Source organism: Miscanthus floridulus, chromosome 5 (genome assembly GCF_019320115.1).
Source record: "Miscanthus floridulus cultivar M001 chromosome 5, ASM1932011v1, whole genome shotgun sequence".
NCBI lineage: Eukaryota > Viridiplantae > Streptophyta > Magnoliopsida > Poales > Poaceae > Miscanthus > Miscanthus floridulus.
Window position 1 is genome coordinate 122,806,060 of NC_089584.1, and position 120,139 is coordinate 122,926,198.

A 120,139-nucleotide genomic window follows, 5' to 3' on the forward strand; every position below is an offset into this window, starting at 1 on the left:
AGCTGATTTATATGCAGCACTAGAATCGGCTTTCTTCAAATAGCGCCAGTAGATAATGACAGAGGCTATGATCGGCGCTAGGACGAGACATGCTGGACTCTACAAAAAGAGAAAGATTAGAGTCCAAGTTATCTTAAATTAGGAATGTTTTCATTATGCTAAAGATTGTATTGAGTCATACTCCAATAGGGTTTGTTTTAGGCTCCGGGTATAAATACCAAACCCCAGCTATTGTAAAAGGACAACAATCAATCAAATACAAGTCAATTAATTTTTTTGACTTCGGCCACCCCTTAGGAGTAGGAGTAGAGTAGATCTCGGCGAGTTCTTTAGCAAGTATGGCTGCATCGATCCGGTCAACCTCCACTGCTTGTCTGTTAGTAACGTTATGGTTTATACCTCTGTTCGTATGGTTGCATCAATCCGGTCGACCCCCACTGTGACTTTAGTATAGGCTAGTTATCGACTCTTGTCTAATTCAAGTATGGCCTGTGTGATTCTGCCTCACACCCCACTGCTTGAATTAGATCAAGGTTAAGTTATCGGCTCTACCTTAGTATGGCAGTCTTTGGTAGATTCATTAAGTTACCGATATTGCTTATTGCTTTCATCGTTTATCTAATTACAGCAATATCACTCTGCCCAATTGAGATTGATCTGGATCAGCCTTATATCTTGTTTAACTCATCGTTTGCTAATTTAAAGTTGATCTAATCTATACCTTAAACGATGAATTATGCTTTTATCGGCTGTTTTACATCAATCTTAATCGTGCATAGCGTGCAGTTAAGGCATGTCCGATCTCGAGTAGATCTATTGGTTAATGAAAACTGTTCCATGGCCCATCATCACGGCCTATGGGATTCTACCTCTTACCCCACTATTGGCACCATGGAGTGGGGATCATTAGTTGGTAGACCCATTCCTGAGGAGGCATGACCTTAACTGTGCGCTATGCCTAAATCGGCTGTTTAGTCGATATCGAGTACTTTCACGAATAGTTCACATTACGAGATCATTGAAGTAGAGATAAGTTGAAAGATATGTTAGCCTCATGATCTTATTATTGTATTATGGCCTGTATGATTCTATCTTATGCCCCACTGATATTAGTAATGAGTTAGGGTCGTCGAGTCTATTGTTGTGACTACGGCCTGCATGATTCTGCCTCATGCCCCACTGGTCATGGCGATGGATGAGATCTAACATTTTTATTAGATTTATCTTTATTAAATGGTTAAGTGGTGTTGAATTGTCTCTTTATATAAAAAGGAGTTCGGTTACTTATAATCATTGGCTCAGTATAAACCGATCATCATTGATATCTTATTGCCATTGATTAATATTTGCCTAAATAATATTTATCCTGAATGATAATCGATTCTTCTTATACGACCCCATGAGCTTTAATCGATTTATTCTTATGAATATGCTGGAATTGACTATTTAGTCGATCTCCTCTCATATCGGCTCTCAGAGCCACACATTCGGAACTGTCTGGCAACACCGGCATGTTCCGCCCTTAATTACTGATGAGCTTTCTCTCTATGTCAATTGCAGGGTCAAATTGACTGGCACGTCTTGGGAGGATTGCGCAGGATTGACCACCCTTGCGCTGAAGCTAGGCGGATCTGCTCCATCAAGCAGACCCTTCTAGCTTGCTGCATGTGTCCTCGGCACGGAGACGAAAATTCTATGTTGACAAGAATCAAGAGCCCTTGCCATCTCATATGGCTTCAAATCATTCATAATTTCAACACTATTGGAGCCACAGAATCCATTTTCATAGTGCACTTACGTAGCAACAGGGGGCACATCACATTGTCAAGAATGTCGCCTGCAACATAAGTAGAAATACGAGGAAAGAATGAGAAAAATGGATGTAAGGAAGGGGGTAAGCTCCCAATAACGATACTGATAAGACACTTACTCGGATGATTCTGTGTTAAAGGAATCTTATGAGGAGGATCTGCCACAACATCATGAGTCCAACTAGCATCTCCAACAACCTCATTAGGGGCAGATTAAGCATCGAAAAGACAGGAACCATAGGTGCAACCTCCACATCCGTATTAGGTTCTGGGATGGGAGGGTCAAGTGTCCCTGTTGACCCATTTCAAGGTAAAACCCATGAGGGGTGTGATCAAGTACCTCCCGACACACAACCACATCCAAACTTTGGAACTAGCTCTTCATAGCCAATCTCATATAGTTCTCCCACTGATCCGCACACCCAATTGGGATCATCTTCCTAAGGATGTTAGGAGGGGAACCTAGGTGAAGTACACCCTCAATTATGATGCCATATCTCCATGGCAATGTAGCTCCTCCCTGAGCCCTTACAACTAACTCACTAAATGAAGGCTTCTCATTGAATAACACAGGCACAATTTTCATATCAACAAACTTAACATATCCATGGCAATCTCTGTGGTAGAACCGTCTAATCTAATGTCTTCTAGGAGTACTTGTCTTCTATTGAACACTAAGTTCCTAAGAGAGGACACTAAACTACGCAGTTCCATCGAGCACATCCCAAAGGAGAACTCAAAAATCCACATTTTTCCATCAAGATCATAAAGGAGAGAATAAAGCATACAACATTCTTAAGTCATTTCTTACATCACTTTATTACAGTACCAGAATATTACCTCAATTTATTATAATAGCAAAATATAACAATGTTATCAGAGTTACAGAGAAAGCAGGATTAATTGAAGGACATAGTGGAGCATTAACATTGTGGACATTTTTATACAAGAGATGCTAGCAGATTTTACATCTTTTATTATAAAAACCTTTTGTGAGGGTTATAAATTAATACTACGGTCGTAGTGTGAAAGGAATAATCTCTTAGCCCACTAGGAGGTTTCCACACACAAGAGTCAGCTCTAAGTATCCTCCAATCACCTACAACAAGGGAATAAAACCCTGAGTGCTCGATTGTACTCAGCAAGACTTACCCGACAAGAGGAAAATAAAAGACTCCAAGGATATGCAAGGTTATCTGGCTTGTGGGTTATTGCATCTGCGGAAGCATTACTAAACGTGCATCCTTATATTCAACTTCATTAGCAGTCATCATTAGTTCATTAACTAACCATTCTATGTAAGCACCTATGCTACTTTCAAGCAGGTGGTAAGCAATCAGAATCATTTTACCATCTTTCATATTCTAGTTCTTACTACGGTGCTAGACCATAGCCAAGTCGGTACAATCTCATAGAAACGGTGATTCACGAACCATTGTATCCTAGCTGGGTACCCCAAAACACACGCCCCATTTGTACCCCAAGCACAAACAAGACCAACCCATTTTACTCCTGTCACGAGGTCCAGGTCCTCGTCCAAACTTGGACTCTAAACCCTCATACTTGAGACCTAGTCTCGGTATGGTGCTTAGACCTCCATCTTTACTCTCCTCCAATCAGTCAGTCTAGAAAGAGCCAGAACCCACGACAAGAGCGTAACGAGCCTTTCTGCTCCCATAAGCAAGTATGTGCTTCGGATAATAAGTCTGTGACCTAACTACCATCCACAGCAACGGACGGTCCTCAATAGACACAGGCGGAACAAGTACAATCCAAGCCTCGCTCGAATTCCTAACCAAGACCAGATCTAAAGTATCATTTTGTCCGATCTCCAATTATCATCTATTGGTATTCCATATGATAGTAATATAATAACAACAACTATGTCTTTCCTATCTCTCGTGAGTGATAGATAATCACTCGACTTCTACCAGATCCTATAGCATAGCAATCTATATGATCCTGACATACTAGTATGACTCATAGGATAAGGATATATATATATATATATGCAAATGGTTTTCATTCAACTCCTTAAAACTTAATGCACAAGCATAAGATAAAGTGCAGAATAATAGGGGTTATGCACCGGGACTAGCTTGGGCAAGACGTAACCAAAAGTTAGCATTCCATCATAGTGACACGATCATCAAGGCATCAACTTTTCTGCTACTTCAGCCAACTCCATGATCTATCGTTGTTCCTATTTATGATATACGTAGATGCAACGCAGAGACATAAATAATCAACGAAAACCAAAACTCTTAGAAATACGATTATGTCTCGCAAGCTAACAAGATAGCTCTAATAACTAATGTGCTAGGCTATGTATCCACATCGCCAAGTAATGCTTTGTCTCCAGAAAAATATTTTAGTTCTAAAATCTCAAGGTGTTTCAGCATTTTATTGATTAAACATATGTATATTTAAACTAGGACTCATTTAGTTATCTTAGTAAACTAATTATTATGGAGCTACAAAAATTACAGTGAGCCTATAATACTAGTAGGAACTTACTGTAAATTTTTTAGAATTAACACTAGCACTTGATTGATCATAAAAATTCCTACAAGTTCATATTTTAATAACATTAAAGCATGTTAAAGTATTTAGAGCAACCTTGAAATATTTTAGAGTTATGTGAACCAAAAACACTAACCGATAGATTATGATTTTAGGAACCTAATAAAATTAGTTTCACAATTTTTTTTGAAATCCTAAATGATTTTATATTTAAATAAGAAAATCAGTCCAGAATTTATTTTAGAAAATCTTTACTAATTCATTGGAGAAAGAAAAGGGCACCGCGGCCCACTTGGCCCAGGGCGAGGTGCGGTCGTGCGCGACATCGCCGGCCCAGCAACAACCCAAGGCGGGGAGCCCGCGCACGCTGGTAATCTTGCAAAAAGGCCCCCAGATACTAAAAGAACTACGCAACGCAACGTGTCCCTATTCCAACAGAGAGAGGATTTGCGCTCAGCACCCTGTAAAGACTCATCTTTGCAACGGGCATGCCCCCAGGCTCACAGGCGTGACGGCGCGGCACACCAACGGCATACGACGATTACGTCGGCCAACGACAGGGTTAGCCGACGGCCGAAAGGGGTCGAATACCTAAACCAAAACAAAGGGAGACCCTAGAAGGTGATTTGGTGACTAGCAGGGCCCTATAGTGGCCTGGCCAAGACGGTAGGCAGAACAACGCCGTTCACGGCGTTGGCGTGGTTCCTCCGGTAAGCTAGAGTGGCAGTAAGACAAACGGGGAGGCGTGGGAGCACCAGGAGCTTACCACAGTTCTAGCCAAGGTGATGGTCGGGGCCGAGGAAGCCAGAGTCGCGCTGGCCATGTACAAGCGAGCGGTGCGGTGGCACTCCGAGCACGGCAACTCCGTGTCAGCACATCGCTGACTGTGCCTCCAGTGGAACTAGCGCGCGCATGAGGATGAAGGGGCTAAGGCAGGCTCATAGGAGCAAGTAATCGAATCGCTACCAAAGCATACCGGCTTACCCCCGACTGAGCTAAGGCACGGCGGCAGAGGCGATCGGCGGTGAGGAAAAACATGAAATTGGTCGGCAACAGAGCTTGGTTGTGGCTCGGGGCGGGTGGCTCAGCTAGACAGCTCTATGGCAGAGCTATAAGTGCGACAAATCGAGCTCTAATGAACTGAGGCGCGTGAATTTTGAATCCACTACGGGAGGGGACGTCGACCTATCATCCATGATGGCGGTGATGGCTTGCGACGAGTCCCGTTGGCATGGCGGTCTCCATAAATGGGCACGCAGGGAGGGCAGAGCGCGGGCAAGGAAACACCACAGTGGCTGTCTTGACTCTCTGGCTGGACGCATCTCGCGTCGGGCGAAAGAGACAAGGGAGGGGTTAGGGTTTTACATGGCTCGTCCTTGCCTCGGTGATGCGTGGCTGGATACTAGCGAGGTCAAGCACACGTGCAATAGTGAAAGTGCACACCGGCACGAGATGTGTGCTTGGCTGGAAGCGGCGCGAGCGATGTGACCAAACAACGAGTGGTGGCATGCTTGTGCAATGGCGCTTGGCTGGTGGTGGCACGATCAGACGGCCGTATGGCCTCTTGCCACTTGGTGTATGATGGTTCAGACGTCGAGGGCGACAGTGACGCGGCAACGGCAGCAGCGATAGCGGCACGGTCCCGAGGCCATGGCATAGTAGCACAGCGATGCGCGCAGCGAACAGCGCATGCTATGGCGAAGGGAGGGAGGGAGATAGAGAGAGAGAGTAGCATAGCAGCGCCGTAGTGGTGACAGCGGTAGCGGCACAGAGCGCTGCAGCGTGGCAACAGCAGCAACGTTCAGTCAAGCCAGGGCCGGCCAACGCCACGGCGTGGGCGATCGCAGCCGGCCAGCGCGCAGCTGAGCGCGGAGTTGCCGAGCCAGGGCGTGGTGACCATGGCCAGAAGGCCCAACAACTACGCCTAAACGCAATTTAGACTATTTAAAACTTTGAGTTAGCGGCTAAAACCATCACTAACACGACTAACCCTTATACCATTGCAAAGCACTCGTCAAGATGCAAATCACCATGCCAAAACATGACACTAGTTTTTAATTCCATTTTTTCGGGATTTGAATGCCAAAATGGCATTGTCATTATAATTTTAGACTTGAGAGAAATATAGGGTTCAGTTTGAACTAACAATCCTTAACATTTTTGCCTAACTTTTAAAAAGGTCTAAACCATATTTATTTCACCCAACAAGCATCTCATGCAATAGTCCATACTTTATACTAATCTTATGAAAACAAAATATTTAGGCACTATTTAATTAGTTTGCTTAATATAATTTGATAAAATTCGCATTTTAAACATAATCTTAAATGTTTGCCGACTTAATGAAAAGAGTTTATCTTAATTTTAAATTAGGATTTTTGAACTCCCAAAAATATTAGTTAACAATATTTATTCTCAAAAATCCAAGTTGCATTTTGATCTACTAAACTTACACTTCGAATTTTATTTAAGTACTATATACTCGTATTTTATTTTTGTTTATAAAAATTGTTTTTCATTGCAAACAATTAAAACGACCTATCCCATTTTTCTTGTGAGGATTTTCATTAGCACTTTTATGCACTAAGTAAGTTAACTTGGGATATTTAGTTGAGTCCACAAAAGTGAGTCACATAGGATTCGTTTATCATTTTATGTGCGTTTTAAATTTTTAAAACCCGAAAACTTGATTGACTAATCCTCTTGGGCCTCAATGCTAAGCAAACTCATAACACCCGGTTGTTACAATCTCTTTCCACGGTGCCTCTATGATATATGCTCACTAGGTTGTCCATCTACTAGTTCATACACAAATTCAAACACAGATCATTTAGTCCAAAGTAGTTTCATATAGTACCTATCTAATGCATACTAACTAACTACAACCTAAGAAAATAGATTATTAACTAAGTATATAGATATAGTCTAGTAACTAAATAGCTAAATCATACCTAAATAACTAAATATACAACTAGCTATCTAACTATATCTATGTACCTATGTATCTATATATGTATCTATCTACATACATATCTCACTAAGTAAATCAACTACCTATGTCATCACATTTACTAGTAAGTACCAAATAAACAAACTAGAGCTACAATTTAATCTAACTAAGTACCTACATTGCATATTCACAAATTTTATCAGTCCGACGAATGCAACAAACAGAGCAGGCAACGTTGGAGGCAAAAAGCACTAGCCGAACTTGCCGGCCATGGCGAGTGCTGCGGCCATGCAGCCGGACACCAGCCCCTCCCCTCGTCCCTTTCCAAGGTCTGCCCTCGGCACTTCGAGGTCCAGCGGCGGCAATGGAACAGCCGGTGGCAGGGTTCGGGCGGCCGACGGGGAGGGGCCGGGGTCGCGCCCAAGCGGAGCAGACCTGCCACATGGACAACAGGATCGACGACGAGGTCGCGGTGCGCCGGGAGCAGGAGGACGGGGTCGGCGGCCAAGCGCGGCGGCGCGGGGGGGGGGGGGGGGGGGGCGGCGCGCGTGGGGCTTGCCAGTCCGGGATCGGAGCGGCTGGCGTGGAGGACCGGGCGTGGGCGTGGTGGTGCGGCACCAGTGGCGGGCGGGTTCGGGAGTCGCACGAAGAAGAGAGAGAAGGAAAGAGGAAGAGGAAGAGGAAGAGGAAGAAGAGAGAAAGGAAAGAGAGCCCACATGTGAGGCAGGCACGATGTCAAAGATATAGATATCAAACTCGACGTCAAGATCTATGGCGCTAAGCTTGGCGCCAAGATCTGTAGCGTCAAGCTGGCTGCCACGTCTACCTTGGCGCCAGCGTGTGAACAAGACCTAGACGCCAATTACAATGGCGTCGAGACGTGTAATCTCGGCGCCAATTACTACGACGCCGAGCTGAGAGTCTAGATTTTAAAAGCATACATCCAGAAGCATATTTGTGACAAACTTAAAGAAAAAAGAAAAAAAAAACAAAAAGCACTCTCCTGCCGTGCATGTGCGTGCGAGCGCAGCGCAGCGCAGCGGCTGATCGCAAGTGCGCCCCAAAAGCGTCCGGGAACATAGCAAAATTGGGCTCGCTTTTGGCAAAAGCGGAGGATGGCAGTATGGCACGCCCGCACGCGCGCCCTTGCCGCTGCCGGCTTGCACGGCGGGTCGGGAGGGGGACGAACGGCCACGTCACGTTGGAGAGTCCGTGGCCACTGGCCAGGCTAGTCGTTCGTGACCTGCTCGGCTGCTGGCTGCTGGCTGCTGGCTGCAGTGGAGTTCTTCCCGAACCCTGACAGGGGACGCACAAAAATCTGAAACCAAACATCATGGAAGCGTCGGATATGCATGTTCACAACACACACAGAATATTCATTCACGCCAGCCACTAGTCCACTACAATGGCCATGTCTTCAGTAGTTTATTTTCACAGTGTCCATACAAAGCCACAGCTCGTATTCACTATTCAGCGGCAGAAAGTTTTTGTCATGGACCTCATGGACTATGGCTGGGCCGGCTAAGAGGTTGGAGAAGCGAGTGGGCTGTAGCGCCAGACTTATCCTGGCCCAAGAAGGAAGCCATGGGAGATGTCGCACAATACAAATACAGAAGCAGGTCAAGCAGATGAATTTTGTCAAGAACCAACCACAGAACCGGCGGCGGCAAGCGCAAGCTTGAGTCGAGGCGAGCGATTGCTCGAGGCTAGCTTCGGCTAGAGCTATCCCCTTCCCTTAATCCTTCTTCCTCGTTCCTCCTTCCTCCTTCCAACTACCAGTTCATGTACTCGGAACAATCTAGTGTGTTCTAGAGAGTCGATTTGTGTTACTGTATTGTTCTTGGTGTTGGATTTGGTTGAGGACGGTGACAACTGGTACCGGAGCCGTTGTTCCTCGGGATCGAGCTGTCTGATTCCGCCAGGGCTACTGCAAAGGAGGCACAGTTCTCTACTTCCGCCATGGATGCCGCGGTATACAGGTTTCTTATGGTGTTAATGACAGCTCAGTACAATCAGTAGAACTTTAGTGATTTCGCTGATCATTCCTGGCATGCTCTTATTGGTACTAATTAAACTAATATGATCATGTCTTTCTCAAGAGTAGCAGGAAAATACCTAATAAATTCTTTCAGAAAGAAACAACTGGCCAACAAAACTAAACCTACCTTGTTGACCGTTCCTGTTTGCACAAAACCAATCAGCGTAATCGTGCCAAAGCCTTGCTCAACATCTGGAAATGCTTCACCTAAAATAATTTCGCGTTCAACTCAAGTACAACCATTCATGTGAACCATTCCATGCATTTATAATCTTACCATCCATGACTTTAACTGTTAGATACTTAGTTGTACTAAAATGGTTGTAACTACGAATAGCAGTATTCCTGAACATTCACGTATCTATCTTTTTGGACAGCTCAAAGCATTCATAGTATTTGTGGACGCACTCATGCATCACCGGTCAACGACGAGTGCAGGTATTTTTTTCTGAACGTAAACAAGTGCAGATAGCAATTCATAATACTTAAAATCTGAAAAATTATAAGTCACACCTCAGGAATATAAACCAAGCTGGTTCTATCTACAATTACTGGAGAAAGTGTCGAGCCACCTTTGACAAAACAAAAAAGAAAGTGTTTGATGGAACCATTATATACTTTTGGTGGCATATTTGGAGGGAGCGTAATAGAAGAACATTCGAACAGAAGACCAGGAGTCCAAGAGAAGTAGCTAGTTTACGTTAGAAATTTAGGCATTTTCATGATCAATTTAATCCAGAAATATAACATCAGCAGATTCATGACGGCATATATGTGCATACGTATATCTCTAACGAACGCTACAGCATGTAGACATAATATACAGATGGATACAGTAAGAACACAAAGTACGGTAATCATAGGGATAAGACTGTACCCAGCGGAGGGTTCCATGCTGAGGGCATCGGAGGTTCCATTCGCATTAGTCTACATAGTGCGTTGCTCGAAGTTGTGGACCACAGTCGATGCAGGACGGTGTTCGCAGTGCAGTCCCACGAGCGGATCACCAGGAAGAAGACGGGTTCCGCGAGCGATCACCAGGAAGAAGATGTCGAACGAGCAGTCACGGAATCGCTCCCCAAAAACCTAATCGCCGCACACCCCGTGCAAGGTTCGCAGGCGGACGAGGGTTCCGGAGGCACCTGCTCGAAGCAGAGGAACTGAACTGACGGAGAACTGAGGATATATGGCTGCTACGGGAAGGGAGAAAGGCAGCGAAGAATTCCAGGAGATGGAGAGCGGAAGATACGGTAACTGGCGCAATCAGTTCGCCTCCACCATCAAGGAGAGAAACTCACGTGATTATGTGGATGAAGTGGCAAAACCTGGCCACGCCCGCCTGCCTCGTCAAGCCCACGTCCATGGCCTCAGCCTCGGCCTGGCCCATGCCCATGCCCACGCCCACGGCCCGGCCAGCGGCGGCGGTAGCGGCGCGCGCGCGTGTGGCACCCCTTTGTCCTTTTCTCAGCTTCTCAATTAAGATGGATAATTTCCAACCATATAAGCTGAGTAAACGTTCAGTCAAAATCTCATACGGTGTTAAACAATACAACGCTTAATGTTACGTACCATAGAGTTTTATTTAATTTATTAAATTTTATACGGGCCAAACCCATAATATATTCAATAGTTTATGCAAGGAGAGGAATTAGGGTGTGGAGTTTGTTGGGCGGCGGACCCAATGCGGCTCTCGTTGGGGTGACTCCCCTGGCGGCCGCTCCCCACCCCGCGCCGTCAGCGGCCCCCTCCCCCACCCCCTCCTCCTCCCTCCACCTCCCTGCTCCCTCCAACATAGGCTCAGACTCCACCGCTGCTCCCTCAGGCTGCAAATCTACGCCGCCATGAGGATGCGGCTCCCCAATGCCGCCGCCGCCGTCGACCGGATCCCTAGAACCGGCAGCCCTCTCCTCCCCTTTCTGACGGCTCTAGGGCACGGATGCCGAGGTCATAGCCGCTCGCGGGGAAGACGCTTGGGCGCCGCCTCTGCCAGCGGGGCCCACAACATCACCGATGCAGATGCCCCTCTGCCGTCTCTGGCCTCTTCACCACCGCCTCCGGTCTCCCGAGTGGCGTCCGCACTGGATCCCGCCACCAATGCCACCGAAGAAGCCACCTTCGTGGCCAGCGGCGCGGACGGCGGGTCTGCGGTGGCGAAGGCAACCCCATGCGCCCCGACGGCCATGGGATCTGGCACCGGTCCCCCATCTCCTATCTCCTCCAGCTCGCCGGCCGCCGCCCTCGACCTCCTCCACAAGTACGGGGCCAGCCACCCTCTCCCCTAACGCCACCCCTTTCTTCCCCACCAGGACCCCAGGGTGCTCCAATGCCATGAGATGGTCCGAGGAGTCTGACCTCTCTGACTACGACACCGACGCCGACACCGACGCCAAGTCCGCGCCGCCATCTCGGGGGTCCTACCTCGACGCCGTACGCTGGGGCTCTCTGGTACATGCAGGCCTGGAGGCAGGGACCAATTCCCAGCCGCACAGCTGTATCATCGAGGGGTTGTCGGACCTCGATGTCGTTCGGCGAGAGTTGTAGCTATGGTCGTCGCCATTGCCAGGGCGTGCCCCGACGCGCTTCGCCATCGCCAGGGGCACGCGCGATGGGGCCACCGTTAGGTCACGGGCCGGGAGATGGGGAAATCGCCCCAACCGTTGGTGGCCACGCCCTCAGCTTGTCCACAGGCTTCCTGTCCGAGGCCAGGACAACAGCAGCAGGATCAGTCGGGATGCTCGCGTTCGCGCGCAGCGTCGGTCGGTTCATCGAAGGCTAGGACCTCAGCCTGCTTCCGGTGACCGGCGACACTTCTCCGCTCCTGACGCCGACGGCTGGCGTGAGGTCCTTTCACGTGGGCCATCTAGAGGTCCTGATGAGGCTCCACTGCCGTGACCGCCGCGTCCAGTGCTCTGGGCAAGGGAAATGCCTCAATTGCATCTCCACCTCGCACAGGGTGGTGACCTGCAGGCTGCCTCAGCGCTGCCACCGCGTGCGTGATTGCAAGTGGATGCGGAGGGTGAGTTCGGCAAGGAACGGCATACCTGGTGACTTAGGCGCACACCGTCGATGTCCTTCCTAGTGTCGCCGCAACCAGCCACGCTCTCACGCCGCTACACCAGGCTTAGGCGCAGAGGGAGGTACGCCAGGCCCGAGCGAAGCCATGCCAGGCGTGGATGGGCGCTGCGGTGAAGGATAGCAACACCGATGTCGTTGACGTCGACGGCGGTGATGGAGGAGCCACGATCGTTCGGCCGGGGCCGCTCCAGCGGCGTCGGACGACACATCTATCGTTGCTGATTCCTAGGCCAGACATGGTGAGCTGACCGGCGCGACGGTCTTCGTCGAGTTCGGCCCACTGATGCTAACGCCGTGCACGGACGCCATAGTTGATCACGACATCACGGAGGACCCGATGCTGATGGAGCTCGCGGTTACACTCGCTAGCAGTCGGGTCGTCACATGGCCTCCATTGATCACCCAGCTGGATGACGAGGCCTCGGCGGTGGTCTCCTATGTTTGCACGCAGACGCCGTTACAGCATGTCGACTCGACGCGGCGGATACCACCCCCGTGCCCAGCCTCGCCCTGGTGTTGCCTCAGCAGGGGCAGTCACAGGTCACACCAAAGCGGTTGGTGTTCGACGATCCCTCGGGCGTTGATGCGCCCATGGTGGGCGAAGAGGGTTACCCACTAGGCTTCGGTCCGGTGCAGACGGACCCAAGTACGTCGTCGGGGGACAACCACCAGATAGTTGACGACGACGCCTCCTTCATGCGCCGCCTCGACAACTTCACCAAGGCAGTGGTGTATAAGAGGAACTCTCCGCTGATTCGTGAGCCTCCCAACCAGCCGCCTGCTAAGCCGGTGCTGTCGTGGCGGAGCAGGCAGATGGCGGCTCAGAGCCTGTCCCTAGTTCCTGCTTCCAAGCGAGGTGAGGTGTTGATCATGCAGCGTATGGGATACATCAAGGGCCCATCAGCGCCATCAGCGTCGGAGGTGTAGGCCTTTGACAAGCTCTTCGATGGCAACCTAACTACGTCGGAGGCCGAGGCGATGGACGCGCTCTTCCCGGCCGTTGGAAAGGGCCCGTCCAGGCAGCCGCGAAGACGTAAGGCCACCTCCTAGGTCACACCGTTGCGTCGGTTTTGGTGGTTTCCTTTTATGTATTATCGAAACAAAATGTATTTTGCTAGGATGGTCTAGCTACGGCTGTATTAGATCGACCTCCTTCGGCGCTTGATAGAAGCGCGTTGTATGTTTGTTTGTTTAAGCTCTTCTATTTAATGCAATGATATGCAAATCTTTTGAGTATTCGAAAAAAAAAGTTTATGCAAGGATGATATCAACCAATACAACGTGTCAATGCTTCCTAGAACGGCCGCGAGTTAGTCGTTTTGGTTTTCAGTTTTGGTTGCTCTCTTGGGGGTTTTTGTCCCTCATAGGCGTTAGTGGGATGCGCTTTAGTCGGTTTTTATTTCTATTGGGAGTGGTTGCAGGCTTTTTATCTTGTTTTGGTGTTTCTTTTAACTCCGGCCGAAGCGCTTAGTTGAGTAGCCGTGTTGTACTAAAACCTCTTTTTTATTTTTTCCATCTAATAAAAATCACGGCAAAGCTTATGACGTCCTTAATAAAAAACAATCAGTGCCCACAGCCAGTCCTGCCTCTTTCCAGAAAGCTCACCGATATGAAAATTAATTCAGTACAAGGTTAGCCCCAAACCAGACATTACAAGGTGAAGAGCACAAATGCAAAACCTTCCTTCAGAAAGCCATATAAAATGGCCAAGCCAAAACGAAGCCCATAACAGTAACACCAAGCAGTCTCTCACCATCGAAGATGCTTGTCAGCAAGGTAACTTGAAGGCTTGAAGCCCATGTACTCCCCGCTGGTGTACTGCATCCAGACATCTAGCGCTCCGAAGCAGGTGACGATCACAGTGCTGAGCGCCATGATGGCGGTGACCAGGAACACGATGAGCGAGACCCGCCCGGACTTCCTGATGGCTCGCTCGATCACGACGACCCCAACGACCGAGGCAACGAAGCATATCCCAGCGTAGATGGACGCCTGCCCGATGCCCTCCACGCCCAGCAGGATGAACTGGACCATGGACATGGACGCACAGAACAGGACCATGAACGAAGACGTCGCTGCCGCCGTCTGCAGATAGATAGATAGATTAGAAATGCTGTGATTCACTGGTACCTATATATATGGAGCAGCAAGATTAAGAATGCGAATGCCTGGTGCGTTGTGTACCTGCGGGGGTATTCCGATCTGAAGAAGAACAGGGCTTCAGAAGCAGTCCTCCTCCAATGCCGAAGAGGCCACTCAGAGCCCCGGTGACGAAAGCGGCGAGCGGGAGTGCAAGTGATGGCAAGGTGGTTTCCACTCCTGTGTCCACAAGATCTGCCTGCGTGACCATGTCAGCATCAATCCAAGTTGCTTTGAGCTTTGCCACAACAACAGTATAATAAAGACAAAATCTCCATGCTACCTTGCCATCCTCTTGGTCTTGGCTATGAACAACGTGTTTCTTCCTCTTGGCGTATATAATATACCCTGTGAAAGCCACAGCGGCAGGTAGCTGGAAGCAAGGTGATAAGCCAGTAGGCGACGCCGCAGGGTCTATAATCCTGATCACGCCCTGTTCAGATAAGATACAGTTCATAAGTCTTGTTGAGTTGTTGGACTGGAATATAGGAGTATATCTGAACGAGGACAATGCATCTGCCATGACTGACGTCTGCAAGCACTGTAAGTTAACAAACATTTGCCCTGCGAGTTGCATTGCATTGCCAACTTGCCATTAACATTTTCAGAGCTCTGAATTTGTATACAGTGAACGTGGAGAAGCATGATGCTAGGACTATGATGTTAGCTACCTGCCCCAAAGTCGGCTTGCCACAAACATGCATGCAGTTGATGCTGACCATTCGCCAGATTAGTGGCTGGACAAAATCAAATTGAATTCAGCAAGATGTTCCGGGCTATTTAAGTATTTTACCCAGTGGAAGCCACAGCGGCAGGTAGCTGGAACAAGGTGATAAGTAAGTATGCGACGCCGCAGGATCTGTCTATTCCTGATCACACCCTGTGCACCTAAGATACAGTTTCTATGTCTTGTTCCACTGAAATATCTGGACGAGAACAATGTATGTGCCATGACTGACGTCTACGAGCACTGAAATTTAAGAAACATTTATCCTGCGAGTTGCATACTTGCATTGCATTAGCAACTTGCCACTAACATTTTAAGTCCTTGATTCGGATGAAAGGATTCAAAAATGCCTCCAGACTCCCAGAGCGAAGTCGGCCTGCCGCAAACATGCATTTGACGCTAACTAATTCACTAGGTTAGTGGCTGGACAGATCTCATTTAGCAATCTGTTCCGGGATATTTAACTTTCCGGTGGACCTAGCCTTAATCCCTGCGTTTTCTGAAATGATAAACGTATCTTTTCAGCAAAAAAAGTCCATAAAATAGATTTCGACCACTAATTTCTCTTGTTATTTGCTAAGGACAATATCATATTAGAGACACTTTGAATACAATTTTTTTATGGAATTGTTTTCTCAAAATTTGCTGTACGAAATACGCATTATTATTCTAGGATGGAGGAGGTACGAGATGATGATCTAGGCATGATCTAATAGTAGGCAGGAATAGGATTGGATAGGACGCCGACGAGGCAAAAGGAGAGGCAGCACGATAAGGCCGGTTACTATCGGGTAAAAACGACTGAGACGTTCCAAGCAGAAAAGCAAAATGCAACAGAAAACGGACAGGGCCAGGCACTACTTTCCGCTATTATTTTGGAGAGAAAAAGGCGCATAATGCAGGCACACAATGACAAGGCATACGAAAGACACATTACTTTCTTGCTTGTGCCTCTAATGCTCTCATCGATCCGTTTCCCAGTTACTGGCTCCTCCATGTCTGTGCTTACGGGCATGGCCATACAGTGCCTTGAGATGTGCGGGTGTCGCTTCCGTAGTTCCGTGGCTGGGCAGCCGTGCACAACCATGCTGGTAACGGCGGGAAAAAAAAGAGTTCATACGCAGCGTGGCAGCGAGGTTGTACAGGCCATTGGTTTTCCCTTACCCTTAGATGATCTCTCTCTCTCTCTCTCTCTCTCTCTCTCTCTTTTGTTTGTTAACGACGATATGCCGATCGAGAGGCAGAAGCTCACGCGCGACGGAACACGTACCTTCCCGTGCTTATCTCCAATGAGGACATGGAGCGCGAAGAAGCAGAGCCGTCTCATGACTAGCAGCGCCACGTCCACCCACGGGAACCCCGCGCCATTTCCGCGGCCGCCCTCGGCGTCGGCGTCGCTGGTGCCGCGGGGCAACCGCAGCAGCAGGGGCTCCTGCCGTGGTGGTGGTGGTCGCCGCGCGCGGCCCTGGCCCCGGTCCCGCCGCTCTCGGACCGCCAGATCTTGACTCCCGCGCGGCACGTCTTGGCGGTGCAGAAGGCGAGGAACAGGGAGAAGAGCAGGGTGATGAGCCACTCCGGGAACACGACGTTGCACACCACCCCGATGCTCACGCCCAGGAGCAGGCACGGCTGGAACAGCAGCGTGATGTCGTAGTCGATCAGCCTCCCGCCGCCGCCGCCCGCCATGCCCGTGCACGCAAGGTTGTAGAGCACGTTCGAGGCCGCGCCGCCCGTGACCATGAAGGACGAGTAGGCGGTGGCGCGCTTCAGGCTCAGCCCCGCCACCAGGTTCAGGATGGGCAGGAACAGCGACCCGCCGCCCACGCCGCCGGCGCTCGACACGGACGCGGCTAGGAAGGACAGCGCCCATGCCACGACGGTGTTCGGACGGACGCCAGCATGCGCCGCGCCGCCGCCCGGGTGCGAGGAAGGGTCGCGCAGGTGGGTTTCCCGCCACTGCGACACTTCGGCGAGGAGGCTTTGGGGTGACGAGGTGGTGGTGTTGGACGCGGCCGCTGCTGACAAGAAGGAAACCGCGACTGCGGCCACGACAAGAGGGAAGAGCTGAGTAGTCCGCGTCATCTTCGGCTTCGGCCTCTGTTTGCTTCTGAGAACAGAGAGGAGATATGTCTGTGACTACTTTTATACGCGATGAATCTTGTCTCTCACACACAAGACTGGGTTAAGACTTGTAAGAAAGAAAGTTTTGAAGTGTCATCACAGATATAGAAAGAGACATGTTTTGTTGTTAGGGAAATTCGCATTGACATCATTTGGCTAAGTATAATAGTAGTTTGGAAAGGCCATTGCCCCATGCTAAGGCCATTTTCGCTTGTCTTACGAACCGTTTCAGCGAAGGAACAGTATTTTTCTCTTACAATAAATCAGCGAACAGTACTTTCAGTCATGGCTTTTCAGCGAAGCTAATAGGGCCTAAATTATTCTAGCACTAATACATTAGCTTTTACAGAAAAAGAAAAAGAATTGTTGTGAGCAATTCAACAGCTGAATCGGAGGCAATGAGTTGACAATAGCATTGGCTTTTCAGGTATGTTGTTTGGAGTAGATGTCCCATGAAAAAAAAAATCAACTTTTTTCTGTATGGGTACCAATTCGTACGATTCGTACCTCAACTTTATATTCCTGGCCAATTTCTATCATCAGCGTTCCATCAAAAAAAAAAAATCATCAGCTATTCAGTTTACCCATCCATTTCATAATAATTGTTTAAGCCCACAATAAACAAAGTTCAGCCCTAAATCAATGAATAAGTATGAAACAGTACAAAACACTTCACCTCCTCCATTCGTTGTATTAGAACAGAGGCTACAGTATTTTTTATATTAAAAAAACTACAGTTGCAACTTTCTAGACATTGAGATTTTAATTACCAAGGAAAGTTGAAAGCATTCAAAATGGAGAGTAAATGGGTCATCTGGATGACATCCTCTGTTCAACCAGTTGCAACCTACAGAAGCGATTGCAACCTATACAAAAGAAAAGGCACTTCTGACGCCCTGTTTGCTGGCTTATCAGTCAACGAACAGTATTTTTCTCACAACAAATCAGTCAATAGTACTTTCAGCCATAGCTTATCAGCCAAAAGATGTCTCGTAGCTCAGTTGGGCACAATAGCATTTAAATATTCACAAATTACATGCTATTATTGCAGATGCAATGAACAATCATGTTATTTATGTACAAATTCTTCTAAGATACTCAACTCACATCGCCAAAGCTTCCACACCCATAGGGCCACAATTCAACCTCCCTTTCTATCTTTTCTCTCGGTAAAATTTTCATGAATGCCTATGAATAGAACTATAGAAGAGAGGTAAAGAACTCCGGATGGAGAAATGAAAGAATTCAGTTACACACGCACAATGAAGACTTCAGCGATTAAAGAGGCTCCTCCATCACCATGGATCATCTACACGCATGTTGAGATTGAAAGCAAGTGAGGTTTGCTTTTATAAGATACAGTGATAAATATTTGAATGGCAGGATATCAATTATCAAACGCATTATCTCATGTAAGCTAAAGCACTTACCTTGACAGAGTCAATATCACAAGTCTGGGAGTTGCTCTCCATCTTCACCATCCTCTTTGCTATTTACAAATCCGAGCTGGGCCTCTGACTTAAGGCTCCCAGTATTATTTACAAGCTCGGCATGGAATTTAACACTTGGATTGTTATTTACAGCAGAACTGTTATCGTCTACTACATATTTACTGAAAGCACCATCATCAGAGCTTTTGGGCCCTTCAGACATGCAATCCAAAGAACTACAGCTGCTTCTGCGAGAGAGTCTACCATCTTCTGAAATCCCAGACTTCTGTCGCTGCAGCAGTACCATACCTGTTGTTATCAGGAGTGTTCAACCTGGAGGATAAAAGTATAGAAAGTCACCAGAGGAGAAATCTAATCAGACAAAAGAATAGCAGCAATTTCCAAAATAAGGATAAAGGCCTGAACTATCCAACAAAAATTAGCCAGCCTTTATCAACCATATAGATGAAATACCTTATGTAGCAATATTGGCATTAATCAACCACTAACAAGAAGTGCTCAAGTGTAAGCTTTGAACATACCTTGTCTGTTGAAACCTTGATGTATGGAGGGAATCAAAGACTGGTATGAGATTCTTTGACCTTGATTCTATGTTATGGGTCTGGATTTTTTCTACTTCAACTTCCCCTGAAATAACATCAGCATTGTCTGCTTCTAAAGTATCACCCTCCATAACTTGAAAGTGTATCTGGCATCAGTCAATAAGCAGGCATTGCAATTTATAAGTCCCAGCATGTCAATCAAACAGAAAAAATAAATGCAGCATTGAAAGGGAAAAAGGTGCAAGAAAATACCCCAGATCTAGACCAGAGTGGAGTTTGCACAACATGAGTCTGCAACTCACTCTGAGAAATATAGAAATTACGATTTTCATCAGCACTGAGCTTTTGTCTTTCAACAGCAGAAGAGTCAAATGGGTAGACACTAGTCCCTTTCCTCATAGCTTTGAGGAAAAGTTTATTATTTTCTCCATTCTCAAAATCACTATATGCAAAACTCTCAGCGCTGTCTCTTCTATTTCTTTTATAACAAACATCCCACTTCTGAAGAGGTTCAATAACAAATTTTGTATCAGTTTCTCTCTCTGGCCCATAAGAAATGGGGCTTGTTGGGAAATCAAATCCAGAATCCTGTTCAGCTGAGAGATGGAGAACATACTGTACGATGCTTCCTGATGGAGAAAATACTAGTAAATAATATTTCATTCGCGAACTGCCATCTGAATTAATGTCACCACCCTTGCAGTTGTGAAATGTTGAAGCAATAGCACCGGAAATTGGACTGGAAGCACCAGTTGCAAATGCGGCAGCGCCATGGACAGCACCCTTAAACATGTTACTCCCATTCCTTATCCTACTAACAACAGACAATGTGACAGGGGGTCCAGATACAAAGAGAGTCTTCTGACTGAGACTCAAAGAGGTTGCTGAATTTTGGGACCGATGACCAGTATGATTAACTGATGAATCCACAATGTAATCATTCTCTGCAGGATTGTTATCACTGTAACGGAATCTTGTTGATCCACTATATGGAGAGATTGAAAACAGATGACTAGTTCCTCTTGAAGAGCTAATCATTATCCAGTCACTATCATCACTAAAGCTGATGTCTTTTATGATCTGAAAGAGAAGTGATACTTTTACAGGTCAACTAACTTTACAGATAATGAGCAATAAATAGGTATGCCAGCTTACCGCGTTGGTTATGCCTCTTTGCAATTTGTACAGATGAACATAGGTTCCAATTTGACCAGCTTCTGATGTCCCATGTGGAGGTATAATGCGGAAAACATTCATGTTTTGACCATGAACAGATGCTGTCACCAGCAAAGTTCCACTTGGATCAAAGCATAGTGCAGAAATTGGACTAGTGTGTGCCCTGAACTGAACTATCAATAATTTAGAGACAATATCTCGAACAATGACCTGCCATTGCAATATCAACATTCTGTGAAATAAGTAAAGAAAAATACGGCATAATCATATTAATTGAACTTGTAATGGCAAAAATAAAAGAACATTTGTATACGCTGAATACTTAATCACGGACATAAGAAAATTTCCATCCACCCACATCCATCAGGCTACTCTACTTTTGAATTTCCAAACCAAGAACAAACTATCCACCTTACCTGCTACACTATCTCGTCTAGTTTCGATGGACAATATTGTTCTCACTTTACTGGCTGAAAGCAAATAATTGAACAAAATGCCAGGTTTGTAAAGTGAAGTACACAATCTGCCACGAGTATTATTTCTGTAAAGCATGTATACAAATGCAGGAGATAGAAGATCAGCCTTGGCCAACTCCTGAGGAGAAGAATGGCCACATCATCAAATTGTTAGCAAACTGGCCAGGTGGGTTCCGAGGTCCCTAACAGCCTTAGGGTTGGTTGGTTCTTACTAATACTAGTACACAGAGATGACATGGTAATGCTCGCAACAGTGTTAACCAAGTTTATTGCCAACTCCGGGATAACAAAATTAACGATGAAAATATGTCAATGAAGAGGTCCATACCGTTCCAGCATATTCACTGTCAATGAGGTGGCCGTTTGTTACTCCGTTTGCCTTGTAGCCAGAACCTCTTTGCTTTATGGTACCATTACCATTTGGAATGAAATCTGCATAGTACTTGGACAGCTTCTTATATCCAACCTCACCAAGTGTTGCAATGCCGGCAGCCAGTTGCTTGCTTGATTCTTTTGCATAATATGCCACCACACTACCATTTGAACCAGGAGGTGGAACAAAGGGAGACAGACTAAGAAGCTGAGGGCTAACACGTCCAGTATCTGGAACCGGAACTGGAATCCCAGAGTACGCAATCCATCTAGGGCCCAATCCAAGTGGGCCATAACCTGAAACTTGTGCAACTGTAGGACTGGTAAGAACAGTATATTCTCTCTCCATGGTCGCGGCATCAAAACAATGTATCTGCAAAAGGTAATTTTTCCATCAGGACCACTCATGATCCAAAAACTGCTTCGGAACAGCGAAAATTGCATACCTGAGTAGCCTGTGAAATAGCTACAACTCTCGGACTGCACCTTATGGAATAAACAGCTGATCTGAACCTCAATGTATGCACATATTCATGGGTTCTCAGTGAATAAAATCGTATGACAGTAGGAAGGTTTTCACCGCTTATACTATGGAAAGCACCATTGGTTCCATCAAAAACAGGAACATTAGTATCATGGTTGTTTCCACTTCCTGTGTGAGTTCCTTCACAGGCAAGGGCTAGCAATGGCCATGCATCTGCAAATCTGTCTCCAGAATTTGTTGTGAAAATTGGATCCTTTAGCACTTGAATAAACGAAACAGCACCATCGTGTCTGGATTCTAGCTGTCTTACATCATCAGCATGTTCCACATCCCACACTTGGAAGCCAGATTTGTAAGCCAGCAACAAAACTTGCCGTAGCAAGCCACCCCCACATTCAATTTTATCAAAGCCAGCCCATTGTACCTGCAAATCATGACAGATAAGAAGGGTTTTAGCTCATTGTTTACATGGATTATAATACTCAAAAAGTGAAAACCGCAAGCCCTAGGTGCATCATTCATTGATCTGATGTATATACAGCTTACATGACTGTAAGCAACAAACATATAGACACTGCTATTTGTTTTATACTCACTATGCAAAGAGCCAAAGATGGTCAATTTCAATATAACTCAAAACATGCATAAAGAATGATGTGTACAAATAAACAAAAAGTTGTGAAAGAATACATAGAATTTTGCATGGTTGGGTGACTGAAGAACTAAAATGTGGAGAATATTTTTATTTTCTACTATAATATATTTTCCAACATGGAACTCTGATGTGAAGTCACAGTTCATAACCAACTTTTTGCTAAGCATTGGAGTCTATCTTACATACTGTAGGGACCATGGTGAAATTGAAGTTCAGTTTTCATGACAAAGTGGGAATCCATAACTCAGTAAACCATAGCGTAACTTCTGTCCTAAACTTGAAATTATAACAATTTACTATAATAACATACCATTAGAGGGAATAAAAGGATGTAGAATATACAGTGTCATAATGTACATATCTGCAGCTTGGCTTGTATGATAATACCCAAATCATCTCGGCGTATTTACGAACTTCTTAGTTCTGAACAAGCACAACTAACTACTAAAATAATACACTAGTCCCTCCGATCAGCACGGTCTCCAGTATGACACTTTGTATAGCAATATCTTTAAAAGTATGTTTTCTTATAAATGGGAAGAGATATATATTATGACAGTATTTTTCATAATGAATCTAGTAAAATTGTGAATTCTGTTATCGATCTATGTTAAATTTTAGAAATTGATAGTCGAAGTTAAATAGTTTGACTAATGACAAACCTAAATGGAGATCAGACGAAGTACTAAAAGAGCATCTAGTTCAAACAACAGAGTCGGTATATACTGATGGTCAGCATAAATGCATGAAAAACTGACAATAACTACAAATCCTAGTAGGTATGACTTGGGGGCAGAAACAGAAATGAAAGTGTCTTCCAGCCATAAATACACTTTTTAGCTCATTTTAACTAACGCACACGTGAACCAACTAAAAGCCTCCTCAGTGCCGAATAATTAGCATTGGTATTATATAAACTAAAAAAAAAAGTTGGGGAGCCGGGAGCGACATACTAGTATGTCGATTAAGCAAGCAAACGAACCTGGTCACGACTTCCATCCTCCTCGTGGTTGGCCATGGAGTTCACCAGCGACGCCCCCGCCGAGCGCAGCGTGGAGGCGGCCGTGGACGCCCCCGACGAGACGATCCTCATGTAGTTGGAGAGCGACCTTGCCGAGAAGAAGCCCCCGCCGCCGCGAGGAGCCTGCGCGCCGTCCCGCATGAGTTCGGTCAGGGAATTCACCCGTGCACGCTACCGCCTCCCCAGATGCAAGCCACACGAAGCAGCAAGCCCAGACTTGGCTTCCAAGCTAGCTAGTTGAGGAAGCCGAGGCCGAGACGAAACCACCAATCAGGGCAATCAGACCAGACCAAACCAAGGCGCTCCGAAGAAGGAATCGATCGCTGATGCCCCCGGGCTGTTTCTGTTGGGGAGGACTCGGGGGGACTCTCGCAAAGAAACAGCCCGCCGATCGTATCCTCAGGTGCTCGCCATGGCCGCGGGCGGGGAGGAGGAGAGCTCGAGGTGGGGGGAAATCGGCGCGCGCGGGCGAGAGGCCTAGATCATCCGGCGCGGGGAGGAGAGGACTGGTGGTGGGGAGCCGCCGAACCGGTGGTGGTTGCACGGGGACGAGCAATTCGATCGGAGAAAGCGAGGGTTTGCTTGCGGTTTCGTTTTTTTTTTTTCTCTCTCCTTTTTTTTCCCTGGACGAGACGAGGACGAGGTGGGGAAGCGATTAGGTGAAATAGAATAGGAGGCAAAGCGCGGCTTAAAGATGGCTACCAGATGCTAACACTAATCGGCTGGCGTATTTCTGAGACGAGACGAAGAGGGGGGACTGGGAAGGGATAAAGCTAAGCAGCGACGGATTTGGAATCGGTTGCTGCTCCGTGTTCGCTCTGGGCTTGTTTGTGTGTGGAGAGAAGATTACGGGGGGCTGCGGGGCGAGATGGGCGAATGGGGTGGAGGAAAGAAGCTGCTGCTGCGGAGGCGAAGCCGTGAAGCGGGTGCGGTCGCTGGCTTGGCTAGCGTGGCCTCGCCGTCCGGCTATACGATTGCTGCCTTGCCGTGTAGGAGCAGGAGTAGTACTCGCATCGCTGAGCTTGATCTGGCTTGGGATCTCGAGTTCTCGACCGGACTTTTATGGCCTACCCGTACGATGGCATCGTACATGTCTGTCCCGTTCGGAACACGGGGACGGGACTACGGGAGCACGAACCAGGAATGCAGAAAGTGTCGTAGCAGCAACAGGAATCTTGGTTTCCAAGGCAAATTGGCCTTGTTTAAATTAGCATATAAAGTTTTAAGGTATCTTACGAGGTGTTCAGATACTAATAAAAAATAAAGAGAAAATGATGTTTTTGTCCCGGTCTAGAAGTTCAATTGTGATTTTACCCTTATTTTTTTAACTTTATGATTTTACCCCTGTTATTTTGAAATGAAGGAGCAGTTTGCCCCTGGTTTGGATGTCTGTTATTTAGATGCTGATTAAACGATTTAAAAAATAAAACACATAAAATCATATGTGAAATGACTGAAATGCCCTTATCACAATTATCTCATCCACAGCGTGTCCACCGGTGCCTATTGGGCAGGGCGCGCGACATCGACGGGGGAGATACGGCCGGCGGGCTCGCGGCAAGGCGGGCACTGCGGTGGGTGCGGCGGCCGCGATGGGGGGCGCAGCTGGGCGGGCGCTGCGGCCGTGCGAGCTCGCGGCGCGGCGGGTGCCGCAGGGCGGGCGTCGCGGCATGGCCGGCGGGCGCATGGCGCAGCGAGTGCGCAAGCGCGCAGCTGGGCGGGCGCGGCAAGGCAGGCACTGCGGTGGATGCGGCGGCCGCATCGGGGGCCCCGCTAGGCGGGCACTGCGGCCGTGTGAGCTCGCGGCGTGGCGGGTGTCGTTGGGCGGGCGTCGTGGCATGGTCGGCGGGCGCGCTGCGCTGCGGGTGCAGGCACGTAGCTCCCTCTCTCACCTCTACCTCTCGGCACCGCTTTGCTTGCTCGCTCTCCTTCTCCGCTGTGGCAGAATCGCCTAATCTAATGCCTTCCTGGAGTGCTCGTCTTCTATTAGACACTAAGCGCTCAGGGGAGAACATCAAATTACTCGGTTCCGTCAGGTACACCCTGGGGAGAACCCGAAAATCCATATTTTTGCCATCAGGATCACAAATGAGATAATAAAGCTTACATCATTCTTAATCATTTCTTACATCACTTTAATGCAACATCAGAGTATAATATTTATTGTTATAACAACGGAATGGAATCATATTATCAGAGTTACGAATAATTTAATGTAACAGCGGAATATAAATATATGATCGGAATTACAACAGAAATAATTATCTAATCATGGCATGATGAAGCATTGATATGTAAACTATGACAACAGGTTATGAAACTTTTCTTTATAAAATATTTGGTGAGAGTTATAAATAAAAACTACGATCGCGGCGTAAAGGAAATCATCTCTGAGCCCACCAGGAGGAATCCACACACAAGGTCGGCTCTAGCATGCACCCGTCACCTGCAACAAGAGGAATAAAACCCTGAGTACTCAATTGTACTCAGCAAGACTTACCCAACAGGAGGAAAGAAAAGACTCTAAGGATATGTAAGGCTATCTGGCTTAAGGGTTTATTGCATTTGCATGAAGCATTACTAAGCGTGCATCCTTATATTCGATTTTTATTAATAGCCGTATTAGTTCATTAACTAACCATTCTATATAAGCACATGTGCTATGTTCAAGCAGGTGGTAAGCAATCAGATTTTCTTTTTCCATATTTTATTTTCTAGTTTTTACTATGATGCTAAATCGTAGATAAGCCGTACCGGATTGCCTGGCGATTCGTGAATCAATGCCCCCAGCTGGGTACCCCGAAAACACATGTCCCGCTTATACCCGAGGCACAAGCAGGACCAACCCATCACCCTCTTGTCCTAGGGTCCTAGGTCCCCGTTCAAACTAGGACTCCAAGCCCTCGCCCCTGAGTCCCAGACTCAGTGCGGTGCAAGGACCTCCTCTACAAAAAAAACCCTGACAATCAATCCAGAAAGAGCCGGAACCTATGACAAGAGAGCAACAAGTCTTCCAAGCGCCAATACCCAAGTATGTGCTCGGGATAATAAGTCTATGACTTGCCTAGAGCCTTATGCAACGGCCAGTCCTTAACCGACACAGACAGAGAAAGCAGTGTAACCAAGCCATGCCCTGCGTCTACGGTGACACAACCTCTTACACCCACCAATACCCAACCATATCCCTGTCCGGACATAATTTTCTTTCCACCATTTATATTTTCCAAGTGATAATAATCCAATAATATATTTCCTATCTCTCGCAAGTGACACGCAATCACTCGACTTCTATCGAGTCTTGTAGCATAGCATTCTACACGATCATGTCATACTAGTAAGACTCATAGAATAAAGATATATATGCAAGTGGGTTTCATTCAACTCCTTAAAACTTAATGCACAAATATAATTTAAACTGCATAAAAGTAGGGGTTATGCACCGGGGCTTGCCTGGGTAAGATATATATTAAAAAGTTAGTATCTGCATCTTCAGATCATCCACTATCATCTGAATAGAAAGCCCATTGCATCATCTCCTGGAGAGAATATCATTACACCATCTCTGGATTGCCAATCATCCTTCAATTGATCCGTAGTTCCATCATCGTACCTATATGATATGTATTGATGCAAATGCATAGATGTAATTAATCCAGGACAGTCGAAACGCTTAGAAATCCGATCACGCCTCACAAGCTAACGAGATAGCTCTAACATTGGTCTACGTATCCATGTTGTCGAATAAGACGTTATTTCCCAATAATTATTTTAGTGATATAAACCAAGGTTGTTTCTTTATTTTATTATATCGATTTAACCATTATTCAAAATATAGCATCATTATCTACATAGCAAACTAATTATTATTGAACTACAAAAATTACAATGAGCACCTAATATTGCTAGGAGCCTACTGTACAAATTTTTAGATTCAACAATATTATCAAATAATTATAAAAATTCCTACAAGTTTATATTTTCACAATATTAAGTACCTTAAATTAATTATATAGCTTCCAAGAATATTATTGAACAATATGAACAAAATATACTAACAGATAGATAATGATTTTAGGAGACTAACAAAATTGATTTCACTATTTTTGGACATCTACACAATTTTATTTTAACTCTACAATTTTCCTTGTAAGCTAATTTAGAAAACGCTCTACAAATCGAAAAGGGCTGGCGGCTTGGCTCAGCCCGCAAACACGCGTGGCCCGCCGCCCAGACGCGGCCTAGCAGCGTGGAACGGCCAAGAGGGACGCGCGGCCTAGGCGGATGCAACACAGGTCGGCCCAGCGGGCAGGCAGCGGCCTAGGTGCGCGGACAGGGCGCGCGGCGCTCATGGGCCATCGCGGTGCGAACAAGAGCGGCCCAGGTGCGGCGGCGAGCAGGCCGGGCGACGCGTGGACGAGCGCGGTCCACGCATCCAGAACCTGACGGCGACGATACTTTTTGCGATTAGGCCCCTCAATTTCTTAGAAATTAACTACGCTCTTATTCGTAAACCTATGAGTCTAGCGTTTTTGCGAAATGAACCCGGTAAAGGATCCTATTTGCACTTCCTCACCTTCTCAAAACAGAGCATGGAGCAAAGGAAAACCATCTGCCGCCCAGGGAATGGTTCGTCGGCTGCGGTGCAGTTGCGGGCGGCGTGCGGGAGCCTCGGCAGATTCAGCCGCACCCATGGACGGCCACAGCACAACGGGGTGGGACCGGTGGAGCACACGCCACAAGCGTCGCGGCAGAGAGGACTACGACGCAGACGACGACGGACGGGCGGCGAGGCACGGTGCCGGCAGGGCGCTCCTCGGCACCAATCGGTAAGGCATGCCCACGCGCACGGTGGCTGTCGCACGGGGAGGGCAGTACCGAGAGGCGACGGTCCAGCGCAGACCGATCGGGCACGTGATGGATGGGCAGGAGGCGAGACCGGCGATGGCGGCAGCGGACCGACCTCGGTAGGGCGCTGTGGGAGGCGGACGACGGAGACGTGTCACGGGACGCGGCGGGGCTCGCCAGGAGCAGCACCATGGCCATGTTTCGTCACGGGTCGAGGGCGCCCGGTGGATGGGCGACGGCGGGCGGGGATGGCAATGCGGTGGTGCGGCACGCACACGTGCGGTGCTTGGTGCACGACGGAGGCAAGGCGGAGTTGCGCGCGGCAGAGAGAAGCGGCGCTGCGGCACATGGGCAAGGCATCAGTGGACATGGCCATGGCGGTTGCAATGCAGTAAGGGGCAGCACGGGGAAGGGAGTAGCAGGGCGCAACAGCGGTAGTGGCCACAGCGGGTACCGCAGGGCAGCAGCATGGCGACGCGGAGGTGCGGCCGACGCACACCCAAACGATGGCGAGGCGAGGAAAGCGAGGCCGAGGTGATGGAGGCTCGAGCGTGGTGGAGTACGGGGCTTGGTGGCGATACTGCGAATGCTTGTTGCGGCAGAGGAAAAAGAGGAGTGAGAGTCCTGTCTGGCTTGACTCGGCACAGAGGTAGACAACAGCGACAGGCAAGGACGGTCAGAGACAGAGGCAAGCAAACAACGTGAGGGTTCGGCCAACTCCATCAACGCAGGGACAGCGCGGCGTGCTTCGGCAGCGTTGTAGAGCGACGGGACAACGGAGGCAGTGGAAGAGTAGTACACGGCAGCAGCAGGTCGGTCATCTTCCTTAAGGGCAAAAGACAGCGGCTGCATAGCAGCAGCAAGGACGCTCACACAAGGCGTCGGTCGTAGGACAACAGTGGCATGAACGAGATGGCACATAGTTGCAATGCTAGTCGAGTACGCTGCACGTTAAGAAAATAAATGAAACTGTTGCCCTCTCTCTCTCTTTAGTTCGTGCTTATCAAAATAAACATATGAGTATATATATATCATTCTATTTATTAATGAATTTATTTTATTTATAAAAGTCGCTTTTCTTGCTTAATCTAATAGAACCAACCATTCGCCAGAATCGTCATTCGACATTCCTGAATATCTTTACGCACTAAGTAATTTGACTTAGGCGTTAATTCGAGTCAACAAAACTGGGTCACCGGATTCACGTATCACATCAAGTATATTTTAAATTAAAAATTCTGAGAAACTCGTTTCGAAAATTTGGCTTAGGCTTAAATCGCGGTGCTAAGAAAGCTCGTAACACCCGAGGTGTTACATCCGCCCTCGCCGAAGCCGCCGCCATGGCTGCGCTCTTCCTCTACTCTACCCTCTCTCCCTCTCTGCTCCACCCCACTGGATCGACATCGGCACACAGCTGCTCCGCTCTCTCTCTCTCTCTCTCTGCCTTGCTCCCTCCTCTCTCCCTCTCTCTCTCACTTTCTCTTTACCTCTCCCGCGACCGAGCCAACAGGGGGATGAGGACGGACCGAGGTTGTTCGCCCTAGGCCACATCGCCTTGGCCAATGGATGGGCGACACCTCACCTTACAAGTTTCGCCTGTCATTGGTATAGAGACCCACCCCCTCTCTCTTTCTCTCTCTGTAGACTCGGTCTTCATAGACCAAAGGGAGAAAGAGGATAGGTCTATAGATCGGTGCACATGCATAGTGCCCGTCAGCTCTAACGTCTGACTGGCCACACGCGTCAGACTCTAAGCCGCAAGGAAAATGCTATGTGCACACAGGGAAAAAAGTCTAATTCCAAATTATGGTAAAATCACAATTAGGCATAACAACACAGGGACAAAATCGCATGGGCATTCATGTCCTTTTGTACAAAGTTTAACACCGTTAGGGGTGGATGATGGAGCAAGGGCAAACTAGTGCTTCGTTTTGAAATCATAGAGGTAAATTCACAAAATCAAAAAAATAGGGGCAAAATCACAATTTCGATATAAAACAAGGGTAGAAACGCAAGAGTCCCAAAAATAAATTACAGAATCCGTGAGTAATCCTCAAGATAAATTTATTAAGCCTAATCAATCCGTCATTAGCACATATGTTGATGTAGCAACACGGCGTCAAATCATGGCCTAATTAGGCTTAAAGGATTCGTCTCACAAATTAGTCACAAACTGTGTAATTAGTTATTTTTAGTCTATATTTAATACTCCATGCATGTGTCAAACATTCATGGGATAAGAAGTAAACTTTAGGGAATATATATATATATATATATATATATATATATATATATATATATATATATATATAGGGTAAGGCTATTTTATAGCTGGCCATAGAATAACTTATTCTATAGCCACCTTGATTTACGATAATATTTGTACCAATTTATGATAACATGAATATGCATTTACGATACTCGTGTTACTACAACTCATGGTGATATTTACGATAATGTTATAGTAAATCACTTAGTAAGAAGTTACTGTAATCTTGTAAATTAGCATGGTAATTATCGTAACTCAAAGTGGCCACAGAATAAATTATTCTATGGCCAGCTACAGAACAGTAGTTCTATATATATATATATATATATATATATATATATATCAGGGGCGAATCTAGCATAAATCGTCGCTGGGGTCGGACGATACTTAGAGCCATAACTATAGTTGACAATAATCTAACACCATACATAAAAAGAATAATATATTGTAAATAGTAAGCATTCATACAGGGATAAATGTGACAATAACATAATCCGACAAAAAAACTATTTACAAAAGTGGTTACCTCTTATAGTTTCACCCTACGAGTACGATCATCATATTCTAAAAACGAACTATGATATCATCATTTGGAATTGCATCAAGAAATTCTTGCTCAACGAAGCAAATGACACAATCATTCATAAATCCATCGTCGATTCGGTTTCGCAGGTCCGTCTTCACAATTTTCACTACTGAGAAACACCTTTCCACCGACGTCGTCGCAATAGGAAGAACTAGCATAAGTTTAAGGAACCAATATACCAAAGGAAAAGAAAGATTTTTGTTTGTATCCACCATCAGTTTACCAAGCTCAGAAATAGTGGCCACTTGGGCAAATCTAGCATCCACATTGTCGATGTAAATATTAAGCTCAATAATAAGATCATCTAGGTCCCTTGGATCAAAATCATCAGGATATGCATTAGCCAATTCCATCAAGCTCTCAAATTTGAATGCATAAAAGAATTCTTTGGACTAAAAGCAGCAATGTTGGTAAGCAATTCAGAATTTACCTCGTTGAAACGGTCATTAAATTCTGCAAGCTGTAAATCAATAACTGGGTTCAAGCAATCATATTTGTAGTATTGATAGTAGGTGCGGTTGGTCTTCTTCCTTGGTTTGTGTCTATCAATGTACTCTTGTTCCATGTATAACTTTGGGATGCCATGTTCTTCACAAAAAGATAGCACATAACTTAGTATGGAATCCCAACCATCTCTCTAATTTGCTGAAATTTCTGTTTTGTTAACTGCACCTCTGACATAGCCTCTAAGATGTCTTTAGGTTACCTCGGTAGAATACTTGTAGGGGAATAGGGGATATTCCGTACTTGAGTAGGATTGAATAAACGGATACTCAGAGGGCGGCGGCGGCCGTCCGCCCGTCCGTCGTCGTCAACACCGAGCGATGGCTGCAATCACGGAACGACGACGAGAGTGTCGACACGGACGTTTCGAAGGCGGAAGGTCTGACGACGGGAGAAGAATCGTGCAATGTTTCTACTTTCTACGGGCTGCAGCGAGCTACCGAACGTGAGTACGTGGCTTTCGGCCTTCTCTCTTGGGTTGTGTTGGGCTGCTATAGCGTTATTGTTGCTGGGCCGCCGGGGTCATCGTATTTTTTTTACCGGGGTCATAGCTGATGAAAAAAATACACGTATAATGGATTCATAGAAAACCATCGGGATCACGCGACCGGCGACTCCACGTAGATTCGCCCTCCCAAGAGGAGAGTAGTTACTTCCATAATCAATAAATCACGTTGCGTATGTGTACATACTCATTTATCAGTCTGAGGATGTTGGCATACTAGTATTAAATACTTTAGATCTTTACTATGTTAAAAATTTTCAAAAGAACACATATTTTTAATATATTATATAATACTATGATAGTAACGTATAAAATAAGTGTAACCATATATTTTAAGTATACATACATATTTGTCATATATAGTACCCTAGATGGTCTAGAATGATGATATATTCCATCTACATATACTTGGTCGGGTCATATATGTCTTAAATCTAGATATATACACATGGCCTGAAAGTAAGAAATAAATATAGGAAGACTATACTCTGTAGCTGGCTATAGAATAGTTTAGTCTGTAGCCAGGCCAACCGAGCGCACCAGATGCCCATCCGATCCAGCCGGCCAGCCCCAAAGCGTTACTGCTTTCCTTTACAGCTGCATGCATGCGGGATCAACGCTGCAGGTAATTGCAGTAATTAATGACGCTGGATATTTGGAATAATTATTTTCACGCCTTCACACGGTGCCATTGCCATGCATGCAAAGCGTGTACAGATGTGTTACGAGAATACACAAAGCTGGTGTACTAGTACAGCTGGTGCCATGCATGCAAGTATTACGAGAATACTAAAGGCAAATACAAACCTATCGTATTCAGTAAATGATTTACTATGTTCAAAAAAAAGTAAATGATTTACTAGAAAATATATACTATTGATTGTGATATACTAGAATCTATGCCTTGCTATCCTTGTGAATTTAACAACTATGATTTACGAGAATTTAGTGTAATTTACGAGAATGAAACTTGAATGTGAATGAACCTTGAATGTGAATTACAAGAACCGAAATAATTATGAGAATTCGAGTTGGCTTCATATGACAATTACATGATGAGTTACTTTGTTTAGGTTCTTGTTGTTCCATGTAACTAGTTGGCACGAGAATGAATGAAGTCTAGAACTATACTATATTGTAACTGAGACTGGCCCCGTTCGCTGGTCTGAAACTTGCTGAAACTGGCTGAAAAATACCGTTCCAGCTGAATTGTTGTGAGAGAAAAATACTATTCCGGCTGAAAAAAGAAGCCGAACAAGCCGAATATGGGGTAAGCCGAACAGGGCCAATGGTTTACCATGAAATAATTACGAGAATTCGAGTTTCTTGATACGAGAATTACATGAGAGTCAAATGGTTCATGATAAGTAGTTACTATAGTATTGAGACCATTTTACCATAAGACAGTTAGGATATTTCAAATGGTACATACTGTATAGCACCAGCTTGTACTAGGCGAATCATATATCTTAACATCACAAAATGGTACCAAACCGCTTTGACAATTACAGACTATATTGTTTCTTGTTTCATTAATATAGTCAGGTCCATATTAGCTGATAAGTCATGGCTGAAAGTACTGTTGGTTGATTTGTTGTGAGAGAAAAATATTGTTTGTTCGCTGAAAAAATACGGATTATAAAATAAGCGAACAAGAGGTCTTCTGAATTGATGAATCTTTGATGCAGTACCATCCACAACCTCTGAAGCTGGAAGCCAGGATCTATGCACCTGGATTTAGGGAAAAATGAAGATAAAACTTTTAGCAAGATCATGAGGCTAATAGCATCTTCCAGAAAAAAAAATTGTGGAAAAATCAGAATCTATAATTAGATGAACAACAATGCAGTTTGATAATTAGAGAAATCCATACAAATTATTTGAAAGTAGAGATAAATCAAGCGGAGGCATAGGGAAAAAATACAGTTTAATACTCACGGATTCGGATCAACAAATAAATAGGAGAAGGATTCCGATCAACAAATAAAAAGGAGATGTCACACTATCACGGAGCTGTCATCCACTTACGAGGGGCATCGACAAAGACGATTCGCCTCAAGTCGAGCCGATGAGCCATCCAACGACTAGGCTGATGCATCACATCGTGGCCAGGTCACGGTTCCGAGTCGACGAAGAGGACGCGCACAGGCCAACGGGGAAGGTGCCGCGCCGGAGATGACGAGAGAAGACAGGGAGGGACCGTCCGAACCCGGCGTCGCCTTCACGGGGAGCGAGGTTGCCGCCGGTCGCAGCGCGGGGGAGCAGGGCCGCCGCCGGTGGCCGGAATCCCATGAGGATGATGCGCACCGCCGGTCGGGGAAGGATCAGATCGACGCCGTCGCAGTGTCCCGTGTGGTGAAACGTCTCCAGCAGGAACAGAGTCCTGTTCGTTTAAGTTAGTTTGCCTTATAAGCCATGGATAAAAATTTCGTTGACTGATTTAATGTGAGAGAAAAATAATATCTGTTGACTGATAAATTATAATTTATAAGTCAAATACGACCTAGCCAACGGTCTGAAAAACGTGTTTTCGGGTGTTCTCGTGGCCGGTGAAAGGAAAGAAAAATCTCGGGATTAAATGAATGCATGATGGTTGCATTAGGATGTGGATCAGCTGAGTCAAAGCCAATCTCGCTCGGGTGTTGCGGTGGGTCTCGAGTTCGCAAGTTTTGGTGCCGCTACAGAATATGGTATTCTGTAGCTAGCTATGGACTAATAAGTTTCTCTCTCTATATATATAAAAGAAAATTCCAGACCGGAAAGCCCGGTTATCGCAAGCTGGCAGGTAGGTTGAGTTTGAGTACGCCCACGGCCTATCCCCCACACCCCGCAGCTAGGAGCGTAGAATATGTCGATTGCATATGCGATGATACCACGGTAACATGGAATATGCTTTGTGGAACACGCAAGGGCCCTTGTTTAGCATGGGAATCACACGAGACCCAGCTGGAACAAGCGGGTTATGGTCTAAACAGAATTTTCTCCGCTCCCGGGAGAAAAAGTCATGTGCCCTTTGGATCCATCGCATTCTTTTTACTTTTTTCCCCCCGTTTTTCAGACAGAAACGTATCCAGTTGCTAAACGGGCCAGATCCAGCACGCCTCTAGGCGCGTTCGGAAAGAGGCGAGTCAACTGGATGGGCCGACTCTGGTCCTGTGGGCTCGAAACGGCTAGGGTTCTTGCAGTTCAGCCTGGCGTTCGGTTTTAACCGACGGGGTCGGTTTGGTTTTTCGGTTTTCCAAAATTTCGGTTTTCAGAAAATGACCCCCGATCAGTTTACTAAAATTCCAAAAACCGACCAATTTTGGTTCGGTTTTTTAGTTCGGTTTTTCGGTTAAAACCGAATAAACCGATACAAGAAAACAACAGGATTTAGAACTGACAACAGTTCATTCTTGACAGGATTTAGAACAACAGACATTATTTGAAGACTCAAGACTGTTACAAACTTAACAATTCAATGCTCAAATCAAATATTACAAATTTACAGTTCATTCTTAATAATAAACCACAGTACTCCATCAGTTTTGATAAACAACAGGAAAAAAAATAGGTCCCAGACTTCCAGCCAGCAGGCATCAACAACAGCAAGAGAAGTAGAGAACAATGCTCCATGGCGCCACCAGGATATGTCCAGCCTCTGCAGCAAGCAGCGCGAATGTGCCATGGGAGCATTCTGCACCGGATTGTTAGCGAAGCACCAAGGAAGAAGAAAGTTGTAACACCAAGTAGCCACTGAAATATGAAATCAATGCATTAAGGCTCAAGTTTATTCTGAACTGGTCCTTGTATATAAAAATAAACGTCTTAAAAATAATAATAGCAGCAAAATCAATCACTGTCATATACCAAACAAAAAACACCACCCAATGTGAATGAGGTCAGGACACTGCATGCTTACAAAGCTCAGCTCAAAGGAAAGGAGAAGTTCAATTTATAAATGTTTGGTTTGCAGCCTACATTGCCATGCTAAAAGTTAGGCTAGCCATATATATATTTCATTCTCATTTAATATTTTCATTACAAAGTTTGAACAAATTATTCTGACAAATACTCAGATAGCACTATAGCAGTGCAAGGCTTGCACCTAGTGGAAAAGCACTATTTTCATGAATAAATCAATATGTCAATCATACACATGTCAAAAGGTTTTCTATGATCCTCAAAAGGGTTTGTGTGCATCACCTATAATCCAGGCGTCCAGCCAACCAACTTACCATTATCAAGATGCAGTAGCAGTAGTGCTATCCTTAGAAATGGCCAGGGCACCAATTTCTACAATAAGTGATTATGTTTTAGTTAGTACTCAGTGTAGTCATGTTACTGCAATAAGCTATCAAGATAAACAATAGAAATGATAACAACTTAGACTTAGCATTAAAAATTACCTTCCTCAAGCTTGGCCAATGCTTCTGTGTCCTCTTCAACACTGATGTAGTTGTTTCCACGAAGCCAATCATTTGTACAAACGAGTCGCTCAACCATTGTTGGTGTGAGTGATGTCCTAAAATCATCAAGTGTTCTTCCACCTGAACTGAAGGCTGACTCAGAGGCTACTGTTGAGATAGGAATTGCCAAAAGATCACGAGCCATATGAGACATTATGGAAAATCTAGTAGCATTGTTCTTCCACCATTTCATAATGTCAAAACTTTTACTAAGCTCCTCATTATCTTCTGAAAGGTACTTGTCTAGTTCAGACTTCACAGTGGTATTGGCACTCCTTCTATTGCTCATCTGTTGTGCAATTATGGAGCTCATCAATCCAGAACAAAATTCTAGTGTTTCTTGAGTTTCAGCAGGCACCTTGTCACTTGGAGATGGAGCATACAGTTCTCTGTACTCCTCAAACAAAGCACGAAAATAAGTGTTGATTGTTGCCCACAGTTTTTGACCTATTTCATCACCAAACATTACCATAGTTGCCATCTTGACATAGTTAGAAAGTTTGAACCGAGGATCAATACCAACACAGAAAAATAACAATGTTAAGCAATTGATCCCCCTTGTCTTTCTCTCCTCTCTTCTCTCTATACCCTGGCCTTTCTCCATACTTCTCTCTCCAATATTTGTAATACTTCACTAACATTTTCTGGCCCATTTCCTTACATAATGTATCTTCACTGTGACACCATTGTCTCAGCAGAACCAAAACATCAGCAATCTCATGAAAGTATGTGTGAGATGTTGGGCGACTTGTGGCAGAGACATGGAGGGTCAGCTCATAGAAGTATTTAAGAAATTGAGCCATTTTCCTTGCCTTTTTCCAATCTGATTTGATTAGAACTCCTAGTGCTTTCTCACTCTCTAACTCTAGACTATAGTATGGGTCTTTTCATACTCTTGTGCAGTTTGTAGCATCAGGTAAGTTGAGTTCCACCTAGTGCAGACGTCTAGGTTGAAAAATGCTTTGGTATGAACCTTTGCTAACTTGGCACATTTCTTAAACTTTACCAACCTAGATGGTCCACTACTAACATACTTAACAGCAGCCGAACACGAGCAATTGATCTATCAAATTCTTTCAGCCCATCACCTACTATCAGGTTGATAATATGTGCAAAACACCTCATATGAAGGTACTCTCCTTCAGCAACGTAGCCTTTTGATTCATTCAGGACCCTCTACATGTACTTAATCGCAGTGTTGTTTGCACTAGCATTGTCTACTGATATTGTAAAAACATTCTCAATTCCCCAGTCAGCCAAGCAATTCTCTACAGATTTTCTAATGTCCTCCCCCCTATGGCCCTTAATCAAGAAAAAACCAATAATTTTTTGTGCAAATTCCACTCATTGTCAATAAAATGTGCTGTAACACACATGTAATTATGACTATTCTTAGCCATCCATGTATCTATTGTCAGGCTAACTCTTTCATAGTTGTCTTTCAAAAATTTCCTAAGTTTCTCTCTCTCATCATCAAACACTTTCACACAGGCTCTAGTGATTGTTCTTCTAGATGGCAAAACAAAACATGGGCATGCTTTTGACATAAACTTTCTACGGGGGATATACCCCTGGGTACCACAAGATGGTACATGGGCCGCACCATCCGAGGTGGCCCGGCCTGTAAGATCGAGGCGTGCACAGCAAGATTACAAGTTGTACTAGATATTGTAATAGTACCAAATAGAATACTTTACTTGTAACCCTCCTCCTCCAGACTATATAAGGAGATGCAGGGGTCCCCCTCAGGGAGGACGATCCATCTAGATCTTAATCAATACAGAATAATGAGACACAGGACGTAGGTATTACGTCAACACGGCGGCCGAACCTGTATAAATCTTGTGTCTTGTGCCTCTGTAACCATCTGGTTCCTGATTACGCGCACCGTCTACCGACAATCTACCATCATGGCATACCCCTAGATGGACTACCAACCATATTTCATCGACAGTGGCGTGCCAGGTAGAGGTTGTGCGTGCTGATCTATGGCGAATCAGATGGGAATTTTCTTCATCAAAGACGTCACGGTAATTCGACTCCCGCGGCGGCGTGCTTCAGAGACGAGCCGTGATTCCAACGCTCCCACGCATCCGTGTGTCGTAGCAAGCCACCACCGACGATTCACAGAGTTTAGTGACAGCCTCATGGATCGACAGCATGTGACGTGCAGAGCAGAAGCGGCGGGGCATCATCGTAACAAGGGCATTTGGCACCTTACTGTGAGGCCTAGATCCGATCTATAGGATCATACAACCTGGAATAAAGCAAGTCGTGACCAGCAAAAAGAAAGCAATCAACGTATCATGTATATGCATGTATACATCACGGATGCATGTGCATACAAGAAAAATTCCTTTGATGATCGCCTATGTCTCCAAGATCAGATGACCACTCTGGTTAAATAAGCTAAGTCAAGTCAAGATTTACTATTTAGCAAAATACATATTTTTATATATTATAGTTCCGGCTACATCTACGTGTCTCCCTGTCTACTATGGGTAGGAATCAGATACGGTACCCTTGCCATATGGGCGGTTTTCCTTATCGACGATGGAAGAATCATCACGCACATCAAGCGACACCGCAACACGATTCTGTCCCGACGGTGGACTATGCGGCAGACAAGAACTAGAAGACGAGTTCACCTGGAGGCTAGCAACGAGGCCGCGGAGTCATGCAAGCCAATGACAAACAAGCAAGCTAGATCATCATGCAAGCCGCAGATACTTCTGTGTATACATTCATCTACGCTCGACGTTCTCACGAACAGTTTCGACAAGCTAGATCATCATCCAGTCGCTGAGATCCAATCAAGACGTACGGCCTACAGCCGCATACATGCAACCTTGTCATCGGCGTCTTCTCTGACTTCACCGACCTGTCGAGGACTCAGCGACGCAACTACGTGGCGTTTGCACTCCGAGCCGCATCCGCACGGGAGTTCTACTCCAATTCGAATCAAACACAATAGAGATCTCCATGGAAGCAAATCTGCATGCATGCAAGCAAATAAGGAAGAAGTATGTGTACATGTGCGTGTAGGCCAACTACAAATCGCTGCAGCACTTGCATGTGCACACGCACATATGGCATCAAGCACGCTTTGACCACGTCCCAAATGGCTACACCGAGCTCCGACCACGTCGACCATAGACCATGCCAACCACGTCCTGAGTGGCTCCACCTAACTCTGACCACGTTGACCACCAAACCACATCACAATGATGATCGTCGTGAAGAACGGCGCTACGACAACCGCGACCACCGTCACAACAGGCCGAAAAGCACGAGGACCGGACAACTTTATCGCCATCGACCAAATTTCTATCCAAAGATAAGTACACTTCTAATATTTATATTTAATATAATTTTTCATTACGATGTTTCTCCACAAACGTCCTCGTCTTGATTATTCTTCAAATAATGTTTGTCCATGTATACCATCTTAGAGATAACATACAACCATACTTAACGCAAATCCCCGACTAGTCACGTTGACGCTCGATGTCTCCAGTAATGGCCCTGTCTACCGACTCTCTCTACACGTGTATGAGCGTCCGCCCTCTGCGTTACAGGTCATCGACAGCGGCTCCTTAGCGACGCCTTTCTACACGCACATGGGCTCCGTGCTCCACGCTACAGTAAAGCTAGCTAGGGCTGGAGGCTCAGCTACATACTAACTGGTTGGACGGTTTATATTAAATATAAACACAAACTTCACATTAACACTGATGTTTACAAAGCACCAACTGCTTTATCACATCATGCTCATTTGCAAATGACTGTTGAGCATCATACGCTATTTCTTCACCGCTGATGTTTTCTCCATAATTTATTATTTTATACATCATGTACTACCATTCTATAGGAATTTCGAGCTATGCTCGGGGACTTCATCGCTCGCTTCTCGACCTATGCACGGGGACTGCCTCGATCACTCTCTGACCATAGCTCGGGGACTTCATCGCTCGCTCCTCGACCTATGCTCGGGGACTGCCTCGACCACTCTCCAACCACGGCTCGGGGACTTTACGTCTCGACTACATACGACTGGCGACTCGCATACAGTTGAGATATTTTTTTCTCACTTAGACCTTGCTACAAGGCTCATACCTCACCTTCCAGCAAGCTCGGGGACTACATCGATACGATGCACCTGTCGGTGCATCTCGTATCGCCTGTACGACGATTGGATTCTTAACTTAACTGGGAATTCTTTTTAGACCCTGGCACCACGTGCCTACATCACCTACTACTAGGCTCAGAGACTAAGTGGGCACACTTCACCTTGCGGTGAATGTGTTTGTTTTTCGACCCCTACGCCTCTGATGATCAAAGACGCTACGCTTCAAGACACCCTTATGTTTCTTCCTAGAAACCCAAGTGGGCACACTTCCCAGGACAGAAATCTTTTTTCGGGCACACTTCCCAGGACGGAAATCTTTTTTCTTTCTTCTTAAGAACACCATACATTCTTCGGACAACCTACTTCTCCGGCGACAACGGTGGTCGGAGATGTCAAGAACTCAAGCCTCACTGTTCGGAGAAGGTTAAAATGGTGTGTCGCATCAGAATACATGGCGCTCGGGGACTAGGTGTGGGGGATATACCCTGGGGTACCACAAGATGGTACATGGGCCGCACCATCCGAGGTGGCCCGGCCCATAAGATCGAGGCGTGCACAGCAAGATTACAAGTTGTACTAGATATTGTAATAGTACCAAATATGATATTTTACTTGTAACCCTTCTCCTCCAGACTATATAAGGAGAGGCAGGGGTCCCCCTCAGGGAGGATGATCCATCTAGATCTCAATCAATACAGAATAATGAGACACATGACGTAGGTATTACGCCAACACGGCGGCCGAACCTGTATAAATCTTATGTCTTGTGCCTCTGTAACCATCTGGTTCCTGATTACACGCACCGTCTACCGACAATCTATCATCATGGGCATACCCCTAGATGGACCGCCGACCATATTTCGTCGACACTTTCTAAGGCCAGAACGTTCAGATAACACAAAAGGTTGCTCATCTTCTATTATCATCTCAGCAAAACTCCTCCTTAACTCCTCAGGATCAAATTTCAAAGTAGATAGAGTACCAACACTACTATTGCAAGGGCTAGGTTGTAGTTGTAAAGTACCTTGATTATCTACTACAGGTTTGTGAGGATTCTTCTTGCAGATTTTCAAATGAGCCTTCATGGAGGACGTACCATTTAACTTTGTGTCACAGCGGAGTTGCTTGCCATAGTACTTGCACTTGGCTCTCTCCTCCCCATTATCAAGTTTGATCTTGCTGAAGTGTTCCCAAACATCTGATCTTGGAGCCATGGGCTTCCTTTTCTTCCTTTCCTCATCTCCCACTTCCTCTCCATCCTTGGACTACTGCTGCTCATCCTGCTTGTCATTCTCCCCATTTACAACTTCATTCTCATTCACTTGAACATTCAGATGCGCCACTGTTTCTTCAGTGTCCCCCATCTACAAGACATCAAAACAAAAACCAGCCATCTAGGTACTTAGTCAGGGTACAAACTAACTAACTAATCAACTCGCATTGTCACAAAGCAACCAACAGGCATCTGGATCTATTAGGCATTAAGCAAGACCAAGAAGAACTAAAGACTTACATTGGAGGACTGCTCTGTTCTTGCGGCCGTGGTTGAGGAGCTTGACGACGGTCGACGGTGGCGCCGCCGCCGCCGGCCGCCTGGCGCCCTGGCATGTTGGGGGCGCCGCCAACCGCCTGCCGCGCCTTCGAAGGGTTAGGGTTAGGAGCGAGAGTGCGAGGCTCTACGTGCGACTCGATTCGATGCGGGGAACTGGGGAAGTGAAGTGGTGCGGGTGCGGCCGTGCGGGGTGCTATGGACCCGTGGTGGACTAGCGGAGACACGGTCACGCGGAGTAGCGGTGGTGGGCTGGTGGGCAATGGGCCGGTGCCTGGTGGGCTGCGCTCAGTCGCTTAGAGCTCAGCGAGACAGCAACTCAGCGCTCAACAGCGGTTTCTCGGTACTTCGGTTCGGTATGGAATAGAAACCGAAGCCGAAGCCGAACACCGAACTTCACAGAACTGAAAACTGAAACCGAACCGAAAAACCGAACTACCGACTATTCGGTTCGGTTTCGGTTAGGTTCGGTGTTCGATTTCCAGTGAAAAATCGCCCAGGGTGACTTGCAGTAGCGTTGGGCCGTTAGCCACATGACCCTGCGGCCCTTGCGTGGCCTACCCGCCGCTCGTCCCTGGGACAGGTTATTGGGCCTGGGCTCACCACACGCCAGTTTACTTGCTGCGTCAACAGGCCGCTGGGCCCTTTGGCAAGCGCCGCGGTGTCGACTTCACGAAGCTCCGGAACATGAGATGCCGCCAAATTGTTGGATCGGGTCGATCGAATAAAATAAAGAGGAACATCAGCTGCCGTTACCAGGTTCTCGTGTGAATGAGCAACCAAAACGTCTGTCTGTTCACACCTCAGCAAACAATGGAGGCGCAAGGTGAATGAAGAACAAATCAAATGAGCTTTTACTTTACAATCTATTTAATTTTGTTTATCTTTTTTCTTTTTTGCAACGAGTCAATTTCATATTCGGCGCCCGCGGCGAAAAATAATGCAATCCGCCTTGCCGACGTCAATTCTTTAACTTACCCCCCAACCCCAAACAGAAGGAGAATACCACAGCCGCATCCTGGTTGGCTCCCACATTGTCGTGACGACTGACGATCCATCCACCACACTTGCGCTTCGCTTCTAGTCAACATGCGCGGCGCAGACCTTCCTGATCTCCCCGTTGTCGCCCGTGAGCACCTCGATCCGGCCCATGTTGGTCATGGCGGCCGCGTAGTCGTCGAAGAACTCGTCGGGCGACGCCGACGCGGCGGCCATCCGCTCCACGTACGCCCTGGTCCACGGGTCGTCGAGGAGGGCCTGGTCCGAGCTGAAGAGGCCCCTGTTGCTGCGCACGTCGCGGTAGTAGCTCAGGTCGAAGGTGTAGGGGCTGCCCGGGTCCATCTCCACCATGGTGTCGTCGTTGGCGACGCCCGGCTCGCACACCTCCCGCAGCTGCGCCGCGTACGCCTTGTTCAGCGACGGGTCCTGCCCCACGTGCCCGCTGTAGTTGTACAGCCGGTCCGACGCGAACGTGGAGCACTGCGCCCTCCCGATCGTGTGGCTTCCTGATAGGACGACGAGGTCCTTCCACCCCAAGCCCTTGAAACTGAAGTAGGTCTTGAGGTCGACGATTGTGGAGGATGGGGGCGGGAGGTCGTTGTTGGCGTCGTACTCCGCGGACACCTTGCCGTCGCGGCGGCCGGCCTCTACAGCATACCGCGGCCCGTTGCTCTGGAACAAGGAGAACGAAGCCGCTTCAATGTGCCGCCAACGGGCGATCGAACTGATCTCACTCACGAATGCATTTCACCGACGACGCCGACAAATTAAGGGAGGCTGCTTATTTACCAGGTACACGGCGTCCCGGGCCGCCATGACGATGATGTCCGCGCACGACACGGTCAGCGGGCACGCGTCCTCCACCTTGGCCTTGATCTGCTCGATCTCCTCGTAGCCGCGGAGGCCGTAGCTCGGGATGGCGTCCCTCTCCCCGGTCTCGTTCCGCGAGATGAGCATGATCGACGCGTCGCAGCCCTGCACGCGGCGCAAAAACCATCCAGGAAATCCGCATCAACCACCCGGGATACGGCCGGCGACGCACCGAGCGAGATCGATCACCGGTGCAGGGGGCAGGCAGGCAGGCGACGAGGAACACGGAGGGACGCTAGAGAGGAGCGGCTAGCAACGCACCCGGACGAGGCAGTCGTGGAACATGAACCGCAGCAGCGCCGGCCCGATGGTCTTGTCCTTCTCGACGAGGCTCCGCGTCTCGGCGAGCACCAGGTCCTCGACCTGCGGGCACGACTCGTTGTAGAACCCCACCGCGAGGCCGGCGACGGGGAGGCCCGGCAGCACGCTCATCGCGGGGTCCGCGCGGCCCGGCCGGCAGCTCGAGACGGCCGCCACGACCACCAGCAGCAGCAGCAGCCTCAATGCCATCGGCAACTGAAGCCGCCGAACCACCGGCGGATCGAACTGTATAATCAGGTCGTCGCCGGCGACCCGGCGTCGTTGCTTAGCACTCACGAAAGCAGCTCAAGAAATCGTTGAAACAACCATGCCGAGAGTCTGGATGGAACTCGATGGAGAAGGCGGAGAATTGGACGCCCAACTGCATACAAGTGGAGTATAAAATCGCGAGAATCCGCCAGCTCCCGCAAATAAACCCCCCCGGCGCGAGTATAAAGAACTGATGAGAAAGTCTTCGCTGAAAGCGAGGCAGTGGTAGGTTGGTGGGCCCTCGCTTTCGGGGATCTCAGAATACGCCAGTTGGTTAAAAACTGAGGCAGACATCAAAGGCCGGCTAGCTAGCTATACTAGGAATACGAATACGAATACGAATACGAATATCGATCGAAGCAGAGCGATGGCGTCGGAGGCTACGCGGAAATTAAAGGAGAAGCGCGACAGCCATTTCACACGGGACCAGCAGGTGGACTGAGGGGCCCTGGCCGTCGTGGCTAGCTTTTTGCGATCGTCAACGGATTCTTTCAGCCGATTTGGGACTACCAGTACCAGAGCCTTGTCTACATACGTACATGGGGACCTGGATGGGCTATTGATCAGGAGGCTAGCTAGGAATTGTCTTTAATGGAGCCGGGTCGCTGGAACGTACCTGATTATAATAAGCACCATGGCTTGGAAGCTTGTTAAGAAAAAAAAAACCGGAGAGGAGGCAGCGCAAAATTGAGCTCGTCCCTGTTGGCTTCGCTGAGTGCTGACCAAGAAGAAATGGTTGGCGCACGAGCGCTCCCCAGCATCAGCAAAGCAGAGGCCGCCGATGTCGTTTCTTGGTGAACTAGTCCACCTGCTGGATGATCTCTGGGCTTACGCTTACGCATATAACTTATTCAAGTTTTATCGTTTCGCAGGATATAGAATTGTAAAACTGATCATGTGTGCCGAGTGCAGACAGTAGACCCCCCCCCCCCCCCCCCCCCCCCCCCCCCAAAACCGGTTAAACTAAACAATGTCGTCGACCGGATCAGCTGTACACATGTTCACTGTTACTATTGGAAACCGTATATTCCTTGTCATGTTCCAACCACCCTGCTACCTAATGGCCCTGTTCGGTTTACCCCATATCCAACTCATTTGGTTTGCTTTTTCAGTCGCAACAATATTTTTTTCTCACAATAATTCAGCAAAAACAGTGTTTTCAGCCAAGTTTTAGACCAGCGAACGGGGCTAGTCGCCGGATCATTGCCCATCCTGAAATAGCTCTTTCTTTCTTTCTTTCTTTAGAAACGCCCATCCTGGAATAGCTAAAAGTATGCCTTCTTAACTGTCTTCAACAAGGAACCCATATGGACACCTAAACCTAAAATGGATAGTAAGAGACATAAAATCAGCCGCCAATAGAGTACCTATACGGGAGACCTATTTTGTGTTGCCTGAGAGGCACAACCCAAATATGGGCATCCTCTCTTCTGGAAACCCATTTGTAGAAATGATTCTTTGTTGGGTCTTGTTGTTGGAGAAGATGCCGAATATGTATTGAACCAAGAACGAATATGTCTTGTATTTTGGGTGTTGTTGTTGGAGATAGCCTGATGATGGGTGGAACCCGGATCCATGATGGCTGCACCGTCCCTCAACGGCTCAATCAATAAAAAAAAAGGAGCAGCACCGGTGGGCAGGGAGGTAAGAGCAACTCCAAAAGTTAGTACGATGCCTCTTTCTTTTTGTCATTTGCGCACCTGCTCATGGTATAAACAACAAGGAGGAGGGGCATCATGCTTCTTTTGCATGCTGATACTCGTCATTTGTTACCTTATTAATCGGCCGGTAAAAGAAGCATTCATGTTAGCTCTTCAAACGTACTAACCTTTCTTGAAAAAAAAAATACAACTTTAGCATAGTCCTAAGTCAAACCGTGCAAAAGTTTAACAAATTTATATAAATATTATCATGGAATATATTAACACAATATACCTATGTGGAGTTATAGATGTTGATACTCTTATCCGTAAATTTGATTGAAATGTAAAATAGTTTGACGAAGGATAAAACTAAAGTTTCATTCTTTTGGATACAGGTAGTTGAAACTATCATGTCAGTCATAGAACAATAAAAGCAAAGTGCCTCTATACGTGTAGATAAATTTCCCACCATTTTCATTATATAACTAGCCAGTGCCCCGCACATTGCGCGGGCACGAGGAAGAATAGAATATCATTACATTCTTATGTACCATAGTTGTCCATTAGGATACAAAAAATTATAAAAGGGAAGCTACATGCCCATTGTAAGCATATACGGGAAAAAGGATAGAAATTGGATAATTTACAAAATCCAGTGTTTCGTACTTGCACAAAAATCTAAGGCCCCGTTTAGATGCGAAATTTTTTGGCTTTTGGCTACTGTAGCACTTTCGTTTGTATTTGACAAAAATTGTCCAATTATGGACTATTTAGGCTTAAAAGATTCGTCTCGCCAATTACAGGCAAACTGTGCAATTAGTTATTCTTTTTACCTACATTTAATGCTCCATGCATGTGTCGCAAGATTTGATGTGACGGGGAATCTTGAAAAAATTTGGATTTTGGATAGGATCTAAACAAGACCTAAGTGAAGCAATTTCTCTTGGGCACCATGTGCGTTGCCATGTACCACGTGCTGCTACTGGATGATGCTATTACCGGTTTTTGCTTTCCCTTCACAATGTATCTCGCTTGTAGTAGGGTCTTACTACCCTCTTCTTACCTCTCGATTGCGGAAGCCCTTAAGCAAAAGGTAAAGATTACCACACACATTGCCAAAAGATAGTTAAGACATTTGTTGGTATATATGCATATGGGGCTAACATCATCAGGTAGGACGCTAGATTTATTTAAATACTTATATTCAGTACCTATCTTAGCTTTGGCAGGGAAACAATCATTCTATATTGAAATGCCTCATAATTCAAATAACATGAGATGATTCCAGCAACCAAATATGGAAATAGATTCATGAAGATTGCACTAAAGTATGAAGTAACATAAAGGGCAAACAGAGAGAGAGTTCAATGTCGATTGAATAATTATGCATGGAACACATGAGCTTGTTTGCCACAAAGAAGGCATTAATCCCAGGGGAATTTATCTGAATGCTGATATAACAATTTGAATACAGTACACTATGTCAATGTTTTCTGTACAGGGTGAAGTTTAGTGAATGAGCTGGTCAATATAAATTAAAAGGATTAGTCCTGTCATTATTTTGTTGGGCTAACTTGTATGTACATGTAGATGAATTAAAAAATTAAATGCTTCATCAGGTGTTTGAAAATATAATAGAGCAAAGAAATACACCATGTTCGCTTGTTGGTTTCAGCCAGGCTTATTCAGCCAGCCAACAGTGTTTTTCTCTCACAACAAACCAGCACCAGCCAGCCCAGAAACCAACTAGCGAACACGCCGATAACATTTACTGTTATGTCCTGTGGGGGCAATGGCCTTTGACACGCTGATCTCTTGGGGTACGATCCCTGTGTAAATTTAGGCATTACTAATGTTTTCAGAATTTACAGAAGAATTTAGGTGCACATCGACATAAGGGAACTATGTTCATAATGAGCATGTCCAGGCTAAACTGATGTATAACAATTCCGTGTATCGTTTTATTATTACAATAAAATGGTGCCCGGTAGCGGATAGGAACCCCTGCTTTTATTTAGTATAAACACTGGTAAACTGGCATGGTGGAACCGAATTTTGAACTATATGTGTTTTGCCGTTTTGATCGACATGATAAGAGTCTGATAAATCGCATTTAAGCGAGGAGGTCAGCATGGATACGCGGCTTGTACGATGTAGCATAGTTGAGTTCGTATAGAGTTTGAGGGTCAAGAAAGTTGAGATATTTAAAAACACAATTCAGATGGTTGGCATGGCAAGGCATATGGGAAATAGAAAGCACATATCCTATTTACGTATCATCAGCATACCTTCTTTTTAGACTAACAGCAACATACCCTTTCTTAGGATTAGCAGCAGGACACCTTCAGCATTCTGAAATATATTGTTAATAAGAAGAGCATGCTGAATTGAGTGTATCCATAGCACTAAAATGTGCAAACCATATGTAATATTCTATTTAAGTAGCCATATGTAATATTCTATTTAAGTAGCATCAGCATACCTTTTTTAAGGATTAACAGCAGCACACTCTTTTTTAGGATTAGCACCGACACACTTTCACAAAGTTATAGGCAGGCAATCTGAAATATATTGTTAATAAGAAGAGCTTGCTGAATTTAGTGTATCTATGGCACTGAAATATGCAAAACATATGTATATGTAACAGTAGTGTCATAATTAGATGCAGAAAGGAAAGATCAAAGAATCATCGTGGTAAAATAGAACACGGGATGTAGCCATAAAGTTATCTGAAGCTATTTGGAGGGCATAATTGGACTCGTAGAATTATTCTAGGAAGTACATATCCCCCAACGTCAGAATTAAACTGGGCACTTTTTGGGGTACGGGGACAATGTTCATAAGCTCACCACGTTTAAAGAAGTTTTATCTCTCTTATCTCTTATATATACAACTAAAATATTTATAACTATTCCGTCCACAGGTGCGACAACAAAGCCGCTCCATGCGATCAGATCAGGAAGGTAACGCGCACTCACTCCATGTGATCAGCTCAATCCCCATAACAGCCGCAACAAATCAGGAAGACAAAAATCAATTCCCGTAACAATCGTGATCAATTCCGCGATCACCCCACGCCGCCAATCACGCGAGACCACGCCGTCACCTGCACCGCGACCTCCCTGGCACTCTACAGTCGCACGGCACCGCATCCTTACCTCCTCGTGCCTGGCCCTCGCGCCACCTTCGCCATCGCACACGCAGTCCGACAATCAATGCCATCGTTCAATCGCGCCCTGTCCATGTCCTGCCCCGTACCGGCCCCGTCTGACGCCCCGTCTTGTCCCCGTCGCCTCGACTCCGCTGGAGCGCCCGTCGCCTCGCCGCCCTGCCCGCTGACGCTGGCGTACCTTGTCACGACGCCGAGCTAGCGATGAGCACCCACCAGGTACGTCACCAGGACCCTATATCCCCATTTGTCTTCCCTTCCAGCTATGCGAAACAGAACACGCAAACCCAAATCCTAACAGCAGCACGTGGGCGAAGACGACCACGGCTAATCCTAGCAGAAGCACACGGACGACGACAACCAGCGGAGCCATCGCCGAATCGCCCCGCTCAAATCTCTGTGGCGCCACGCCCTCCCCACTGACGCTGTTGCTTTGCGCCACCGCGGGCTCAGGTCTCCACCGCCGTTGACACACGCCAGGCACGTGGAATCAGGACTCCGCTCCGATGTCCGTTGCAACAGATCGCTGATCTCGCCACTTGCAGTCCACGGAGCCTGCAATAGATCGGTGATCATGGCGAGCGGCCGAGCTCCTTAGCGTGAATCACCAGCCCACCACTACCAGCTGGGCAGCACAAGCATCACGCCCGCGAACTCTTGCGCCGCACCGCCATTGCCAGGCGTGAGCTCGCTCCGGGGAACAGCCAGTCCCGGCCTTGCTCCTCCGCCCTTGGTAAGCTGTAGGTGAGCTTCCCCGCACCCCTGCGCTCCTTCTCCACGCACGCACGCGCGCAAATCACATTGCGCAACCGCAAGCTCGCGTTGCTGGGAAATGGCCGCCGAGCACCGGTCGTGCTCTGTTACGTGCTCTACTTTGCACGAGCGTTCCTAGCTTGTTAGCTTGATGACATCAGGATGACATGTCCACACTTTCTTACTGTTTTCCTTCAGAAGAATAAAAGAGGAAATACATTGAAAATACAAGGACCCATACCCTTCCGCATGGACTCGGTCCATGGTGGACCGCTCACACACCACACTACCGATCCATGGTTCATGGACCTGTCGGTGTTTTGTTTTTTATGTGGACATTCTAATAAACATCCTGTTAGTTGTTGATAATTTTCTGAGGATGTTTATAAAACTATAATAGTCTCCCTTTGCATGATCGGTTATCGAGACCATAATGTTTATAAATACAAGGACCCATACTCTTAGTCGAACTGTTGAGAGATTAGATTCTTAATTGTAGAATAGATTCTAAAAAATGTATTGTGAAACACAAATTTGTTATGATTACCTTTCCGTAGCACTTGATTCATAAAGAAGTGCAAGCTTATCTTTCGCGTATCGTAGGTATGAAGTGATGCGACAATTGAAGTTGATGTTTTAGTTTTACATTCAAATTTAGAGTTATATTTTAACTATCTATCTTTCGTGAAGACTTATGTAATATTGATTAAAACATTATGATTGTGGTATCTATTTTAGATAACAGTATAACACACGCTTGTACATATGTTATTGTGGTATTATGTGTTCCATTGCAACGCACGGACATTTACCTAGTATAGATATAATATATATTAAGAAAAGAAACTCATTGTCACACTCTATATATGAATTGAAGAGTACATGAGTCGCAATCTAATGGAAATTTTGATGTACGATATAATAGAATAAAATGAAACAAAAAATAGATGCATACCTAAAAATAAGGTGTAATAATGAGATAAAAATTTAGGGGAAAAAAGATATAAGACTATGCGCAAGATGGCAAATGATTTGTTCGCATCGTTGAAAAAAGAAAGCAAACCAAGCGTCTGCTTAATCAAAAAACAATCAATATATTTTATCGTCTATTTAATTCTATTGACAAAGATGTTTTTTTAGAAACACGACATAGATAGGTTGATAGTTTAACTAGAACTTGAGAATGGGCCAACCCAGACTTGGCCTTGGACCTAGCTCCATGGTCTGAAGGCAAATTTCAAAAGCCATAGGTCGACCAATTCCATCTAAAGGCTATGACCTTGTTGGTCTAATTGGCAGTAAGATTTTGCCCAAATATTTTTTCTACTATCATGGGCTGTTATTTTTTTTAGATAATAGATAGAAGATCCAGGTTCAGCCTTCTTCACACAGGGAATCGGTCCACATTATTACAACTTAAGGCCCTATTTGGATGCAATGTATTCTTAGAGCATTGAAGAAATATTATGGTTTTACAAAATACTTTAGTTTTTAAAAGCTGTTGGGTGTTTGAATACAATAAATCTTTTAGTTTATAGAACCATGGTGCCGTCAAAACTTTAGTATTTTTGGAGTTTTAAGAACTCTACCCATTACATTTTTTTTCTCTAAACCATGGTTATATCTCTTTGTCTTATATATAAAACCACATCTTTGTGATGTCACAGTTTCAAAAACTATGTTATCCAAACAAGCCATAAACATTGAAGGAGATGACACATGTTTTCTCTTGCTAAAAAAAAGACTTAAATCAAAGCCCAATCCTAAATGCTTTAGGTCAACCATACATAGGAAGCAAAGAATGCATTGCAATGCCTTCATCCCTGCGGCATTAATACTATCAACACCGCAAAAAGTTTAAATTTAAGATTAAAAAGTATCATGATAACACCTCAAGATTATTATATAAGGCACCAAACAAAGAGAAGTTTACAAATGGACCATTAATCTCACTTTTCAAGATCTGATACTCTTCCACCACTTTCAAGCACAGACGTGCTTACAAGTCATCACCAGCCTTGTTAAAAAACAAGAAGACCGACAAATAAAGGAAAAATGTTGTGAATTAGAGCTAAATAGTCTAATCCATAAAGTAGATTCTAATTCCTCTAAAATGGAGGGATCCAAACGGTCCCTTATCAATTTTGGTTAGAGGATGACGATAGTTATATACAAGATAAATACCATTACTATTCTTTTAATAGAACGTGATGTGCTCGTTGATATCAATATAATAATAAAATAAAATACGTGAGAGTGCCTACCTTTGTTGTGTTTTTTTTTTGATAAAACGTATCTGTATTACTTAGATAAGGAAAACAGACACAGACACAGACATATACACATACAGATACAAAGGTACGGGAAGCAGAGACAACTGTCCTAACAAATATGCACGGAAGCCCCTAGAGAAAACAAAAATCACAAGAAGGCCCTTGGCCATCATGCTTGTCTGAGAACGCCGCCGCCGTCCATTCCCGGCGTCAGGAGCACCCACCGCCGCCCAGATCTGGAGGAGCCCCATCGCATAGAAGCTTTGTATCGAGCCGCAGTAGTCGCCCGATGCCGAGGCCGGGTCGATTCTGTCGTTGAAGAAACGTCGGCCCGGGACGCGCCCCGAGCTCCTCCGACCTTGAATCGAAGCTCGTCGTCGACTCGCGCCGAGGGAAGCTTGAGCTCGATCTATACTCCAGCAAGCCGCATCACCTGCAGCCATCTCCGCACCCTTGACGAAGCACGCCGCCGACACCGTCGCCTCCCCGAGACGACGGAACGGTAGTCAACGCAGACTCCTGTACAATCGGTGAAGTCGGACTCCACCTCCACGAGCTCGTCGCCGGCACCGGAGTAGAGCGCCGTCAAGACGGGGAAGAGCACGAGAGGACCTTATTCCTTGAGGATGACGCCGCCGCCGCCTCGACGCCGTCGCCGGACACCAAACCCTACACCTAGAGGGACCTACTGCCTATTCGGCTGATGGTTTCTGCGGCTGATAAGCCGACTGATGCTGTTTTATTATGAGAGAAAAACACTGTACCATAACTGATAAGCAGGGCTGATAAGTTCAAGCGAACGGAGCATAATCTACACTGCCGGGTAGAGAGCCACTCGTTCCCCTCACATTCGAGGCCAAAAAGGCCATCAGAAGCGAGGAAGAACGGTGGTCTCGCCGGCGGGAACACCTGTGCTTGTCTCCGCCTCCGCAGTCGCCTGGAGAGCGAGAGACGTTTCGAGAGAGACCGGAAGCGAGAAGGGCCTCTTTACCTCTGTTGTGTTTTAAAAAGGAAAAAGATTTGAACTTAGATGTCTATGAATTAACGGACTGATAGATAATGTACCCTGGGCTGGGCTTGTCGTCTCGTGAGTATTTGGTGGTGGAATTCCTTCGGTGATTCCCCTCGTCAGCATCAAAACCGATCCATTAAGCCCTTAAAATGGGCCGGCCAGGCCTTTATACAGCCCGGACTTATTTGGGCTTCGAAGTAGAATTTGTTAGTGCGCGAAGTTGGATCCAACAGTAAAAACACAGGCATTTCCCTCAAAAATTCAATAGAAAAAGGGTAAAAACACAGGCTTGTCCCCGTTTGCTTCTCCTTTATTTTGCGAGCGAAGAAGATTCGTGCGATGTAGCGATAACGAACGTCAGTGCGTGAGGTATAAATTTTCATCTAAAATTGCAAACCAGCAATGAACCGCGTGCCATTTTGTGGAGAACACTCGATACACAAACCCCACCGGCCAGGAAAATACGGTTTGTAATCACTCGATATCTGTTCGAACTTTTTTGACTTGGCAGTTTTGATTGATGGGAAAAGAGTGAAAGAAGGCTTTCCTAACCGAAGCTTTGCTTAAACCAAAGGCGACAGCTCACATGTTCATCCCTTTCATTTCCCATCACGCATGAGTGATGAGTTGTATTTTCCTCCGAGAAATCAAAAATAAGAAGAGACCAGATTTTCATTTTTGCCCTTTCCCCGCCCGCCCGCCGCGACGGTGTCTCCCGCTCCCGCGCGCCCCTTTCCGGTGAGCGGCCGCCCTCGGCTTTCCCTGCCCTGTGCCCTGCTCGGTTGTTCGGTCGCCATTAATTTGCACGCTGCCAAAAAAAAACACGCAGCCTCTCTCTTCTATCTCTCTGGTTCCTCCCCTCCTCGCCCCGCCGAGCAGCGGTTACACTGTTTCGACTTCGCCTCTTCCTCCGCGAGCGCGCGCGATACACCAAACAGCACGGGTCAAGGGCCGCGACCGGTTCAAGTCTCGGCGGCGACTCGGACTCCACTCCACTCCACTCCACCACGCGGACGCCACCCGTGATATTCAAGCCCTCGCCGCGTTGCTTGTTGGCCGCTGAGACACTCGGGAAACGAGCAGAGTTGAAGAGCGGCAGGGAGGTTGCTGGTTGGTGGTTGCGGCCTCCACCTCCATCCATGGACCTCGTCCGGCGGGAGGCGGACGGGGCCGCCGCAGCGGAGTTCGTGGCGCTCGACATCCGGGGCGAGGCGGAGCCGCCTGGGAACGACCCGGAAATGGTAAGCCTCGTTCGTTGTTCAACTAGATTTTTGGCTCCGACCTCACCGAATACTTATCGTCATCACCTAATCGCTGCGTTCTCTCGCCATTTCTGATTCTACTGTTGCGATAATCGATTGGGCCTGAGAAGCTGATGGAATCCTCGTTCGTCGCCGCTAAGGAGTTCGAGCGGGATCGGAGAGCAGACGTCAATTCTTCCTCCACCGGTCAGTGCGTCCATTCTCCCTGTTCCCCAACTCTGAACTCTGAGAACAGCTATCATCACTCCAAATCTCCATACCGTCACTCCCCCTCCTTTTTTTTTTTTTTTTCTGATGAAGGGGAAATATCCAACTCATTGCTGTTTGGTTCCGTTAGATACTTTAGCATGAATCTCATACTACTAGTTTTGTTATTCTAAATTCGCGGATCGCGTCACGAGGTGTAGGTGAGGAGTCCACGCACGAGTTTGGCAAGACTTCTCGTCAAATGCAGGCCGCCGGTTGGTTTCGCTGATAAGCCAGAATTGTCGCGAGAGAAAAATAATATCGTTCGTCCTGAAAAAACGAACGGGGTGGGTCATATCAGTTGTCAGATGCTTTGCGTGGGGTAACGAGATAGCTGCATTATCATCGATCTCGGTGGAGTACTCCTTTGTCCTCTAAATATACTTCGTTTTTTTGAAAAAAACAACTTTAATTAAATACATATAAAAAGTATTGATATTTGTGGTACATAATTAATATCATTAGATAGATATTTGAATCTAGTTTTTTAATAAATTTATTTAAAAATATAAATGTTACACGTATTTTGTATAAAAGTTAAACGTTCAGCACGGAAACCAACAACGACGGCTAATCGTTAATTGGGGGACAGAGGTAGTAGTAGATGTGAGTGTAACCGGCCATCTACTGAATGCATCACAGAACGTGTCAGGTCCGACGGGCCAACCTGCGGTATTCTTTTCCTAGGATGTACAGAGGGGTTGACATAGAAAAATGCCAAGATAAAATATATATATATCAGGGTTCACCGGGGTGCTCCCCCTTGCGGCCGTGCCCCTCCCTCCACCCCTATGTCTATGTACAGATAGATAGTACAGTGAGAAAGATCGCATTGCTTCAGTTCAAGCATATCCAGGAGAAGCCCTTAAACGTGGACCTTTTTTATTTTTTGTGAATTATACGAGTACAGATATAGACGCTCACAACACACACATATACTCATCCTTATGAACATACACGCAAACCCTACCCCTATGAGCACCTCCGAAAGATTGTGCTGACACATCTCTAGATTGACGAAGTCACCACAGACGTCTCGTTGTCGACAGGATTTGGTGATTTCTCCTACTTTTGGGTGTCCTATTTTTTTGGCCCAACTCCAGCAGAGCCCAAATCAGGGCCTCTATTTTCTATGTTTTGACTTACTTTATTTACGTATGATATGTGTATTGACTTGCCATAAATTTGGATAAAAATATTGTGTTTATACAAATGACCAATATTCAAATCTACAAATTCAAAGACGCCAATTCAGAATTTTGAAAACAAAGTTTATCAATAGGTGGAGCTATGAATGGACCAAAGGTGCTCGACAAGATCCTCTTGAAGCCTCTCACATGCTTGCTGAAGTCATCATCCCAATTTGATTACAGGATGTCCGAGAAGTCATGCTTCCTCTAGTGAAGAGTCCTCTTTGTCCCACCATTGCTCAATTAAGTTATCATCCATGAAAAACATCTACACTCAAAAGAACACCTAAATGCATTGGTATGGACATAAATTTTAAAATGCAACATTGAACCAAGAATGCACTTCATTTAGAATGAAATCTAAACATGGTTCACCTTGGTCAAGGATGGTGCACATGCGGTGGTGGTGACCGGGGGAGGGTGCACAAGTGGTGGAGACTGCCGAGGGAGGACGCCCAAGCGGTGCAGGTGGTTGGGGAAGGGTGTGGCGGCGGTACCACAGGCGAGGAGCGGGGATCCCGAGCAGGAAGGCAACCAAGAAAAGGGGGACAGGTTCTGGCCGGCAGAGACCGAGGGAGGCGGCGTCAGCAGATTTGGCGTGTCAGCGGAGCTTGAGCATGAGAAGGAGTGCACGAGCGGATTTGGACCGGAATGGGAGCGGAAACGGTGGGAAACGGAAAAGTAGGGGCTTGAGGGAGAGTTCCCAGAACGAGAGCTTGAGGTGAGAATTTAACGACCTCCTACTTATAGGGCGTGTTAGAATCGGTTTTTTGCTCCTAGCATCCATAAATAGGACGGGGGCCAAAGTAGGGTCCCTCCTCGAGATGCTCTAAGTGTCTTTTGTGTGTGAGGAAAAACAGTAGTGGCAATAATTGCGTTTTGAAATAGATGTCGATCGGTCTTAAAATAAGGGTTAATTCGATTCATGCCATTACAAATTCTGCGTTTCTGAAAAATACCATTACTATTCGTCTATTTGGAAAGATGCCATTATAATTCGTTGTCTACTTGAACCATGCCATTTTATACACTCGGGACGAAGTTGGGTCCACCTGCAGGTCACCATATTCTAGTATTGCTCAAAGTAACCCTTTCTTCTTCCTCTCTTCTCTGCTGACAGTGGGCCCCACCCGTCAGATCCATCTTCTTCCTCTTTCTCCCATGGCATGGCCATGGCGGAACCCATCTCCTCCCGCTCCTGCCGCGACCAAGCGCGCCCGCCGCGAGGACCAGGCCCCCTCCCTTCCTTCCGTGTCCCCCGCTCTACCCTCGCAGCAGTCGCAGCAACATCCGCACACCTCAAGCGCGCCAGTCGTGGCCGCCATGGGCGGCATGCCTCTGAGCTCGCGACCGGCTCCTCTTCGCTCCTTCTCTGCCCTATATAAGCTGGGCCTCGGCACCGCGAGCACACGCCTCCACCGCTCCACCACTACTCGAGCCCTTCCCCACTCTCCAGCACCCATTTCCGCCGGCACAGCCGCCATTGCCGAGCTCGGTTTGAGCTCGCTGTTCTCCGCGCTCCGACCGCCTCCGACTTCATTTCCTCCTCCGTCGAGTTCGCAGAGGCACTACGAGTCCGTGAAACCGCTCCTTCGCATCAACCCACGCCAGCAACACCTTCGCCGCGAGCTCACCGGAGTTGCCGTCCGCCTCGCCTCGGCTGCCTCCCTCTCCGGTCAGCATTCGACGACAAGAAGCCCACCATCGGCGTCGTGGTGAGCTCCTTCTCCATTTGCATCTCTCCCCAGCGTATCTCGTGCCCCCTAGCTCAACTCCAAGCCCACGCCGGCGAGCAAGCCATAGGCAGAGTGTGCACGGGAGAGAACAGAGAGGAAGAAGATGGATCTGACGGGTGGGGCCCACTGTCAGCAAAGAAGAGAGGAAGAAGGAAGGGTTACTTTGGGCAATACTAGAATATGGTGACCTGCAGGTGGACCCAACTTCGTCCCGAGTGTATAAAATGGCGTGGTTCAAGTAGACAACGAATTATAATGGCATCTTTCCAAATAGACGAATAGTAATGGTATTTTTCAGAAACACAGAATTTGTAATGGCATGAATCCAATTAACCCTTAAAATAATTGATCTCAATTGTTATAAGAATGTTTAACAACTCAATATGAGTAATGAAAAATATTATAGTAATCAATTCACTATATCACTATATTTTTTTGTTAAAATGGTAGAAAGAGTTATTGTATGGGTAACTCAATCGAAGAGGCCATACTTCACACGCACGATCACTCTGTTCACTTGACTTTGGAAAAGAATCGGCAGGAGACCTGCCAAGCTATATTAATATAGGAGAAGAAGAGTTACATGAACAAAAAGAAGAAGAAAAAGACAAACAATAGAAAGAATTAAAAACAAACCAACAAAACTAGAACCAACAGAGATCTTGGCCGCAGCATGCTACCATTCGGCAACTGTTTGGTGATTGTGCCAAATAATAACAGAGGTCCAGAAATATTCCCATTCACGTTTCACTGTGATGGCCTAAATAGATCTCAGATTCCGATTTGGGAACTACCAGAGAGCAGTTTTGCCCTTGGTCGCTTGGATTGAAGAAAATGCAATGGCTTGTCCTATATAAGGGTGTGCCCCTGCTTTTATAGGTAGAGGGCAGCATCTACTTTCTACCTACTCCAGCATATTTACTAACCACCAAATTGGATGCTGAACATATTCCTATTACAAAGGCTTGGAAGCCAAGAAAAGTAAAATACAGAAAAATAAGATACAATTGCTGCGAAGCTCTAGGCTTATCTGTCATTCTTCCCCTAAGCTTTGTGCCGAGCACTGGAAGCGATCTGCAGTAGCCCAATCCTCTCCCTCATCTCTTAGAACTTAGACTTCCCCAACGACTTGGTGAGAATATCGGCCAGCTGATCAGTAGTGGCAATGTGGCTGGCCTTGATGCTCCCGTCCTCCAAGCAATCTCTGATGAAGTGGTACTTGATGCGGATGTGCTTGCTTCTCTCATGGAAGACATGGTTCTTGTCCAGAGCTAGAGCAGACTTGTTGTCCACCTTTAGCTCAACCACATCCACCTTCCTGCCAAGGAGCTCTGCCAGCATCCTTGACAGCCATAGTGCCCGAGTTGCTGCAGTGGTGATGGCGATGTACTCTGCTTCACAGCTTGAGAGAGCCACCACCTTCTGCTTGAGGGACTGCCAGCTGACCAAGCAATCACCGAGGAAGAACATCGTCCCGGTTGAGCTCTTGCTGGTATCCACATCGCTGGCGAGGTTGCTGTCGCAGTAGCCGACGAACCACGCCGTGTTAGGGGCCCTTTCGTAGTGGAGACCGTAGTCGTGGGTGCCCGCCACGTAGCGCAGGATTCGGTTGACGGCCTACAGATGCTCCATCGTCGGCCGCTTCATGAACCGGCTCATGTACCCGACGTTGAACATGATGTCCGGCCGGGTATGGACCAGGTAGCTCAAGCTCCCGATCAGCTACCGGTAATGGGTTGGATCGACCTCCTTCGCTGTGCTCTCCCAACTCAGCTTGAGCTTCTCCTCCATCGGGATGTGGGCCGGATTGCAGCTTGTCATGCCATTGAGCTTGAGGATGCGCTTGGTGTAGTGGGTTTGGCGGAGGGCGATCCCACTGGCGTCTTGGCGCACTTCGACGCTGAGGTAGAAGTAGAGGAGGCCGAGGTCGCTCATGTCGAACTCCTTCATCTGCGTCTTGAACACCTCCACCTTCTGCTCTTCAGCGCCGGTGATGATGAGGTCGTCGACTAGTAGAACGTTGCATCCGCTGCCCCACCGGTACACCACCGCCTCATACGCGCTCTACTTGAAGCCCATCTTCTTGAGTGTGGCGTCAAGCTTCGCATTCCAGGCGCGCGGTGCCTGGCACAGGCCATATAGTGCCTTGCGCAGGCGGTACACCTTCCCCTCTTCTCCGGCGATGGCGTAGACCTCCTCCGTTGAGGAAGGCAGACTTCACGTCCATGTGGTGGACTTGCCACCCCTCTTGAGCTGCTAGCGTGAGGACACAGACTGACTTCATGCGCGCCACGGGGGTGAAGGCGTCGTCATAGTCGATCCCCTCCTGCTGGATGAAGCCGCGTGCTATTGATCACCGCGCCCAGCTCGTCCTTCTTTAGCTTGAATACCCACTTCAGGGTGATGGGGCGGTGGCCGTCAGGCAGTGGCACCAGCTCCCAGGTGCGGTTTTGCTCGACAGACTTAAGCTCCTGCTTCATCGCCGCACGCCATGCCGGATCACCCTGCGCCTCAACATAAGTGGTCGGTTCACCGGCGTGCGTCAGATGTAGCTGAGCGAAGAGCCTCTCAGGCTGGTCCGGTGGAGACTGCTCTCCGAGGATGTTCGCCACCGTGTGGTACCAGAGGGCCTCATCATCGTAGTAGGAGTCCAGGCGGTCTTCATCATCCTCCAGCGGCGTCGTGTACTCAACCTTTGGTTGCCTTGTGTGCGCTGGTGTCACAGCGGGTGAAGTAGAAGATACCGGAGTGGTCGTCTGGTGCATCGGAGAGGTCGGTTGCGGTGCTGGAGAGGTCGGCGCTGCTGCCGATGTACTCCCGACCGCCGCCGATGGGCTGCCGACCACGGTAGATGGGTTGTCGAGCTCCCCCAGATGTGGTGATGGCGAGCGCGGCGGAGCTGATGAAGAGGTCGGCGCTGGTGATGTCGATGAGGGTGCACCTTGTGTGCACCCTCAGCACCGCCCACCCACGCGTACTCGACGGTGAAGTCGCGGAGCACGGCCGCCGACCCGTTGTCCACCGCCTTGTCCCATGCCCAGCCGCGTCCTTCATTGAACACGACATCGCGCACGCGGTAGGCCTTAGCCCCCTCTGCTTAGCTGATGAGGACCCCCGGCGAGCTGCGATTGTCGAGCTTGCCGATGTGGTTTAGCTCCTTGACGAAGGCGAGGCAGCCGGAGACGCGCAGATAGCTGGCCGCCGGCTTGCGCTCGTGCCAGGCCTCATATGGCGTCTTGCCGTCGAGTGAATGGTCAGCGAGCGGTTTAGCAGGTGTACAATGTCATTACCGCCTCGCCCCAGTAGATCGCCGGCATGCCGCGCTGCTTGAGGAGGGCGCGTGCCACTGCCACCACCGTCTTATTACGGCGTTCGACCATGCCGTTCTGCTATGGTGAGTAGGGCGTGGAGGAGTGGCGCTGAATCCCCTCGTCGGCGCAGTACGCCGCGAACTCGGCTGCTGTGAACTCCCCGCCGTTGTCCGTGCGGAGCACCCAGAGCTTGCGGCCGCACTCCTTCTCAACGGCCGCCTGATGGCGCTTGATGATGTCTGCAGCTGCCGTCTTGGAATCAAGCAGCACGGCCCACATATAGCGGGTGGCGTCGTCGACGAGTAGTAGGAAGTAGCGCCGACCTCCAGGAGTGGCCGGTGACACTGGACCGCAGAGGTCGCCGTGCACCAGCTCAAGCTGCTCGGTGGCGCGGTAGGAGGCTTGACGCAGGAAGGGCCAGCGCTTCAGCTTGGTCACCACAGGTATCGCAGAGCTGCTCGACGTGGTCGATGCAGGGCATGCCGCGGACCATCTCCTCCTTGCCGAGCTACTTTAGGGCCTCGAAGTGAAGATGCCCGAAGCGCTCGTGCCAGTGCCACGCCTCATCGTCCTGGCGCGCGGCAAGGCAAAAGGGGGTGCGCCACCTGCACATGAAGCACGTAAAGGCGGTTGCTTCCCTGGTTTACCTTGGCGAGAAGGCGGCGGCTTCTATCCCAGATACACAACACGCCGTCCTTGATCTCCACCCGCGAGCCATTCTCATCCAGCTGTCCGACGCTAATGATGGAGTTCCTCAAGGCCGGGATGTAGTACACGCCGGTGAGGAGGCGGTGCTCCCCCGTCTTGGCCTTGAAGATGATTGAGCCGACTCTCTTGATTTCGACGGCGGAGGCGTCACCGAACTTGACGGAGCCCTTCATGCCGGAGTCCAGGTCGGAGAAGAACTCGTGCCGACCAGTCATGTGGTGCGTGGCACTGGTGTCGAGGTACCAGCCGTCGATCTTGTCATTGTCTGCGCCTTTGCCTAGGAAGGCGTGGGCGCACGGTTCGTCGAGGTGGAGATATGCGGAGCCAGCCGACGCGGAAAAGGGAAAGCTTGGACCTTTCACCCCCTCCTATGCTTCTCGTTACGGCTCGACGCACCCGTGCACCAGGAACAGAGCATCCTCGTCCTCCCCTGCTTGCGCGACGAGAGCCTGCCCACCGCGGCGTGGAGGAAGGCGGCAGTCCTTGGCCCAATGGCCGGTCCTGCAGCAGTTGTTGCAGGTGTCATCCCAGGTCGCCTTGCGCTTGCCGGCGGCGCCGCCATCAACGCCTGCCTGACCCCGGGGCCCCTTCTCCTCCTTCTTGCCGCCGCGTGGACGCCGGCGACGTTCCTTGGAGGATCCGGATGGTTCAGATCCTTCCTCCTTCTCGAAGGCACGCCACTGCTCCATCGTGTACAGTAGCTTGCCTCCGGCGGCGCTCGGCTCGGTGTGAGGCCCCTCCTCGCGGTCCTGCACCGCCTTGAGCCTCTCGGTCACGTCCTCGACGGTGAGCTGCTTGAAGTCGAGGAGCGTCTCGATCGACATGACGATTTACGCGTACTTCCTCGGCATACAACGGAGGAATTTCTCCACCGTGCGCTCCTCCCTGAGGTCGGTGTCGCCGTTGCACGCCATCTGTTCCATCAGGTTGGTCAGCCGCACGGCAAAGTCCTCGACTTGCTCACCGAGCTGAAAGGCGAGGCCTTCCCACTCCCCTCGAAGGCGCCGCAACGTTGCCTGGCGTACGCGATCTCCGCCGATGAGTGCCGCGGCGATCGACTCCCACGCCCGCTTCGCCATGGCCTTGTTGGCGATGGAAGCGCCAAGCTTGGTGGGGACGGCGACGCACAACGCCTCCAGCGCCTGGTGATCGTCGTCGTAGTCGACGCTGCCGACGTGGACCGCCTCCCACAGCCGCCGAGCCTGCAACTTGACCTTCATCAGCAGGCTTCACTCGTGGTAGTTCGACTTGGTAAGCATCGGCCATAGCGTTCCCGCTCCGGAGTCGCGTTAGACCATCTGCAGCACCGGGGAGCGCCCGTGGCGACCACGACGCCGCTCTGATACAAGGGTGTGCCCCTGCTTTTATGGGCAGAGGGCAACATCTACTCTCTATCTGCTCCAGCATATTTCCTAACCACTAAAGTGGATGCTCTGTTACAAAGGCTTGAAAGCCAAGGAAAGTAAAATACAGAAAAGTAAGATACGAGTGCTGCCGAGCACTAGGCTTATCTATCACACTGATCCAAGGATCAAGGAATTGGGCCGTCCATGCTAAGTTTCCAAGTTATCTGGTCCATCTCATTTGGATTGAGCTGAACCTCTTGTATCCAGAGGTCTAGAAATTGTAATAGCTATTGGGATGATCCAACCATCTTAATGTTTATATCTTGGACTCAAGCATCATCTGTGAGAGCTTGCTGCATAGTTAAGTTATTTTTCTTGCTTAGAACAAAAATAGTTGGTGCAAGGTACTTTGGTCAATAATATAACATCAAGCCGAGTGTCAAAACAGGGCCTTTGCACCATTGCCTATGGTGACCGATGTGGTCGCATTTCATAACCGGTAGTCTGTGTTGCGCGGTATCTACATCCCAACCCATGGCTTCGTGTCTGATTTCCAAGTGTGCCATAGCCATCGTAGTTGTGGCCCTCTTGAGAATTTGTTGAGGTCCAAGAAACCCAACCTCCAAGATTTTCTGTGCGTTTTACGTGTCTTTCTTTACTTCTGTTTTTGAATAGTTCATCAGAGTTTTTGCTATAGTCGATTGGTGGTCACTGTGCACGTATCATGTGATTACCCTTCCTCATGTATGCGCAGGTGTCTATGAGAAGCAGACGGTGCCTGTGCGTGTTGATGACAGCCCGAGGGAACACTTACACCCCTCCACACCAACTGCAGGTGGTGCAAAGCGTCGTCGTTCTAGCCGTCGTGTTCCGGGATGGCGCGATCCCAGGAAAATCCTCTTCGCCTTTGCAGCATTGTAAGTAACCAGGAGCTATACTCTGACCATGTGGTGTGCCCTGTGCACCATACAAGACAAAATTTTTTCCTTCAATTTCAAGGTTTAGTTTTTGCTGTCATCTTCAAGCTACATGATTAAAGTAGCAAAAGGGCCCCTTGCAGGTCAATCGTGCGTGTTGCCTTGTATGTATCATGGCCAGCTGTTAGGAACCTTGTTGCTTTCTTCCTTTCCTTTTGATGAAAAGCTCAATAGTTAGTTTAAAAGCATTAGGATTCAGGCAGAACATTTCTGTTCCATCTGGCTTTATTTAACAGATAGATCCCATCAGAAATTACAGTAATTTTACATAATGTAAGGAATTTATTCGAAATTTTGTGCTGCGGCTGTTGATTTGTACTTATCGCCACTGATCTGGACACTAGTCTTTAGTACACGAATATAAAATTGCCTACATACATTCAGCATTCCCTTTTTCCCACTAAAAGACACTGATGCAATTAATAAGAAGAAAATAGTTACCAAATTATTTCATTGTTGCCTGCTGTTTTATTTTTTGAAACGAATCAGGCAGGAGAGCTGCCGATTATATTAAAAAGCAGATGAAGCCCAAACTGAGCAAAAAAAAAAAAAGTACTGCTGTTTTATGAATTCTGTATGTCCCAGTTCATGTTAGATTTCAGGTTAATGTACTGCTACTTTGTCAAGAGAATTATAGCTGCAATTGTCCAGCCTCAGAAGCCATTGGATGAAACTGGTTGCCATTTTAGGCCCCTTAACTGCGGTTTGGTTTCTAATCCTGGCTAGACAAGGACCATCCAGGGTCTGAAGCTCTGAATTTGTCCTTTCGTTTTTCTTTTTTGGGCTGCAGAGTTGTGCAAGCACATAACTCATCTCAACTTGGCATTCTCATTGCTGGACAGAATGTCATACACGGTACTATGACAACTAAAGGATTTCTGAAAGTTAACAATGATTAATCGTAGTACAATAGAGAAAGTCAAATGATGTGGACAACTGCACATTGAAAGTTTAAAAAAATCGTACAACCATGTCTCTGTATATATTGTTTTGTATATCAGTTTATTGAGGATCTACATACGCACTCTACATAAGAAAACGCTTAGAACATACTCCGTACCATTTACTAGTTTGAGCATAGTAATCATGCCGTAGACATGTGAAATACCAACGAATTGCTGAGGATGCGCTACACTGTTTCCTGTGTTGCAACATTTACATCATTTACATATACTTCTATTTGTAGGTCCAGCGTGGGCACTTTGATTCTGCTCTACTTTACACTCTCCATGGGGAAGATGACAGGAGGTCAAGCTGATGGCCAGTGATAGCCTTGCTTGCCATAGCATTACTAATATTTGTACAGAAGAAACTAAAGAACTGGCTGGTTGCTAATGTAGTAGCCACATCACTGCGAATATCACCATGATTTTTCCTGTTTTGAGATGTTTGTACAGAGGCACATGAAAGTTTTATTACAGATAAAGTTTGAAGTGAAAAGCTTTTTCTCATGAGGAGCGTTGAACAGCTCTTACACTAATAAATGTGTCCATTTGAGATGCTAGTTATCGGCTGAAACAATGGCAGTTTGTTATTTCCAATATTAAAGTCTGTATAAGTGGCTGTTGTTTGACTTTTTTTATATCTTTTAACAATGATCCCATCCAGAAATTACAAAATTGATCCTAGCATTGATGAAATTTTAGATATACTATCCAAAGTTCCAGACACCTTGTTTCGTTTTTTTTTTTTGTTTCAAAAAGTTCCAGACACCAAATAGTTTAGGCAAAAATCCCTGAATAGTGTTCCGATCTGAACTTTTGGCGATAGATCATTTTTTAGTGCTACTACTGTTATATATAAAGATCAAATTTATTGATGACCAAAGGAAAGAGTTACAATTATTGATGACCATAGGAAAGAGTTACAAAATTTCTTTCAAAGGAGGCTACTTTTGGACAAACGTATAGGTAAAATATGTTTTGATTAATCTAAATGGCAATCTCGTCAATCCTCGGATACTGTTTGTATAATTACTGCTGGATTAAATGATACTTTAAAAATAAAACGAAGTCTGCTGGAGTGGCACGGGACCTGGAAACAAAAGATGAAGTGCGCAATTTGATTTGATCTTTGAACACGGTAGCATGTTCATAGTTCAAGTCAAAGTGCTCTTTCGGCGGTACTTCAGGTGCGTGCACGTGTACCTCATGGGTAAATCTGTTTCTGAGAAAGTAAGGGTGCGTTTAGATCCAAAAAATTTTGGATTTTGGCTCGCTGTAGCATTTCATTTGTATTTGGTAATTAGTGTCTAATTATGGACTAATTAGGTTCAAAAGTTTCGTCTCACGATTTCTCGACCAACTGTGTAATTAGTTTTTTTTTCGTCTATATTTAGTACTCCATGCATGTGCCACAAGATTCGATGTGACAGTTACTATGTAAAATTTTTTGGCAACTAAACGGGGCCTAAGTTAGATGCACGCATGCCACCACGTCAGGAGTTAGAAACAATTCCTGGACAGGTAAAACCTGCCCCGAGCAGGATTATCTGGCGCCGCAGAAGTATTTTGCGCTAGGAAGCTTTCTGATGTAGTGACACCTATGATCTGTGACTTAACCACCCTGTGTAGTAAGCAACATGTCTGAACTGAACTCTGAACCCGATTTTTTTTTATTTTTTTAGCCCTTTTTTTAAAAGTTTTTCACAAATATACATTTGGAAATATGTTTTTAAAATCTACATCCTTATCTCAGCGTCAACGATGATGCCGAGCTTACACATCTCGGCGCTAAAGGATTTAAGTCTAGGTTAGGGGCTATGTCAACATTAAAATAGAGCTGGAGGTGACATGACATCTCCAGGCTGAGTTTGGCGCCATCCTGGCTTCGAGCGGCTTCTGTTGACATAGCCCCTCCCTTCCCTCCCGCTCGCACAACCGCGGTCAAATTAGACACTAATTGCCAAATACAAACGAAACTAATTGCTAAATACAAACGAAACTGCTATAGTAGCCGCTGTGGTTGTGCGAGCGGGAGGGAAGGGCGGGCAATAGAAGGCCGTGGATGTGTAAGCTCGGATGTATTTGGCAATTAGTGTCTAATTTGGCAATTAGTCCATAATTAGACACTAATTGCCAAATACAAACGAAACTGCTATAGTAGCCAAAACCCAAAATTTTTTGGATCTAAACGCGGCCTAAATCTCGGAGCAAATCAGAACTACTACAATCGCTCACTGAAAATGGTAAATTGGACTATTTTGGAACCTTGTCTTTATCCTTCAGGTGAATATGATCATTATTTTTGTTCAGGCAAAATTGTATTAGTAGCTCTGATTTGTGTTAGTGCTTCTGTTAGTAAATTAGCACATGTGAAATAAGGCAGGATAGCGTTTGTGTTAGTGTTGTCAGTGGTTACCTTGTTTAACCATGCATCTCACTAGCTTGGTGGTTGTTGACATGATCATGTGCCGTAGGACTGCCTGTATTTGATCTGCAGCTTGTGTTTGGTTTTAGCTGTTGTTCTTATTTGCTCCCTTTTACTGTCAGCACTTGACATAATTAGATAGTCCTACTGTCGATGTAGAAAGTGACCAACAGGTAAATATTTATAGTTTTGCCATACGTTGTGATTGGAGGTGGCCTAACACTCAATGACACATGGTTTATACTGGTTCAGGCAACGTGTCCTACGTCCAGTTTGAGTCGGTCGGTGACTTTATTCCTGAGCCCAGGTGCTCAAAGTTTGCAGTGAGGTTACAAACGAAAAGGAGAAAGATGGAGAGTATAAGAGGTCCGGTCGGACTCCAGTCGGAAGGGCCGAGAGCGACAGGAGCTCTGCTATGAGCTAAGTGTTCAAACGTGTGCTTGAGGTGCGAACCTGGTGGTTCTATGATTGTGAACTAGTGAACTTGATCGATCTAATGAATCTGGAAGGACTTGGATGAACCTAGATTAACTAAGTCTCTTGGGAGAGAGCGCATCCCCTTTTATAAATGAAGGGGATGGCCTTACAAGTGAGAGGGAGAGAGTACGCATGCTTCTAAACCTTGCTACCCATGCCGGTGGGTACATGATGATGGTAGGCGCCCACAATACTGTTGGACGTCGAATGCACATGAGAGGTTGCGTCGTTTTGTTCGGGTATGGCAGATGTCGGTACTTGCTATACTGTTGATGCCCAGAGGCATGTGAGGGGTTTCACCATATTCACTCGGTACGGTAAATGCCGGCGCTCACAACACTGTCGATGCCCAGAGACATGTGGGGGGAGCCTTAGTTACACTGCTTTCCCTGTCTGATCGGTTAAGGACCGTTCATTGCATAAGATTCTAGACAAGTCACAGACTTATTATCCTGAGCACATACTTGTGTATGGGCGCTTGGAAGACTTGTTGCTCTCTTGTCGTGGATTCGGCTCTTTCTGGACCAACTGTCAGGGTTTTATTTTGGTGGAGGAGGTCCTTGCACCGCACTGAGTCCGGGACTCAGGGGTGGGGGCTTGGAGTCCTAGTTTAGACGGGGACCTGGACACCCGGTATAGGAGAGTGATGGGTTGGTCCTGCTTGTGCCTGGGGTACAAGCGGGACGTGTGTTTTCGGGGTACCCAGCTGGGGGCATTGATTCACGAATCGTCGGGCGATCCGGTACGGCTTGTCTATGGTTTAGCATCGTAGTAAGAACTGAAGATGAAAGATGGAAGATGGAGAAAGGAAATCTGATTGCTTACCACCTGCTTGAAAGTAGTACAGGTGCTTATATAGAATGGTTAGTTAATGAACCAATATGGCTATTAATAAAAAAAATCAAATATAAGGACACATGCTTAGTAATGCTTCCTGCAAAGGCCACCCACAAGCCAGATAGCCTTGCATATCCTTGGAGTCTTTTCTTTCCTCCTGTTGGGTAAGTCTTGCTGAGTACAATTGAGTATTCAGGGTTTTATTTCCCCTGTTGCAGGTGACAGGTGGATGCAAAAGCTGACTCTTGTGTGTGGACTCCTCCTGGTGGGCTCAGCGAGGATTCCTTTACGCCGCGATCATAGTTGTTATTTATAACTCTTACCAATTGTTTTTATAAATGAAAGTTGCATAACCTATTGTCATAGTTGTTATATATCAATACTTCAACATGTCATGAATAGATATTTATTTCCGCTGTAATTCGGATCACATATTTATGTTTCGCTGTCCAATTGAATTATTCATAACTCTGATAATATGATTTCATTCCGCTGTCATAACAATAAATATTATACTCTAATGTTGTATTAAAAGTGATGTAAGAATTGGTTAAGAATGATGTAAGTTTTATTCTCTCATTTGTGACCCTGATGGCAAAAATGTGGATTTTCGGGTTCTCCCCTGGGGTGTGCTCGACAGAGCCGAGTAATTTAGTGTTCTTCCTCGAGTGCTTAGTGTCTAATAGAAGACAAGCACTCCTGTGAGGCATTAGATTAGGCGGTTCTGTCACAGGTGGTATCAGAGCGCAAATAAGGAAATAAGGCTTTGAAAACCTTTTTAAAACTAAAATTTGACAACAAATTCCTTTCAAAAAGTTAGGACGGTCACATGCGATGTTATATAAGTAGCCCTATTACTATGGTTATGTATCCATGATAGATGGCACTCTGCTGACTTAGCTAGGCTTAATCAATTTTTCTGCAGGTACACTGACTTGAGCATAGTTCGATAATATCGACTAGCTACAGGGAGAGAACGGTGTGCCAAAAATCTAAGAACGGTTGCCCTATATGTGGCAACAGTGCGAGGACGTATAGGACGTGCATTCATGCATATCCCGTTTATGCATTGTAGCGCTCGTATTGCTGGTAGATACGCCATCCATAGGTGTCACGCGCATCGTATTGTGCATGACTAACTCGTTCCTATTCTAGAGTTAGGTCTGCACTATGGCTTCGTGTTTTGCGTTCGCCCATGGTTCGCATCGGTCGTGACCCACGTCTCCTCGTACCCCTTTCTGCGCTCTTGTCGGACCCTTGCCCTGTAGTCGTACTAGTCAGTAATGGATCGCACGTCGCTCGTCTCAAACGCATGGAATTTGGTCGATTCGTCGTAGTGATCTCGTGCGGGAACCCTGGCGAACCGCGCCAGGACCACTGAACGTTCCGCCTTTATAAGTAGAGCCTAGCTTAGCCATTGGTACCACCACTCGGCGCACTTTAGCTCGCTTAGCTTTTCCTTGAGTCAGCTTTTCGCTCCGCCCTCCTTGCAACCACCGCCAGAGATGGCAGGAGCCTGGGTTAGTACCTACTGCCTGAATGTTGAGGGTTTTCCTAGAATCTTGTATGCCACCTTGCAAAAGCTCGGATTCAAGGATCGTCCTGAGTATGAGGGCCGTGAGTATGAGGAGCATGGCACCGAGCGGTGTGAGGTTACCGTCTATCGGGAAGAGTGAGGAGTTCTCCGACCTCACTAAAGCCTAGAGTGTGACCGCAACCGGGTCTCGCTTTGTCGACACCTACCAGGTTGTGGCCCATAAAGCCTTGCAGTACCTCTACCAGATCTATGAGGAGCCCATTGCCCGTACCCCCATGCGGTTCTTTCCTCCTTTGGACAAGAATCGGCGGGCATAGAGGGCCCGCATGGAGGCTTTGCAAGGACGAGATGTGCAAGAGGATAGTCCCACCGTGGTGCACTTGACCACGTACCTGCTCGCTCTGGATGAGCAGTACGACCATCAAGCCTTGGAACTAGGGGCGTGCCTTTGGCGCATCGAGGAAGCCGAGATCTTCAACCGGATGCTTCAGGTGTAGCTCATCGAAGCACATGCCAGCGCTGTAGCTGCTGAGAGCCGAGAGGCTTCCATGGAGGAAGCTCTAAAGGAGGCCGAAGATCGGCATGCTCATCAGCTGCGGGTGGCCTATCTTGTCACCAGGGCCAAGCGGAGGACGTTGGCTACTAAAAGTCAGGATGCCCCGATCTTGGAAGGGATCCCTATCCACCCGCCAGAGAGAAGAACCAGTATTGCAGCACCGCCAACACCTCCACCCTCGGAAGTGTCAGAAGAAGAGCCCTTGGTTCCTCTCGCTCAGCCATTGCCCCGAGAAGATGTAGCTTAGTTGCCTTGGAATGTTGTACTCATAGTAGTAGTGTTTTTTAGTCACTGTCCTTCATATTGTACTCTTGCTGTAGTTGTCATCCGTAGTGTTGAGGTCGCCCGACCATAGGTGAATGCAGTGTCGTGCATGGGAGCCTGAACGTCTGTATGTTGTACCCATATAAGATCGTGGAACATGCATTTTGTTTATTTCGCTGTGTTTATTGCGTTCATCTACCTTAAGATTCGTTAGGTGTGCTTAGAGTTTTCAAGTGCGATATTAAGCGAGTTGCAAGAGAAGTTGCCATTCAGATGCCAGCAAATCAGTCGTGATTGGATGTTATAGTACACTATATCGACTAATTGTGGATGTCCCAATAGAACACTTGAATTTTTTTAAAACAAATCCGTCATTGGATTTGAATTTCTTGTCCCTTGTTGTGAAGGGAACCCTTGTGGTTTGAATCTTTCCTTGCAATACTCCCCTTATTTTGTGGTCTATGACCCCACCGCCTTCATGGCGTGTAAGTTGGTAGTAGTTGCCTAGTTAATAGCTTATGATGCCGCGACGACACCGAGGGCTCCCTGTGGAATAGCTGCCACATGGTGACGCTGCTCGACACGCGCTGGTATTGAGGTTGTTGACCAAATACCTTTACCAAGTTACACCGCCATACCACTTTTGCTATAAATTTTCTCCTTGGAAATATTTGGGTGTTCAAACGGCAAATCCACCACGGGTTGATGCAGAAGTATTCTCTCAAGGTAAACAAGAGATGGTTTTGAAGGAAGAAAGTATGTCATGGTCTTAGTCTACATGGAAGACGGATGTGGTCAAGTAAAGGAAGGAAAAAGAAGAGTAGTAAGGAAGGTTAACCGTGGGTAGTCGTAAAAAGTCTGAGTAGACGTCATGTCCCAAGCCCTGTGTTTAGTTGACCACGCTACGCATGTTGGGTCATTTTGTCACGTGCCCTACGAACGTTGTCTGTATTGGGTCCTTAGTTTCCCATTTTCGCGTGGCCGCAGCATGGTGCCGCACTCGCCGTCCTTGTGCACTATGCGCTTTTCCTTTTCCTAGCATCCGGTCGGCTCTCTACCCCGCACCGTCGTTCTCCATACCGGATCCCCCCATTTCCCCTTCCTTTTCTTTCTTCTTTTGGTGACACGACCGCCCGCATGCCTGCCTTGTCGAGCAGACCCCTTCTCCTCTCCTTTATTTCCCCCCCTCTGCCGCTCGCGTAGGAAGCGCACCATGTCCGATCTTATCTCCATGGCATGAAGCGTCTGTGTATCCCATCCACTCCGCCTCCACTTCTGGTGTGTTGCTCCCCACCTCCGTTTATCTCTATAAAATCCCCTTGGTCCGTGCTCTTCTTCTTCATCCCCATTCCTCTCACATTCACAGCAGAGCTACGAAATTCAGTCGATGTTGTAAAGCTAGGTTCGTCAGTTTGAGGTGAGGATGTGATCTGAGAAGAAGAAGAAAGGATCCGGTTCATCGAAGAAGTTCAAGTTCCCTTTTGGGTAGTTAATCTTAGGGTTCACGATGTTTTACTTCTCAGTCGACTATTTCTGGATCTGTTGGTGCTACGCCATGTTTTGGATAATCATCTTCTTGTTGTTTCTCCATTGTCCTCGTCTATCCTGACTTCTGGAGTAGGTCTTGGTTGTACTAAGTTGTTCTTAACCATGTATCCCTAGATCCCGTGTGGTTTAGTACTCGAAGTCGTGTAATCTTTCGTGTAATTCCTGATCTACGGAATGTAATCGCGTTTCCCCTCTTTTGGTTAGTGCTTCGAATCTCGGGATGAGATTCTTTTTAAGGGGGGTTGGTTGTAACACCCTGGTGTTACAAGCGTGTTTAGCACCGTGATTTAGGCCTAATTTTTTTTTCTGAAACGAGTTTCTCAGGTTTTTAATTTAAAACGTACTTGAGGCAATAAGCAAATCCTGTGTGGCTTAGTTTCGTGGACTCGAATAAACGCTCAAGTTAAATTTCGCAGTGCGTAGAAATAATTGGGGTGTCAAACGACGATGCTAGAGAACGGTTTGTTCTGTTAGATTAAGTATGAAAAACAACTTTTATAAATAAAATAAAATCTATTAATAGTTAGAACGATATATATATATAAATATATACTCGTGGTTTATTTTGATAAGCACGAACGGACGAGAGCGAGCGCAGTAGCTTCGTTTATTTTTTCTGACGTACAACGTACTCGTTGATTGGCATTTATTACCGTCACGTCTCTGCCCTATGGCGTGTCCGTTTGCTTGGCCCGGTCGTGTTCCCGCTCCGCTAAACGTTACCGTTCGACTGCCGGTTTCGTCGCATCATCGCTGCGGCACCATCAATGCCTTTGTTTGTCGCTGCTCGCTGTCCTGGCCCTTTGCTTTTCCTTCTCTTTCTGCCTTGATTTCTTGCTCCAGATAAACTTACATGAGCTGACACTCGACTGCACATTTCGGTGTATATATATATACACCCGACTGCCTTGGTTTCTCAGCGGTCAGCACTGCCAGCACTTTTCGGTGTGTGTGTGTATATATATATATATATATATTAATTAGAACGTGACTTGACTTAAGCTTTCTAGATGATTGTTGTCACGTGTAGATTGGTGAAAGCCTCCAGCCATTGTTGGAGTCAGATCATGGGAAAATAGATTACCTGCAAGGGAAAATTTTCCATGTGCATGATTTGATGACGTAGTATATGCATATATACATGCAATCCAAAGTAAGTATGATTATTTTAATCGTTATGAGCAAGCAGAGCGTAGGCTTATCTGCTTGCTTGTTCGTCGGTGTGGCAGGAGACCATCGACTGCGGTACGCCATCTCAGGACTTGATCGTTGTATATATATATATATATATATACACACACACATATACATACATCTGCCGAGCACCCAAGTGCGCCAGCGTCATCTCTCTCCGCCTTGATACCTCTGCTGCCCCTGTCGGCCTCTGTCTCTGGTCACTTTTCCAGGCCGAGTTAGGCCGTGCCAGACTGGCTCTCACTTCCTCCTCGTGCTTGTCTCTGCTGCTGCTGCTGCCTTCATTATCTCTACACTGCCCCGCGTACTGGAAGTTGGCCGCGAGCTGCTTTCTCTCTTTTCTATTGATGTTGTCATGTACGACTTTTCCTTGCCTTTCTCCTTGTTCTCCACGCCCTGCCATATGCGCTTGTCTGCGGCCTCCTACCCCAGCTTCTTGAGGAAGCCAGGCCGATGCTCGCCTTGCTCACCATATCCCACGGTCTCTCCTTGCTCCACCTCCGCGTCTCGCACCCGTGCGTCCCGCACCGGTGTCCCAACTCCGCTCGCGACCAGCCGAGCCGCAGCGCCCCGCCGATGCTGGCCCATTTCCGCGAGCGAGCGCGCCTGCGTTCCTTGGTCTGCGCTGCTGCCGCACCCCGCCAGGGTCGCCTCGTGGTCATCCGTGCTGGTGAAGCGCTCCTGCCTGGCTACACCATCGGTGCCAGTCATCCCCGCACGCGCTGCTCTGCCACCCGACCAGCGCCGTTGCATGTTGACGCCGCCGTCCACGCGCAACCTCAGCCCATGCTGGTCTACTGCTCCGGCGTTTCCTCTCCAGCGCAGCTCCACCTGCCGGGCCGCAGCGCACCGCCGATCCGCCCACGCCAAGCTCGGCCACCACCTCCACGTCTGCACCTAGCCGCTGTTGCCTCCTCTGCACCGTCTACCGCGCCTCGCTCGGGACCACAGCCGCTTCCACCACCCTATCGTGCGTGAGCACGCCATGGCCGGCCGGTGCTCCTCCCTGACGATGCTCTGTTCTCAGATTGAAGACGAGGTGAGAAGTCCAAGAAGAATGTTATACGGGGTTTTATTTGCGAAATACATGACTTAAAGGAATAGTGTTGTGGTCCGGTGGCCGGATTAGGCAGAAGTCCAAGGGCTTATTCACATAATAGACCGCCGCTGCCCTGTTCTGGCCGCATGGGCCAGCGTTGCTGGGCCATCCACGTTCGCCCACCTGGGCCGGCCTCATGCCGCCTGGCTGGGTCGTCGCTGTGCGCTAGGCCGCGCGCAGCTGCTTACCACCTGGGCCGTTCACACCCGCGTGGGCTGGCTGCTCACCCGCCTGGGCCAGACTACCGCCGCGCGCACTGCGCATCTGCTGGGCCAAATAGGTCGCGCTGGCCCACTTAGCTTTATAAAGCATTTGTTAATTTCGTTTCGTAAGTAAACTTGTAAAATCTGTAGTAAATCATAGAAAAATCATAAAAATGTCAAACTAGTTTTGTTGAGTCTATAAAATCAGGATCTACTTGTTAGTATAATTTGTTCACCTAGTTTTAAGATGGTTCCAGGGTTGCTCTAATTGATTTAGAATGCTTAATATTATGAAAATATAGACTTGTAGGAATTGTTATGGTAAATTGGTAATAGGGTTGGGTCTGAAATATTTACAGTAGGTTCCTAGCAATATTAGGTACTCACTGTAATTTTTGTAGCTCCAGAATAATTAGTTTACTAGAGTAGTTAGTGATGTCCTATTACGAATAAAGATTAAATTGATAGAATTGGATAAAGAAACAACTTAGGTTTGGGTAACTAAAATAATTGTTGGGAAATGATGCCTTATCCGACAACGTGTATATGTAGCCTAAGTACGGTCATCGTTAGAACTAGCCCGTTAACTTGAGAGACGTACGTCATATTTTACGAGTCACGATTGTAGTTGATTAATTACATATTTGCATTTACATCACATGCATATCATATAGGTACGATGATAGGTCAACGGATCGATCGAAGGATGATTGGGAATCCGAAGATGGTGTAATGGCATTCTCTCTAGGAGATGATGCAATGGGCTTTCTATCCAGATGATTGTGGATGCTCTGAAGATGCAGATACTAACTTTTTAATATATATCTTACCCAGATAAGCCCTGGTGCATAACCCCTACTTTCTGCAGTTTAAATTATAATTGTGCATTAAGTTTTAAGGAGTTGGATGAAACCCACTTGCATATATATCTTTATCCTATGAGTCTTACTAGTATGACAGGATCATGTAGAATGCTATGCTATAGGACTCCGGTAGAAGTCGAGTGATTGCCTGTCACTCGCGAGAGATAGGAAATATACTACTGTATTATTATCACTTAGAAAATATAAATGATGGAAAGGAAATTGATGATCGGGCAGGGATATTGTTTGGGTATTGGTGGGTGTAAGAGGTTGTGTCGCCGTGGACATGGGGCATAGCTTAGTTGCACTGCTTTCCTTGTCTGGTCGGTTAAGGACCGCTCGTTGCATAAGATTCTAGACAAGTCACAGACTTATTATCCCGAGCACATACTTGTGTATGGGCGCTTGGAAGACTTGTTGCTCTCTTGTCGTGGATCCGACTCTTTCTGGACCGACTGTCAGGGTTTTATTTTGGTGGAGGAGGTCCTTGCACCGCACTGAGTCCGGGACTCAGGGGCGGGGGCTTGGAGTCCTAGTTTGGACGGGGACCTGGACACCCGGGACAAGAGAGTGATGGGTTGGTCCTGCTTGTGCCTAGGGTACAAGTGGGGCGTGTGTTTTTGGGGTACCCAGCTGGGGGCATTGATTCACAAATCGTCGGGCGATCCAGTATGGCTTGTCTACGGTTTAGCATCATAGTAAGAACTGAAGATGAAAGATGGAAGATGGAGAAAGGAAATATGATTGCTTACCACCTGCTTGAAAGTAGTACAGGTGCTTATATAGAATGGTTAGTTAATGAACCAATGCGGCTATTAATAAAAAAATCGAATATAAGGATGCACACTTAGTAATGCTTCATACAAAGGCCACCCACAAGCCAGATAGCCTTGCATATCCTTGGAGTCTTTTCTTTCCTCCTGTTGGGTAAGTCTTGCTGAGTACAATTGAGTACTCAGGGTTTTATTCCCCATGTTGCAGGTGACAGGTGGATGCAAAAGCTGACTCTTATGTGTGGACTCCTCCTGGTGGGCTCAGCGAGGATTTCTTTACGCTGCGATCGTAGTTGTTACTTATAACTCTCACCAATTGTTTTTATAAATGAAAGTTGCATAACCTATTGTCATAGTTGTTATATATCAATACTTCAACATGTCATGAATAGATATTTATTTCTGCTATAATTCTGATCACATGTTTATGTTCCGCTGTCTAATTAAATTATTCATAACTCTTGTCGGTACCATAAAACGGGGTACCCCGAGCGTACACAAAAATAGTCACTTAAACCCCATCAACAACAAAGCCAGAAGATAAGCCGTGGGTTAACCACCGGCCCCGTCCAAGCCCACTAGCTCTCCGCCTCGCCTTAGGCCTCGCACGGGAGGTCTCGACGCCCTGACGAATCTCCGCCTCGTGCGAGGCCTCTTGCGGGAGGCCTCGACAAGGAGCCCAATCTCCGTCTCGCCTGAGGCCCCGTGCGTACAGCCTCGAATGAGACAGTGATTCTCCATATTGCTCGAGGCTGGCTTGGCAATAACCCATCGCTCCCGCCTCGACCAGTCTTCCCAACAGCGCGTCATGTCCCATTAATGCGTCAACCACCCCCGCAATCTCAGCTGGACGACGGCTCGACACCACGGAGTGGCCGACGGGACAAGGAGTCACATCAATGCCATACCGGCTAGGACAAGGCACGGCGGGGATTACCGGCCACTGTGTTCTAGCGCTATGCCCATGATCAGCGCCTGCACTACACTGTGCCCCGTAACCCCCACCCCGAAGACACCGCGGCATGGGAAGCCTAGTCCGGGTTATCATCACCTCAGAATTAGCGTACAAGATCAACCGCTCCCTCCGAGCCTCAACACTCTACGTCAGGGCCTCAGCTATCTCGAGATTCACGTCTGTCGAGACCCCCCACGATGGTTCAGCCTAGGCACCAACCGAGCCTCGGCTTCACGCGTAGTCAACCTACAGTGACCCGCACGCCAACCGCCACGCCCACTTCGAGGTAGCCCTAGAGCTCCCACGACGCACAGGATCGGATGTGACCAGCACGTCGCCCCAGTACTTCAAGGACGGACCACTCCGACAACCATGCCACCACAGGAATAGGCTACAGGGCTCGGACATGCCACCTCCATTCGCATGATGCCGTGTAGTTAGCACACGTACTACCCTTATCCCCTTCAACTATAAAAGGAAAGGATCTGGGCCATTTCTAGGGGAGGAACACACGCGCGCACAAGCAACACTCTGTAACACGCACGCTTTCCCGCTGCCTGAGAGCAACATCTCAAGTAGCCCACACCGCTCCACGCTGAGACCTGGGACTAGCTCCCTCTCTCACCCAGCTTGTAACCCCCTACTACAAGCACTCCAGTGCAAGGAATACAAGATCGACCTCTCAGACTGGACATAGGGCACCGATTGCTTGAACCAGTATAAGCCTTGTGTCTCTTTGCATCATCATCTAGGATCGGGAACATGCAGTAGGAATTCACTAGTTGGTTGAGGACCCCCCAGTCTAAAACACTGATAGTTGGCACGCTAGGTAGGGGACTCTGCGTATCAGCTTCGTCATCCCAACAAGTTCCGGATGGTAGACCTCGTACGACCACTACGTCTTGGCATGGTGGTCTGGTTTGGGAGCCTAGAGTTCATGTCTCTAGGGCACGAGTACGACATGGTACTCCTCACACCCCGAGCCCCGCCTGCCGCCGATGACGTCACGCACCCACAGCCCAGGCGCAGGCGGTGCCCGGGCGACCGCTCTCATCGTGCTCGCCAGGCACGACGCGAGTGGAGCCACGCTGACTCCACACGAACACAGGACGACACGCCACGCTCCATCGGTATCCCATGCCAAGCTATTGGCACAAGGTCCCTGGTTGGGGACCTATCTGGCCTGAGCTTGGACAAGGCAGAGACGCCGGTGGCGTGCGGCAATGCCCCGTCACCGAGCTATTCTCCGTCACGTCCTGAGGAGCCGCCTCTGGCAAAGCGGAATCCAGCGATGGCACCATCTCCGTACCCCTTCGGGTTGAGAAATGTCGCCTCCTCCTATGCTTATGCCTACGCTTCCATTCACATGGAGCCCTCAGGACACCACCAATGCTTCGCCCTCGACTTTGGCACCACAACTTCGACTCACTCCCACGCTGACTCCTCGGAGGAGGACGAGGCATGGGCCAGAGCGGATCTCTCCAGGCTTTGTGACCCTAAAGCCATGTGTCATTTCCTAGCCGCAAGTGACTATTGCTTTGGCTACTCCGACTCTGACGATGAAGGTACTTACGATCCCACTCGTGAGTGCTTCCACGTCAGACTTGGGATGCTAAGCATGGGCGATGAGGACGAGGGGGCAGGCAACCATACTCTACTTCATCAGGGAACGGGCGATGCCACACCCTCACGCATTGTCCCACTAGCAGCACAGAACGAGAACCTTACCCTTGGACAACTTTGACGCTCGGACCTGGAGCAGCTCCGTGAGCTTCAGGCCAAGGTCGAACAAGATCGACTCCTTCTACAACAGCTCCAAAACACTCTCGAGCAGGAGCAGCAGGGCCATAGTGATGGCAGAGGAGCTCGGCGGCGGGCTCATGACGTGCACCACCACATCAACAATGATGAAGGGGACGATTGTCCCCCAATCTTCAATCGCGCTAGCCAGAATGTCGCGGCTGCGGCGATGCTAGTGCGCACGATGCCTGAGCCCTCTACCATGGAAAGGCGACGGGTTCACGACGAGCTCTAGGATCTCCTCGAGACCACCGTGGTGCAGTAGGCCGAGAGTTCCACCTCCCGGCGGCACGGAGCCGCCTCGAACCTCTCCTCGACACCGCATCGGTAGGATAGGGAGGCCTTGGTTTGTCCCGAGCCCGCTTGGGCGCCAATAGCCCATGGGGTCCCCTTGCGGCTCGACTGCCTCGACAACCAACGCGAGGTGTAGGGAGACCATGAGGTGGTCAGCAGGCGACGACGCCATGACAATGAGGGGCCCGCCCGAGGCTACCATCCACACCGAGGTGGCCGTTATGACAGTGAGGAGGACCGCAGTCCTTCTCTTGAACCACCTAGTCCTTGGGTCTTCAGTAGAGCCATCCGCGCTTCTCATTTCCTGGCCCGGTTTCGACAACTAGCCAACCTCATGAAGTATAGTGACGAGACCAATCCCAAACTCTAGCTTGCCGTTTACCATCTGGCTTGTTAGCTAGGTGGCATGGACGATGACTTGCTCATCATCCACAACCTCCCCTTGCTCTTGTCAGACTCGGTGTGAGCCTAGCTCGAGCACCTTCCTCCCTCATAGATCCACGACTGGCGCGACTTAGTTAGGATCTTCGTTAGGAATTTCTAGGGCACATATGTGCGCCCCGGAAACTCCTGGAACCTTAAGAGCTGTCGCCAGAAACTGGACGAGTCTCTCCGAGACTTCATCCGGTGCTTCTCTAAATAGTGCACCGAGTTGCCCAGCGTTGGCGACTCAGAAATCATCCAAGCTTTCCTCTCCGGCACCACCTACCGAGACTTGGTCCGAGAGTTAGGCCGGAACGTGCTACGATCGACTACCGCGCTCCTCGACATCGCCACCAACTTCGCCTCGGGCAAAGAGGCTGTTGGGGCCATCTTCCCCAAGAACGACGCCAAGGGGAAGCAGAGGGACGAGGCCCCCGAGGCCTCGGTTCCCCACCTCCCCAAAAGAAAGAAAAAGGGTCACTAGGGGAAGCAGGCCGTCCTTGAGGCTGATCTGGTCGCGGCCACAGAATGCAAGAATCCCCGAGACCCTAGGGGCCCTAGACCCTTCGACGACATGCTTAAGAAACCCTACCCTTACCACCAGGGCCCGGTAAAGCATGCCCTCGAGGATTGCTCCATGCTACGGTGTTACTATGCCAGGCTCGGGCTCCCCGACGACGACGCCAAGCAGATAGGCACTGGCGACCAGGACGATGACAAGGACGACGGGTTCCCTGAGGTGCACAACGCCTTCATGATCTTTGGTGGACCCTCGGCGTGCCTTACGGCGCTCTAGCAAAAAAGGGAACGCCGAGAGGTCTTCTCGGTCAAGGTGGCCACTCCCCGATACCTCGACTGGTCTCGGGAGGCGATCACCTTTGATCGAGAGGACCACCCCAACCATGTCCCAAATCTCAGGCAGTACCCGCTCGTTGTCAACCCGATCGTGGGCAACACTCGGCTCACCAAGGTGTTGATGGACAGAGGCAGCGGCCTCAACATCCTCTACGCTAGCACCCTGGAGCTCTTAGAGATCGACCGGTCGAGGCTCCGGGGTGACGCCGCACCTTTCCACGGCATCATGCCAGGGAAACACACGTGACCCCTCGGACGCACCGACCTTCCCGTTTGCTTCGGCACCCCCTCCAACTACCGCAAGGAGGTCCTTACCTTCGAGGTGGTCAGATTTAGGGGAACCTACCACAACATCCTGGGGTGGCCATGCTACGCCAAGTTCATGGCAATCCCTAACTACACCTACCTCAAGCTCAAGATGCCAGGTCCCAACAGCATCATCACGATTGAGTCCACATACAAACATGCATACGACTACGACGTCGAGTGCATCAAGTACGCCAAGGCTCTCGTGGAGGCCGAGACCCTCATCGCCAACCTCGACTGACTCAGCGGCGAGGCACCTGACTCCAAGCATTGTGCAGGGGCGTTCGAGCCCGCGGAGGCCATCAAGCTCGTCCTGGTTGACCCCTCCTGCCCCGACGAATGGGCGCTGAGGATCAGTGCCACCCTCGACATCAAATAGGAGGTCATGCTCATCGACTTCCTCCATGCGAATGCCGACATGTTCGCATGGAGTCCCTCGGACATGCTGGGCATACCGAGGGAGGTCACCGAGCACGCCTTGGACATTCGAGCCGTCTCCAGACCGGTGAAGCAACGCCTACACCGATTCGACGAGGAAAAGCATAGGGCCATCGGCGAGGAGGTGCAGAAACTCTTAGCGGCCAGGTTCATCAAGGAAGTGTCCCACCCAGAGTGGTTGGCTAACCCCGTGTTAGTCAAGAAGAAAAATGGGAAATGGAGGATGTGTGTAGACTACACCGGTTTGAATAAAGCCTGTCCAAAAGTCCCCTTCCCATTACCTCGAATCGATCAGATCGTCGACTCCACTGCGAGGTGCGAGACCCTATCTTTCCTTGATGCGTATTGTGGCTACCATCAAATCAAGATGAAAGAGTCCGACCAGCTCACGACTTCTTTCATCACCCCATTCGGCATGTACTGCTACGTGACTATGCCTTTTGGCCTCAGAAACGCAGGGGCCACGTACCAGCAGTGCATGACCTAGGTCTTTGGCGACCACATTGGGTGAATAGTCGAGGCCTATGTGGACGACATCGTGGTCAAGTCTAGAAAGGCTGAGGATCTCATCAACGACCTAAAGATAGCCTTCAAATGCCTTAGAGGGAAGGGCATCAAGCTCAATCCTGAGAAGTGTGTGTTCGGAGGCCCCTGAGGCATGCTCTTGGGATTCATAGTCTTAGAACGTGGCATCGAGGCCAACCCAGAGAAGGTCTCGGCCATGACCAGCATGGGACCAGTCCGAGACCTCAAGGGAGTGCAGAGGGTCATGGGATGCCTTGCGGCCCTGAGTCGCTTCATCTCGTGCCTCGACGAAAAAGGCTTGCCTCTGTACCACCTCTTGAGAAAATCTGAACGCTTTTCTTGGACCCCCGAGGCTGAAGAAGCCCTCGCCAAGCTCAAAGCACTGCTCACCAATCCTCCCGTCCTAGTACCGCCGGCCAGGGACGAGGCCCTCTTACTCTACGTCGCCGCAACGACCCAAGTGGTCAGCGCTGCCGTAGTAGTAGAGAGGCAGGAAGAGGGGCATGCCCTACCCATCCAACGACCTATCTACTTCATCAGCGAAGTGCTCTTCGAGACCAAAACATGATACCCCCACATCCAGAAGTTGATCTACGCCATAGTCTTGGCCCAGCGCAAGCTGCGTCACTACTTCGAGTCTCACCCAGTGACCGTGGTGTCATCCTTTCCCTTGGGAGAGATAATCCATAACCGGGAGGCCTCGGGTAGGATAGCCAAGTGGGCTGTCAAGCTCATGGGGGAAGCCCTAACCTTTGCGCCTCAGAAGGCAATAAAGTCTCAGGTCTTGGCCGATTTTGTAGCAGAGTGGACCGACACCCAGCTGCCACCAGCTCAAATTCAGACGGAGTGCTGGACTAGGTACTTCGATGTGTCCCTGATGAAGACCAGGGCAGGCATGGGTCTGCTCTTCATCTCGCCCCTTAGAGTACACATGCGCTACATGGTGTGGCTCCATTTCGCCGCCTCCAACAATGTAGCCAAGTATGAGGCCCTCATCAACGGCTTGTAGATCGCCATCGAACTTGGAGTACGGTGTCTCAACATCCGGGGCAACTCATAGCTCGTCGTCGATCAAGTCATGAAGGAGTCAAACTGCCTCGACCCCAAAATGGAGGCGTACTGCATGTTGGTACGTCGCCTAGAAGACAAGTTTGACGGTCTCGAGCTCAACCACATCGCGCAGAAATACAACAAGGCCACAGATGAACTGACAAAGATGGCCTCGGCATGGGCTCCGGCCCCCCCGAACGTCTTTGCCAGGGACCTCCACAAGCCTTCCATTGATTATGCCTCGGCAGCAGAAGAGGGCCCACCAGCTAAAACCACCACGGGGCTCGGCGCCCCCTCCACTGCCGAGACTCTTTCGACCAAGCCCGAGGTCATGGAAGTTAACACTGGGCCTCCCCAGACCGACCAGGACATGGACTGGCGAATCCTATTCCTTGATTGGCTTGCTTGGGGAGAGCTTCCTAGCGACAGGACCGAAGCCCGATGACTTGCGCGACAAGCCAAAACTTACGTCCTCTGCAATGGTGAATTATACAGGCGAAGTCCCTCCGGTGTCCTCCAACGATGCATCATTACCGAGGCAGGTCAAGCCCTACTTTGGGACTTGCATGCAGGGGCCTGCGGGCACCATGCGGTGCCTCGGACGCTCATCGGAAACGCCTTCCGCCAAGGGTTCTACTGGCCGACGGCAGTTGCCAACGCCACCAAGTTAGTACGCTCCTGCGAGGGATGCCAGTACTATGCACGGCAGACACATCTCCCAGCCCAGGCCCTCCAAACCATTCCCATTACATGGCCATTTGTCGTATGGGGGCTTGACATGGTCGGGCCTCTGCAAAAGGCCCTCGGGGGCTACACCCATCTACTAGTAGCAATCGATAAGTTCTCCAAATGGATCGAGGCTCATCCGATCAATCGAATCAAATCCGAGCAAGCAGTGCTGTTCTTCACTAACATTATCCACAAGTTTGGGGTCCCTAACACCATCATCACCGACAACGGGACATAGTTCACTGGCAAAAAATTCTTGACCTTCTGTGACGACCACCACATCCATATGGCCTGGTCGGCTGTAGGACACCCAAGGACCAACGGCCAAGTAGAACGTGCCAACGGCATGATCCTACAAGGCCTCAAGCCAAGAATTTACAACCGGTTGAAGAAGTTTGGCAAGAAATGGCTCACCGAACTCCCATTGGTCATCTGGAGCCTGAGGAACACTCCAAGCCGAGCCACGAGGTTCACACCTTTCTTCCTGGTCTATGGAGCCAAGGCCATCCTCCCCACTGACTTGGAATATGGTTCCCCGAGGCTACAGGCCTACAACAAGCAAAGCAACCACACCACCCACGAGGACGCCCTCGACCAACTGGAGGAAGCCCAAGACATCGCGCTGCTGCACTCGGCCAAATACTAGTAAGCCCTATGGTGCTTTCAAACCCAGCGCATTCAAAGCCGAGACTTGAAGGTAGGCGACCTGGTGTTGAGGCTGACACAGACCAACAAGGGCCACCACAAGCTGACCCCACCATGGGAAGGGCCGTACATCGTCGCCCAAGTGCTGAAGCCCGGGACCTACAAGCTAGCCAATGAGAAGGACGAAATCTTCACCAATGCTTGGAACATAGAACAACTACGTCGCTTTTACCCTTAAATTTCTAAGCATTGTATATATTGTTTCTCGGAATACAATTGAGAAGCGTTCTTTAGTTGTTCTAATTTTTCGAGAACCCCCCCAAGCCCATCATGGGTCTTGGCAATACGATAACACTATAAGGGAGACTCGGCTCTGCCCCCGCAGAACCGAACCTCCCTTGGGGGCTAGATGGGGGATTCCCCCTAAGTCCCACGCACCATTTTTAGTCGTTTTTTGAAAAAAATCCTACGCCAAACCCTCTAGCGCGCTCTGACGAATCGGTTGTGAAAAACCTACGGACCAAAAGCCCGTCTCAGGGCCGAAAGACCGGTAGAGTCGCGAGACGGCCTAAGCCTCCAGGCTATGGTGCTCCCTCACCACCTTTCGCCCAGGGGATAGCTTAGGCTCCAAGGAAGTTTTTTGCGAAGAAATCTGATCAGAGACAACAAGAGGGCAGAGGCTCAGAAATACAAGACAAACGATTAAGAAACACGAGTACTTTAAAAGAAAGGCCTCGACAGCCACAAGCGTTATGATACAAAGTTAATTCCTATTCTATTTACATGGCCCCTTACGCCCAGGTCATGACTCAGGGCCTCCAGCATCGGTAGATGGCGGAGGAGCGACCACCTCCTCTTCGAACAGCTTGGCCAACGCCATACTAGGCCCTCCACCGCCTCCATTAGCTTCACAACCGCCTCGTTGGCCTCCTCCTCATCATCAGGTAGGACGTAGCCATCGCTCATGGCTTGGAGGTCAACGCCTATGTAGTGCGAGGCGATGACGGCCAGCGTGCGCTTGACGCCCGTATGCAGCGCTCCTCGGAGCCGCTCGCGCACTTGACCGCTCAATGTAATTAGACGGCTCCCAAGGGAGCTGCCTGATTGAACCCCCTTGACCTCCAAGGCCTCGTAGGTGGTACGAGCGGCACTCTTTAGCGCCTCATGCTCCCCAATCTTGGTCTCGAGCACCGCCTGCACCGCGACGGAAGCGTCGGCTGCCCAGGTAACCTCAGCCTCCAACTCTGTGCCATGGGAAACAGAATGGGGTTGAGCACAAAGGAAAATAAGCCAATAGGGATGGAAGCCTACGGAACTCACCCTTGGCCTTCTGCTCCCAGCGCCGGGCCTCGACCCAAGAGGCCTCGGCTTTCTCCTTCCAGCGCAAGGCCTCGGCCCGGGAAGCCTCAGCTTTCTCCTTCAGGCGCTGGGCCTCGACCCAAGTGGTCTCGGCCGCTCTGGAAGCCTCATCACACCAAAGAATGAGGGGCGAATACAAGAAAAGCGAATAAAATGAGGGGAATAGGACTCACCCTCAGCCTTTCCCCTCCAGACCATAGCCTCGGTCCGGGAGGCCTCAACCACCGTAAGGGCCTCGTCCAAAGCGCCTTTCGTCAGCTGGTGTGCACTCTGCTCTGCTCCTAGCTACCCTGCGAGGACCTTGCTCGAGGCCGTGGCTTCTTCGGCTCGAGACCTGAAGGCATCCCAATCATCGGCCACGCGGGTGAGCTCCTCCTCCAACTCCTTGACCCGCGCCGCCAGAGGGGTGACCTGCTCCTGGGCCATGGCCGCCTCAACCTTCGCATCGGTACAATGAAGGAAAAGGTCCTCCACCTCTACGCTCCACGCCGATAGGAGCTCATTGGCGCCGACAAGAAGGCCCTTCTACCGCTGAAGCTGGTCCCAGACGTCCCTCTCCCGCCGGAGAAAGACCAACTTCCCAAGGGATCGGGTCTCAAGCTCCTGGGGGAAACAGAACAGGGGTCAATCCCTACAAAGAAAACTCAGAAAAAGACCACTGCATGAGAAAAGAAAGCACGAACCTAGGCGACTCCGGGCAGATCGTCGGCCACTACGGACAGCACCGTCCGTAGTGACCGCTCTGCCAGCTGGCGGTACTGCTCAAACATGTCCTAGCACCCGCCCTTGGCCGCATCCTCGAGGGCAAACAGAGGCTCCGCCTCAGGGTCCTCCCGGCTCTGCCACAGGACACGTGGGTGATCCCACCCATGGGGCTCAGGTCATACCCGCGCGAGGGCCGAGCTTCCCTCGCCTGGGGTCGGAACTGGCTATTCCACGGCACCGGCCACCTCGGTGTCCTCCATCTCCTACGCCCGGGAAGTATCGTCGGAGGAGATCGGAAGGACCTCCACCTCCCGAGCGCTCTCCCGCAACGACGGCAGGCCTTGAACCAAGGGTGTCACCGAAGCCTCTGCTGCCTTCATCTCCACTTCCTGGGCCGACGGCCTCACCGCCATCATGTCGGCCTCGGTGGTCCCGGGGGCTCCGGCCTCCGCCATCATGGCCTCGGTGGTCCCGGGGGCTCCCGCCTCCACCATCATGGCCTCGGTGGTCCCAGGGGCTCCCGCCTCCACCATCGTGGCCTTAGTGGTCGCGAGGGCTTCGGCGCCCGCCGCAGCGGCCTCGATGGTCCTAGGCGCCCTGGCCTCCACTGCCTTGGCCTCGGAGACTAAGGGGGCCTCGACCTCGGTGGCCTTGGCAACTGAGGGCACTTCGACCCCATCCGACTCATGGGCCTCACCCTCGTGGGGCGTAGGTGCTCCCTCCCCCGTCCGTGTCGAGGCTACCTCGGTTGCCCCTCCTTGGGTGGCCGGCTCCTTTGGGTCGGCCCTTGCCGATGCCACACCATGTTGTAGGGTGGCTTGTGCCTCCACCACCCAGTGGGTGGTGGAACCGGGGTTCACCTTGAGCGCCTTAAGGGGCGCCAAGGTAGGCACCTCCGTAGGTCGCTTCCGACTAAGAATAGAACACTTGCAGGGTCAGCACAAGATCGAAGAACACACAGAAAACGTTGTGGCTCTGCCAAAAATACGCTTACCTCGAGCGAGGCTGCAACCGCTTCGGCATGGCAACCCTCGTTTGAAAGGCGGTGGCGGTGGTAGAGGCAAGGCCTCTGTATCCATCGACGCCGGCCGGTCCTCGACGGACCCTGGCACCCCCTCGGTCCTCTGCGGGGGCGGTTGTGTTGCCCCTGCCGCCACCTGCTCTGCTGTTGCCATCGAGCCTATTGGGCTGACGGCACGCTTGCCCAGCGCCCGTGCCTCGGGCGTGTCGGCCTCGGCCTCAGGGCGGGCGATTGCCGACCCCGGTACAGCTCCTCCTCCTCCCCCTAGGAGTGTCGGGCTGCTTGCCGATGCCCCAGGCACCGTCTCCCCTACGTCAGGGAGATGGTCCAGGGGACCCCACCCCATCTCACCCTCGTCATCTCCGTCCAAGGCATCCGTCAATAGTGACGGTGACGGGGACTCCTCCAATGGGAGGCCATCCTTCCTTTGCTGCCAGCGATGCTCATCTAGTTTCTTGTGCACAAGGATCTGCTTTGTGCGCTTCGCCACCTTGGCATCCTTCTGCTTTTTCTGCGCCTTGGCGTGCGCCCGGTTGATCGCCCACCGCCTCGTGTCCTCGGGAACGGGCGGCGAAGAGGCTTGCATGTCCCACATCCCCTACAGGAACGGCAAACGCGCATGAGGGAATGATAAATAATGAGAAACGGAGAGGGCTTGGGGGCTACGGCGGTGCGCAACTTACCAGCGAGAGGAACCCCCGTGATGGACGCATCGCGAGGGTGGTGAAACCGCTGCTCCTCAGCTTCGCATCCACCGTCTCCCTCACCCAGCGAAGAATTTCCTTGTCAGAGAGGGCAGAGGCAGACATCCGGATGCCCGTGATCGACTCATCTGGCCTCATCTCGAACAGGCACCGCCGCCGAGCCATCAGCGGCAGCACCCTCCAGCGGTGGAAGGCGGCCACGACCACAGCCGTGGTAAGGCTGCGGTCCCGCAGCCTCTACAGCCCCTCTAGGAGCAGCTGCAGCTTGGGCTGATCCTCCCTCGGGACACCGTACTTCCACCTCTCTGGGCAGCTCCCCACAATCCGCCTAGTGTAGGGGGGATGTAGAGGTGCTGGCGGTCCTAGCGCACTTGGAGAGTGTAGCCGCTGGCCCTCACCACCTTCCTCGTGCCCAACGTGCCCATCGGCTTGGTGGTATGCCCCGCCCAGAAGAGATGGAGCCGCAACTCCCAATGGGGAGCAATCCCCAAATACCCCTCATAGACAATGATGAAGATGGCCGCCTACGCGATGGAATTGGGGTTGAAGTTGTGGAGCTCTACGCCATAGTAGTGCAGGAGCACCCGCATGAACCGGTCCACCGAAACGCCAAGGCCGTGCTCGTGAAAGGACACAAAGCTCACGACATAACCATCGTGAGCCCTCGGCTCTGGCTCGCCCAACGGAGTGATCCACTCTGGCCTATTGGGGTCAGTCATCGGACGAAGGAGTCCGCCATCGACGAGTGACTGAAGCATCTCCACGGTGACATCAGATGGATCCCAAGGGTCCACCTTGATGACAATGATGTCGCCGACCATAAGTACGGTGGAGGGTTCGAATGCGGTGGTGAGTCTGTCTCTCTGTCTCTCTCTCTCTCTGGCTCACCCTTCTCCCTTCTTCTTCCCAGTGCCCGCTGCTCTAGCGATGGCTCAATGGGGGCAGAGCTAACGTAGGCAAGGTAAAGTGGGGAGGGGCGAGGCTCGTTGTGTATTTATGCAGGGTAAAGGCAAAATGGACGGGCGATGAAATCGGGGAAGTTTCCCCCAGATCCGGTGCGGTTAACCCCGATCCGATTTTACCGCCCACGTGCCCACCTTTTCATCATTAATCATGGGAATAGTTACGTCCCATCCGCTGACACCACATTGCGCCTGACCATTGTAGCAGTAGGCATCGTTCCGTCTCCCCAGAAAATTGCCTCAAAAGGCGCGCCAGCCGTTGTCGAGCCGACGGGGGAGACGCTCCCCCCACCCTATTCCTTTCAGACGAAGGAACTAGGTGCCGAGCCTATTACGGTCCAATGGTTCGAAGGCTAGGCCCCTAAGGGTTTCGACAGCCGCCCTAGGGCAATAGAGTCAGGGATGACCGTGGGCGAGCCCACATGGGGCCGAGGCCCAAGCAAGCGAAACGCTTGGGACGCCCTAAGTCATGTCTGAGACCGGCAGGGAGATCTCCAAATGGGATCCCACCATAGGGAGGCACCGAGCCATCGGGGCCCAGCGAATGGCCTCGGCACCCACTAGAGAAACCCTCTGGTACTCTTGGAGTGCGTCTCTGGACCACTAGCTGGCCTCTAGCGAACGGGGCACGGGCCTCCACTCGGACTCACCCGATAAAAGCTCACCGGAAATGCCACCGCTCGCGCCCATTGAGAGTAGCTTGGCATATTCCACCCCTCCTTCCTAACGAAAAGGAAGTGCGAGGGTCATACAAAAAGCCAGGGGAACCCCTGATGGCCATCTTGCTCCATGCAGAGGCTAGGGGGCTCCTCCTACAATCTTGCCGAGACCCAGCGACCTAGGCTCGTGCACGAGGGGGCTCGGCAAAACAACCCCTCCTTCTGAACAAAAAGGATGCGCGAGGGTCGATTCAAAAAGTCAGGGGAACTCCTGACGGCCCTCTCACTCCATGCAGAGGCTAGGGAGCTCTTCCTGTAGATATGCTGAGACCTCGCGACCCAGGCTCGCACCCAAGGGGGCTCGGCAAACAAACCCTCACGTGCGAGGGGCGTACAAAAAGCCCGGGGAACTCCCGATGGCCCTCTCGCTCTGTGCAGAGGCTAGGGGCTCTTCCTGCAACCTTGTCGAGACCTAGCAACCTAGACTCGCACCTGAATGGGCTCAGCAAACAACCCCTCTGTCCGAACGAAAAGGATGTGTGAGGGTCGAACAAAAAAGTTAGGGGGACCCCTGACTGCCCTCTCGCTCCTTGCAGAGACTCGGGGGCTCCTCCTGCACCCAAGACAAAGACAAGCGACCTAAGCCCATGTCAGAAGTTTCGTTACAAACAAGATAAAGGGCATCGAGCCCGTTATGGTCTAGGGGTTCGAAGGCTGGGCCCCCTAGGGTTTTGACAGCCGCCCCAGGGCAACAGAGTCAGGGACGACTATGGGCGAGCCCACGTATGGCCAAGGCCCGAGCAAATAATCGCTCAGGACATCCTAAGTCGTGTTTGAGACCGACAGGGAGGTCTCCGAATGGGATCCCACCGTAGGGAGGCACCGAGCCACCGGGGCCCAGCAAACGGCCTTGGCATAGAGAAACCCTCTGGCACTCTTGGAGTGCGTCTCTGGACCACAAGCCGACCCCTAGCGAATGGGGCACGGGCCTCCACTTAGACTCACCCGATAACAGCTCACCAGAAGTGCCACCGCTCGCGCCCATTGAGGGTAGCTTGGCATATTCCACCCCTCCTTCTGAACGAAAAGGAAGCACGAGGGTCGTATGAAAAGCCAGGGGAACCCCTGATGGCCCTCTTGCTCCGTGTAGAGGCTAGGGGGTTCCTCCTGCAAACTTGCTGAGACCTAGCGACCTAGGCTCGTGCATGAGGGGGCTCAGCAAAACAACCCCTCCTTCTGAACGAAAAGGACACGCGAGGGTCGATTCAAAAAGACAGGGGAACCCCTGACGGCCCTCTCGCTCCGTGCAGAGGCTAGGGAGCTCTTCCTATAGATATGCCGAGACCCCGCAACCCAGGCTCGCACCCGAGGGGGGCTCGGCAAACAAACTCTCACGTGTGAGGGGCATACAAAAAGCCAGGGGAACTCCCGACGGCCCTCTCACTCCGTGCAGAGGCTCGGGGGCTCTTCCTATGACCTCGCCGAAACCCCACGACCCAAAGTCGCACTTGTGGGCTCGGCAAATACGATAAAAACTTCTCACTCAATATGAAAAAAGCCCTTGGAGGAGTAAATCCACTCCTCCAGGGCCTCAGGGGCTACACCCGGTGGGTGCGCTCGCGCGCACCCACCGAAATCTCAAAAAACAAAACACAATCCCTGCAAGAGTGGCAGCAAGCCAAGTCTCGACAAACCCTCAGGGAGAGTGCTCCCACTCCCCCTAAAGGCTCGGGGGCTACTGTCGGATACCATAAAATGGGGTACCCCAAGCGTACACAAAAAGAGTCACTTAAACCCCATCAACAACAAAGCCAGAAGGTAAGCCGTGGGTTAACCACTGGCCCCGTCCGGGCCCACCAGCTCTCTGCCTCGCCGTAGGCCTCGCATGGGAGGTCTCGACGCCCTGATGAATCTCCGCCTCGTGTGAGGCCTCTCGCGGGAGGCCTCGACAAGGAGCCCAATCTCCGTCTCACCTGAGGCCCCGTGCGTACAGCCTCGAACGAGACAGCGATTCTTCATATCGCTTGAGGCTGGCTTGGCAATAACCCATCGCTCCCACCTCGACCAGTCTTCCCAACAGCGCGTCACATCCCATTAATGCGTCAACCACCCCCGTAATCTCAGCCGGACGATGGCTCGACACCACGGAGTGGTTGACGGGACAAGGAGTCACATCAACGCCATACCGGCTAGGACAAGGCGCGGCAGGATTACCGGCCACTGTGTTCTGGCGCTGTGCCCATGATCAGCGCCTGCACTACACTGTGCCCTGTAACCCCCACCCCGAAGACAACGTGGCATGGGAAGTCTAGTCTGGGTCATCATCGCCTCAGAATCAACGTACAAGATCAACCGCTCCCTCCGAGCCTCGGCACTCTACGTCAAGGCCTTGGCTATCTCAAGATTCACGTCTGCCGAGACCCCCCATGATGGTTTGGCCTAGGCATCAACCGAGCCTTGGCTTCACGCGCAGTCAACCTATAGTGACCCGCACGCCGACCACCACGCCCACTTCGAGGTAGCCCTAGAGCTCCCACGACGCACAGGATCAGATGTGACCAGCGCGTCGCCCCAGTACTTCAAGTACGGACCACTTCAACGGCCATGCCACCATAGGAACAGGCTACAGGGCTCGGACATGCCGCCTCCATTCGCACGACGCCATGTAGTTAGCACACGTACTACCCTTATCCCCCTTCAACTATAAAGGAAAGGATCTAGGCCATTTCTAGGGGAGGAACACACGCGCGCACAAGCAACACTCTATAACACGCACGCTTTCCCACTGCCTGAGAGCAACGTCTCAAGCAGCCCACATCGCTCCATGCTGAGTCCTGGGACTAGCTCCCTCTCTCACCCAGCTTGTAACCCCCTACTACAAGCACTCCGGTGCAAGGAATACAAGATCGACCTCTCAGACTGGATGTAGGGTACCGATTGCCTGAACCAGTATAAGCCTTATGTCTCTTTGCATCACCATCCAGGATTGGGAACACGTAGTACAAATTCACTAGTTGGTTGAGGACCCCCTGGTCCGAAACACCGACAACTCTGATAATATGATTTCATTCTGTTGTCATAACAATAAATATTATACTCTGATGTTGTATTAAAAGTGATGTAAGAATTGATTAAGAATGATGTAAGCTTTATTCTCTCATTTGTGATCCTGATGGCAAAAATGTGGATTTTCGGGTTCTCCCCTGCGGTGTGCTCGACGGAGTCGAGTAATTTAGTGTTCTCCCATGAGTGCTTAGTGTCTAATGGAAGACAAGCACTCCTGTGAGGCATTAGATTAGGCGGTTCTGCCACAATCATCTGGGGTTTTTTTTGTGTTGCCGGCGGGGGAAGTTTTTTGTTTTGTCAGCAGGTACGCGCGAGCGCACCCACAGGTGTAGCCCCCGAGCTCCCAGGTGATTCGGGCAGAATCATCTGGGGGGTGTTTGTTAGCTGGCGTGCGTGCGTGTTTTTAGTCGAGATGGAATTGTCAACCAAGGCGTCGTTGCGTAGCCGAGGCGTTTTTTGATTTTAGGATCAGGTGAGGTGGAGCTCGTGGATCCTGGCGTCAGTGCGCACCGTGGGATCGGGTGAGGCAGTTCGTTAGTTAGTTTAGGGATCGGTCGAGATGGAGCTCGCTGATCCTGGCGTTGGTGCGTGCCGTGGGATCGAGCGAGTCGGAGTCATGGATCCCGATGGGGCGAGTTCGGGGTCATAGACCTAGGCGTTTTTTAGTGCATAGTCGAAGCGTAGCCAGATAGGGCGAGTTTGGGGTCACAGACCCAGGTAGTTTTTAGAGTGCAGTCAAAGCGTAGCCAGATGGGGCGAGTTTAGGGTCATAGACCCAAGTAGTTTTTGGAGTGCAGTCGAAGCGTAGCCGGATGGGGCAAGCTCGGGGTCGCAAACCTAGGCATTTGGTGTCTTGAGCCCCCGTGCCCCTTTGGGCCTTAGTAGGGGTCAGTTTGAGTTGTGTGCATTACCCCATCCTCGGTTCCTCATAACCAGAGGGGCTGAGTTTTGTCGCTTGTCCCGATCGCTCGAGCTCGAGTGACGTGCTCGGTGAGTTCGCTAACGGGTATGATCGAGTGGAATCTAGGTCCGTCGTTCATGATGGGGTCGACATAGCCCTCTTGTGACATTCCACTGCTCCTTTACTTGCAACCCGGTAGATGGCTGGGTCATTCCAGAGACTGGCCCGGGTGGCCTAATGGCCTCCCCTCGATGGAGATTCTATGGGCTTGGCAGAGGCTTAGGATCGAACGAGAAGGTTAAGATGACCCTGTCTGCCAGACTGGGCGAGGGCCGCACGAGGCTCATCTGCGTTTTTCTCCCTTGGCTCTGTTGTTGCTCATGTCGAATGAGGCAACTGCCACTTCATGATGCAACACGAAGCGTTGTGATGCATTTTGCTGCACGTGCGATGCTTAGTTCCCGAGCCCCGGGCGATTCAGGGCCTGAATCGTCCGAGGGCACAGGCGTATAGAATGAATGCGCGTATGAATGTATGGAATGATTTATAAAGAAATGGAGGTGGTCGGAAGTGTTACCTTGATGACTCGAGTGACGGAGTTTGGAGAGCTCCAGTCGGAAATGTCTGACCGAGACCCGTGCTCATCATTTGTGATGGAGTCAGCATGGCCTACATTCGGCATCCTCATCATTTGTGATGGAGTCAGCATGGCCTACATTCGGCATCCTTTCACTCCTTACCTATCTCTTGGTGTTTTTTTTCTGAGCCGTTCGATCGACTTAGGAAGCCAGATGGTCTCTCCCGGTGGAGATCCTGTTTTTGGTTTTTCCAAGTCCCGCTTGGGTATGCGGAGAGCTGCCTGCATGTGGTGATGCTTTGGTTTTTGCGTCCAGTCGTGCGATAGTGGTGGGCCATACCTAGGCCGTGTCTCATCTCACCAGGCGGCGTTCCGCCTGACCAGGCGTCTTTCCGTCGATCAGCATGCATCCCATCGTTTCCCATCCGCATTGAATGTGGGAAGGGAGAGAGTTTTTCGCTCTGATCTTTTGCCCCTCTTCGTCTATCACGTTTCTTCCTTAAATAAGGGGAGGGAGAGGGCTCTCCGTCGTAGTCCTTTGCCTATTCTCCAACTATTGTCTTTCCTCCTTCCTCCTCACTAAGAGTGCCTGTATGCCATGGCGGTTCCTAAGTGAGAGAGAGGGTAAGCGAGGGGGAGGATTTACAGATCCTTTCATTAATCCAGAGCATGATGTCGAGCTGAAGGCTGCTCGAGGCAGCGCTGGCCATCTTTGCCAGAGAAGGGGTGGCTTCCACCGAAGGGGGTGGCGTGCTAGATTCTTCTGTGAGGCCTTCTTTGGGATGGAGCAGTGTGTGGACTTTCTCCGATGGATCTTCATCGGCCGAGCCTTGTCGGAGGGGAGGTCGCTCAGGATCGTGCTAGTGGAGGGTTCCACGCCTACAGCTGCTCAGGTTGGCCAGTTCATAAAGTTTGATGAGATTTCTTCCAGCCATGGCGGCCATACCTCGGTAGCGGCGTCCCTTCCTAGGAGCTGCCTCGACTGCATGAGAAGGTCAGGAGCTCCATGGTCTTCTGCTAAGCATCTATGGGTGTGACGCTCTTGAGGTACCCGTTGTGTTTGCCGAAGTTGAGGGGATGGAACCGAACGAGTCCCTTGAGGTACCTGTTGCGCTCATCGAAGTCGAGGGAACAGAATCGGGCGGGTCCCTTGAGGTACCCGTTGCGCTCGTTGAAGTCAAGGGAATGAAACCGGGCGGTAGTGGTTATGTCCGATGACGTTCAGGTGATGTCGTCGAGCGGGCGCAGTTGTATTTGGGGTAGTAGTAGAAAATATAATAGTTAAGTTCGTGGGTGAGTCCCCATGTGAACAATTTTTTATATCAATGAATACATCAGTACTATTTTTGTGATAGAATCACTATCCATTCCTTGTTTTTATCCTAGCATAGTTTTTGTTTTTGTCCTTTCTTTTTCGCACCTGCCTGTTAGTTTCGTAGGCTGCAGCTTTTTTAAGAACCTGGGCATGGCCCGCGGGGCTCAGCTGCTCGTAACCGTAGATCGTGGTGGAGTGCGTTCGGTTAGGAGTAATAACAAAGTTACGCAGGGCAATCAAAGAAAAAGGAATGCGCTTCCGTTCAGGGATGAAATTGTTTACCATGTGTCAGTAAAAAAGAGAGTAAAAAAAGAGATGTAGTATTCAGTATTTGTACCCTCATGGAGCCCTCGAGCGATCCAGGCTGAAAGTGTTCGGGCTGGGGTGCTTTATAGGGGCAAGTGTTGACTAAAAAGCGGTAAGACCAAATTTAGGGGAAAAACGACGTAGTTGTTCAATGTTCCCAGTATTGGTGAGAACGTTGCTATTGTTGTCCTCCAGTCGGTAGGTGCCCGGTCGGATTACTTCGGTCACCATATAGGGCCCTTCCCATGGTGGAGAAATTTTATGTTTTTCCTTCGTTGATTGGGTCCTCTGGAGTATGAGATCACCAACTTCGAGTATCCTCCCCCTGATCTTCATTTTGTGTGTGCAGGGTTTGTTGGTAGCGAGCAGAATGGATGACGGTCATCTCACAGGCCTCTTCGAGTAGGTCGACTGCGTCTTGCTGAGCCTCCATGGCTCGGTCGTGGTCAAAAGCCTTCACTCTTGGGGCACTGTGGTCGATGTCAGAGGGCAGCACTGTCTCAGCTCCGTAGGCCAAGAAGAAGGGTGTGAACCCTATGTATCGGTTTGGAGTTGTTTTCAGGCTCCAGAGGTTTGCTGGGACCTCTATAGCCCATCGCTCGACATACTTGTTGAGTCGGTCGAAGATGCATGACTTAAGTCCTTGGAGGACCATGCCATTGGCACGCTCGACTTGACCGTTAGTTCGCGGATGTCCGATCGAGGCCTAGTCGATCCTGATGCCGTATCCATCACTAAAGTCTAGAAATTTCTTTTCGGTGAAGTTAGTCCCGTGGTCGGTGATGATACTGTTAGGAACGCCGAACCGGTAAATAATGTCGAGGAAGAATTTGACTGCCTCTTCCGAGCGGATGTTGGTGATGCACTTGGCCTCTATCCACTTAGTGAACTTGTTGACTGCTACAAGTAGGTGAGTGAAGCCGCCTAGGCCCTTTTTGAGGGGTCCCACCATGTCGAGGCCCCAGACCACGAATGGCCAGGTGATGGGGATGGTTTGGAGCTCCTGTGTCGGTAAATGGGCTTGCCAAGTGTAGAACTGGCATCCTTCACACCTGCGGACAATATCCTCTGCATCTCGTAGCACGGTGGGCCAGTAAAAACCTTAGCAAAAGGCTTTTCTGACCAGCGACCTTGGGGCCACGTGATGTCTACAGATCCCAACATGGACCTCAAGGAGGAGCTACTTCCCCTAGTTGGTGGGGATGCACTTCATGAGTTCCCCGATGGACTCCGTTTGTAGAGTTCATCACCAAGCGCAACGAAGGTCTTGGCGTGTCGAGCGATCCATCGGGCTTCAGTCCTTTCAAGTAGGAGAACCTCATCAAGGAGGTAGGTGAGCAGCGGCGCTCACCAGTTGGTTTGATCGAGTGCTAATACGGTGACGTTGGCGGGTGACATCGTCATGGAGGTACTGGGATCAGTTCCCTCGAGCGCTAGCTTGGCATCAGGGTCGGAGCCCTCGGGCACTGGCTGGGTGTTGGGGTGTGTCTAGACTAGACCTTCCAGGATGCAGGCGGACGGCTCATGGACGTCGTTGATGAAGACCATGCTTGGGGATGGATCCCACCTGGCGGCCAATTTTGCAAGAAAATCGGCGGCATCATTGTCCTTTCGGGGGACGTGATGCATCTCGATCCCCTGGAATTTGTCCTTGAGCTTGCACACCTCTTAGCAGTATGCTTCCATGAGGGGGCTTTTGCAGGAGGACTCCTTCATGACCTGATCAACGACTAGCTCCGAGTCGCCATGAACATAGAGTCGCATAGCACCCAGCTCGATGGCAATGCATAGTCCGTTGATGAGGGCCTCGTACTCCGTGGCATTGTTTGAGGCTAAAAAGTGGAGGTGGACGGCGTAGCGGAGCCTACTCCCATCCGGGGAGATCATAACCACTCCAGCCCCCGAGCCGGATGCCATTATGGACCCGTCGAAGTACATTGTCTAGTACTCGTAGGTGACGTCCAGGGTTGGTAGCTGCACCTCTGTCCCTTCGGTGACAAAATCCGTGAGAGCCTAAGATTGAATGGTGGTACAGGGGATGTACCTCATGTCGTGGCCTATGAGTTCGAGTGCCCACTTAGTGATCCATCCCACAGCATCGCGGTTGCGGATGATGTCCCCGAGCGGGTATGAAGTGACGACCGTGACTTCATGGTCAGTGAAGTAGTGTAGGAGCTTTCGGGTCGCCATTAGCATGGCGTATAGGAGTTTCTGCACCTGGGGGTACTGGACGTTGGGGTTGGTGAGTACTTCCTAGATGAACTATATGGGCCGCTGGACCTTAAGTTGGTGTCCTAGCTCCTCCCTTTTGACAACCAGCGTGGCGCTTACCACATGGTTGCTGGCGGCGATGTAGAGGAGAAGGGGTTCTCCCCGTTTGGGAGCAACGAGGATCAGGGCTGACATTAGGGATGTTTTGAGGCTTTCCAGGACCTACTGAGCTTGCTCAGTCTAGACGAAAGTGTCCGTCTTTTTGAGGAGCTGGTAGAGTGGCATCCTCGTTCGTCAAGCCAGGAGATGAATCGACTTAGGGTAGCCAGACAGCTGGTGAGCCTTTGCATGCCCTTGACGTTGCGTATAGGACCCATGTTGAAGATGGCCATGATTTTTTAGGGTTGGCCTCAATGTCGTGCTCGGACACAATGTATCCTAGCAGCTTCTTTTTCGGAACCCCGAAAACACATTTTTCGAGATTCAGCCTGATGTTGAATCTTCGAAGGTTTGTGAACATTGCGGCCAAGTTTGTGATCAGGTCACAAGCTTGAGTTGTTTTGACCACTATGTCATCAACATAGATAGCGATCGTTGGTCTTGGCCGCTTGGCTTGATCAAGTTGATCGAGCGGGTTGATCTGGTCGGCGAAGCATTGTTGAATGCACCTTTGGTAGGTGGCGCCAGCATTCTTCAAGCCGAATGACATGGTTATGTAGCAGTACGAACCATACGGGGTGATGAACAAGGTTGCAAGCTGATTAGACTCTTTAATCGTGATCTAGTAATAGCCCGAGTAGGCATCTAGAAAGGAGAGGATCTCGCAACCCAAGGTGGAGTCGACTATCTGGTCTATGCACGGTAAAGGGAAGTGATCCTTTGGGCATGCTTTGTTGAGGCCAGTATAATCAACGCACATTCTCTATTTCTCGATCTTCTTTTTAACAAGAACGGGATTGGTAAGCCAGTCGGAGTGGAATACCTCTGATAAATCTGGCTGCTAGGAGTTTGGTGATTTCTTCGCCTATGGCCCTACGCCTTTCATTGTCGAAATGGCGGAGGCATTGCTTGGCGGGCTTCAAGCCCGAGATGAGGCGCAGTGCGTGCTTGGTGACCTCCCGTGGTATGCCTGGCATGTTAGAGGGCTACCACGCGAAGACATCACGATTGGCACGCAGGAAGTTGACGAGCTTGTATTCCTATTTGGCCGGGAGCTAGGTTCTGATCTGCACCGTCTTGGCCAGGTCAGCGAGATCGATCCCCATCGCCTTGGTTTCCTCGAGTGGATGAAAGGTCATCGAGGAGGTTGGTTTGTTGCAGTCTGAGACTACCGGGATCGATGATTCCCTAAGCCACGGGAGCTCGATCGAGTTGACGACCGTAGTGGCAAGCTCATAGTGCTCGCGGTCGCACGTGAAAGCATGCGAGAAGGCGCTGCTCATGGTGATGACACCATTTGGTCCCGACATCTTCAGCTTGAGGTTGGTGTAGTTGGGGATTGCCATGAATTTGACATAGCATGGCCGCCCAAAGATGGCATGGTAGGACCCTAGAAAGTCCACCACTTCAAAGGTGAGGACCTCCGAGCGGAAGTTGGCTCAGTTGCCGAATATGACGGGCAGGTCGATCTGCCCGAGTAGGTATGCCTGCGCTCCTAGGATCGCCTCATGGAAGGGAGAGCCTGCTAGGCGGAGCTCCGATCGGGGGATGCGTATGGTGTTGAGGGTGTCGACATAGAGGATGTTGAGGCCGTGGCCTCTGTCCATCAGCACCTTGGTGAGACGCTTCTTGCGGACGATGGGATCGACGACAAGCGTGTAGCGTTGCGGTCTCATGATGTGGGAGGGATGGTTTCTTTGATCGAAGGTGATCGAAGATTCTGACCAGCTAAGGAAGGAGGGGACGACCGTCTTGGTGACGCATGCCTCCCTATAAGGCACCTTGTGCTGGCGCTTGGACCATATGATGTTGGATCTGCCGAAGATCATGATGCATTCATCAGCGTCAAGGAAACCGTCTCTGTCCTTGCTCGCCGCGCCTCCTTTCTTGGCTGCCGCCTCTTTGTCGTCCCCTTCTTTTGGCCCGCCGGCCTATCGTAGGAAACGTTTGAGGAGCTCGCAGTCCTTGTAGAGGTGTTTGACAGGGTAGGCGTGGTTGGTGCATGGGCTATCCATGAGTTTATTGAAGTGGTCAGGCAGGCCCTATTGGGGCTGCTTGACCATGCGGTCAGTTACGGTGACCAACGCGGTGTTGTCCACTCGACGCTGGTCCTTTTTGTTCTTCTTGCCCCTCTGTGTGGAGGGGCCCTCATCTTGGTCCGTGCGCTTGGCCCTACCTTTGTCCTGGCCCTTGTTGAAGATAGCTCTGACCGCTTCCTCACCAGAGGCATGGTTAGTGGCGACGTCGAGCAGGTTGCGGGTGGTACGGGGCTTTAGGCATCCAAGCTTGTGGATCAGGGACTCGCAGGCTGTCCCAGAGAGGAATGCGCTGATGACATCCGTGTCGATGACATCAGGGAGGGAGTTGCATCATTGGGAGAACCTACGGATGTAGTCCCGTAGCAACTCTTGAGGTCTTAGGAGATTCCAGGGTGGACATATGTCCCCTAGAAATTCCCGACGAAGACCCTCTTGAGGTCCACCCAGTCGCGGATGCTGTCGTGTAGGAGGAATTCAAGTCATGCCCGAACATGATCCCCCACGCAGATGGGGAGATACTGAATGATGAAAAAGTCATCATCCACCCCTCCGGCTCGGTAGGCGAGCCAAAAATCTTTGAGCCAAATACCGGGGTGAAAGCATCTAGGCCCCTAGTTGGGTTTCAGTGATTAATGACAATACGTGATTACTGTGACAAATGTGTGTTTTGCAGAGACAATTAAGTTAGGTCACGGTAATGGAGATCGTTTGGGCTATCATGGTGGTCATGCCCCTACGATGGAAATTGTTTTGGTTTTCAAAGGATGAACGACAAGGTTAAGGGTAGACTAGTTCTAAGTGTCGTTTGGTGTTGAGGAGACACTTAGAGTTGTTTAGGACTTTGTTTTTCCTTTGGCCGTACTATTAAGGGGGTTATGGATGGGTAGCTTGACCTAGGTGAGTCTAGTGGGTTAGGTGTGGTGCACACTTGCTAAATCTAGCACTAGGTAGCTCCTAAAAAGCCCTTAGATCCATTGGAGCAAACTTTATTCATGTATGATCGAGAGTTGGAAGTGAATGGAGGGTCAAATGCTGACCGGACGCTGGTTCTGGAGTGATCGGACGCTGGCATAGAGTCTGGCCAGATCATTTGATCAAGGTGATTTCGTCTGGTGCGACCGGACACTAAGAGGTGAGTGACCGGACGCTGGGTTCTAGCGTCTGATCGACTCCGGTAAGGTTTCAAAGAGGGAAAATCGTGACCGGACACGTCCGGTCACAACTTAAACACTGGATGTTCAGGGAGAATTGACCGAAGCGTCTGGTCAGCATGACCGGAGCATTCGGTCACCCCATAGAGGCACATAACGGTTTGTTTTTCAACTAAGGTTATCAATACTTCCCCCATTCATATGAGGGGGTACTTTTGCTCATTCCAACAGCTGAGAAACACCTTTGAGAGTGCCAAGAAGAGTAAGGTCCTAGTGAGGTGATTGAGATTTGAGAATCCCAAAGAGAGCCCTCATTAGTGAAAGCAAGAGTAGCAAAGTGTGCATCCACCCTTCTCATTAGGCTTGTCGTGGTCAAGTGAGAGTTCATGCTTGTTACTCTTGGTGATCGCCATCCCCTAGACGACTTGGTGGTGATTGAGAGCTTGGTGATCATCCGGCGTAGTTTGTGGATGACCCAACTCAAGTTGTGTGGTTGTGGGTGATTCACTGCGATGGAGTGTCGAAGAATCAACCCATAGAGAGCACTTGATCCTTGCGCGGATCAAGGGGGAGCTACACCCTTGCGCGGGTGCTCCAACGAGGACTAGTGGTGAGTGGCGACTCTCTGATACCTCGGCAAAACATCGCCGCGTTCCTCTCTCTCGATTTACTTTGAGCATTTACTTTGAGCAATTCAACACTTGTCTTTACATTCATAGAATTGCCATGCTAGAGTAGGATTGGAACAATGGTTGCTAAACTTTTATGCGATAGATCAATAGAAACACTTTCTAGGCACAAGGGGTTAATTAGGCTAACCGTAGGACTTAATTATTGCAAAGAAATTTAGAATTAGCCCAATTCACCTCTCCTCTTGGGCATCTTGATCCTTTCAATTGGTATCAGAGCCTCGTGCTCATGAATTAGACTTAACCATATAGAGAAAGATGTCTTACGGGATGGACCTCCTCCTATCTTTGAAGGGGATGATTTTCCATACTAGAAAATATGCATGGAGGCATATTTAGAAGCTCTAGATGTTGGAATACTTAGAGCCGCCTCACAAGGCTTCCCAAAACCTTGGGCTGCTACACACCTACAAGGCGATGAGGTGAATTACGAGAAATGAAATGCAAAGGCTCAAAATACCATCTTTAGAGGCCTTTGTAAAGACGTGTTTAACCGGGTGAGGAACCACAAGGACGCCCGTGCACTATGGTCGGACGTTTGTGCGCTCCATAAGGGAACAAAGAGTGAGCATGAGGAACGCTATCATCTTGTCATGAAAAAGCTTAACTCTTTTGAGATGCTTTCTAAAGAATGTGCTAATGAGATGTACCCACGTTTGAATGTTCTTGTAGAGGAAGTCAATAGGCTTGGACTCACTCAAATGCAACCATCCGATGTTGTAAGAAAAATCTTGAGTGTCCTCCCCATTGATAAATATGGGCATATTATGACCATGCTTCATCAAGGTGATCTTTCCACCGCTACACCAACACAAATCTTGGGAAAGATCAATGCTCATGAGATGTACATGCACAACACACCACAAGATGGCTCATCCTCTACTAAGAAGAAAGAAAAAGACTTAGCATTCAAAGCTAGCCAAGGGAAAGGCAAAGCAAGGCTTGAGTATGAGAGCTCAAGTGATGATGAAATTGATGATGCAAGTCATGCTCTCATGGTGAGAAGAACCGCCAAGATGCTAAAGAAGCTCAACAAGAGTGGCATCAAGTTTGATGGCAAGAAGAAGAAGTTCTTCACTAGCTCTAGAAGGAAGCAAATCTCCGAGATGGATTGCTACAATTGTGGAGAACTTGGTCATCTAGCACACCAATGCACCAAGGCCAAGAAAGACAAGTTCAAGAACAAGTACAAGGGCAAGAAAGATGACTCAAGCAATGATGAAGAAGATGAGAAGAAGAAAAACTAGCCATACAAGAAGAGAGATGGCAAGAAGAAGGACTTCCACAAGAAGAAGAAAAGTGGAAAGGCATACATCGTCGGTGATTGGCTCATAGACATTGATTCATCTAGTGGCTCATCCGATGATAGTGACAACGAGAAGGTGGCCGCCATTGTTATTGACTCTTCATCATCTTCACCGCCACCACCGCCATCATCCTCTACACACCTATGCCTTATGGCCAAGGGTGATCACAAGGTATCAAATGATGATAGTAGTGGTGATGATCATGCTAGCAATGATGATAGCGATAGTGATGATGATGAATATGAATTACCTTCTTATGATGATCTTGTTAAATTGCAAAATCAATACACTAAGATCATTAGAAAGAGTAGAGCTAAGAATGAAAAACTAGAAGCTAAGAATGATTCTCTTTTAGCTAAATGTGATATAGCCAAAAAGACTAGTGTTGAGCTTAGAGAAGCAAATGATGCTATATCATCCAAACTCAAGGAACTCAAATCTTCTAAGAAAGAGCTTAAAGATAAACATGATAAACTTGAGAGGATACACAATGAGCTCGTCACTAGCCACAACATGCTAAAAGAAGAATATACTACTCTTAAGATTAATCATGATAATCTTGTCATTGCTCAAGAATATTTATCCAATGAGCCACATGATGCTACTAATAATGTTATTAAGATTGATATAGCTACATCATGTGATGATTTGATCATTGAGAGCATTGAGCAAAGTTCTAGTAGCAAGGACAAGCAAGTGGTTGAGACCAATAGTTATGATGAGTATATCAAGCTCAAGAGTGACAATGAAAAGCTAAAGAAAGATCTTGAAGAGCTCAAAACCACCAACACCATAGTGCTAGAAACTTTTGATCATAATAGTGATTTGATTCCTGAGAATGAGAAGTTAAAAGAAGACAACAAGAAGCTCAAGGAAGAGAAAAATAATGATACACTCAAGGAAGAGAACAAGAAGCTCAAATTGGAGAAAGAGCATCTCAAGATTGGATTGAGCAAGTTCACAAGAGGTAAGCATCTTCAAAGTGAGCTACTAATGAACACCATCATAAAGGTGGATAGAAGTGGCATTGGGTACTTGGCAAACCAAGAGAAGAAGGCTCAAGCCCAACAACAACACAAGTCAAAGCCAAAGCCAAAGAGATGTTTTGAGTGTGGACAAGAAGGCCATTTTGCCCATGAGTGCCAAACTCCACCACCACAACCCTTGCCCAAGCATGCTAGACCTTTTGCTTTCAATGCTCATTACATGCTTAGAAAGGTTTCTAGTGGGAAGATAAAAGTCATGTTCTTAGGACCTCCCAACAAAAATAGGCCTAAGAAAATTTGGGTAGCAAAGTCACTTGTTGAGAAGGTGAAGGGCCCTCAACAAGTTTGGGTTCTTAAAGCTTGATCTCTTGTGTGTAGGTGAACTACAAGATCGGTGGAAGTCATTGGGTTATTTATAGTGGTTGCACACAACATATGACCGGTGATCTCGTGTGTTCACCTCACTAGATGAAGAAGTAGATGGACAAGAAAGAATCACATTTGAAGATAATTCAAAGGGCAAGATTAAAGGATTGGGCAAACTGGCAATATTAAATGATCATTCTATCTTGTGATGAAGTTGGGCAAAGCTCAAGAAGATTAGAAGTGACAACGGTAACAAATTTAACAACACAAACATAAAAGCCTATTGTGATGAAGTTGGGATCAAGCATGAGGTCTCCGCAACATATACTCCTTAACAAAATAGTATAGTTGAGAGGAAGAACCGAACATTGATCACTCTTGCAAGAACAATGCTTGATGAGTACAACACTTCCGAAGCTCTATGGGCTGAAGCTATCAACACCGCATGCTATGCATCCAACTGCTTATTCCTTCAAAAGTTTTTTGGCAAGACACCTTATGAGTTGCTAAATAGGAAGAAGCCGGACGTCTTCTTTAGGGTGTTTGGTTGCAAATGCTACATCTACAAGAAGCGGCAACACCTAGGAAAGTTTCAAAGACGTTGTGATATTGGTTTTCTTGTTGGTTACCCATCAAAGTCCAAAGCATATAGAGTATTTAATCATGCCACCAGCTTGGTTGAAGAAACATATGATGTGAAATTTGATGAATCTAATGGCTCCCAAAGAGCACATAAGAATCTTGATGATGTAGGTGGTGAACCATTGAGAGAGGCTATGAAGAACATTCCGGTTAGAGACATCAAGCCTAATGATGATGAAGATGATGTGCAGGTGATCAATCCATCTTCTTTATCAAGTGTGTCACAAGATGGTGAAAAAGATGAGAGAGTAAAAAATAAAGATACTCATGTCTCCCATGAGCAAATGGTGACACAAACACAAGATGTTGATGCTCCACATCCCCCTCAAGTGATTGATAGAAAAAATTCACCTCTACTACAAGCTCATCAACAAGATCTCATCATAGGGAGTCCATCAAAAGGAGTAATGACTCGTTCTCAAAAGTTTGCTTCATTCATTGGACATCACTCTTTTATCTCTTGTTTTGAGCCTACCAAGGTAGAAGAAGCTCTTCAAGATCCGAATTGGATCAATGCCATGCATGAAGAGTTGAACAACTTCACCCGCAATAAAGTTTGGACTCTTAAAGAGTGACCAAAAGGTGCAAGAGTCATTAGAATAAAGTGGGTGTTCCACAACAAGCAAGATGATCAAGGCGTTGTTGTGAGGAACAAGACAAGACTAGTTGCAAAGGGGTTCTCTCAAGTTGAAGGTTTAGATTTTGGAGAGACCTTTGCACCGGTTGCAAGACTAGAAGCCATTCGTATCCTTCTTGCATATGCATCACATCATGACATGAAACTATATCAAATGGATGTGAAAAATGCATTTTTAAATGGCTTTATTAATGAACTAGTCTATGTTGACCAACCTCCCGGGTTTGAAGACCCTAGATATCCTAATCATGTTTATAGGTTGTCCAAGGCATTATATGGGTTAAGCAAGCCCCAAGAGCTTGGTATGAGCGCATTCGAGACTTCCTCATTGAGAAAGGCTTCACCATTGGGAAGGTCGATACCACACTATTCACCAAGAAGCTTGATGGACATATCTTTATTTGCCAAGTGTATGTTGATGATATCATCTTTGGATCATCAAATGAAGATTCTTGCAAAGAGTTTGGTGAATTGATGTCGAAGGAGTTCGAGATGTCAATGATTGGAGAGCTTACATTCTTTCTTGGTTTTCAAGTCAAGCAAATGAGAGAAGGGATTTTCATCTCTCAAGAGAAATATACAAATGATCTTCTCAAGAGATTCAAGATGGATGAATGTAAGCCAATTAAGACACCAATGCCAACTAATGGACATCTCGACCTAGATGAGGGAGGTAACACGGTTGATCAAACTCTCTACCGCTTAATGATTGGTAGCTTGTTATATTTAACCGCATCTAGGCCCGACATCATTTTAGTGTGTGTATGTGTGCTAGATTTCAAGCTAATCCTGAGGAAACTCATTTGATTGCCATTAAAAGAATCCTTAGGTATCTTAAGCACACACCAAGCATTGGTCTTTGGTATCCCAAAGAAGCTATATTTGAATTAGTTGGCTATTCCGATTCGGATTATGCTGGTTGCAAAGTTGATAGAAAAAGCATATCCGGAAGGTGCCATTTGCTTGATAGATCACTTGTGTCTTGATCCTCCAAGAAACAAAATAGTGTAGTTTTGTCCACCGCTAAAGCAGAATACATTGCCACGGGTGCTTGTTGTGCACAAATTCTTTATATGAAACAAACTTTGCTAGACTATGGTGTAGTTCTAGAAAAAGTACCTCTTTTGTGCGACAATGAAAGTGCGGTAAAACTTGTAAACAATCTGGTTCAACACTCTCGCACCAAGCACATAGATATCTGTCATCACTTTCTTAGAGATCATGTTGCAAAGAATGATATATCATTAGAAGGTGTAAGGACCAAGGATCAATTGGCGGATATCTTTACTAAACCGCTAGATGAGGTGACTTTTTGTCGATTGAGGAATGAGCTCAATGTGCTTGATTTTAGTAACTTCACTAAAAAATGAGCTTGTGTTGTCCCTTGCATTGCATTGTAATATACAACATGTTTACTTTATGGTAATGCTCTTAGGGCTTGTCTAACATGGTTAAGATAACCGCCGAAAAGCGAGTGAAGAAGCTTAACCTTGGATCAAACTTGATAAGCAACTAGATTTATTTTCAAGTATTGCATTGCATATGCATGAATGTTGCTTTGTCGTTTATCTTCAATTGCCCTCTTATTGCCTATTTTCTTAAAAAGAATTATAGCCTAAGGCAAAATATTTTGAAAAATTTGAGGGTTTGAGAGGTCACTCACATCAGTCCCAATTGATGTTTATTTGGATCTCATTGAAGTTGGGACTTGATTAGGAACAGGCAGCACGAAGAACTTTGAAGATTTGCTAGAAAAAGAGTGACCGGACGCTGCACCGGACTCTGATGTCCAGCATCCGGTCAGTTCACATGAGGTGAACCTACTACGACGGAGTGACCGAACTCTGTTGTTCAGTGTCCGGTCAGATGGTGGTTCAACATCCGATCGATCGAAGACGAAGGAGATAGGTTGCACCAGACTCTGGCTGCATCCGGTCAATGGTGATCGTACGCGTCCAGTCGTGATTCCAGGGGTTTTGGACCTCTCTAGAATCGACCGGACTCTGGGTGGCAGCGTTCGGTCGTTGCCACCGGAGCGTCCGGTCAGTTGAAATCGTGCGGGTTCAGGACTTCTTCTCCGTTTCCTTTTCTGTCTCATCAGGGGACTTCTTATAACCCAATCCGCCACACCGTTTGACCTAATCTTCATCCCGCACCGCAGTGACATCGCTGTTGCGCCCTAGTCGCCGACTCATCAAGCTCACCATGCCACCCAGCTCCTGAGCCGCGCCGCCCAGCTCCCGAGCCATGCCACCCTGCTCTCGCGCCCTCGCCGCTGTGCCCGTGCACAGCCACTCCAGTGCGCCGCCTCCAGCCCACACCATCCATGCCCGTGCCTTCTTTGCATCATCGTGCCCTGCGCCAGTGCCACCGCCGTGTCCTACGCCAGCGTCGTTGCCATGCCCATGCTCTGCTTTAGCGCCGCCGTCGTGCCTTCACCGAAGCCGTGCCACAGCACCAGTCGCTCGTAGCTCAACAGTGCCACCAGAGCCTTCTCTTGCGCCTACTTCACCGATCTAGTGCTCACTACCTCACTGGAATCCCAACCCTAGCCGATCCGGTGGTTCCTCGATTCGTTCCTCTTCTCATCGATTCACCGGTTCATCAGGTAGCAAGCCCTCGTTTCTAATTTCGTATCTATTGCTTGCTTCTTAGGGTTTCGTATCTCTAGATATGTTGTAATTATTTATAAATCTAATCTATTCTAACAAGCAGCGAGTCCATGTTTCTAAGGTCGCATTGGCAGTTGTCAGTCAACTCGGGGCCAAGCTTGCGAGTACAGATCGAGGCCAAGCCTCGAAAGTGATAGTTGACAGTTGATCTTTATCAGCGACAGTTATTCTTTTTAGATCCATCAGATGGCTCATGTCAAGAATGTTGGAGGAGGTCCCGGTGATGAGGATCTGAGGCCCCCGCCTCGCTAGCCTGCAGATACAAAAGGCAAGGCAACGAAGAAGCTAGCAACAAAGAAGCGCAAATACCCTGATGCAGATACAGCGAGAGTAGCCGCAGTTGTAGAAGCCATAGAGCGCACAAAGAGAGGTGGTGCTCGGAGTGGTGTTGTTATTGCAGATCAGCTTTCTCCATCTACGAGTGCTGCACTTGAGCAGGTTGAGCGCCGTCTTAGTGGTCTAGCTGGGATTGTCATGGTTGGAGGACGGTGTGTGGCTATTGATGAGAGTTAGCCTTAGGGGGAGTCACAGCAGTAGCCACAAGTCAGCAGAGCAGACTCTGGAGGGAGAGTAGGCCGAGGAGACAGAGCAGGCACCTCAGCCACAGCTTCGCCACTCTGGTCGTACCTATGCTCTAGTCAGACCAATGTCAGAGACACAGCGGAGGGGTTCACGTCCACCGCCTAGACCACAGGGTGCCTCTAATGACTCACTTGGATTTGAGAGCCGCCACGGCCAAGCAGGTGCAGCAGCTTAGATTTGTAGACTTTGAGCAGTGGTTCCCGCCGAAGAGGGATGACCAAGCTTTAGAGGGTTTCTACACACCACTGCAGGAATATTTTTATAATACATATCTTAACAGTGGGGCAATATTTAGATCTCAGAGGGTGTGCAACATTGAGTCCATTGTAGCAGCAGCTGGAGAGCATATTTGCCCTTACCTAGCTTACCTGCTAGGGCTGACAGATTTACTTGGACGGATAGGCTTATATGTTCCATCTTGGGTCCGTCAATTCTATGCTACACTCTGGATTGACCCATAGCACAGATTCATTCACTTTGCTTTCAGAGGCAGAGATTATAGGCTAATGAGCTCTAGGGTCAGAGAGATTCTCAGGCTTCAGGAGTAGCCAATTTGGCTTCATGAGGTTTGCAATGGACAGACAGCGTCTCCTAGATACCCTCATGGTGGTATGGTGCCCCCTACAGATTTAGTTCGCCATTGCTTCACAGAGCCTTTCGGTGAGGGGTCGAGCAGGACACCCAGTAAACTCACTCCTACTGCTAGAGTGCTTGATGCTAGTATGAGAAGGACACTGCTTCCGAGGATAGGATATCATGAGGGCTTAACACGCATACAGCTATGGCTATTGAACTCTCTGATGCAGCAGACTGTGTTTGACATTTGAGATCTTCTTCTATCAGAGATGGATGGTACTATTGCAGAGGGGTTCAGGGGTCACAGGCAGCTACCATATGCTCACTGGATTACATTCTTAATCCACAGGGCAGTTACTGTGAGGCCACCTGAGATGCTGGTAGAGTATAGTGGTGCTACTACAGAGTTCCCTGCATACAACATGACTTAGATGATCTACCATAGTGTAGTAAGGACTCCTAGCCAGCCGCACCATTGTCTAGAGGTGCCAGAGACTGCAGCCCAGCAAGATGAGACCATTAGGGGTATAGCAGCTACAGAGGAGGAACAACTTGATGCTCAGCAGGAGGGGATGGTCGAGAGCGACACCAGTGACAGCTCAGATGATGACTACCGTGATATCCCTCAGATGCCTCCACGATGACATGACCATGAGGCCGGTAGCTCTAGTTTAGCTCCACCTGCACTATAGATAGACCCCACTCTACTTGCCATACTTGAGCGGATGAGGCAGGATCAGGCTCGCCATGCTCAAGAGACCGCTGCTACATTTGCATAGTTTCAAACTCGGTAGAATGAGTTCCAGCGACAGCAGCAGGTGATCTAGCAGTAGCAGGCTATACAGCAGCAGCAGTAGGCCATGCATCAGCAGCTACTTGGGTTTATGCAGCATGTTGTGATAGCTATTGGGGCTCCACCACCATAGCCTTCACCCAAGCTTGGTCAGCCTACCACCACTTCTATGACTCTAGCTTTACAGCCCAGTGGGCTTCAGAGTTAGGGACCGCTAGCGCCATAGTTTCCTTCACCTATAGAACAGGTGTCCTAGTGGTTTGTATCACTAGTGCTAGCCCTGCAATTCACTCCTCTTCATATGGGCTTTACTCCGCCTCAGAGTTCGTCAGTGCTCACCCTAGTTTTCAGGAGCCTTCGTCCTTCATTCAGTGAGTTGATAGGGTAGCTGACTCCGCTAGAGCTACATGTCCTAGGTCCTTCCGTAGTTGCACCTATTACCGGGACTACAGAGACGCTCTCTTCTTCAGTTGCATCATTAGAGCCGCCCGCTACAGTCATACCTGCAGAGTCTTAGGCCGCACCTGTCCCTGATCTGACCCAGACCGCTTCAGCATCGCTTTCAGCTACAGAGGGTTAGATTGCTCAGAGCTCAGGATCAGATGATGATGGCACATGGTTCCAGCTCGCTCCTCGCACCTCAGCGCCTGACTCGTCCGCTGCAGCCCCATCGACCAACCCTTATGTTTTGGTGTTTGACGCCAAAGGGGGAGAGGGATCGAGTATGCTAGTCTTAGGGGGAGCGATACTTTTAGGGGGAGCCTATCTATTAGCTTATAGCTTATCTATTACATTTGCAGTTTTATGTGTGATACATTATGCATTCATGTCTACTATTATGCATTGAACTACTTAAGTGTGATCGTAATTGTGATATTAATGTGATCGTGATATTTATGTGATATGTGACATGTGTGCTCTATACTTTGAATTATTTATATGTCATATCACTTGTGTTATGCTCATTTGCTTTGCTTCTGTGTTTAACTCCGATGCAAATGAGCTTTATTACTTGTACTCATGCTTATTTCATACCTTTAGAGTACATTATGTTGGCTTAGGTCATATAAGCTTGCCTAACTCTTTTGTTCTTATTAACAAAAGCTTATATGATCCAAGCATGTTAAAACCTTAACTCTTTCATATACTCGAGGTGGTATTGCCATCAATCACCAAAAATAGGAGATTAAAAGCATCTAGGCACCTAGTTGGGTTTCGGTGATTAATAACTATACGTGATTACTGTGACTAACGTGTGTTTTGCAGAGGCAATTAAGTTAGGTCACGGTAATGGAGATCGTTTGGGCTATCATGGTGGTCATGCCCCTACGATGGAAATTGTTTCTGTTTTCAAAGGATGGACGACAAGGTTAAGGATGGACTAGTTCTAAGTGTCGTTTGGTGTTGAGGAAACACTTAGAGTAGTTTAGGACTTTGTTTTTCCTTTGGTCGTACTATTAAGGGGGGTATGAACGGGTAGCTTGACCTAGATGAGTCTAGTGGGTTAGGTGTGGTGCACATTTGCTAAATCTAGCACTAGGTAGCTCCTAAAAAGCCCCTAGATCTATTGGAGCAAACTTTATTCATGTATGATCGAGAGTTGGAAGTGAATGGAGGGTTAAATGTTGACCGGACGCTGGTTCCGGAGTGACCGGACGCTGGCGTAGAGTCCGGTCAGTTCATTTGATCAAGGTGATTTCATCTAGTGCGACCGGACGCTGGATCCCAGCGTCCGGTCGACTCCAGTAAGGTTCTAGAGAGGGAAAATCATGACCGGACACTATCCACCGTCTGGTCACAACTTAAACACTAGATGTTCGGGGAGAACTGATCGGAGCATCCGGTCAACATGATCAAAGCGTCCGGTCACCCCGTAGAGGCACATAACGGTTCGTTTTTCAACCAAGGTTATAAATACTTCCTCCATTCATGTGAGGGGGTACTTTTGCTCATTCCAACAGCTGAGAAACACCTTTGAGAGTGCTAAGAAGAGCAAGGTCCTAGTGAGGTGATTGAGATTTGCGAATCCCAAAGAGAGCCCTTATTAGTGAAAGCAAGAGTAGCAAAGTGTGCATCCACCCTTCTCATTAGGCTTGTCATGATCAAGTGAGAGTTCATGCTTGTTACTCTTGGTGATCGCCATCACCTAGATGGCTTAGTGGTGATTGGGAGCTTGGTGATCATCCGGCGGAGCTTCTGGATGACCAACTCAAGTTGTGAGCGGTTGTGGGTGATTCACCGTGACGGAGTGTCGAAGAATCAACCCGTAGAGAGCACTTGATCCTTGCGCGGATCAAGGGAGAGCTACACCCTTGCGCGGGTGCTCCAACGAGGACTAGTGGGGAGTGGTGACTCTCCGATACCTCGGCAAAACATCGTCGCGTTCCTTCTTCTCTCTTTACTTTGAGCATTTACTTTGAGCAATTCAATTCATGTCATTTACATTCATAGAATTGCCATGCTAGAGTAGGATTGGAATATAGGTTGCAAAACTTTTGTGCGGTAGATCAATAGAAACACTTTCTAGGCATAAGAGGTTAATTAGGCTAACCGTAGGACTTAATTATTGCAAAGAAATTTAGAATTAGCTCAATTCACCCCCCCCCTCTTGGGCATCTTGATCCTTTCATGGGGTTTGTCTCCCCGGTGTACTTGGTGATGTTGGTGGGCGGTCGGAAGCGTTGTGGGAACGGCGCTGTCAGGATACACCAGTCAAAGGCCCGTGGTCCTAGGCCCTCAGGGCTAGGACTTCGATCGTCCGGTCGGCGACCGTATCTGGGGCATGTTTCACCGCTCCCCTCATTGGTTCAGCCAGGATCCATGTCGCCTGCTCTCACTGCTGCTCGGTGGACGTCGTCATCATGCTAGGCGCGATGCCAGTTGCTAACGACGCTACGAGCATCCTGGTATGGACCGAGCCGCTCGTGTACCGGCGGTCGGTGTAGAGCAGGCGCCATGTTGGACCGAGGCGCAGCTGCTGCCTCCCGAGCCGCACTTGGCGGCTATAGCGGCGAGCAGATGGAGCGATCCGTCTAGCGCGTCCCTGCTCCCCCGGTGGGGAGAGAGAGCGCATGTCAGAGTCGTGATGCGGAGCTTTCCGCTTGTTGTATGGCGGCGGCTTCTACTAGAACTCGGTGGTTCCGATAGACCGCCCGCTCCTAGGGGTCGACGGGCTCGGGAACGCTGCGCAGAAGCATTGCTGCAACAGCGATGTTTTGGCTAGCTCGAGCGAACTGTGGGAGGTCGTTCCCCTCGTTCATGATGTCATGTTGGACCTGGCGGGCGTGGCCCCGGGCGCCGCGCGCTGGGTTATGCGCATAGGGCGCAACGTGCTGCACCGAGCGTGCCGGCGCAGGCGGCAGCTGGCTCTGCAGCCGTTGTCATAGTTCCTCGGCGTGCCCTTGCGCAAACGTGAGGGCCCCCACACGTGGGTCCAGAGGGGTGTGAGTTTGCGCAGATTCCGCAACGACCAGCGGCTGCCCCAGAGCGTCCACCATAGCGCACTCTCGGGATGGATGGTTGCTAGGTGCCACGTCGCCGATGCTAGAGCCGTCGCTTTCACCCTCGTCATCCGAGAGTTCGTGGAGAGTGGTAGGAGCATAGCTCTCCATTCTCACAAATTAGGATGTGAGGCGGGATGGCGACCGCGTCCCTTGGAGCCCCCTAGCGCACGCGTTCGCGGGGGACGCGAGGCCGTAGGGGAATCGATCGTATGGTGTTCGTGGTGTGGTTAATACGGTCCCTCTGGATAATCGGCAGGAGATAGTAAATAGAGAGTAAATAACAGTATGCATATCACTCACAACGGGGTTTGAGCAGAGAGTTTGCTCAGAATGAAGCGCAGATGTCGCGTTGTTGAAGTTGTCGTGCGTCCCAAAGCCGATGGAGGGCGCCCCTCCGACGGGCGCCAGAATGAGTGCCTCATCGTGGAGATGTAGTATGCCGAGCCAGTCAGCAATGAAGTCCAGGCTTCCAAAGAGGAAGGCCTGGGACGGCTCGAAGACGGGTGGAACCCACATCCCAACCGGTGGGAGTGTAGGAAACTCAAGTGAGCCGAAGCGAATCGTATCGCCTGAGCCCGCCATGGTGAAGGTGGTGGAAAAGTGGGTCATCCGATGACCAAAAAGTGTTGAACGTACAGTGTCTTCCCCACGGACAGCGCCAACTGTCGGTGTAGAAAGTGACCAATAAGTAAATATTTGTAGTTTTGTCGTACGTTGTGATCAGAGGTGGCCTAGCACTCAATGACACATGGTTTATACTGGTTCAGGCAACGTGCCCTATGTTCAGTTTAAGTCGGTTGGTGACTTTATTTCTGAGCCCAGGTGCTCCAAGTTTGCAGTGAGGTTACAAACGAGAAGGAGAAAGATGGGGAGTACAAGAGGTCCGGTCGGAAGGGCCGAGAGCGACAGGAGCTCCGCTATGAGCTAAGTGTTAAAGCGTGTGCTTGAGGTGTGGTGGTTCTATGGTTGTGAACTAGTGAACTTGATCGATCTAATGACTCTGGAATGACTTGGATGAACCTGGATTAACTGGGTCTCTTGAGAGAGAGTGCATCTCCTTTTATAGATGAAGGGGATGGCCTTACAAGTGAGAGGGAGAGAGTATGTATGCTTATAAACCTTGCTGCCCATGCCGGCAGGTACAGGATGATGGTAGGTGCCCACAACACTGTTGGATGTCGAATGGACGTGGGAGGTTGCGTCGTTTTGTTCGGGTATGGCAGATGTCGGTACCTGCTATACTGTTGATGCTCAGAGACATGTGAGGGGTTTCACCATGTTCACTCGGTACGGTAAATACCGGCGTCCACAACACTGTCGATGCCCAGAGGCATGTGGGGGGAGCCTTACCGTATGGGAGTTAATGGCGCCCACAATACTGTAGAAAAAATGTCGGCGCTTACAACACTGTTTGTGTCAGGGAGGTTGCAGAGTACTGTTTCTGCAGGTGTACAGGGTACGGTCCCTGATATCATGGTTTGACTTGTGTGCCTTGCTTTTGCTTTCTCCGTTCGTTCCCTGGTCCTTTCCGAGCGGGCGTCCCCGGTCGGTTGGTCCTAGTCGGCTCTGATTGTGCCAGTCGAAGAAGAGCAGTGAGCAGGGTTTTTGCGTACCCCGGTCGGAGACGCGGGGTCGGAGTCGGAAGTAGTGTCTCGGCCAGGCCTTCCGGTCGGAGAGGCCGTCCGGAGGCGGGCTGGAGATCGAAGTGAGTGCTCCGGTCGGAGAGGAGGACCGGAGTCGAAAAGCGGGCGCCGTTCCTCCTTGGCCAGGCCTTCCGGTCGGTGATTGGATCGTCCTTCTGGCCTATTGTTCTGATACTTGGGCCGGCCCATGAGTTACGCGTTGTCTGCTTGGGCCGAGCCTTTGTTGGAAAGCCGGTCCGCGAGGGACCCCGGTTTATGAACCCGACACCTACTACCACCAGCGGAACTATAACAGAGATATTTTTTATTAAATAGATCAATCTGCAGTTTTCTCTGTTCAGTCTCCAACAGTACCTCATGATTTCTCTGTTTTATTTTTCAGTATGTCAGTCTAGTAGCACCTCAACTCTCTTTTCATTTCCAGACCAATGGTAACCTGGTAACATGTTAATGAGTTTGAAAGTGCTATCAGATTTTTTTTTCTTTCATCATTTTGCTTCCCCAATGAATTGAGAAATGCCTAATCTTTACATCACTAGCTAATATGTCTGTAATCTTGGCGATTAGAAGAGAGGCACGTTGGGTTGTAACTACGATATATTTATGTCTTCTTTCGGAAAGATGGGAATTTTCAGGATTGGGGTTTCTAAAGATGAGTAAGAAAATGCCACTGTTACCTCTAGATGTGTTAGTCTAGAGAAACTGCAGTGCAGTGCTGAAATAAGCTTATTTTGCTTTCCATTTTACCTCCCCACCATGTTACAATCAACTTGTATAACTGCTTGTAATGTGTTGCCTTAATACAAACAAATATTCCACTTCTCATGGAACACTTTTAGCTTTGATACTTCACTTGCTTTGCAATATTCTTAAGCTGACTGCCATTTCAGGACTCAGGTGTTGAGCAAATGGGAATTGTATCACACGTCCTCAATGAAGGCCTATGGCATGAAGCAGGCAAGACAAAGCGCGGTTGTAAGAAAGTTATGGTGCTTTATATGACCACTACGATGTGCTTTATAAGAAAAATAACAGGGATTAAGTTAAACTAGCAAATAGGACTATGTACTACTAACTTGTTCAAATCAGAGAAAGAAGTGTTATTTTACTCAAAGTGGCTATATGTAATATCACAATGCAATAGCTTTTTGTATATTTTCCTTTTTATATATGATCATACATTTATATAATTCTATGTTTGATTGCCAAGAACATTTGTTGAGTAAACTGTCCAGAGAAGAAATTCTAGATTGCAGCATTATAAACTGCTGATTTGCGCTGGGTTTAGTGTGGCCGTGGTAGATGTGTACCTCCACATCCATATCAGGTTCTGGGACGGAAGAGTCGAAGTGTGCCTGCTGACTCATTGGTGGGGAAAATCCATGAGGGATGGGATTAACTAACACTCGGCGATTTAAGTGTTTCTATGAGAGTGCAATTTAAACCCGTGAACAGCAAATAGTGGTGTATGGTTTATCCTTTTCTTTTCAATAATATTTCTTAGACCAATTCTTTGTGCTCTAGGTAATTTAAATTGCCTAGAGTGCTTATTCTTTGTAACTGATGTCCTTCCTGATGTAAAGGTGCCAGCAGGTTGGTGGTAGGCTTAGATCATACAAGCCCTTCTTCCAAGATCGCACAGCACATCGCATCGCCACGAGCCCACAGCAGGCGTATACCACCCCAGGCACCCAGCACGTATCCGACGGCCTCGAAACTACAATGGCCAACGCTAATCACTGCTTCCTTTCACTGTGCGTTCTCCTCGTCCTCAGCGCCAGGACAGCGACGGCCGCGGCAGCGGCACCGCACCGGCGGCTCCAGACGTTGCCTAGGTTGGACAACGACGACCCCAGGGGACCACCGATTGTGCCGCCGACGGCGGCGTCCTGCTGGAAATCCACCCTGGCGTCGGAGAGCTGCGTGGAAATCCACCCTGGCATCGCATTCATCTATGCGGTCTTGTTTTGTTTTCTCATGGTGTCCTGCTATATTGGTCTTTACTTGAAATGGTTCAGACTTTCAGCCATGTTTGTAATTTTCGGAATCCTTCTTCCAGTAAATCTCAAAATCTCTAGGCAGAGAAGGCTGAAGAGGCATAGATGGCACTCGGCAGTTGCTCGCGAGTTGAGTTGCCACCGGCCAGGTCACGAGCCAAACGGCCGAAGTGTGCCGGGGTCTCGGGGAGGGGAGGGGATTCCACTCCATCCATCCCACCCACGGGCCACTGTCCATGGCTCCAAGGGCGGCCTTGGAACGGCAGACCACGCCCCACAAACCCGGGCTCAGCAAACGAATTCGTTTGCTCGCGAACCAGTCAGCTTGGCTATTTGTAACGCTGCCCGACTGCCGCTGCCGCATCCGCATCCATCTGATCTGATCAGCTGCACCGCACCGCACGCCTGTGCTTGCGCCCACTAAGATGGGGGTCATGGCCATCATCATTCATCACCACGAATCTATTGGGGCCCGGTGGACGTCGATTTGCGCTGCTCCTGCTCGTGCGCAGCCTTTTGACCACAGACTCTGTAGACTGCGGTGCGGGGAGATGCTCTTCCTTCCCAAGTGAGGCAGTGACATTTCTTACCACAAGTGGAAGTGGGTGGTTTTGTCGTCCACCGAGGGAGGCACGCCAACATAGGCATTGCATCTTGTCACGCCATCCACCTTGACCTTGCGCGGATAGATGCGGCAGCACACAACACAGCTATCCTCCTTGGCCTTGCGCGGATAGATGCGGCATGAGCATGGTGATGTTTCCGATCGCACTGACCTGTCGGCCTTCCACGGACCGACTGGTCCCCGAGATCATACACAAAAGCCATCACGTCAACAACACGTACAAAATGACCCCGGACCTCGGCGCCAATTGCTTTGGCGCCGAGACGTGTAAGCTCGGCGTCAATTGTCACGGTGCCAAGGTCAGAGTCTATTTTTTGAAAGAATACTGTCAGGGATGTATTTATGAAAATCTTTGGTAAAAAGGTCTGAAAAACAAAAAAAAAAAAATCGGACTCTGAACCTCCCAGCTGCAGGAGAATTGGTTGCTAATGCTAGTTGTTCAGTGTATAGCTGGAGAGGATCGAGTTGTTTACGCGACGCGCGCTCAACGTGAGTCCTATTTTTGTGGCGCATGCACTATTTTTATTGTCTGCATGCATGGCAACTCCACAGTGCATGTGCAGCGCACCGTTGACGCCTAGTTTCCTGTGCTTATCTCTGTCAGCCTGTAGCCATTAGATTAGATCGCCGGAGGCTCCATAATACAGCTGTACTCCCAATTGCTGGCCTGGCCGCTTGAGACCCTGATGAGTAACTCCTGTTTCCAACGGTGGTGCTGTGCCAGCCGCCCTGCCGTGCGGTGCATGGCACACAGACGACGACGAACGAAGTCGTCGTCCGTCTGC

The 120,139-nt window shown here is 48.8% G+C and overlaps 3 protein-coding genes, 1 long non-coding RNA gene and 1 pseudogene across 4 annotated transcripts; 2 read left to right on the top strand and 3 right to left on the bottom strand.

Moving 5' to 3' along the window:
* Positions 1-14,006: 14,006 nt before the first annotated feature.
* On the bottom strand, positions 14,007-17,545 carry LOC136453370 (sulfite exporter TauE/SafE family protein 5-like; annotated as a pseudogene).
* An 855-nt stretch (positions 17,546-18,400) lies between these two features.
* Positions 18,401-24,502, bottom strand: LOC136450634 (autophagy-related protein 18f-like). The gene is given in 9 exon segments (XM_066451182.1): positions 18,401-18,693; positions 18,815-19,115; positions 19,117-19,147; positions 19,357-19,523; positions 19,630-20,457; positions 20,533-20,763; positions 21,358-21,774; positions 21,848-22,309; positions 23,523-24,502. Coding segments are annotated over 8 exon segments (2,601 nt in total). The 5' UTR covers positions 23,703-24,502; the 3' UTR covers positions 18,401-18,693; positions 18,815-18,830.
* Positions 24,503-43,211: 18,709 nt separating this feature from the next.
* LOC136453371 (peroxidase 27-like) lies at positions 43,212-45,004 on the bottom strand. The gene is made up of 3 exons (XM_066453941.1): positions 44,527-45,004; positions 44,185-44,370; positions 43,212-44,067 (listed from the first exon to the last, which is right to left on the bottom strand). The coding sequence occupies exons 1-3, from the start codon at positions 44,773-44,775 to the stop codon at positions 43,477-43,479; spliced, it is 1,026 nt and encodes a 341-aa protein (XP_066310038.1). The 5' UTR covers positions 44,776-45,004; the 3' UTR covers positions 43,212-43,476.
* Positions 45,005-54,443: 9,439 nt separating this feature from the next.
* On the top strand, positions 54,444-66,020 carry LOC136453372 (uncharacterized). The gene is made up of 4 exons (XM_066453942.1): positions 54,444-54,926; positions 55,058-55,133; positions 64,239-64,401; positions 65,648-66,020. The coding sequence occupies exons 1-4, from the start codon at positions 54,825-54,827 to the stop codon at positions 65,727-65,729; spliced, it is 423 nt and encodes a 140-aa protein (XP_066310039.1). The 5' UTR covers positions 54,444-54,824; the 3' UTR covers positions 65,730-66,020.
* A 1,582-nt stretch (positions 66,021-67,602) lies between these two features.
* LOC136453373 (uncharacterized) lies at positions 67,603-117,944 on the top strand. The gene is made up of 2 exons (XR_010759019.1): positions 67,603-67,648; positions 117,115-117,944. It is a non-coding gene; the product is annotated as an uncharacterized lncRNA (long non-coding RNA).
* Positions 117,945-120,139: the final 2,195 nt, after the last annotated feature.

Coding starts and splice junctions, on each gene's coding strand:
- LOC136453371 (XM_066453941.1), bottom strand. CDS start 44,775: ATGGCATTGAGGCTGCTGCTGCTGCTGGTGGTCGTGGCGGCCGTCTCG. Junction 44,371..44,526: donor TCCACGACTGCCTCGTCCGG/GTGCGTTGCTAG, acceptor CGCCGCGTGCAG/GGCTGCGACGCGTCGATCAT. Junction 44,068..44,184: donor CCCGGGACGCCGTGTACCTG/GTAAATAAGCAG, acceptor TCCTTGTTCCAG/AGCAACGGGCCGCGGTATGC.
- LOC136453372 (XM_066453942.1), top strand. CDS start 54,825: ATGGACCTCGTCCGGCGGGAGGCGGACGGGGCCGCCGCAGCGGAGTTC. Junction 54,927..55,057: donor CTGGGAACGACCCGGAAATG/GTAAGCCTCGTT, acceptor GGGCCTGAGAAG/CTGATGGAATCCTCGTTCGT. Junction 64,402..65,647: donor CTCTTCGCCTTTGCAGCATT/GTAAGTAACCAG, acceptor TTCTATTTGTAG/GTCCAGCGTGGGCACTTTGA.